The sequence below is a fragment of the Enhydra lutris genome, unplaced genomic scaffold (genome assembly GCF_002288905.1).
Source record: "Enhydra lutris kenyoni isolate GAN:26980312 unplaced genomic scaffold, ASM228890v2 scaffoldscaffold34, whole genome shotgun sequence".
Classification (NCBI taxonomy): Eukaryota; Metazoa; Chordata; class Mammalia; order Carnivora; family Mustelidae; genus Enhydra; species Enhydra lutris.
In genome coordinates this window covers 23,119,019-23,263,197 of record NW_019154118.1, presented here as the reverse complement: position 1 = coordinate 23,263,197, position 144,179 = coordinate 23,119,019, and the positions used below count along the sequence as shown (strand labels likewise).

Sequence of the window (144,179 nt, the reverse complement as noted above, 5' to 3'; positions counted from 1 at the left end):
TCAGCAGGGAGCCTGCTTCCCCCTCTCTTTGCCTGCCTCTCTGCCTGCTTGTGATCTCTCTCTCTGTCAAATAAATAAATAAAATCTTTAAAAAAAAAAAAAAGTAAGAATGCATTTGGAAGATGAGCACTAACTGGGAGGAAGGATGCCTCATGGTTCTGAGCATGAACCCTGACCCACAAACCCACTGTGTTCCAGGTCCAACTGCTGCTCATGAGAACCTCTCTTTTTGGGCGAGTCATTTACCCTCACTGTACCTCCGTTGCCGTAGCTATAAAACGAGGGTATTGAAAGCACTTCTGTCACAGAGCAGTGGTAAGGGTTAAGTTAACTGGTATTTAATGCATTTGAAGCACTCCCTGAGGCCTCTAATTACCATGTCAGTGTTTGCCCAATAAAATGATCTCCCTGACAGCATTTAGGGGACCTCTGTTAAGGAAGTCCTTTCTCTATAGTTTCTGAAAGTGTAGCCTGTGGTCGTGGTTCCTCACATGGGGGTGACAGTTTGGAAAGGGTGCTCCCTGTCCCACCTCAACACACAAACGAACGGAAGCCTGGCATAGAAAACCCAAAGCCTGCCTCACCGCACTTAGGCGCCAAAGCTAATCTCTTAGGAAAAAATGAAAGAAAACAATCTTTCAGAATAAAACAAAAACCAGAAGGAATGAGGTCTGCACCTAAGAGATGAGTGAGGTCCTCGATTCCAGCACTATCCCTGATGAGAAATCGGGGCATTAATTCCTGTCCCCTGAGTCTCCCAGAGGTACTTTCAGGGAAAGGTAAATTGCTTTTGCCTTAAGGCAAGTTACCTTCACAGACAACTGAGCTCATTCGAAGAAGGTCATCTGAGCTGTCCATCCGTGGGAGAGGCTCCTAGTTGACATTCACTGAATAAACACATAATAGCAAATATATATTATGCAAGCATTTTACATTTACTTAATTTACATACAGTATATACTTTGTCAAGCATTTTTCTAAGTGCTTTACAATAATTCTATAAGGTTATTACTGATCTTATCTCCACTTTATTTTTTAAGATTTTTTTAATTTACTTGAAATTGAGAGAGAAATTGAAAGAGAGAGAGAAAGAGAGAGAGAGAGAAGCAGACCTCCCGCTGAGCAGAGAGCCTGACGTGGGACTCGATCCCAGGACCCTGGGATCATGACCTGAGCCAAAGACAGACACTTAATTGACTGAGCCACCCAGGGACCCCAATTTTATCTCCACTTTAAAGATGAGGGGTATGAGGCACAGAGAAGTTTAAAATGTTTCCTAAGGTCACACATGGAACTGGGATTCAAACCTGCACTGGCCCTAGAGTCCATTCATGGAGTAGTTGTGCCGTGAACGGATCCAAGGCACAATTCAGAGGGACAGTGTGACAGCCGTAGCACTCGGCTGCTCCGATCTCCGCTCATTCGCACGGAGTTAAGGAACTGCAGGCTGCAGTATTTCGGGGTCCACAGATTGGGAACAGACGCCACCCTCTTCCCAGGCAGGCCCCTGCCAACGACCACAGATGAGGATGGGAGGGTCTGTCTGCTTCTGCCCCCAGCAGGACTCCTCTAATCGGCAAGCTTTACAGCTGTAGCAGGAGCGCTTTCCGGGGCCGGCAGAAACTGTCGGGATCGGCACAGTGGCCCGAAGCTGTCCCTTCCCTTCCTACCCCTCAGGGAACCTCTCGCACTCCTAACTCTGCAGAGGAAGCAGCCGCATTCCCAGGCGAGTGCCTGACTGAGAGCTCACCGGTAAGGGCAGAGGACGCAGCTGCAGTAACAGAAACCTGAGCTTGAAGGCGAGGCGTGCAGACCCAACGCGCCGAGTTGCCCGGCTAGACGTTGAGTGGCCCCGCCGTCTCACGGTGACACTAACGCTCTGGCTTCTTGGGGCGTCTCCTCTCCCATGACACTACGTTCACCCTCCCTCTGCAGCGGATTTTAACCTTATGCTCCCATACCTGCTTTCCTTTTGTCATTTCCACACCAGCTAGAGGGGGAGATCTGACTTAATTGCAGAATATCGACAGTTTGGGCAGATGCAAATGCTCCTCACTCCCCCGGTTTTCCTTGGAGGAGAGCACAGCGGCTTGCACCCCACGCAGTTCCACAACGGAGCCGACTTTCTCCCTGTTTAAAAGGCAGACGTTTTGCCCTCTCAAAAGGCCACTAATGTTTTATGTTCCGTCAAAATTAGATGCTTGAATTTAATTGACTCCTTGGTAAACATTGCGGAATGGTGCTGTAGGAAGGCCAGGGAGATGGGAACACATTCCGGTTTCCCTACCATGGACTCAGCCTCCTGGAAATAGAGATAGCACCGTATGGTAAAAACTAAAAGGCAGGAGGTAACTTCCAATTTTTTTTTTTTAAATTATACGAACACGTAGTAAAGAGACCTTTAGGGAGAGATGCTGCAGACTATTTATGCAGTAGATAACCGACCACCGAGGACATGGTAGGAATACCAGTGGCCTTCTGTGATTGCAAGCCACAGATCGCACCTGTGGCTAACAGAAGCCAGCGGGGCACACTGGAAGGGTGTGAGGCTCAGAGGAAGCGTGGAAGGCTGGCCGGCAGGAGCTGCAGCGATCGGACTCCAGACCAAGAACAGTCTGATCAAGGAGCCTTGCTAGGGCGGGATGGAAGTCCAGCTACCTCGGTGTTATGGTTCTTCCGTGCGAGGCTTCCAGTTCCCGGCAGAGAGGAGGAGATCGGGCCGGTTTGCGCCACTCCCCGGTTCTTGGGGAGAGTCCACAGGACTCCTGATGACAATCCCAGCAAACAGCCTCTCCTGGGGAGGAGAGAATTCCTAAAAAGGAAATCAGGTTGCTTAACAAAAAAAAAAAAAAAAAGAGTGCTGAACAGTCAAACGACGTTAACCGTTTGATAGGTTCTGTCACTTTCCAGCTGGTACTGGTGACAGGTTCAGTGAGAGGGAGGTGACTACTCCCTGCCCCTCTCGAGGCCAGTCGGCCTTCAGCTGAACACATACAACACGAATTAGGAGAAGCCTCTTCGTACTATTGGCTCAGTTCTCTGAGAAAGGTACAGATAAATTAGAGTGTCTTGGGGGAGGGGGTGGACACCAAGATGGTGAGAGAATCATCCTGACAACACCTTACGATAAAAATCATATTCTACAAAGAAGAGCGGAAGGAAGAGGACTATTTCATCAGGAGAAGGAAGGGTCTCTGCAGAGAGACGGAAGCTGCCATTACACATCCGTCTTGTGTCGGTGGCTTTACAATCCCTGTCTTCCCTTGGGGCGCCTGGGTGGCTCAGTGGGCTAAGCCGCTGCCTTCCGCTCAGGTCGTGACCTCAGGATCCTGGGATCGAGTCCCGCGTCGGGCTCTCTGCTCAGCGGGGAGCCTGCTTCCTCCTCTCTCTCTCTGCCCACCTCTCTGCCTACTTGTGATCTCTCTCTCTCTGTCAAATAAATAGGTTTTTTATTAAAAAAAAAAAATAGAATCCCTACTTCCCCAAGAAGTAGATCCAGAACCAGTAATATTTGGAACCAAGGGATTAATTTTGAATCGATGACAGGAGGCTGGGTCTGCTTTCACTGGGTACCAAATGCTGAAAGAATTCCTGTTTAGACGAAACAAAACAATACCCAAGAAATTAGACCTACTATGGTTAAGAAATTATAGAAAAAGAGAACTGAGCTTTATAGAACTATAGTAACAATAATAGCTATCTTTCTTAACACATACTCTACGCTAAGCACTGTGTTCTTTAAAAAAAAAAGATTTTATTTATTTATTTGAGAGAGAGAGAGAGAGAGAGCACAGAGGAGAGAGAGAGGGAGAAGCAGACCCCGTGCTGAGCAGGGGACCTGATGTGTGGGTTCGATCCCAGGATCCTGAGATAGTGACCTGAGCTTAAAGGCAGACGCTTAACTAACTTTGAGACACCCAGGCGCCCCCTAGGCACTACGTTCTACTCATTAAATATCCGTGCGTCTCAAACTTGCACACCCCAGCATCCTTCATGACAGAAGAAAGAGAATGCTTATTACTTCCAGGTGCCCCCTGGGGGTGGGCAGGGCAGAGGAACCCGCGGTGAGATTGTGGAAGGATCTCAGATTCGACGTTAAAAATTTATGGGACTTCTGAGGCTGCTTCCTAAGATATCAGTGTTTAAGTTTTTTACACATTTTTTAAAAATTATCAACAACTTAATTTGAAATGCTGGGAGCTACCCTTGTATTTATCTTATGGACTTCTTTGCGGGGTGTGGGGGGTCCCCTTGAAGCATCATTGAATAACTCCATGGGTCTGCATACTCCAGTTTCTGAAGGGCAGTCAAATATTTAGGAAATAATTTTTTTTAATGTCTCAAACTGTCTGAAGGTGGAATGGACCACCGAGAGCAACCTGCCCATGGACGGGGTGACTTCCGGCTCACTAAGGGTGAGTCCGAAACTACACCCATGAACAGGACTCAGTTCCTTCAATCGCTCCTTCCATTTCTCCAGCAGAGTCTCTCTCAGCCCCTGTCCTCAGAATTAGCCCAGCACCAGAAGCTCTGAGCACAATGAGCCACGCAGGGGAAATGTAGCAGAAGGTCAACGACCCACAGAAGCTTTCAAAAGGCTACCAAATAGACAACCAGACAGATAGGAGAGAATCCCTGCTTTGCTCCTGATTTAAATATGCTCTAAGTCCTGTTTCTCCTATTCTTACCTATAAACAATAATAGGTTCAGAGAACTTCTGTGAGTGAGCCAGCAAAAATAGTACTTTTTAAAAATTATTCAAAGAATTTAGAGCTGGAAGGAATCTTAAGATTAAGGTAGTCTGTTGTCCGGTGAACTGGAATCAGTTGGAGGGGGGAAGCAGGATTTTGGCTTTTTCCTCCTAATTTGGTCAAGGGTTTCCTGTCGTGGTGTCTACCATCTTGGGCCTGTGTGGTTGGATATGGCTTCTTGTGGAGGGCTGCTAGGGCAGGCCTCTGACCTTCCCGATAAGTGGCCATGACTTCTTTGTTGCTGACAGTCAAGTATCCTAAGTAGCCGCCTCCTCTAACATAATCTCCCCCATTTTACGGTCAAGAAAGCCGAATTCCTAGCAAGTGAAATGGCTTGACTGAGATCACACAGCCTTCGTGACAGAGTTGGGCCTTTTTATTCCCAAGGGAATACTGTTTTTGCAATGACAAGGTGTGCAATAGAGAAGCTTCAAAATGGCACAGTCAGGCACAGCCGATGTCCTGGCCCTGTGACCTTGGGCAAGCTGCATATCCTTTCTGATCCTCCATTTCTTCCTCTGTACCTGGGAACGATAACCCACTTCGGGGGATTCCTTTAAGAATTTAAAGAGAGAATGTTCACAAAGCAGTTTGTGGGGTGCCCAGCAAATGGAGGTGGCCTACAAAAATACTTTTGTTCTCCAATTTTCAGCCTTTCTTGTTTGGTTGCTTCCCAAACCTTCTTGCTGATACTGCCCCTGTGGTTTTATTAAGAAGCATGGGCTTGGGGTGCCTGGGGGACTCAGTCATTAGGAATCTGCTGTCAGCTCAGGTCATGATCCCAGGGTTCTGGGATAGAGCCCACATCGGGCTCCCTGCTAAGCAGGAAGCTGCTTCTCCCTCTCCTACTCCCCCTGCTTGTGTTCCCTCTCTTGCTGTCTCTCTCTCTGTCAAATAAATAAAATCTTAAAAAAAAAAAAAAAGAAGAAGAAGAAGCATGGGCTTTCCTCTCTTGTTTGCAAATCACACCATTGACAGACAGACACACAGAGAGCGGGAGGAAGAGAAATGGAGCCAATGCAGTGAAATATTAGCAGTTGAGGAATCTGAGGAAAGGGATTTCACACTTGTTCGCAGTTGACTTCCAAGTGTTCTTTTTTCTGGTAAAGATTTATTGATTTATTTGGGAGAGAGAGAGAGAGAGAGCAAGCAGGGGAAGAGCAGAAGGAGAGGGAGAGAGAGTCTCATGCAGACTCCATGCTGAGCGTGGAGCCTGACATGGGGCTTGATCTCATGACCTGAGCCGAGACCAGGAGTTGGTCACTTAACTGCCTGGGCCACCCAGGTGCCCCCAACGTGTTTTGTTTTGTTTTTAAGTTGGAAATCTTTTCAAAATAAATTGTTTTTTAATGGAAAGATAAACCCCATACCTCCACATTTTATTTTTCTTCCATTCCAAAGCCCTGTTGCTCAGGAGCTGAACCAAGGTTTATAACCACACATGCATCTTAAACTACACATTAGTAAGTGTGCCCTCTGCTCTAGAGGAAGTCAGATTTGTGATTCCTCTTTCACTTGTCCAACACACGAAACAAAGAGGAACAGTACCAGGCCCAGGGCACAGGCTGGAGCTTTGAATGCTAAATCTGTGGTTACCCTATGTCAGCCACCGATGCCGAAGAGGTCATGTGCTGAGCTGGAAAAGTCCCAGTGTTGGGGAAAGTAATTGAGAGCCTTTCATATCCCAAATAGCATAGATTCCCACCAAGAAGAAACCCAAATCTGTTTTCCTTTCACAGTGATTTAACGCAGCATTTTAAAAAATGATTTGGAAGATACTTCCACCGGCAACTGAATCCGATACACACTTTCCTTCGTCTGATGGAAGCACCAACATCCTGGTCAGCTGTAGATTTGGTAAGCAGAGACGGTCCTTACATGCATTATTCTTAAGTTTACGAAGAGCCCTCCGTGTTTTGACATTTAAATAATCTGTGGACAATTTCTACTTGAGAAAAGGAGAACAATATTGATGTTATCCTAACAAGGATTTTTTTCAGGTCAGCAGAACGACCATGTTTGTTGTAACTTGACACATGAGGTAGGAATGCTAGGATAAGCCAAAGCGACTTTCCAGGCCACAGACCTCAGCATACAATTCATCCCCTCATCCACATATGTAAGAACTTCCTGAGTTTCTCTTAGTCACCAGTTATCATGGTATTCGCCATGGAACCACAACTTCTAGGTGGACCTCCTAGATGAGGCCCGTGCTCTCATTGAACTGACAACCTAGTGGGGAAGAAAAGCATGAGCAAGTGATTGTCACGAGTGTGGTGAGTTCTCTAACAGGGTGCTGTGGGGGAGCCCTTGAGAGGGACACCCCGCCCGGCCTAGGTGGGGCTTCCCAGGGAAAGTTTACATCTAAGGTGACACCTGAAGGCCAAGAAAGAAGAAACCAGGTCTGTTGAACAGAATATCTTCCAGGCAGGAAAAAACACCATGTATAATTATCTAGAAGTTAGATATTCCAAGGAAGGTTGGGGTGAGAAGGAAAAATGAGACTGGGAGGCCGGTGGAAAAGCCAGATGCCACCCACCCGTGACCACACACTCGCCCCCCTCCCAGAGCTTGCCTCAAAGAGAGGACATCTCTGCAATGTGGCCACACGAGGGCTGCGTCCCTGGCTTCGCTCTGACACACGGTCTTTCCTCTAGAGGTAAGACTGCCTGGATAAAGTTGACTTTGGGAAGACCTGTTTTATTGGGAACATTCTTCTTTACTGCCTTCTCCCTGCCCTCTTCAAGTCCGTTTTGTCAATGCTGATGTTAGAGCAGAAATAATTACCATTCATGGAATCCTGCAGATGTGCCCAGTGCTCTCTCAAGTGCCTGGCAGGGATTATTTAACCAAGTCTCAAAAATAATCCTAAGGGCTGTAATTATTATCCCTATTTTACAAATAAGGAGACTTGTAATCACATACACGAACTGGCTGACTTTCCCAAGGTCGCCGTACTAATAAATGGCAGAGTTGACGGTAGAACCCGGTTCTGTCTGAACCCGAAGCTCCCCTTCCTAACCATCCTGGTACCCGACCCCACGTTTCCTAGTTTGTATGCCATTCCCTACAGAGCCTTCTTCTCAAATATCTATTGACTAATAAATTAAAAGAGGTAAAAAAGAAAAAAAAAAAAAGAGAGGTCATTATGGGCCTAGCACCTAGGAGGTATTCAAAGCGCTAATGGCAAATGAAAGTATTAACTGATAGAATTAAAAACATCAACTGTGATTTTTAAACGGAGAATTCTTAAGGTGGCAAATGACTTCAAGGGCCAAAGCAATGAGACTCTTCTTATAGAAAGATGCCTGGCACGGGTGTATGGAATGGTAACCATGGCACCCCCTTAAATCACACCATGGAAACCACTCCCTACCTTCCTGCTCGTTGCTATGCTACTTCCTCTTGGATGATGCTTCTGAGGTCTTAGCAGGAACCCACGCCGCCACCACCACTTTCTTCCCATGTCTCGTGAAACAGGGTGTTATATAGGGGGGAAAAATTAGGCCCTCTCCCAAACCATAATTATAATAGCAGATAGAGAAGTAGGAATTTCCAACCCCAGTCAGGAGGACAATTGAGAACACCTTCATACCATGAATGTTCTGCATATCCTGTAACCATAGAGCAGGTCTGTTTTGTTTTTTGTTTTTTGTTTTTTCATAAACAACACAACCAGCTGTTTTTAGAAAAAAAATACTTCACCTTTTGGAAACCAAATTTCTTGTTCGATGAACAATAATAATAATAATAAGCTCAACAAAAATGATCCCTGAAGATCACTCCAGGTCAAAAACTCTGAGAAACAAGCTATGTTTAAGACTTGTCTTACAGGTCTGAGTGTACGCTTGTAGACATGGGCCAAGGTTGGAAGGGATCCTCTACTCTAACCCTGCTAGACTGGCTTACTTCTGTTCTCTTTCTGTATTCCTAGCATAAAAAACACTCAAGTGTTTGCCAGTCTTGAGCCACTGCTAATTGGATCCGTGAATCCTTCCTGACACTGTCTCCGACGTGCGGCCATTGGCCGATGCACAGACCATATGCCGAGGAGGCCAAGAAGCTTCCCGCTGCTGGAAACAGCCCACTTCTTTTTCAGGAACCTGTAGTTGTTATTGGCTTGTCTTTATCCTGAGCCAAAACCCACTCCCTGTAATTGTACTTCCCAGAGGGAAAAACACCCTAGGCCACATGAGAGGCGGGCAGGCCAGCGACAAGGCTACATGGGATTTAACAGGCCACAGAGCAACGAGGGTGCTTACATGTCTTCCTTGGGTTTCCTTTTCATCAGATATGTAAAAATAATCTATGCAGGGAACAAAGACGAAAATACTGACCTTGGGAACAAAAGGGAGTGGGTTGAAGGTGAAGCAGGCCTCCCTATGAACAGGGAGCGTGTTCATGCTTTTTTATAAATAAAGGAAGAGGGGGCCAAGGTCCAAACTCTAAATGACCCAAGGCTGCTTCTAGTAATGAAAGAGAGAATGTGAAAAACCCAAATGAATCACTGTCTTGATTCAGGCGAGGAGGCCGACAGGGCCATGAAAAACGGGTTCCAGGAAGAAAGGTCGAGCCTGTGAAGACAAGTGTGGAGTCGTTTCAAACACAGCTTCCCTGTGCTCTGATGAAAAGCGGGTCCTTCTCTACAGGGAGCGCTCCCGTCACTGCCAGCCACCCTGGGAGAGGAAGCAGAGGCCACATCTGAAAAGATAAGTTGTAAGTAAAGCGCTCTACAGAGTGGCCACCTGCCAAGGGTCAAGGGGTGGGTTGAAGGGCATTCTCTTATTGGCTCCTTTGTGTCCTGGGAGGGCATGAAATATTTCTGGATGTGTGTAAGGAGTGACATTCTTTGGACAAAAGGGAGGGCAGCTCCCACTCTGACTGGCTGCAAACTTGAGCAAATCTCTCCCGCTCTCTGTGGTTTAGTGAGCTTGTCCCAGACCAAAAGGTGGAAGGATGCAACTCAGGCCTTCTATGGGGGGGTTGGGGGAGGTGCTGGCATTTACTATACTCGTATTACTTTCTCTATCATGGATGCTCTGCTCCCAAAATTCTGAAAAGGGAATATGTAACCTTCCCTCCCCGAATTGTCTCTGCCTAACAAATAGCCATGGTGACAGATCTGGGAGCCCCACATTTGCTGTCATGCCCATCTAGGGTCTTTCATTGTTCAGAGCCAAAACTGGTCCCAAGCTACTGAGAAGGTAAGCTGTGTCCAGAGATCATGCATCACTCACAAGACCTATTATCATCCCTCCTCCAGGGGATTTGGGGACTTCCTAAACAAGTCCAAAGCCAAGGTCGGTTTTCTCCCTATTTTAGGGTGACCTTACCCACAGTTCTGTACTGGACCTGACATGATTACTTAATGAGAGTTCCCAATGGCCTTGAAACCAGAGACGATTCAGTGTACCAAGGAATCTAGAAGTGACTACAGAGCAACCCACTTAGCTCATTGGTGTCAGAGGACAGGTTCCTACTTGGTAGCTGACCATGCTCAACCTCAGGTCTAACTTGCACTCCTTAAATAAATGTTTCTTTTTTTCTAAAATATATTTGGACCTCTTGGTTTAAAAACAAAAAGTAACATCAATTTAAAAGTTTGTAGTGACATACTGATCCTTGACTTTTGTTCTCTGTTTTATTCTGCTTTGTTTGACTTTATCGTGGTGAGAACACTTAACATAAGATCTAACATCTTAACAAAATTTTAAGAGTACAGTACAGTATTGTTGACTACAGGTACAATGTTGTATGTCAGAGCTCTAGGACTTAGTCATTGTGCTTAACTGAAACTTGACCCGCATTTCCCCCTCCCCTCGGCCCCTGCCAACCATCGTTCTACTTTTTGATTCTGATCATTTTGTTATTTTAAGTACCTCATATAAGTGGGATCATGCAGTATATGTCTTTCTGTAACTGGCTTATTTCACTTAGCATAGTGTTCTCAAGTTTTCTCCATTTTGTTTCATGTTGTGGAATCTCCTTTTTTAAAGCTGTATAGTATTCCATTGTGTCTATGTACTACATTTTCTTGATCCATTCATCTGCCAGTGGGCATTTAGGTTCTGTCTGCATCTTGGAGATTGTAAATAGTGCTACAGTGAACAAGGGAGTGCCAGTATGTCTTCTAGATCCTAATTTCAATTCTTTTAGATAAATATCAAAAAGCAGGATTGCTGGGTCATATGGTAGTTCTATTTTTTGTATCTTTGGGGGAATTTGCATACTGTTTTCTACAGTGTCTGCACCATTTTGTATTCATACCAATAGTGTGCAGGAGTTCTACTTTCTCCACATTTTCATCAACGTTTTTTGTCTTTTGTGTTATGTTTTGGTTTTGGGGTTTTGGGTTTTTTGATAATTACCATCTGGACAGATGTGAGGTGAGAGCTCATAGTGATTTTGATTTGTTTCCCTGATGATGAGTAATGTTGAGTACTTTTTCAGATACCTGTTGGCAACACACCGTATATCTTCTTTGGAGAAATGCCAATTCATGTCCTTAGTCCATTTTTTAACTGGGTTCTTTCAGACCTAAATTTTGTGTGTGTGTTGTCTTTCTTTATATCACTTGTGCCAGCAAGAACCAGAAGTAATACTTGAATGAAACAAAAGAACAATTTTGTGGTCAATGATCCCATCTTCTCCCTAAACCTCCTTCATGTGAATCACCCAGGAAACATCAAACGGACTGTCCATTTCTGCCAGCCCACACGGGCCCTGGGTGGACCATGGCTGCGTGGCTTGTGGGACCCTGCTCCCTCCTAGATTGCTGACTCTAAGCAAAATGGACACATGGATAGTTACCTGCCTCTAAAACACTGACTGAGCTCTTGGTAATAGTCATGGAGCCTTCTGGCTTTTATACATTTTATAACTTTTGACCATGGTCAGACCTTCCCAATTATTTTAGGTTCTAGAATTTGCACTTAGAGCCAGAGTATATGGAATTGCTGCAGGGCAGAAGACCTCAGTAAGAAGCCCTCCCTTTCTTTTCTGTATTTTGTTACTCATTCTGGTTTCGGTGGACCACAGACTCCATGATTCGGTCTCATTACTAGCAGAAGTATCAGCGAAAACCCACTGATTGCCCTAAGTACATACATGTTAGTAAGTCTGTGTTAATTATACTACCTGAAAACAGTTCCTTTCTTGTGACTTTCATGAATTACACAAATTATATTTTACTTCATTTTTGTGGTTTTCCAAATAAATTCAACCACGTGCTATACCACTACAGCTAATTAATAATGTATTAGGTCTAATTCCGTTAAAGGCATTTCTACTCATCATTCTTGGCCAAGTAATCCCAAGGCCCTAAAGTATTTCAAAATGTATTCTAAAAAGAGTTAATATTGTTTTCCATTTCGGCATATGATTTCCCCATAATCCAGGCTTCACCTGTTCTTTCGGACTATTTTTGCTTCCATTCTCTTCTCTGACCCATGTGCCATGTTGTGCTTTTCTGTTCCTTTCCCACTATTCTCCTCTCTTTGTTGCTGGTGGCTTCAACTCCGTTCCATTCACCAGCATTTTCATATTCTTCCTCCTGGACATCTGCGGCCGCCGCTCTCCTTTTGTGTCCCCGGCTTCCCTTCCATGTCCTCCCTCCCTCACTGTCCTCCATTCTGCCAGCTTCTTTGTCTTTGGTGCTGCTGACTGGACGCAGCTCAGGCTTCGAGGACCAGTTTTCTGGCCACAGCTGAGGGTCCAAGGGCTCTTGAAGCTGTGGGCAACTTGTAATATTCAAGCAAGGGAGAGAAGCTCGGAGAAAACCCTCCTCCACAACCTTTCCAGTAACGCTCGTGTTCTAGCCGTGGAAGAGGGACCACCTCTATTTAGCGTTCAAGGTGGCTTGCGTCCTTCAACAAACGGATCTCGTGGTCAGCCTTCCGGAGTGGGTGCTGGAGGCTTTCCCCCTCCCCGCACTGCTGCATGGTGTGTGTTTTCTCATTTACCAAGAAAGTCATTTCACATCTTTGCACTTGACTTTGCGCACCTGCCTGGCTGGGAGATTCCCAGCGCGTGTTGAATCCTGATAGTGGAGGCAATGGTTTATTCCCGCTGTGGGCACCCCCCAGGGGGTGTGTGCAGGGAGCCGTGGGGTCCCCAACATGGTCTCCCGGGGCATTTCCCAAGCTGTCCTTGCCTGACAGTCCACACGGACTTCTGAGGCCTGAACGGTTCTCTGTCTGACTTTAAAGACGACGCAGGGATTTCTTAGACACTCACTGCTTCCCGGGAGGCAGTCATTAGGCCGGGCAACAGGACGCAGGCACACCGAAAAGACAGAGTCAGCAAGCGAAGCCACGAGCAAGCAAGTGAAGGAGACAGTTTGTAAGAGCAGCTAGGAAGGCAAAATCAGGGTTGACTGGGAAAAGCAAGGAGAGCATTTTCTTTGAATGAGGCCAGGAAGAGAGTAGCTCTAGGTAAGGAGCCCAGGGGGTCTGGAAGATGCCAGACGGTGATCGTGACACGTAGTGCCCCACAGGCTGGGTGCCCCGGGTATCTGTCCTTGGACCTTTTACCTCTCTGCTTCCCCACAGCTTCACTGTTTCCTAATCTAGTGGGCTCATGGTTCTCCAAATCCACTCTCCCCAGAAGTGTTATCCATGTAATTACATGGTACCACCAGTCACCGGTTGCTTGGACCAAGAATCTGAAGTCATTCTTTTTTTTTTCTTAACTCCAGTACACAGTGTTACACTAATTTCAGGTGTGCAACACAGTGGTTCAGTTCTTCACACATTACTCAGCGCTCATCGTGGTAGGTGCACTCCCAATCCTCCCCACCTGTTCCCCCATCCCCTCCCCCCACCTCCTCCCTGGTCACCACCAGTCTGTTCTCCTAGGTTAAGAGTTTGTCTCTTGGTTTTTCTCTTTTTTTTTTCTTTGTTCATTTGTTTTGTTTCTTACGTTCCACATCTGAGGGAAATCATACGGTATCTGTCTTTCCCTGTGGAGTCGTTCTGCTTCTCCTCCTTCCCTCATCCCCACATCTGATGACCGTGTTGGACGTTCAGCTCTAACACATATCACACATCCTCCCAGTCCCTCCCACATCCGTTGCTGTGGCCCTAACCCAAGCTCCCATCATCTCTGCGGGACGATAAGATAACTCCTCCCTCGTCAGCCTCGCTTCACCTTCCTCCCCCTCCAGTCCTTACCCACACAGCCTCACGAGGATATTTCTGAGGTGAACATCAGAGCACTCGTCGTCCGGCTAAAAGTCCCCCAGTGGCTTCCCACTCCTCACTCTGGCCCTGAATGACCTGACCCCTGCCTCTTTCTCTGACCTTATCTCTCACCACACAGCTCCGTTCACACTGGCCTCCTTTCAGTCCCTCAGATCTCTCCAGCTGAGGGTAGCCTCCATCTTTGTGGCAGCTGTTGCCTCCATCTGGAAAGCTCTCTCCCCCCAATTTTTCTGGGATTCTAGTCTCCGTTTAGTCTCTTTAGTTGAAATGTCTTTCCTTGACCAAAAAAAAAAAAAAAAAAAAAATATTCCTGACCATTCTGGCTAAAGAAAATCCTTCCTGCCCTTCTTCACTCTCTTTCCAATGGCTACACGTTATTTTTTTCAGAGGACTTACCTGGAATTATCCTACACATGCAGTTACGTTTGAGTTTCCTGTATGTCCCCTCCTCTGGGTGTAGCCACTACAATTCTTCCAATAATTAAAGTGACGCCCAGAAGTGCCTGATAAATGACTGTTCATGAATGGAGTAGCTGTGGAATGAGGCCCTTTCTGCATGTGGGAGAAATTCCATCTGAAGCTCGGCATGAGGACAGAACCCAGGGACGAGGACGCATCCTGTGTGTAGACTCTGGTGTTATTTTCTTATCCAAGTAATTGGGGTCTTAGTCTTTGGAGAAGCCTTGTGGAGAAGTAATCGGTGAAAACCAGATAGCAAAAACATTTCTATACATTCGGAGGACACACCGCCAGCGATCACGTTGGCAGGTCATTATACCCACCAGTGTGATGGGAAGTGGTTAGAGCCTAAAGCACAAGGAGTACTTTCAAGTACAATGAGCACAATCAAGTACTTACTCTGTGGCACATCTCCGCCCGGGCACCCTGTACTTCTGATCTTATTTTGCTGTCACAGTTACACTGTGAGGTGGTCATGTTCCCATTTTGTAGATGAGAAAAATCGAGGCTCAGAGAGCTCATATAACACTTAATGTCAAAGAGCTGCTGAATGGCAGGAAAGAACTCAGACACAAGACTATGTGAGGCTAATGCTGGTGCCTCTCCCAGTCTGGCACATTTCCCACGGGAAGACACAACCCCAGTGATGAGTCACGAGCTAGCTTTCGAGGGGCAGTGACCATGGAAGACATTCCAGTCATAGTGCCCTCTGGGGGGAAGTGGACACCTTGGTGGGAGCGGGGAGCTCTCCTTTAGGGCTTTGTTACATCGATGGGAAGCAGCGAAGAAGGAGGCTGGGAGACAGTTACCTAAAGCCTGTGATACAAGCTTCCCACAAGCCTGTGGACCCACCTTGAACTAATCAGAGATGTGGCTGAAGTGAGGTTGGAGAGAGACAGGCAGCAGCAGGAGAGACTCAAAGAGTTGTATGAATTTCATGATTGCCTGTCACTCCAGGCACTGTGGTCCTGACTCCTCACCTGAGGTCTGGCCCTGTTAGACCCTTTCCTATCATCACAGGTCTTTCTTTTGGGGCACTTAGCACAGTTACAATTCTTCACTTTATGTGGAATTTCACATAGTTAAGAACATTATTGATTTTATACCCATGATGATAGGATCGTGATCAGCACATCAAAAAGTGCGTAATGTCTGGGAATTCTCAGTACAGTGGTGCCAAATTTAATCACTGGGTCGAGGGACTAACAGCCAGATCTTTCCATGTTTCTCCTTGTGCATTAACTTGAATGAATGAATGAATCAATCAGTCAGTCAGTCAGTCAAATCTGTGGGGTGATATTTTGGCAGCCGTGGTTTGTAACCTGGGCTCTCATGAGAAATCACCTGGGAACGGCTAAATATTTTGATGCCCAGAACCCTTCCTGACCAATGTGATCAGAATCTCCGGTGGCTGGATATAGGGGTCACAATTTTCAAAATCCCCAATGATCGCAGGGAGCAGCTAACTTTGAGAATCACTGATCTCACAGTTTTAACAACTACCAAGGATCTCTACCTGATCTTTAGCTTACTTTTTTTTCACTGCGGGTTGAAATTGGTGATTTCCTAAGTCTATAATTCCTTCTCCCTGTATCCTTTTTAAAAAGTGTTTCTCGGGGCGCCTGGGTGGCTCAGTGGGTTAAAGCCGCTGCCTTCGGCTCAGGTCATGATCCCGGGGTCCTGGGATCGAGCCCTACATCGGGCTCTCTGCTCAGCGGGGAGCCTGCTTCCCTTCCTCTCTCTCTCTGCCTGCCTCTCTGCCTGCTTGTGATCTCTGTCTGTCAAGTAAATAAATAAAATCTTTAAAAAAAAAAAGTATTTCTCAATCAGTTGGCTGTTCTAAAATACCACTGTACTGAAAAGGCAGATACTTAATTCTTTTGTCATATACCTTCTTGCTTTGGGAAGCTCACATGGTGACATTACTCAGATGTCAGAAAGGATACCCTGTTGGAGCTGTCAGGATTCTGGGACTCTCAAACCCTCGTTCAAAGAGTCATCTCGTTTCTAACCTCTGCAATCCGTGTTGTGTGACTCTTTGCCGCTGATTTTGGCCCCTATATTTGTTCCCTGTGTCCACTGTAACAAATCAACCCAAATGGGTGTCTTACAAAATCTGAAATTTGTTTTCTTCTGGTTCTCGAGGGCAGAAGTCCAAAATCCACTTCAGTGGGTGGAAATCAAGGTGTCGGTAGGCGGGGGCGGGGCGTGGCTGCTTCCTCCAGGCTCTGGGGGAGAATCCAGACCTGGCGTCTTCAGCTTTGGTGGCTGCTGGCATTCTGTGGCTTGTGGCCACATCATTGCCATCTCTGCTTCCGTGGCCACATTCGCTCTTCCTCTTCCGTGTGTGCCTCAGATCACCCTCTGCCTCCCTCTTACACGGGTACCCTCGTTTGCATTAGGGGGAATCCAGGATAATCTCTCTCTCACGCGTGCGCACTCCCGCTCCTGCTCTCTCACTCTCGCTCTCTGTCTGTCTATATATAATGGACATCTTTTGAGGAGTCAGTTTTCAACCCACCACAGTCTTCAGGAGACAGGCCATACGTGCCATCGGTCAAGGTGTGCTTTTTCTATTCTTCATTCTTTCTCTCTCTCCTTCTAAGTCATCTTAGAAGGAGATATTACTCTTCGCTTAGAGCCCACCGGAGACTGATCTCTCTCTGCCCCAAGATAGATGATTGATAGATGATGGATGATAAATAGGGTGCATGCCGGTCCTCAGTTCTGCTCTGTCCACGCAGCCAGCACCTATCAGAATAAAGCACAGGACACCTGTCTCCCTTCATGTATCAGCAGCTCAGTTTCCTCAGTTTCTCTCCTTCCATCTCTCTGCTGCTTTGCCTCTCTAAAAATGATCTTTGTTTCCACTGAGGCTTCCTGTCCACAGGCTTCCGTCTCTGTCTCTTATATATGTTATTTTCTGTTTCTCCTCTTTAGGGTAGTTAAGCCTATTTCTTTTCCTCTCTGCCTGGGAAATATTTGCCCCAGAGTTAATCATCTCAGAATGCGTCTTCCTCATGGCTTCCAGTGGTCCTCGATGAAGACAGGCAGCACTAGATTTTAACAAAACCAAGAAAGTGATTCCCAGAGAATAGCCCCCTTGATTCTAGACCTGCATGATTGTCCGCAGGACAGGTTAACCCTGCCTTTCTGGAAGCTGGCTGGGCTCATCAGATCTCACTAGTTCTACCCTCTTTCCCCCCTCAAATGGCTCTGTTTAACAGCAATATTTCTTTCTGAGTTCGTGGCAGGTGGTAATTCATCTGTAAATGTTCATTTGGCCTTGAACGTCTTTCACAGAGGCACCTGCCAGCATGCCAAAAAATAATTCTATCCTTATGCTAGGCAGCCTTTCCAAGAAACTTCACACCAGGTTTTTGAAAAAAAAAAATTCCCGGCTTTCCAGTTTCCCAGGGAGGTAGAGGAGTGGTCTCACATTTTATAGGGGAACAAGACTTCATATTTAACTGTAGCAGTCAAGGTACTAAATTACAGGAATATTATTATTTTTTTTTGTTCTTTTCATTTGTAATAGTTCAAACCCTTCCTGTCAGTTCAAATAAAGACTTTTTTTTTTTTTATTAACTCTTTTGTATCAAGCCAGTATCACTGCTGTGTGATTCTCTGCTGCTGGAGCTCAGTTATTTAGAAAACTCAAAAAAATGGGGACTCCTGGGTGGCTCAGTGGTTAAGCTTCTGCCTTCGGCTCAGGTCATGATCCTGAGGCCCCGGAATTGAGCCCCATGTGGGGGTGATGGTGGGAGTCTCTGCTCAGCCAGAAGTCTGCTTCTCCCTCCTCCTCTGCACCTCCCCCAACTCGTGCATGCTCGCGCTCGCTCGCTCTCTCTATCTCTGTGTGTCTCTGTCTCAAATAAATAAAATCTTAAAAAAAAAAAAAGAAAACTTGAAAAAATGGAATATATAGATAATTTAGTTTTCTGGTGACTCAAAGGAAAACTATTTTTCTTCCTAATGTTCATTATTAAATATCTCCCCAAAATGTAGGTACATCCCTTATTCCATTTTTTATGTGACAATGCGGACCTTACACGATATTACGGGATGACTATTCTGACAAGTAAATTATAACTAGAGCATAAGTTCTTCATCTGGGGGTTTATGATTGAGCCTCACAGTTTTGAACTGTCTTAAATTACATACAAAATATTGCACATTTTTCTGTAGGATAATTGGCTATAATTTTCATCAGATTTTCAAAGGTGCTGTAATGAAAATAGACCACTTCTTTAGAATATGCAATGTATGTAAAGCATGATACTATTTATATCATTTTTAACATGCAAAAAAAGAACACCCAGCTACATAATTCTGGTTCATGGATCCATATAAATGTAGTAAAAGTATAAATCGTGCCTGGGGTCGATAAACACCAAATTGAGTAGCGTACTTGCTTCTGCATCTTACTTTGCTCAGACGGCTACAGCAAAATGCCATAAGTGGTAGATTAAACAGCAGGAAGTTCTCGCAATTCTGGAAGCTGGGAGGTCCTGGCTGGAGGGGGCCTTCTTCCTGGTCCAGGTGGCCACCTCCTCAGTGTCCTCACATGGCAAAGGGAGAACTCTGGTATCTCCTCCTCTCCTGTAAAGACACCAGTCCTGGATGGGGTTAGGCTCCACTCCAATGACCTTGTTTGACCTTAGTACCTCCTTAGAGACCCTATCTCCAAATACACTAAGAGGCAGGGCTTCCACATAGGACTTTTGATAGGACACAGTTCTGTCCCTAGAACTCTGGGAAGGAGGGATGATGACAAGGGAGCAGACTGGAGCCTACATAGAGGGTTATGACCCAATATGCATTTTTTTTTCTTTAAAAAGAAATAAAACTGAAACAAGTGTGGCAAAATGTTGAGATCTGACTCACAGGTGGGGGATATGAGAGTCTCTATACTGAAAATCAGAAAGAAGGAAGGAAGGAAGGGAGAGAGAGATAAAAGCAAACAAAAACTTACTTAGATTTCTCCAGAACATGATCTCTATATTGTCCAGGATTTTATTTGTTCCTTTCACTGATATATAGTCAGTGTCCAGTCCAGGTTTGGTATTCAGTAAATATCTGTTGGACTGAGTGAAAGGAAATGAATAGAAAATTAACTTGTATCTTTACTGAGCCTTAAATATTCAGCAGCCCAAAACCTTCATGTTGTGTTCACTTTCTAGAATTTCTTTACAGAGGTGAATATTATAAATCACATTAACATACTGGAAATAAGGTCCTAAGTATGAAAATGATAATAATAGTGAACCTGCATATGAGACACAGTGTCTTACCTATCCTAGAATTGCTAAGAGTTAGAAGAGATTTTGGTTAAGTCTGACTGGTTTTTTTTTTTTTTTTAATGAGTCTTGCCAACTGCATTCACTTCTCAGGGAATATGACTTCCCCACAGCCCTGCTAAGGAACAGGAGCATTGTTTCCTAACATAGAAACTTAGGGCTCACTGAGTATACCTGGTTGTATCAGGATGGGGAGCTAATCTTAGGGTCCCTCTTCTATTGACTGGCCAACAGTCCATGCCTGGGTGAACTGTTCCAAAAAGATGAGCTGTGCCAATCAGATTCCTTCCAGATTTAAGGAATTACATGGAAACCAGCAAACTGAGCAATTGACAGCAGAGGTAGAAACTAAAACCTAAGAACTGTCAGAAGATAGAGAGAGGTGGGACCATCACAGCGCACCAGGTAAAGGTCAAAGTTCTAAGGCAATAGAAACTCAGAGGACGCAGAAGGCGGCCAATGGTAGAGAGAGAAAAAATAGAACATGCCTACAGAAAAAAAATTTGTTGAGAGCAGGGAGGACAGATGAAGTCTGAGGGCATTTCTGAATGCTAAAATCAGCCCAACTAAAAATCGTCCACTGAACTTCCTTTCTTTGTCAGTGAGAAAACTGATGAGTTTGGTAATTTACCCAAGGTCAACAGTGACCGGGAAAGGACGCTTCAGTGTTCTTACTTTCTTCCAGTGCTTTTCTAACTCGTAAAGCAGACTAATCCAGTGGCAGAGGAGAATAAACCACTCCCAGGGGCTGACAGCACAATATAAAGTAGGTTCCCTTGAGTGCAAAATTCCTGTTTTTAAAAAATGAGAGCCAGTCTTGGATTCTATCCTCTGGCGTCTCTGTCTTCACATACGGTGATATTCAGGTACCTGATACCTGAGAGTGTAGCCTCTTTGACCCCATGGCTCTGTGCTCTGCCCAGCCCGCTGCCTAGCCTCCCAATTCAAGGGGGTTTTTCCAGCTCATCCAGACTCCGCATTCCCAGCGCACATCTGGCAGTTTCAGATGAAATTCCTTGGATGGCAAACTCTCTCTGAGCTCCTCGTAGATACTCATCTGGATCGGGTCAGAGGGATGGACTTTGGGAGGGCTCTCGCCTCCTCACATATCACTCGCAGCTGGGAGTCTCAAGGGCCCCCAGACTGGGTGCATCACCCTTCCCTTAAGGGAAAGGCTTATTTCAGCAGCTTGGTCTGTCATTCCATACGCTGTGAGAAGGTCGATGTCCTCCCCGAGGTTTCCCGGAGGTGTGCACGTCTTCACTGACACCATTCATGTCAGGGGGCTCTCCCCGCTGATTCTCCATCTTCCTGGTGTGCGCCCCCCCGACAACATAGCCGCATTGCTGCCATGTCCGTGGACAGCTTACCCCGAGCAGGAGACGCCCGTGCTTCGGTGCTCCTGGACCACTCTGGGTCTCGTTGGTGCCATCTCCCTGCTGTTCCCACCGGCTCCCCAGAGCCTCTGTCCTTTGTTGGGTGCTGCCTACGTGAACTTTACATTCCTCTCACTCCCTCAGCAGGAGCCTCTCAGATCCCTTGTATTTCCTTACAGCCCATGTGCTGAGGGCGTCTGTTTCCAAACGTCCACCTGAGCGTAGGGAAGTGTGCGGTGTTTTAAACACGTGGTTCAGGGTAGGTCTTGCTGCACCTGCAAGGTTTCAGCAAGGACTTGAAGGTGATGGGGCCACTGGCCGCAGGTTTTCTGGAGGAAGAAGCTTCCCAGAAGGAAGAGCAAAGTGGTCCTGGTGTGGCAGAGAGCAGTGAGTGAGGAGGGAGAAGGAACACGGGAGAGAGGGGCGTGGAAACAGGGCCTGGGGGTGGCTAGGGGGGTTGGAGGGAGCTGATCTGCCTTGCCCCGAAGCTTGTACCCTATGCTATGGACTCTGGTTTTACTCTGAGTGAAACGGAGCCACTTTGGGGTTTTGAGCCAGAGAAGTGATATGATTTGATTTTGGTTTTTCAAAGGCCTCTGCCTGAACAGGCTAGGAGGGTGTCTGCGTGGGGAGGGCAGCTGGCACAGGATGACAGAGATAGACAGAGGAAGCCGACTCTCCCAGGCAAGGCGGCCTGGTACGGGGAGTCGGGGCCACGAGGAGGAGAGAAGGGTGTCTGGGGCAAGGGGGATCATCTACAAAAAAAGAATCAGAATGTTTGGGAAAGCTGCCTGATTCCAAGGGCTAGACAGGGAAAGTATAAAATGAGTCTGGAGCACCTTGTGCCAAAAAAAAACAGGAAAACAAGAGAACGTTTAAAAAAAAAAAAAAGATGGACACATGGCAAAAGGACATAAAAGCCTGCTGGAAAGAATTCCCACTAACCAAACAGGAGACAATTTGAGCATTAAAACAAGGGGTGATAGCAAGATGTAAAATAGGGATGAAATAGTAGAATAATAAAATATAAAAGTTTTTAGAGTTAAAAATTAAATACACTTGGGAACTGAGTTCCATACTGATACCAAAAAATAGATGACTTTTAAGAGCAATGAGAAATGGAACCTTTACATGGTTTCCAAGTACCTATGTGCAAAATACTGCTCAGTTACAAAGGACACAGTAGGAACTTCAGAGTGGAGAAGTCTGGCAGACGCTAAGTGATCAAATTGAACCTCATCGGTAATAGATCAAACTGAAATTACGTCCCACCTGGTAGGAGGCCGTGAGAACACAGCTTACATCTGTAAGACTCCCACAAAGCTGCATAATTTGAATCTGTTTATGAAGAAACATGAGACAGACCCATGTTGGGAAACATTTTACAAAATAGCTGGTCTGTGATCTTCAAAAAATATCAAAGTCTTGAAAGTCAAGGAAGTGCTGGGGAAGTGTTCCAGACTACAGCTGTCTAAAGAGACATGACAGCTAAGTGCAACCCAGGGTATGAGACTGGATCTCTTTGCTTTAAAGTTGCTGTTGGGACCAAAGTGGTGAAACTTAACATGTGGCCTGAGGGTTAAATAATCACGACATTTTATTGTTAATTTCCTGATTTTCATAGTTGCACTGTTGTACCTTAGGATAATGTCCTTGTTTGCAGGAAATACACACTAAGGTATGGGGCGGGGAGTGGTGAGGTATCAGGTCAGTCATTCATGCTCATATGGCTCAGGAAAAATAAGTTCTTTGTACGGAACTCGCACCTTTTCTGTAACTCTGTGATCGTTTCAAACTAAAATCATAATAATAAAAGTGGCAGAAGACTCAGTGCTGAGACCACAGTCCTGGAGAGACATGGTGTGGTTTAAAGAGGATGGTAGCTCTGGCAGGAGTGAGGAGGGGTCAAATGGGAGAGCAGAGGGAAATACACAGCATATTGGATGTTCTGCATGACTACCTGATGGACTAGACAAGGAACGTGAGAGAAAGAGAGGTATTCAAGAATTCCAGCATGTGGTGCCTGAGCAGCTGGAAAGATGAAGTTAACATCAGCTGAGACAGAGACAGAGAAGGCTACAAACAGAGCAGACTTGAGGCCAGGGGAGGGGGGAACGAAAGATCAGGAATTCAGTTTTGAACACATTGACTTCATGGGACTGTTGGACATCCGAGTGGCGATATCAAGTAAGCCTTCGAAAAGACAAGTCTGGAACCCAGGGAGGAGGTAGGAATATGGAAACAGTCCACACAGAAGCATCATTTAAGCCAAGGAACACAATGAGGTCATCAAAGATATGACTATAAATAAAAGAAAGAAAAGAACCATATCCAGGGGTTTATACACATAATCCACAAACATTTATTACTTTACAAAGAGACCATAGCAGCTTTATTGATAATTGCCAAGACTCGGGGGCAACCAAGATGTTTTTCAGCAGGTGAATGGAAAAACAAACTGTGGTACATGTGGACAAGGGAATATTATTCAGAGCTAAAAGGAAGGGAACTATCAATTCGTGAAAAGACATGGGGGCATCTTAATGCATTTTATTAACTGAGAGAAGCTTATCTGAAAAGGTGACATTGTATGATTCCAACTAGATGACATTCTGGAAAACACAAAACCATTGTGACAATGAAAAATCAGTGCTTGCCAGGGGTTGGAGGCACGGAGGAAAGGGATGAATAGGTAGAGCCCGGAGGACTTACAGGGCAGTGAAATGACTCCGTGTGATACTGTTTAACAGTGGATAATAGGTCAGATGTTTTTCTAGACTCACAGAATGTGCAACACCAAGAGTGACCCCTGATGTAAACTATGGATTTGGGGCGATAATGACGAGTCAGTGTAGGTTCACCAATGATAAATGTACACTTAGGTGGGAGATATCAGTAACAAGGAGGGCTGTGCATGTGTGGGGTCATGGGGTTATAGGAAATTTCTGTACTTTCCACTCAATTTGGCTATGAACCTAAAACTGCTCTTTAGAAAGGTCAGGAAAAAAAGAGTGAATGTTATCACAAGACAAATGTTCCATCTCTTTTGTTTACCACATCAAAATGTTAGTTCTGATAAACTGAACAATATTCTACAAAGAATACTTCTTTCCTCAAGATACCTAGAGAAAGATGGGGCGCTTGGGTGGCTCAGTGGGTTAAAGCCTCTGCCTTCAGCTCAGGTCATGGTCCCAGGGTCCGGGGATCGAGCCCCACATGGGGCTCTCTGCTCGGCAGGGAGCCTGCTTCCTCCTCTCTTTCTGCCTGCCTCTCTGCCTACTTGTGATCTCTATCTGTCAAATAAATAAATAAAATCTTTAAAAAAAAAAAAAGATACCTAGAGAAAGAGAGGAAGACTAGTAATGATGAATATAGCACTTCCTTTCAAACTAAATTCTCCATCTTTTTAAAATGTCACTTGTTTGTAAGATAACAGTGTCTCATACTGGCCTGAACTGTCCTGGATTTTACGTCCTTGTCCCAGGTGGCTCTCTGTCTTGGATTCTAACCCGGATCATGTCTTATGAGCCCTGCCAAAAGCTACCTAATTCTAGGACACAAATGTCCATCTCATCTCATGAAGGGGAATCTGAAGTCAGAAATAGAGAAAAAGGAAGGTGAATATTTTTACAGATTTTCACATAGTAGACAATAGAAAATGTTTACCTGCAGTCAACATTAGTTAAGAGAACATAGGCATAGAACAGATATTAATTCAATGATTCAAAAAATGTGGTTATTGATTTATAAAGCGAATGAACTCTCTGCTTATAATCAAGGCTTGTTTTCTTACTCAGTTTGGGCTTAGAGGTTGTACCTCTCTAGGCTTACTTAATTTCCTGCCAAAGAGGACATGTTGCCTTGGGTATTAATCCAACTTTTAAATTTATTTTAAACATCCTTAAACCTAGCCCCCCTTGTTTTCCCATTTTCCCATTATTGTCAGTAATGTTGTCATTCTGTTCTTATGTTACTGTGTATGTGGAGCTCCGGGACCCCGGCAGTGTTGCAAAGAGTTTAACTCAAGAGACTCTTGAACGATAGAAGGCAAAGTTGTGGCCTTAGCCAACAGAACACTTGCTCCCAAAACAGTTCCATCTATGGCTTAATTCACCACGAAGTCTCAAGTCATTAGTTAAAATGCAGAATTTCAGAGTCTTTGGGGGAGATAATGGGTGTTTGCTTTCAAAAAAAAAAATCTTAATGAAAAAATTAATTTAAGATGAATCATACATGTACCAATAAAGGCCAGAAATGTAAAATTTCTTTAAAAAAAAAAAAAAGAGGAAAATGTCTTCTGTGACCTTAGGAGTAAGCCAACATTTCTTGAAAGGGACAAAAAAATGCATTAATAAAATATTAGTAAATTAGATTTCATCAAAACTTAAGATGTATACTCTTTAAAAAAATCATTAAAAAAATGAACAGGCAAATCACAGATGAGGGGAAAAATAGAGTCATGGTATCAGTATAGAGACAGAGTATATTTGTATCCAAAATATAAAAATATCCCCCAAAAATCAACAATAAAAAGATAACCAAATAAAAAATGGACAGAAGATTTAAATAGTCACTTAAGGAAAGAAGATACACGATTGGCAAATATGCCCATGAAAAAGTGCTCAATGTCATCAAGGAAATTCTAATTAAAACCACGATGAGACAGCATTTCATCTACACTTAAAGACTGGCTACACCAAATATTGGTGAAGATGAGAAACAACTAGAACACTCACATATTGCTGGTCCATATGCAAAATGTACAACTACTTTGGAGAACTCTTTGGCAGTTTCTTAGAAAGGAAAATACATGTTTACCTCTGAACCAGTAATTCCACTCCCGGGTATTTACCAAAGAGAAGCGGAATGTATGTTTTCATACACACGGAATGTGTATGGAAACCTTATTTATAACAGCCAAATACTGGACATAATCCCAAACATCCATCAACAGAAAAATAGAAAAGCAAACTGTGGTACATTTATACCATGTCCTGTTACTCAGAAGTAAAAAGGAACGACTGCGAACACAAGCGACAACATGCATGAATCTCACAGTCATGGCGTTGAGTGAAAGAAACCAGACACAACAGAACACACACCGTGTGTTTCCGTTTAAACGTTGTCTTAGGCACATAAAACCGATCGATTGGGATCAAAGTCAGAAAGCAGACGCCTCTGGGAAAGAGTGGACTGGAAAGGGCGATGACGGAATTTTCTCAGCTCACAGCAACTTTCTGTATCTTATTTTGGGTGGTGGTTAAAAGGGTAAATGGAATTGTCAAAACTCAGTGAACAAAACCCTTAAGATTTGGGCATGTTAGTGTATGTACATCATGTAACAATTTTTAAAATGTGACTTTTTAAAAAAAATAGAAAGCTAGGATAAAGCTGAAAGAAAATATCCTTTTTTAAAAAAAATATTTTATTTATTTATTTGACACAGAGAGAGAGATCACAAGTAGGCAGAGAGGCAGGCAGAGACAGAGAGAGGGGGAAGCAGAGAGCCCGACTCGGGGCTCAATCCCTGGACCCTGGGATCATGACTTGAGCCAAAGGCAGAGGCTTTAACCTACTGAGCCACCCAGGCACCCCAAGAAAATGTCCTTTATTTGATAAAGAGTATGTTCCCACAACATCCAGCAAACATCATATTTAACTGAGAAACATTAGAAGCATTCCCATTAAATTCAGACATAAAACAAGGATTCTTAATATCACTTCTATTCAACATTATCCTGGAAATGTTTGTCAAGCAATAGTCCAAAAAAGGGGCACCTGGGTGGCTCAGTCAGTTAAGCGTTTGCCTTTGGCTCAGGTCGTGATCCCAGGATTCTGGGATCAACCCCTCTTCCCTCTCCCCCGAGTCAGGCTGCCTGCTCAGTGGAGAGTCTGCTTCTCCCTCTGCCCCTCCCTGCACTATTGCGTACTCACTCGCGCTTTCTCATTCTCTCTCAAATAAATAAATATTTAAAAATAATAATAATAATATTCCAAAAAAAGAAATCAGATGTACAAATTATGGAAAAGAAAAGACAAACTTCCCATTTGCCAATGATTGTCTAATGAAAAAACTAGAGAGAATCAGCTGAAAACCCATTAGAACTAACAGGAATTTTAGTAAGAGGGTCAGACATAAGATCAATACATAAAAAACCAATTTCATTTCTAATTCCTTAGTAATTTTAAACCATAATGAAAAACCATTCCATTCATAGTGGAATCAAAACTACAAAATAGCTACAAGGAAGCCTGTCAAGAAAAACAAAAGAAAACAATAAAGAAATAGTAACAAAGCAGGTTTTTTTTTTTTTTAATTAAAGACCAAGCTAAATACAAACATTGTAAGTTTCTGGTTGGGAAAACTCAAAATCGAAAAAATATCCGCTTTTCCCAGTTAATCCATAAATTAAGGTTAATGGATAAAGCTTCAACAAGAATTTCATGAATCTTAAGCTTAATGCTAAATTTCATATGATAGAGAAAATACATAATAGCCAAGATTTTTTTAAAAAAAGAATTGTAATATCCCAGAATCCTTTGCACCTACTTCCTTTTTGTCCTTTTCCGGCGTTCAAGATGTCGAAGCGAGGACGTGGTGGGTCCTCCCGTGCGAAATTCCGGATTTCCCTGGGTCTTCCGGTGGGCGCCGTGATCAACTGTGCTGACAACACAGGAGCCAAAAATCTGTATATCATCTCTGTGAAGGGGATCAAGGGGCGATTGAACAGACTTCCTGCTGCGGGTGTGGGTGACATGGTGATGGCCACAGTGAAGAAAGGCAAACCAGAGCTCAGAAAGAAGGTACATCCAGCAGTGGTAATTCGACAACGAAAGTCATACCGGAGAAAAGATGGGGTGTTTCTCTATTTTGAAGATAATGCGGGGGTCATAGTAAACAATAAAGGTGAAATGAAAGGGTCTGCTATCACAGGACCAGTCGCAAAGGAGTGTGCAGACTTGTGGCCCAGGATTGCATCCAGTGCTGGCAGCATTGCATGATTCTTTGGTGTAATTGTTTAAAAAAAAATTAAAAATTATTTGCTCCCGAAAAAAACCATAAATAAATAAAAAATAAAAAATAAAAAAAGAATTGTAATTGGATAAGGCTGTTCCAGATATTCTCTGAAATACTTTGAAAAATCACAGCAAATGTAATAGCTAAAGGTAAAAAACAAATTCAAAACTTAGAATAAAAAAACAAAAGTAAATCAGATTTGTAATCTTTTTATTTTTTTTTTTCAGATTTGTAATCTTAAAATTGAAAATGCCTTCTTAGGTTATAAAACACCAGAATTCAAAATGGGAAAGAATGATTGATTGAATTAAATAAAGCTTAAAAACTTCTTAACGATGAAATTAACTATAAAATAAGTAAAAAGATAACAGTGGTAGAAAAGAACATAAAACAAATAGGAAATTAATATCCAATCTACATACAAATCAAAGATTATAAAAGATAATTGGCAGAAAAACTATAAATGGCCAATGAAAACCCATCAAAAGTTGTCTGACCTCACTAGTAATCAAGGAAATAAATATTAATGTAATATATTTCTTCCATCAAGGTTAATAAGAATTTTAAAAATTCGTAATACCTCCTATAAGCAAGGAGGCAGGAAAGTAGGCACTGTTAGTGGATAAATTGGTAAACTCTTTAGAAGGGAACTGAACAGTACTTGATAAAGTTTTAAATGCATGTACCTTTTGTCCAGCTATTATATTTCTAAGAATTTAGTAATGGAGAAATTTTGTCCATGTGTACAAATAAATACGCATTAGAATCTTCATTCCAGACTACCCAAAACATTTAAAAATGGAACTACATATTAATAAGGGAATGGTTAAATAAACCACGCAACAGTCACATGGAAAACTCCTGCAACTATTACCAGAAAGAGGCAGATCAGATTTTCCGACGTCCAAAATCTCACCCACGTAGTGCAGTTTGTAAAACAATGCATATAGAACGAGCCTATTTACACAGTAAAAAATATGTATGTTTATCATGTAAATGTTTAGAGGAACATGGGAGGATATGCTTCAAAATTTTATTTATTTTTTTAAGAGAAAGCATATTTTATTGAGTATATATATAGTGAGAGAGAGATATGGACAGAATATCTTGGAAGACTCAGAGGAAAAGAGCATGAGACTTGTCTTTGCATGGGGACTCAGGGGTTTTATTGGTCTGGTGTCCTGTTAGGTGTCCAGGAACTGGTCAGAACAAGGACAAGGCTTAGGTGTCCTTCATAAGTCATGCATTCCTTGAAGTCAATGGTCTTGGTGCCAAGGTGTTTGCAGCCAGTGGTCTTGGAGAACATTTATGATGCCCTCATTCCTTGGATGTTTATATTGTGCTGGAAGACTCCAAGGATATCATCCTCTCTTTGTCCCTTACAAGGAGGACACATGCTGTTTGCTTGACAAGGCATGTGTAGAGTGGGATGGGGGTGCAGACCCTCCCAAGAGTAGAAGCCACAGCAAGGAGGAAAAAAAAAAAAAAGGATTTTTTTACGGGGTTCCTTCAGTTTCCCTGTCTTGTTCACTCCTATAGGATTTTTATCCTCCTTCTTCTTAAGGTGTGTTCGGAGGTTACTTCTGGGAAGGGTAACGGCAGCAAATAAGGATGGAGAGCTTTTATCATTTTGCTCTCTCTATTTTCTATTCTTGGAATCCGTGATGAGGTTATACCTCTTTTATTAGTTTGGATTGTTTGAAATGGCTGCTGTCCTTTCTGCTGTTTGTCCAACGGTTTTAGTTGTATAACCTCCGCACTGGAGACACAGGCCCTCCTGCCTTCTTCCTGACCCCGCAGTCCTGCCTACTGAGTGGGACAGTGGTCTCCGCAATGTATTTCTATGTGGACACATCTTGACATTTTTGCACACTATTAATAAAAACTCCACATTTTACAGGCAGCTCTGAGAAGTGTGTTAGTCACTCTTTCTACACCTCCATTAGTAATTTTCTAAAATCACCCTGAGTTCTGTGGCAAATTACTGTAAAAACAATCACCTAGGCATCTTTTTTTTTTTTTTGCTTTTACCGAAAACCCCATTAGCAATCTTATTTGAATAGACCGAGCCTTTTCCTGTAACCATTGCAAACAGTTTAAAATCAATCTACTTTTTTCTAAATAGAATATATAGTTGTCAAAAGCTTCATTTATTTTCTTTAAAAAAACATGCTTTTTTATGAACCTTGCACTGATTTACTGAGAATATATAATCTTAGTTTTTAAAAGAAGGATCTCTTCCTAGTCTTTTCAAAGATGACAAGCATAATAATTCACTTTCTATAATTTTACCAGAATACATTTGAATAAGGTCTGTAGGTTAGATAATAGTACGAGATCAGTGTTGATTTCCTAATTTTGGTAATTGCTCTGTGGTTATGTGGTTACAATGTTCTTGTTTTTAGGAAATATACACCAAAGTATTTAAAGGTAAAGGATCGTTGTACCTTCAACTTACTCTAAAACGTGTCGGGGGGAGAAATGATTCACGTGCACATAGAGAACTAAGTATGCAATAACTAACGAAGGCAGAGCGCTACCGTGTCAACAGGAAATTATATCAGGATGAAATTTAAAAAAAAAAAAGTCTATAGTTTCTCCCAGAGTGATTCATGGACATAATGCTAATAGAGACTGCCCCGAGCCTCCATGTGCCCGGTGCTGGGGTGACCCTTTACAAGAACCGTTTCCACCCCCAGTCCCCATGAGGAGATCCATTATGCCCACACACCCGTGCCCCACAGGGCCTCTGCCAACAGTTCAGCATGCTTTCCTGTCTTCTGCTCAGCCTCCGGTCCATGGCTTTAGGGGCTGTTCTCATCCTTCACCACCCTCTCCGGCGCCCCCCCAACACCGGCCACCACCCCCCCAGCGCATTAATTCATTCCTTTGTTCATTATGTAATGGTTCCCTCTCTCTTCTATGTATTTGGAATCACTTCCTCTTGTTAAAAACAAACAAACAAAAACCAGCTGCATGTCCAAAGTGATATCACTTAGGTTAAAACCCCAAGTCAGGAAATTAAGACTTAATACCTAACCTAACTGCAGGTTAAAAGCCCCCCCCAACATACCTTTAACCAGTCAGCGCAGAATTTCCTGGGCAGCTCTAGGAAACTTACTGATAGACCCTCCCGCTCCCCTCAGGAGGGCAACCTTGCCTAAACAACGCGTTCCTCGCCAAAACAACGCGTTCCTCGCCAATAAATTCCTTTCTTCTTCTCCTCCTCCTCCTCCTCCTCCTCCTCCTTCTTCTTCTTCTTCTTAAAGATTTTATTCATTTATTTGTTAGAGAGAGTTGTTAGAGAGAGAGAGAGCACAGGCAGAGTGGCAGGCAGAGGCAGAGGGAAAAGTAGGCTCCCTGCCAGGCAAGGAGCCCGATGTGGGACTCGATCCCAGGATGCTGGGATCATGACCTGAGCCGAAGGAGCCACCCAGGTGCCCTCTTCTTTTTTTTAATGCTTTCTCTCTGCCCTTAAAAACCATTCTCTTGTATAGCTCAGCGGACCTCCCCTCTACTTGGGATGCGATCCTGCCCAGTTCATGAATCATTTAACAAAGCCAAGTAGAGCGTCAGGTCTATTCGGTTGAATTTTATTTTGTGACACTCTCTAGTGACTCCCCTCAGGCCACGTGTGCTAGTAAAGTCCTTTCATCCTATTTTAAAGTCCGCTCTTGATTCAATGTCCTTCTTGGCTTTCACTTCAATCTCTGGTGTCCCTTCACACTCAGGCTTTGGGAAAGAATAAACCATGTCCTCCCCAACCCCCCACTTCCGGACCGAGTCTGCCTCCCACCGTGTGACTGATGTTTGCCAACCTTCCCGTAGAGGCTTCTAGGAAACAGAGGAAAGCTGAATTCAGACATGATAGGGATGGTGCCTGTAAGAAGGAGAAGACAGACTCCCTCCCTGCTCCACAGAAACACACGATGAATGGAGTAAATGGCTCCTGGGCATCTGGGTGCAAAGTGCCCTTGTTAGGTGTGAGCTCCTGGGTGTTTGAGATTCTTGTTCATCATTGGCTTCCAGCTGTAAGTATAAATCTCACTACCAGAAACAGAATAAGTGCTAAAGTCAAGATTCTTGAGGTTGTAGCATGGTATCAAACAATCTTCCAAAAAAAAAAAAAACAATCTTCCAGTTTCTTAGGTCAGATAAGATATGGCAACGAGGGATAAGCAAGAAAAAAACTGCAGGAGCCTTCGAGCTGTGATGCTCTTCTCATCCAAGGACAGTCTGACGTCCTCACGTAAAGAAGGCTTCACCCCCAGGACAGTTTGGGGCTTTGCTCGTTCCTTTGGGCTCATGTAGGGTTCCCAGTGGACCCCAGTCCCGAGCTGAATGAGCCCCTCTTAGTTGTCTTCTCCTCTCAAGAGGGGGTTGTAAGTAGTCTCCTCCCCATCCCCTAGGGCCGTGTCTCCGCTCCCTGATGCCGGACACTTACCCCTAAGCAGAAACAGCTAGGAGCTGCGAGAACAGGGGGCAGCATTCAGCGCTGTTGAAGGAAAGCATGAATGAATGAATTGTATCTCTAGCAGCCCACGCATAGATGACATTCTATGAATATTTGTTGGATGAATTAATAAACTAAGTCCGACAAATAAAAAGCCAGGACAGAATTGCTGGCCTTTCGATGATAATCCCAAACTTTCCCCACTGCCCTCCCCAATCTACAACCCTCCCCCTCCCTGGACTCACCCCATCGTTTGGAAATATGTGAGGGATCAGCTGAGACTGAAGACTGTAAAGTAACCACGTTTTCAACTAGGACCATTTCTGAGCCAAATGTACGTAAAAGCGGAGAACTGTCCCAGCCCCCCAAGAGGCTCTGGGGCAAGGCTGGGTGGGTGGCCCTGGACCACAAGATGGTACTGTACACTTCTTAGTGTTTCATTTCATTTATCCATTCATTCAGCAAATAATTATTGAATAATCGTTGTGAGCTAGAGATTGCACTAGTCACTGGAGGAAGAGAAATGGATGAGGCAACAGTGTCCCTGCTCTTATGGATTTACTTCTTCATTCATTGAAATGAAGTCAGTCAGAAAGGGAAGAGGTGGGTTGAGAGAAAACTAGGTTGGGCCTTGTTGGCCATCTTGTAAGTTTTGCCCTTTCCTCTCTGACTGAGATGGAAATTCGTCAGGTGATTACTAACAAAGGTGACTCCCCCCGGCTGCTGAGCCAAGAACGGGCTGTGGGGCAGCAGGGAAAAGGCACATACCTGTAGGATTTTGTAGGTGGTTGGGAACGCTCTAGTGGAAAGATAGGAGGGGATACTCGAAGGAAGAGAAGGGAACACTGCTAGAGAAATGTCCTTGAGTCAGCAAGAGGGGCGCCGTTCTCGTGCTCTAATGAAGGGGCTGGGGGTGTCACTGGGGGTCATAAAAGAAGACGGAGCTTATGGGCATAGATCAACCTAAGGGAGTCGAACTGATGGCGGGAGCTTGTGTTCTCTTCCATTTGCCTCAGTTTCCCAACAAAGTCCAGGAAGTAAGACCACCAACTGAGAACGAAGGGGAAAGTATCACAAATGTGAGGAGAAAAGGATAATCCTGACATAAATGCATCTTTAAATAATCCCTTGAAAAACTCCTAAAACAATACACATCCTACTAAACTTTTGGCTATAGATGTGGTTCCAGGAAGAAAAAAAAAAAAAGACCAGAAAATATTTTTACACATACAGCATATGTAAAGCCATCTGAGTACAACAACATGGACAGACGAAGTGACATGATTTGGCACATTTCCATGAAGCAATGAAAACTGTAAGTCAATTCTCTAAATCCTATCGAGATTTGAATCAGGCAAACATCTCTTTATGACTGGAAGTCATTTAAATATAGGTCACTGCATTAAGAGTTAAGCACTGTGGGGTGAAACACGTGCCTGGAGTTGAGCAAGTGAGAAACACGGGCAAAGCGGCATCGTTGTAGGGCTCTGTTTCCCGCCCCGCACTGAATTCCAACTGCCTTTCTCACTGGGGCCTGTGTTAGGCCTCCCCCAGAGACTGGGAACCTGGGATTCCCGGGATTTTTTCAACATTGTCTTCTCTGGTAATAGCTCAGCCCACAGTTCCACTCTAGAAGAAGAGCTGAGAATATACTCAGCATCACTACTAGAATTCACCAGCTGGGTGAGACAGCTTCCGGGCGCACCACACAAACCCTTACGGTGAATTAAAAACCCCAATGCGACGTCTACTGGGTCTTTTCAAACCTGGAACATTTTAAAGCGTGAGGCACTTTCCTGGTCTCTCGGGAGCCTGTCCTCCAGCTCAAACTCGGACGACATCACTCACTTCCCAGGCTGGTTGTTGGCGCACCAGGTGCCGCTGCTGTCTGGAGTAGGTGAGCTCAGCTGCCCACAGCCCAGAGAGCATCTAACCAAGTGGAGAAGGGGACGTGGGGGGAACCAGCAGGGCCAGGGGCCCGCAGGAGGCCAGACGTCTTTGCGCTTGGCCTTCAGCAGTCTGGGACTCACCTTGGACGTAAGTGACCTCATCTTGGAAACTTTGGAGGTGTGGAGATGTTAGCCCTAGCATTGGTATCTCTTACCCATTTTTACTTCCATTTTTAACTCTGGATTTTTCTTTTTATTTTTATAGTCTCTTGGCTCAACTGAATCCTTGTAACATATTATGTTATTATATTTATCTTTGAAATATCTTCTTGCCTATCATGGCTTTCTTTTACCTTAATCTCATTTCGTCTCTTTTTCTTCCCACCCAAGTACTAACCAGGCCCGACCCTGCTTAGCTTCCGAGATCAGACGAGATCGGGCGCGTTCAGGGTGGTATGGCCGTAGACACATTTCGTCTCTTTTTCTTACTGTTTTTTTCACATTTGAGTATTGTGAACAGTATTCAAAAGCCTATATTTTTCCTAGTTTTCTAGTCACTTTCAATTTTCTTACCCCTTTTTATAATAGCTGTATTTATTTATTTGTTGTTCTTCTTTTTTTTTTTTTTTTTTTGCTTTAACAATATTGCTGCTGATTACTTACCAATGTCCAGTGGCTCCCCTATTTCTTCCAATTTTTACAGCCCCTTCCCATCCCCCACCCCGGCCAGCTCCCAGCTAAAGCCTTTAAACCAGACAGTTCAGGAGATCCGACAGCCACAATTCCTTCCCTGGACCACAAGTTTCCTCTTCCAGCCATACACACTTGCACATTTCGAACGGGATTTGTTTCTCAGACTGTGTTGTAAGGTCATCTGTGATGTCCTTCTAGAATCCGTGGTCTCTGCTGCACAGATCCGTGGGCGGGAGCAGGAGAATCACGATGCAGAAAGAGGAGAGGGAGGCACCGGCTTTCTTTCAGAGACAAACCCGGACCCGCTGTCCCTGGACTTACTTTAATAAGGGGGTTTCGAAACTTGTAACATCTGTCCTAAGACGGAGCCACTTACAGACCCACAAAACTCTTAACTGGCTGTAACTAATGTAATTAATGTTTTCAAATTTTGATGTAAAAAAATTCCACTGGTGAGTAGGTCTTCTACCTCCGTATTGAAGTTTCCAGGAGTAATGAGCTCTGGCAGGAATTATCCCCATCAGGGTTTGGGTTTCGTTTTCGGTCTGGTGTTTCATAGGCATATAAATCTAGTTAGGTATGTATGTATATCAGATTCGGATGTTATTTTGCTTCGAATACGAATCACTTGGAGACCAGAATGTTACTAAGCAGCCTGGGGGTTCTATGCACCCTAGAGCCCCCACAAGAATGCATGAGCTGCTTCTTTCCTGGACTGAAAATGAGTCATTCTTTGACAAAGGAGGGTCTAAGGCAAGATGCTTACATGCCGGTGCTCAGTGCTCTCAAAGAAAGCAGGATGCCATCTTGATTAGATCCGACTTTCTAAACACAACCTGATTATCAGGGCCTAGACCATGTCCATGATTCCCCTAAACTAAGGGAAATTTCACCAAGTAATTTTCCACTTACATGGCCCGGAGAATGTGTTGAATGAAGAGTCCCTCTCCCCCCACCCCTACACCATTAACGTTATCCATGTACTTCCTTTCCTTGTAAAACTTCATTTGGGGCGTAGAGCCTCAACCTTCTCATGGCAACAGGTAACTCCTGTCTCCTCGACTGCCTCGGTTTGTACTGCTATGTTTCCTCTCCACTGGCTGGTTCAGGGTCAAGGGACCCCTGGATGCCTGCTCAACTTCCACTGGACCCTGGTCTTCAGCTCAGTGGACTTTCCTTCATGCTCCGCCTTACGTTCCTCAGCAGTGATGAGCCAAGTCTCGCCAGGGCTGATTCCCATTCTTAGCCAGCCGTGAAAGATCTGTGCAGCCCTGAGCTTTGTGGCACTCATGAGCATCTCCTGCAAGGTCAAGAGGTCCCCAGGAGCATTCCTACAAATGACAAGAGATTTCTCTCCTACAGTACGATAGGATGCTTTGTGTGTTTTAGAATATTATGCCATTGACCGATCCAGATTCTAGGGGGAAAGAAATTCCCTCATTTGCAAGAACTGAAGCCTTCTTTATTTCCTTACAGAGGAAAATGTCAGAGAAAAGAAAGAGTCTATCTACTTTAAAGCCACGGTGAAGGGACGGTCATTCATCTCCCAGGATTGTATAGCAGCAACGGCTCATCCACACCTGGGTCTGCTCTCCCCTGAGATGAGCGTACGGGGCCTTAGTGTCTGTTCTGCAAAGATGCCCACGGATTGCTCCAGTCCTGGCCTCTGACATGTGTGATGGTTATCTCTGAAGTCTGTCATGTCAATATTGGGTCCAGAAGATGGCCCGGACCGGAAGGATTATTTTCACATGGCATGGGCTACTTCTCTACAGAGAGTTATTTTAACCTAAATGAAGAAATTCCCAGGTGCATAAATTTCACCAAAATATTGCAGAAGGCTAGTCTCTGGGAATGAGTTTAGTATAAATTTTTCACTTACTTCTCAAGTCTCTTGCATTTGGGAAGGTGGAAGGGAAAATGTCTAAAATATACGGCAGGTGAAATTTGAAATGTTACAGCCTCTTTTTTTTTTGGAAAACCATCTGGTAATATCTTTCCAAAATGAAAATTAGGTATACTCTTCAGCTCATCGATTCCATTTCTAGGAGTCTACCCTTTGGAAATAAAAGTGCCAGTGTAAAAGGATGCCAAGAACTGAAAACAAAGTGGAAATCCACCAGTGAAGGCAAATGGCTGAATACAGTGTGGTATGCTCGTGGAATACCACACAGCCATGAAAAAGCATGAAGGAGAGCCATACAGGATGATCTGGAAGGATCCCGTAAGAAATCTTGGAAGGAGAAAAGCCAGGAACACAAAAGACAAAAAACAGACAAAGAATGTATAGAATATAATTTGTCCCCATTAAAAAAAAAAATACCCCCAAAATCCATATGTCATAGATACATAGATAGATAGGATATATCTATACAGAATTATATGAATGTTGATAAATATATAAATAGACATTCCCTAGGGATTAGCATGTGTCACTTGGAATGGTCAGTGATCAGAAATGGGATACTGAAGTCTAGATAGGGTGGGAGGATAAGTGTCCATGATAAAAGCAATATAGGATATGATACTGTTCATGTAAAATCATACATATATTTTTAATTTTTATTTTATATATATAATCCTAAAATAATGCATAAAAACAATGATCACCAAAGATTAATGGTTATCTCAGAATAGTAGGATTTTAGATGAACTTGACTTCCCTTTTTTTTTTTTTTTAATTTATTTGAGAGAGAGTATGTGTGTGACTGCGTACATATGCGCGTGCTTGTGGGGGGCAGAAGGAGAGGGAGAGAAGCAGACCCCCTACTGATAATGGAGCCAGGTGGGCTCAATCCCACAACCCTGAGATCCCAACCAGAGCTGAAACCAACTGACTGAGCCACCCGGGCACCCCTCCTTTTTTTTTTTTTTTTTTTTTTTAAAGATCGCATTTTTAAGTAATCTCTACACCCCACATGGGGCTTAAACTTACAAACTGAGATCGAGAATCGCATGGTCCACCTGGTACCACCTGGTACCTCCCTTTTTTTTTTTGTTTTTATATGTTGCTTGAATTCTTTAGGGAGAGCGTGTGCTAGCTGCTTATGTTTTATATAAATTTATTTATATATTATATCTGTGGAAGCAAAGACCCACCAAAGTAGAAAAGCAAAGCCTACTTATTCAGAGCTGGCTCCAGCAAGGGAGACAGCCACCATCACAAGCATTTTGGCAGAGCCCGAGGAGTGGGAAAGCTTTATGGTGGAAAGGAGGGAAGGCTTCAGGTGTGTCCTGATCGGAGGCTGTTATGGGGGAAATGCAGGCTCAGCAGAGGGGGCCATCGTCCTGTGTGATTGGTTAAGAGTGAACATTTGGCTTTCTTTGGTTGGTGTTAAGTTGGAAAAAGGGGGGGGAAATCAAGGCAGCTGTTAGTTATTAATCAAGCTCCCCCCATTTTGAAGGGATAGGTCCAGAATTTATTGTTTCGTTTCGCGGATCATTTCTAGAGATAGCAGTCTGGCCTCCAGCGGGCCTGACGACAGCAGGCTGGCCTCCCGGGCTGACTTGGTAGAGAAGCGGGTTGCTTCTTGGGTAGGTTGCTGCAGGTTGTGGGTGAGTTCTATTTTTATACACGGTCTGGCCATGCATTGTCCGTATATTCAGTCTCTCATATTTTATTCTATTTGTAAGTAAATATATTTTTACGTCTTGACAAATATATTTTATAGTCTATAATTTGTATTTTATATAAAATTGCCAATTTACATTTTACATAAAAATTAAGTTATTTAACTGAAAAACAAAACAAAGAAAAAAAATTTTTTAAAGATTTTGTTTATTTATTTGACAGAGAGAGAGATCACAAGTAGACAGAGAGGAAGGCAGAGAGAGAGGGGGAAGCAGACTCCTGGTGAACAGAGAGCCCGATGCGGGGCTCCATCCCAGGACCCTGGGATCATGACCCGAGCCAAAGGCAGAGGCTCAACCCACTGAGCCACCCAGACGCCCCGAAAAAAATTTTTAATTAAGTAGGCTAATGAATTGTCTAAAAGAAAACAAGTTCTGTCTTCTTAGCCCTTGCCATATGGGGTAATGGTTGCCAAACCTGTTTGTGCACATTATTGCACCATTTAAAATAGGAGTTTAGGGGCTCCTGGATGGCTCAGTTGGTTAGGCATCTGGCTCTAGGTTTTGGCTCAGTTCATGATCTCAGGGTTGTGAGATGAAAGCCTGCTTCTGAGCAAGGAGCCTGCTTGGGATTCTCTCTCCCTTTCCCTCTGCCTCTTCTGTGCTCCCATTTGCACACACTGTCTCTCTGTCTCTTTTTCAATAATAATAATAATAGTGTATTATACTGAAATGGGAGAATGTTCCTATTTCTACAGGAATCTTGTTTTTAACTAGAAGACCTTCTATCTTTCAATAATAATAATAATAATAGTTTATTATACTGAAATGGGAGAATGTTCCTATTTCTACAGGAATCTTGTTTTTAACTAGAAGACCTTCTAAATCCCTGTTCCATTTGCCCTGCCTACCTCCTGTTGCTGGACTGTTCACTGTGTCACCCTCTCTACGGGGTTTATGAAGACTGTCACAGAGAGAGAACCAGCCTGGCTTGGTTAGCAAGGTAAAAGGGAACACGCCACGATGGGCTGAGCAGGCCTAGAAGCACCACGATCAACCCCCAGGGCCTTGCCCCAAGTCCTTTCACTGGGGAATTTGAAGGTGAAAACCACCCACGATGTGGGGAGGCTGGGGCCAGGGAGCCAAAGGTTACTGCAGGGCTGCTGTGAGCTCCTTAACAAACTTAGGGTCCCTGGAATGTGTCTTTTCTTTGCAACCTGAAGGAGTCAGCCTAACACAAGTGGTCATTCAAGAACTACCTCATATTTAACTATATATATAAATATATATATATATATATATATATATACACACACACACACATAAAATAAATATAATAAATCAAGATAGGAGACTCTATGCTTGGTTTGTATAACGAATTATACAGTCATATTTACTGACAGTCTTCTACTGTGTAGCTTTCAACAAAAGGAATTGGAAGCACAAAACTAAAGTCTGGAAGACCTATTTCTTCCAGCTTTAGAAATCTGAAGTGACTTTGTAGGTTTCAAGTTCCGAAGGTTTCATATACGCTAAGCACTTCTCACACTGAACCTGGTATTAGAGTTCATCTGAACACACCTCCTACATCGAGCTTTGGGGTGACTAGTCCTTGTCACAGAGCCATTTCGTTCCTGTGCCACCACAGACAATGTTACACTCTCATCTCAAAAAAAAAAAAAAAAAAATCAGAGAGGAAACATTTAAGATTTGTGGACGGAATGCCTGCTGGAGCATAAGTTTGTATTGTTTCACTCCTGGTTCTCCCTGAAGATCCCTCCTGAAGAAGGGGGAGGGGGGGCTTGAGATTTAGTGCAGCTGCCCTCGGACCAGGGTGGGATGGCAGGGTTAGGTCAGGCCACCTTGAAAGGAAGATGTAAGGATGCAGGGGGGCCACACGTGCAGGGGAGACGTGGGTGGTTAGTGCGGCCAGCTGTAAAAGGGAGAGTAGAGCCCTGTTATCTGGAAAAGAGGGTGAGAGGAGGGAGGTGAGGTGACTGGAACTAAGATAAGGGGAGGACAAAACTGTTGTGTCTGGGGATTGGATGCCTGGACCTCATTCCCAAGAAGGTCCTAATTCATCTGCATTACCCGGGAGAAACTCTGCGTGGGGCATCTCGCATGAGCTGTAACGCGGTGGCAGGCTCTTCCCTGAAAAAAAAGAAAAAAAAAAAAAAAAGGAATATTAGATCCCCCAGGCATCACCAGGACGTGGCAGGAGAGGGCCTCCACTCGTGCACACCAAGATATTGGGTCCCATTCAGGCGACTCCACACCTCACTCTAGGGCCCAGAGAAACCACTGGATACCTGGCTGGCAAAGGTAAGGAGAGGTTGTCACGTCTGGATTTCAGAACCAGATAATGAATGGTTCACTAGAACACTCTATCCAGCGGGGAGAGAGCAGAGTGGGTACCTCCACTACTGCTGCTTACAACGTTCAGCGCCTCGTCACTGCCCTCCTCTTGTGGAGTCAGGAAGTGGCTCTGGGCCAAATGCAGGAACTCTGGTCATGTGTGTTCACATGGTCGCACAAAATGAGGGTGGGCACAAGTGGTTTCCTGAAAAATCAGATGATAATCTCTAGTAGAATGCATTCTGGTCCCACGTTCCTAATTTGAAATTCCTTGAGATGATCTGGAGGGTGTCCTGTCTTCTATATAAGAAGAAGGCAAGTATCCTCCTTCATGCGATTAATGATGTTTTATTATGAACCAGAGGATGGATTCATGAACAGCTGGCCTTTGAGTTTATTGCCAGAAAGAGAGGCAAAAGCTAAAAACATGGACTTCGATAGTCTCCAAAATTAAACTCCAAAGTTTAACCTAAAATAATGACTTACCATTAATGTGATTTGTAATCTGGAGATACACTTTGCTGTTAATTTATCCTAGAAAACACCCCATGAAAACAGCTGCCCATCTTCCTCTTCATCACCTGTGCCCCACTCTTGCTCTGTAGTGTGTCTTGACTGGACAAGTAGAACTGAGTTCCAACAAGTCTCCATGCTTCTGGTCTGTCTCATCCTGGCTACTTCCAGCGAACCCATTCTGCCCACAGAAATGTGTGAAAATATGTAGCTGTGCTTAAGAAATGTGTGAAAATATAAAAGTCCCACCACATAACAGTCCCACTGCAATACTGGCTTCCATTCTTGGAATTATGCGGGCTACTGCCTGTTCCCGGTATTCTAATCTGATACTCTTTACTCTTGTCTCTTCTGGGCCCCTGACCCCAGCCTTGATGACCTTCCATTCCAGCTCAACCCCAGCATCTCTCCCAGACATAATCCTGGTTATTTGCCTTCCAGCATTCGCTACCTGGCACTTGGGTAAGAGATACTTCTAAACCCGACCCCTATCCCCCAAACACACACCCGTCTTTAGGCAGCTATGCCAAGGGAAACTGGAAGGTTTCCAGTCTTATCTCCTTCTAAGCTATCCTCACTGAAGCCAGATTCATTTCTCTAAAATGAAATTTTTATAGTGTTTCTCCCCTGCTTAAAATTCTTCAATGGTTTGCCTGTGGCCTCCAGGATGAAGTCCAAACTCCCCATGGCAAACATGGCAGACAAAATCCTTTTGGACATTGCTCCAACAACACTTTCCAGCCTCTTACTCTCACCAATTCTATACCCACTTTTCATCTTAACCATCATAACGTATTTGCACTTGCCCCAGTGTACCATGATTTCCTGCCTCCCTCTATATCCCTCTTTCGAGAAAGTTCTTTCCTGCACTGTTTACCAAGTGACCTCGAATTTAGTCTTCAAATAGAAATGCTTCTTTTTCCCGAAGGCTTTTTATAATTTCTCAGAGCAGAGCTCACCATATCATTCTTGGAAGTCCTACAATGCTTTTTACTAACCTTAGTATATATCACTGTAATCATTTGCTTTTAATGTTTGTCTTCCCACTAAGTGGTCTTTGAAGTCTCTTGCATAGTATCTGACCTATATTAATTGCTGACGGAAGGAACAAACAAACAAATGAATCAAGGAATGTTAGAGTGCATCCAAAGCACATTCTTGGGAAAATTTTAGCGTTGCTTTTGGATGCCAAACTCTACAAGAGTTGGGCAATATGATTGATATATATATATTTTTTTAATGGTGAAAGAGAAGAAGAAGGCTGTATTCTATATAGTTTGAGCCCAGTGTTGAGAGATTCTCCACGATCCTGGTGATTCCTGACCATTCTCCAGGAATTCTGATATGGAACAGGTTGCAATGAAAAAGGAAGGAAGAAGAAAGAAATTTAAAGATAACAGCTGATGGTTTTGCCAGGTTAAAAAATGGGCAGGAGGAGAGTGGGGTTAATTTTGCTTTGATAACATTTTCAAATGTGTGAGCTACCAGGTAAGAAACCATAACCAACCAATTTTGCACAAGTTGGGAGAGAAAGAAAATTTGCACCCAGTGATATGAGACTGTAAGTGATGCTGTGAGGAAACAGACAGGACTTCCGCTACGAAGAGCCGATGCCATGGGATTGTTACTAGTCATTTAAAATTTTGTTAGCTGTTTTCTATCTGAATGGGTAAAAAATAAGATTTTAGGGGGGGTGGCATTAGAGAATAAATAGAGATAAATAAATAAAACTGAGATCTGTCTTACAGCTGAGGTAGCTGATTAAATATACTTCTGATGGCTCTGCTGAATTTTTAACTTTTAAAAAAATTCTGAACAGTTGGATGGGGAGGAAGAACAAATTCTCCCCTATCTCATGTCTCACAGAGGCTGTACTCATGATTCTCTGACTCACTTCCATGTAGAGGAAGAAATGATCACCCAAGAGTGTACTAAACGAGCTCAGATATTAGTAATAGGATGACAGTCTGAACTCTGCTGCTTTTACTTGCAAAGCACGTATCGATCTCAGCCCGCCACAGAGACCACTGATGTATCAGGGCCTGGACGGAGAAGGCAACCTCAGCTCTGTCTACCTCCTAACCGGCTCCAGTCGAGAGCCCCTGGGGCAGTGGGATTATTTAGAAATGATCTAGGATGCACAGTCCTGCTGCTCTTCTGCGTGCTGAGTTAGATTGTGGAATCCCAGCAGACAAATGAGATGTTTATTAACAAAACCTGCAAGAAACAGTCATATTGAAGTCCCTATTTGATTTCCTATGGAAAAATCTCTGGGATCATTAATGATAATGATAACAGAATGTCTTGTGTGTAATATTTCTTTAAAATAAAGGAAAAAGAGGGGCACGTGGCTGGCTCAGCATGTGACTCCTGATCTCAGGGTAGTGAGTTCAAGCCCCACCTTAGGTGGAGATTACTTTAAAAAATTACATTTTTAGGGGCCCCTGGGTGGCTCCGTTGGTTAAGTGTCCAACTTTTGATGTCATCTCAGGTCATGATCTTAGGGTTGTGAGATTGAGCCCTGCATTGGGCTCAACGCCCGCCATGAAGCCCACCTAAGATGCTCTCTCTCTCTCCCCCTCTCTCTTCCCCTTCTCACCCACCCCTCTAAAAAAAAAGGTAAAAAAATATTTATATCTTTAAAAATACACAAAATAAAAGAAAAAAAAACAGGACTCAGACAATTTTAGCTACTCTGAGAGAGGTTGTGTAGGCTTCCTTCTTAACATCAAAATGGCAGCCCAGTGGCTGACTTCGTTGGGTCCTGTGCTCCCAGTTTATGATAAAAGCTCTATTGGGTCATTCCAAGTAATAACATCCATTCTAGCCCTTGTGTGCTATCTCATGACTTGGAAGACACCTTCTCCATCTCTCCTGCTTTTCTGCTATTTTCTTTAAGCATAAGCCTTCCCTAGTAGGAAATTCTCAATCCTATTCTTTTATTCCTTCATTCAACAAAATGTATAAAGATGTATTGAGAGCCCACTATGTGCCAAATATCATGTTATATATCAGAGATTGTGAATAAGACAGAAACAGTTGTGGAACTTACGAGCCAAGGTAGGAATCAAGTCAGGCTAAGTTAACTTTAGCCCTTCGACAGCTCCACGGTTTCTCTGGCAAAAATTGCAAACTCTCTGGCCTTGCAGCGGTGGTCTCTCTGGGCTGAGGGACTCTACTGACATTACCAGACACGCGAACCCCAAGAAGCAGCAGGTGATGAGACGTTCCATTTGCAACCCCAGCTCCCCAGTTCATAAGGGCCTTTGAGGGAGATGCGGCTTAACGCAGGTGAAGGTTCTGACAGGCTACTGACTTTTGAGAATGTTCTGATTCCCACACTACGATCCCCTCTTCTGTGCCCTGTGTTCCCTGCACACTCTGTTTAACTGACAGTAAACTACTCCAGTTCCCTGAACACACTATGTCAATTCTCTGACCTTTGCAAATGCTTCCGCTTACCCTTCCTTTGCCAACCTGTTCGTCTGCCATAGTCCTGTTATTCACACCATCCCTTAAGGAATGCTGCCTCCCTGATGCCTGCTAGCTTCCCTCCTTCCTTCCCCTTCCTTTCCTTTCCCAGAGCAATCCCTCCCTCTTCCGTCCTGGAGAGGTATTCGGCAATGGTTTACTAGTGAGTCTCTGAATTCTCATTAATCTGATTTATCTCTTGGCCCTACCACTTAGCAACTGCGATCTTGGACGATTTATTTAACCTTTCTGGGTCTCAGTTTCCTGATCTGTAAAAGGGGGCAATAATTGTCTCTATCTCATTGGGTCATTAAACAAGGTAAAGCAATCTGTGGACTTAGAACAGGTTCTGACGCACACGAGGCACGTCTGCCATGGATTAGGTCACATCGGGGAGCAGCTCTGTATTTCACATTCACTTCACCCCCTCAACTGGCAGCATCTGAAGAGCAAGAACCATGTCTAATTTATCCCTGGGCCCAGCATACAGCGGATGCACAACACGTGGGGTTTCAGCTGAGCCTAATAGTGGTATATAACATACGAAAGTCACAATTCCTTGCAGTTCAGGGCAATTCAAAGGCAAGGGATTTTGAATGACTCACACGGTACTAACTGCAACTAGAGGGCCGCCTCCTCCTCCCCCTCCTCCCATGCTCTCTTTAAAATTGCCTTTCCCTTCGTGGCTTAACTTCAGTCATTCAGCAGTTGTCTACCAGGTGCCTACTCTGGGCAAAGCACCGTGTGAGGCGGAGACTCCTTAGTGAACACGAGGCAGTCCTAAGCCTCTGGGAAAGAGACCAGAGGACGAGCCCGTGCAGCTGAGTCCTGCAAGAGTGACTGTGAGAGAGCGCACACGTGCTAAGGGAAAACCCAAGGAAACGCAACTGTCTAATTTTTGAAGTCAGAGAAGTGAAATCTGGCTGAAGGTAGGAGAGCGGGGTCTTGGGGAGCTGTCCTCTGTACCCACTAAGTTAATAGCCGACCGGCAGCTGCCCCAGACACACTTCTCTTATTACCGGCAGAGTCTAGGGGGCTTTGGGGAGCCAAACGCTAGGGTCTGGAGGACCCCCAGCTTCCTCTGCAGTGTGACTTCCTAGAGAAGACTCCACCCTTAGAAGTGAGTGCAGTTGAAGGCAAGCATGAGCTGCCTGGGGCCGTCCTCCTCAAATTCACCCCAATAATTCCTGCTGTATTCAACTGCGTCTCTTCTCGGAAGGATCCAGATTTTTTTTTTTTTTTTCAAAACACCTGCTAAAATTATACATGCATACATTTTTTTTTTGTTTTTGTTATGGTCAGAAAGACTTTAATTCTCTTCGCATATCACCTGTGCTCTGCACCTCAAACATTCTGAGCCAGTCTCTCCGTTTTCTCATGAGTCAAACGTTTCATGGACACCTACTGGGGCACCGACCGTGATTATTATGACTCCCCCCACCCGGGGTTGGCCTATCTTGACTTTTTAAATTTTTCGTTTCCTTTCTTGATTATTTTACACTCCATTTTCCCACACCTGTGGGTTTGTTTATGTAGTGAAGTGATTTGGGGGAAGTGTTAAATACACTGAAGAACGTGAAAGTCAACAGAATCCCTCATCAGAGCTCATCGCGGCTTCTGGCCATCGCTCCAGGGACTCCATTTTGGAATGTCCCGTCTGGTTAGCAAGGGTTGCTTTCTTCCCCTGAGTGTCACAGTAGGGCAGTTCTCTTTCATTCACACTTTTTCCTCCCCATGTGAACTACAGCACTCCCACCCACCCACCGTCTATTACCAACAGAATATAATTCTAGATGTTGAATTTGAGTTCATTGGTGAAGGTTATGAGTTCTGGAAGTGAGGCAGAACCGAGTTTGAATTTTCCAAACCATTAGCAGAGCTGTGTGACTTTGGAGAAGTTACTTAACATCTCTGGACCTAGTTTTTCTCATCTGATTTGAGCTGTTGTCAAGATTAAGTGAGATTATGTGTGTGAATAGCTTAACTAAGCATTGTTCTAAGTGCTTTGTATGTAGCCACTCGTTCGCCTCTCTCGCAAGGTGCCCATCCCATAGGGATCTTAGGGGTAAATATCATGTCACCCTTTGATCGCAAGTTCTCCCAGCCCATGCCTCCCTTACATGCCACATTGTGTACTCCCCAGGCAAGAGAATAAAGGCAGCTTTCTTGCCGTGGCTGGCCTTGAGATGTTACAGCCGCGGACACCCAGCCCTCGAGCCCTTCTGAAGGGGCCTCCAACACGCTCAGCGCGGCTGCTTGGCTGAGAGGGAGCCCGCCACCCTCTGCACCAGCTGCAAACACATCGTGCATTCTAATCCAACAGAGCTGGCTTTGCTGACATTAAGGACGTGGTGCAATGCACAGCTCTTTAGTTTCCAAATGAATGAGAATGACACACTGAGAGCGAGGCTGCCCACAGCATCTCGCTGGAAAACAATAATGAGTCACAGGAAACACAGAGACTGAGTAAGCACCAACGAAAGGCCACTCAGCCCTTCATTAACATCACTTGGGAAAATATGGTCTCACTATGGAACAACCAAAAACATATGGACAGAAATCTCCCTGGCTTTTGAGGACAATCCAATTCCCATCTGGCTTATCAACCGCCTTCCTTCCAAATTAGCTACTCTGAGTATTCACAGAGGATGCACGGCGGCCACGGGTATAGAAATGTTAAGCTGTGGCATGCATCTGTGTCCGGATTGGCATTGCTAATCGATTGTGAAATAACTATTAGATACCATTAATAAGCGAGCTTGTTGGGGCGCCTGGGTGGCTCAGTGGGTTGAGCCTCTGCCTTCGACTCAGGTCATGATCTCATGGGATTGAGCTCCGCATTGGGCTCTCTGCTTGGCAGGGAGCCTGCCTCTCCCCCCAACCCCCAACCCCCCTACCCCCGCCTGCCTCTCTGCCTACTTGTGATCTCTGCCTGTCAAATAAATAAATAAAATCTTTAAAAAAAAAAAAAAAAGAAGCGAGCTTATTATTTACAGCTTAGATGTTGGGCCACAAAAATACTCCACTGGTGATGGAGAGAGATTGAAGCTTCCTCCTGCATGTAAATACCATCAGAGGTCTGGGTAGAAATTAAAAATAAAAAATCTAAGCATATATCAAATATTTAACGTGCTACTCTTTTCTTGATTATTATTATTATTAGCAGCAGCAGCAGGTGGTGCACAAAAATATGACGTAAAAGCTTTCCTTCAACCTATTCACTATGTTTATGGGTGATCATTTATTCAGAATATTAACAATTATCTTTGTGCAACAAAAAAAAAACACATCTCATGGCAATGCTAGTAAATGTTCACAATTTTAAAGTAAAAAAGAATTCACTTGATATGCCACAGGGAAAAAAATTATATCGGCCCAAGGGATGAATCAGTATTACTTCCACTTTCTTGGGGGCTTCTCACAGGTTGCCAACAAGGAGATGTCTAGAAGATTGGGAGTTGTAAGCGAAAATATCTTGTATTAACTAAACCAAGGGTTTGGTCACCAAAATCAAGCATTCTCAGAAGACACACCTCATACACAGTTTTGATGTTTGTGGCCCACCAGCCTCTAAAGCTCTTTGCTGGGCTTGAAAAACCTTAAGAGCCAGAGCCCGGACTCTCACTGCTGAAGCCAAACATTCTAGGCACGGCCCACCCAGCCTCCTTTGCAGCTAGAGCACCAGCATGTGGTCTTCACTTTGACTAGAGGTACTCATGTCAGATTGCAAACCAGCAGCTAGGGTCCAAGGAAAGAGAGACCTCATAGAGTTCATTCTGCCAAAAATAATAGAGCCAGAAGCTGCATTTTGTTTTCCAGAAGCACAGCCGTTCCAGTGGCCCTTTCTAGCGCCGAAATTGGGGTGGTGGGACAAGCTGTGGGGTCTGTACCCACAACAGAGACATCGATACCTTCCTGGAATCCTTCCGCGGTGTGATGTTGGGCATGGCGCCTGGCTCTGCAGCCTCCACACCTGGTTTTCAAGCCCAACTAGAAATTATGTCAGATACCAAATGTTCTCTAATAAATTCTATCACAGAAGACCAAACTCCTGGCTATTTCATTTTACTTCCTTTTTAAAATATTGAACACATTCCTCCAGCTGTATCTTGTAGTTTGAGAAGACGCAACAGCAACATTCTTCTAGATGAAGAGAGAAGAAAACACAGAAGCACAAGTACCCCTAGGCAGCTGGCAGCCTCGGGAACACATCTGCTGTCAGTCTGGGGCCTTCTCACTCTGCATTCCAGAAGGTACCTTCGAGGGGGCAATGACTGTATATTGTCATGTGACGAGTCAGCATTTGACGGTTCCCTCTCTCCCATCCTAGGAGCCCTCACACCCACACTTCGGCTTCCAACCTGTTTCCCTCCTGCTTCCCTGAGTGGCCCATCTGAGAGTGCCTGACTGGGAGTCATTCCCACCCACTGAGAAGAGCTTTGAAATCCGAGGTCAACTTTCTTGTTCCGTCGGGCTTTCCCTCCTTTTACCCATTCTCTTTCTCCTCCTCTGAGCTTGTCAGTCCGCTTCATTGAAGGGGAGCCTAGTCTAGCCCTCCCATACCATGTCCTCCTACATCTTAGCAGGTGAACGGCAGGAGACTGTGCTCGTGTAGACTGTCCTTACTGGAGTTTGCCACACTATCCCTCGTTGCGTCACGGAATTTCTTCTTCCTGTACCTTTGAAAGAAGAGAAAAATCTTTTGTAGGAATAATAGCTTTGTCCTACCCCCCAGAGAGTTGTGCCACTGTGAGTGGTATCTTAACAAAGTTTTTAGCAAGGAACTTAACAATTCAATTAAAACCGTATCCCCTACCAGGGCACCTGGGTGGCTCAGTCGGTTAAGCGTCTGACTTCAGCTCAGGTCATGATTTCAGGGTCCTGAGATCAAGTCCCGTGTAGGGCCCTGTGCTCAGCGGGGAGTCTGCTTCTTCCTCTCCCTCTGCCCCTCCTCCTGCTCCTGCTGGCTTTGTCTCTCTCTCAAATAAATACGTAAAATCTTTTTAAAAAAACAAAATAAAACCATGTCTCCTACTAAGCAAAAAGGTGAGTGGGGACCTGGGTGATCCGAGATGGTTACAGTTCACACAGAACTTTCCAAAGCAAACATCTCTGAAACTATAAGCACATCCACTTAACAAAGGAGAAGTTTAGCGTGAGAGAAATTGGCTGACTTGGCCAGAGCACAGAGCTGGTCCAAAGTGGGACTGGATTTCTGAGACTCTGAGACTCCAAACCTTGTTCTCTTCCTCAATATAGTTATATATCTCCAATGTCCGTGTCATCTGTGGTTCACGCCACATGTCTGGCCCAGAGCCACTTCCAAAGGAACTTGCTCCATCTTGACCCCTGCTGACAGGGCAAACCTGGGCCATCCCTCTCTGGCTTCTACTGACTGGACAGCAGCAGTCAGCTGACCGCAAAGGAAGCCAGTCCACAGGCTGGTCAGCAGCCCATAAGGTGGCCTGACACGAGAGTTTTGACTCAGCAGAGGTGACCTGAGTCAACCAGTTCCTAGCTCATTCTCATTGCCTCTAACCAGGAGATCCTAATTGACTCATCCCTTCTGTAGATAGTTGTGAATACTATTCATGAACTGATTGCCTGGAACAAACTTGTTCAACTTTCTATTTTACCACTTCCACGTAAACATGTTCTAATAGAACAGGGCATCGCATGTTTGGAAGTTCCCAATCTTAATCCCTGATAACTACTTTTGTTTTAGAAATTTTGTGCTGTGGATTCCTTGGCCCTTGACCAGTCTTGGTCCTCTCTCTCGTGTTTGGTCTCTTGCTGGGCCGCATTTTGAGTTCTTCAGAGAAATTATCCTATTTAAGGCTCACAGCAGCCCCACAAGGGAAAAAGTATTCATATCTCCATTTTACAGTGGAATAATGCAAAGCGCAGAGAGGGGTGGTAGTTTGGAGCAGGGGGCTGCTGAAGGAGAGAAGAGGGCAGAGTTACAGATATATTTTGAAAGTGGAACCAACCAGGCCTGACTGCTGAATTAGAGGTGGAAGTGAGGGAGGGGAAGGGTTAGGGGTGATGCCCAAGTAACAGTGAATTATGAAGCCATTTGTCCAGCCTAATGGTCCCCTCTGATTAGATGTTCCAGAAGCCCTTCCAGAAGAAAAGTTCACCATGTCTAACACTGAACTTTCTGACTTTTCCGCAAGACCTGCTCCCCTTTTAATATTTTCTTTTTCAAAGAGCGTCACCATCATGATTATCGAGTGGGCGGAGGACCTTACAGAAAAGACTGCAAATGAGAGAAGCAGTTGAAACGACGGTCAGTGTCCTTCTCGGTATTCAAAGTGTCTTCAACTTATTCACACATTTGCTAGATTTCGAGCTGCATCGTTTGACCACAAGCCTCCCAGGGGCAGACACTGTGTCTGTATTTAGAGCTGACACTGCGTGAGTATTTGCCAAAGGCCAGGCTTTATGTTCATCCCACGCAGTTCTCCCAGCAGCCTTACGAGGCAGGGCCGAGGGCACCGTGGCTGAGAGGCTGGGTTCAAATCCTGATTCTGGCCCATCATTGGGGGGAAATTACTCAGCTTCTGTGTGCCTTGGTTATCACACGGGACTCTGGGAGAATAGAGAAAAGACAGGTCACCCAGGTAGACAAGAGCAAAGGAGGCTTTCTAGGATGAAATGAATTGCTGTGCGGAATCTTTGTTCACAAAGTATTAGGGGAAAGTTGTTGCCGGCGGAGAGAGCACTCTGCATGGAGGCCCAGGAACAAACCACAGCGCGGAACCTTCCGTAACTGCCAAGGGCGAGGACAGGCGACAAACTCAAGTACCTACAAGAGCCAGGCAGGTGTGGCTGTAAGAGAAGCAGGCAGGGCTAAGATACAGGGAAGACATGCGGTCCGGGGCGACCTGGAGAGCAAGGGACCGTCTACCGGGGCCAGCCCCTGCTCCCGCTGCAAGGTCCTCACTCTCTCCCTCTACCCATGCAGCTCATCTCGCCTCAGGCCTCCTGCGCTTGCTATGGGCTCCATCTGGAATGTTCTCCGCATGGGCTGGCTCTCCGCATGAGCTGCATCTTTTCAGCTCAGATGCAGTTGAAAAGAAGGTTTTCCTTATCACAGCCCTCAGCCACCACAGACCTGCTTCTACTCCACTCTGATTTCTCCAGAGCACTGACTAGTATGTAAAATTATTTTGTTCACTTATCTGTGCCTTTAATCTCCTTGTGTAGTTGTATGTTTTTAAATCTAAGCTCTGTTGGAGCAGGAAAATTTCCAGCACCTACAACCAGGGCTGACATAGGAAGATCCCCCAAAAGAGCCATTTATTCGTTTTTGAATCAACAAAGGTGCTTTTATTGTGCACCTACTCGATGCCGGGTACGATGCGCTACAGAGACGGATTTGACCATCATCCGAACATGGGTAGTACTCAACGCCACAGGACCGGGTGAGAAAACCCAGGGCATGTGTGTGGAGCCGAAATCTAGTGGGTCAGAGAGGAATTCTTTGTAGGAGTAGACAGAAAAGGTAGGAGGGAAGCAAGTATCACAGAAACCAAGGGAAAACAGAGCTCGTGATATAAATTACACTCAATTAGATAATCGGCTTCTGCCTAATTATGATGTGTGACAGATACTTGGGATAGCTAAGGCTTCTTTCCTTCCTTTGTCTCATTTTTGTGCCTTTTGGAGACTTCTGAAGAAAGCCTCATCTACATATCTACCTTCTGTCTGGGTTTCTAGCGTCTATCTCTATAGTGAGATCATGTCTGTTCTCCTTCTACCTTATTCAAGTAAACTTTCCAGAGTTTTTGTCTTCAGATAAACAAATTTCCATTTAGACATGTATGTATGCAATCTAGAAATAGAGATCCATATCTATATGTAGAGATATCTCTGGTGTCTTATCGATCTATATCTGCATCTGTATCTGTATTCATATCTATCTCAGGTGATTATAAGTGCTAAAAAAAAAAAAAAGGCCGGGTCGGGGGATGGAGAATGACCAGAGCATATATGCAGGGGGGCTCCATGTGATGAGCCCCCCGACAGTGTGCTGACAGATAGCTTCTCCAATGAGGTGACATTTGAGCAGAAATCCAAAGGACATTAAGGAGCAAGACTTGTGGATATTTGGGGAAGAGTGTTCTGGCGCGGGGGGGGGGGGGGTTGGTGGTAACCAGAAGAGCCAGAAGGCCAGTGTGGCAGGTGGAGAATGGGCAGGGGAGAGTGGGAGGAGACAAGGGGTTGCAGGGTACAGAAGGGACTAAAGGAAGCGGCAGCAGCCTTCAGCTCAGGAATTTTTCAAGTCTGCTTTAGGAAGTAGGGGGACATCACAGCAGGGCCCAGAACACAACAGGTGCCCAAGAAGCACTTGCTCAATGAATGAATCCCTAAGGCGGACAGGGAATTATTTTGAGATCTGCGTCCTGGGGATCACAGCTCTTTGAATGAGTCCCTAATTCAGGCAAGTTTATCATTTGATTATATTTATCTAGTGTTTTATCTGGATTTCTTTTTTTCAAATGTGTGTCTTATCTTTCCTTTAAAATTTTGGTTTTTTAGGATATGGGCCATGTCTTTTTTTTTTTTTTTTTTTTTTAATGATCCAAAGTCCAGTGCTAGAACTCAACAAACAACATATTTGATTTAATTAAATCAAGAAAGGTAGTAGAATATAGATATAGAATAAAAAAATTTCAATTGTAAGTGTTATCTCTGGGTGATAGGATAAGAGATTATTTGTATTTTTGAAACCTTACATTTTTATGTGTCCTAAGAACTTTCTACCATGAACATGTATTCTTGTGATTATTTAAAATAATACATTAGAATATTACAAGGGACTAGACGTTAAAGCCGGTAAAAACCACTTCCATTAACCCGTGTTCAAGATTCATGAAGCTGAAGTACTTGACCCTCAATTTACCCATTGGCCAACTACATATATTATAAAGGAGCCCTGGAAGAAGCCAGCCCTCACTTTTGTATGTAAAGAACTGAAAACCAAGACAATACAAGTTATTGTATGGACCTGATCCTACAGAACTCTAAAATTTCTTACAAACATATTTTAGCAAAGTAAACACGGAAAGTGGTGACAATACATTTCATCAGGACAGTGTCTTCTAGTAAAAGACTTTGTCCTTGCCAAAGTTTACTGAACGTTTTAAGTGCCTCGTGCAGCTATCCAAAATAAAATACATTCCTGAATTCCTCTAGCAAGTTCTCCATTAAAAAACAGAGACTGCCAAAGACAGATAATGCTCACTTTTTAAAACAGATGCTTATAAAGATGACCCAGAAGGCCTAGCCCTTCTCAGTAAACCAGGATTCTGTGAATAAAACTCAAAATCGAGAGAAACATTTCAGGGGAATAGTGATGTTGTTTCAAATAAGTTAATTTTTTTTTTTAAGATTTTACTTATTTGAGAGAGAGCGTGCACGAGCAGGGGGAAGGAGCAGAAGGAGAGGGAGAAGCAGACTCCCCACTGAGCAGGGAACCCATTGGGACCCCGAGATCATGACCTGAGCTGAAGGCAGATGCTTAACCGACTGAGCCACCATAAGGTAAATATTTTGACCCAAATGAAGGGCCATGAGACACGGGAGTCAGTAAGTGGCCGATTTCTGTGCCAAGGTCTAGACTGACTCCACCTCTGCCTACACAGTTTAAATCTGTGTGCTCTGGACGACCACAGGCTGGGTAAGACAGAAGACAGACCGTTTCTCTATGGTCAGAACTCACCTCCACCAAAGTGTTGATGGTGATCTGTGACCTACCAAAATCAGTAAAAGCCATCAGATAGCTGCTTTATAGTTCTCTCTTAGCCTTGGTCCTAGCCCTGAGGCACTCTCTTAGGGGACCCGTGATGTGCTTAAGGTTCTCTGTGTAGCTGGACCCTTCATTTCTGGCTCCCGGGTGCTCTTGGACTGAAGATCCTTGGGATGTCTACATTCAGACAGAAGTAGCTGGCAGTGGAAATTTCCCCTGGACTTCCACTCTGAGGTTAGAAGTAAATACCTAGAACATGTGGGCTGGCCCTTTTCCCTGCATCCCTCTGCCCTTTTTCACGAGGCTCACTTACCTGTCACCTCTCCTAGACTCTGAAGCCAGCCTAGACCCTAGATCAAGGTGCCTTTCCCACCCCAATCGCCCAGCTCCCGCGGTACAGTGACTCAGCAGCAAACGTGCTGTGCTGAGAATCCTGTCCTTCTGGCAAGCTGCAGCCCTAATTACGGGGCTAGGCCTTCTCCTTTATTGTTATGCTCTTAGTTGTTTGTTTGGGGCAACTGTCTTGTTTTAATTTGTTTGTGCATGGTTGTTTTTCTTTTTTCCTTCTTTTTCCCTTTATTTTTATTATTATTATTTTAAACCCAGCCCCTACCTTGTTCTGCTCCTTGCCTTGTCCTTCTAAGCATTTTTCTAATTCCCCACTTCTGAGATCTGAACTCTGCTTGGCCCATGCTTTCAGAGACTGGAGGCCTGAACCTGGTTCCCCTGGCCAAGTGGTTACTGCCTTCTAACAGATCAGGGCGTTACAGGCAGCCACAGGCTGGAGAGTCATGGGCTGCCATGGTCCCCAGGATGTAGCCAACCCCAGGGCTTGCTACATGCTGGGCACCGAGCAACTGCCGGTGCCCCAGGGAACAGGGCAGAGCGCCTGCTTTCCTAGCGCTGACATTCTGATGTGGGAAAACACGATAAAACAAAGAAACCTAATTCTCAGTGATGGGTGTTATCAGCCCCGTGCCTCCTGCTGACTTTCTGTGAGGCCTACAGCCTACGCGAACCTGTCCTGTGTCTGCTCGTGAGAACTTCCCGGTACACTCCCTCCAGGTAAAGCAGTCCCATCAGAAATCCTCATAGAATCTGAGCTTGGAGACTTTGGCAACGAAGTTGTAAAAACACTGACTAATCCCTAGCTGCCGTTGGCTGGGAATCCTTTAGCAGTTTGGGAACTGCTCCTTCCACATGACCGTAGGTATCTTTCCCTTGCCTGGGAAGCCCCAGAGTTGCACATGTGCAACTCACAGGACTCCCGCAACTTCCTCTTCCTTGTGGCCACGGTACCATTTCCAAAAATAGTATCTGCTTATGTATAATATCAAATAGGAAGGGGTGGATAGTCGTACACGTCACCAATAACCGTGGACTTTAAAAATGTGTTTTTGAGGGACGCCTGGGTGGCTCAGTTGGTTAAGCGGCTGCCTTCGGCTCAGGTCATGATCCCAGCGTCCTGGGATCGAGTCCCACATCGGGCTCCTTGCTCAGCGGGGAGCTTGCTTCTCCATCTGCCTCTGCCTACCACTCTGTCTGCCTGTGCTCATGCTCGCTCTCACTCTCTCTCTCTCTCTCTCTAATAAATAAATAAAATCTTAAAAAAAATGTGTTTTTGAATAAATAATTCAAGCACCCAATTTAAAAGTTGAAAAGCTGGGGTGCCTGGCTGGCTCAGGCAGTAGATCGTATGATTCTTGATCTCAGGGTTGTGGGTTCAATCCCCACATCTGGTGTCGAGCTTGCTTACAAAGAAAATCTAAAAATAAATAAATAAATAAAATTCAAAAGCTGTAAATGGCTATGGAACAAAAAGGGACTCTCTTTTGCACTCTTTCTTTCTGATAATCATCCAGTCCACCTGCCCAGGACAATGAGCATTACCAGTATCTTGTGTGTCCTTCCAGAGATAATACAGGGCACATTTAAGCCCATGCAGAGATCTTCTTTGTCTTTCACACAGCTTGTAGCATACTAGATTCACTGGTATTTACCTGACTTCTTCCAAAACAATTCCATAAACATAAAGCCACTTCACTCTCTTTAATAGGTGAATTTGACATTCTAGTATAGAATTTGACATTCTAATATATGCAGATATTGCAATTTCTGTAGTTTCCTATTAAGAGATATTTAGCCTTATTCCTTCTTTTTTTTTTTTTTTTGCCTTTGCAAATAACGCTGCAATTAATATTCTCCTGGCAGTGCCTTTTCACATAGGATGCACTCTAACCTGAAAATTCCATAATTCCCTCTCCAGCTAGCTCAGTGATGTGCATTTGTAATTCTGTATACTGATTTCCTTTTAAAACAACAGATGCTCGCAGAGGTAATGAGGATGTTTTTGGTGCACTTGAAATTCCATGTTAAAACAAAAAAAAAAAAAACTTTTACACTTCTGAGTGAGGTGGGCTGCTGGGAAACATATGGCCCTTGTCAAAATAGCCAAGCAACACCTTAGGAACATTTTTAAAAATTCAACACTAAGTGTTCATCATTCTCAAAATTCCTATGTTGACCCAATGTAGTAAATGAGGGCAGCCACGCTGTCTGTTTCAGGTAGAAAACCAAGCGCATGACTGTATGACACAGCAGATTGAAAACCTTGCTCTTCTGCTCTCTGGTGGCCTCCGACAAATGCTAGGGGGAAAGAGAGTCATGCTGCTAATATGGAATCTTGTGGTAACTCATCAAGAGGAAGCAGTCCTGGGATTGGCCAAGAGCACATATCTCGTGTCCCCTGGTTTCCTTTCCCTGGGAACTCAGCGTTAAAAAGCAGCTCTAAGCCGTGGCTGAAGGACATGGGCAAGAATGTGTTGTATCCCTCCGTGTCTGTCTTACGCAGGTCATGGGCTTAGGAAATGGTTGTGTAGGGTCCTGCTCTTCAGAAAACTTGACATTTCCTAGATGGTTGGAATTAACCAAGACTCCTCTGGAAGACATAAAAGACACTGAATGAAAAATCACAGTAGTCATGTGGCTCCGGGCGTGAAGCTTGGCAACTGAAGAAAGTCCAGTGCTGGCCAAAGAGCTGGCGATGAAGCCCACAGAAGGGGCACTTGACTTTGTCTCAACTAAGGTAAGTGTTTTGGGAGAAATGGCTGAGGCAGGGGAAATAGTTCTCTCTCGTCCTTAAGTGTGTCCTCTGGGTACACACATTTTCAATGAGAAAACACACAAGGACGGCGCTACGAGAGCTCTGGGTAGAATAGAAGCCGTTGCCACGGGGGTGTGCCACTTTTGAATCTGAGGGTGACTTATGTGTCATCACTTTTGAGGTGTCCGGAGGTCTTCGAGAGGGTGGGTGGCCATTGGAAGGTCCCAGCTGAGACAGCCAGGTGGGATGGGACGGCCGTCCGAAACTCTGGTCTTTTGAGGTTCAAATGTGAATGTAGGTGTGGAGCAGTCTACCTGGGAGCTATAGATTAAAAAGAAGTGCTGCTCTGGCACTCATTCTCTCCACTCTGCCCCCACCCCCGATCCCCTCACCCCCCTCCCCTGCCCCCAGCCCCTAATCTGTTCTTTCCAAAGCATTTGCTTTGAATTAGTGAGGCTGTCCCAGGGCTTTGCCTACTATGAAGCCACAACCACTCAAATTCTTTAATTATGTGCAATTCAGAGTCACACGTCAAGGTCCAGCCTTGATTTTATAACTAAAATACAGATCAGCTGTCTCTCCAGAATTGGTCACAGCCAATGTGCCGTATTTGCCCAATGCCTATTTTGAAGTTTTCTTGTCAGACATTCAGCCTTTGTTCCTCAGTTTCACCACCTGCAAAATGCAAAGTGGGAGCAGATGAAAATGATCTCAAAGTTTTCTCTCATCAGTCGTGCGTTCTCTGAACTCCTTGGCATTTCTTTCCTATTTATTCTCTTTTCCTTTTAAGTAAATATAACTTGGAGTCAAGAAAAGATGATTTCCCTACTGCTTGTTTGTCTCAGAGTTGTAGAAGCATTTTATTTTTGTGAGATTTTCTTTCAATTCTGGTTTACTTAAGATGAACAACCACACTTGGTTATTATTATAATAGTGAGCATTTAAAGTTTTCATACCCTCTCAATAACATAAAAGTCTCATTTACCCAACTCTTTGTCTTTTCTAGATAATACTATCAAACATTTCCACATGAATATCCCACTATTACCACAAAAACATGCCTAAAACCAAACTATTCTAAACATTTGTTCAAAAAAGTAGTTCCTCTCGCCCTAAACTTCCCCTTTTTTTCCAGTCAGCATTACTATAGGTTTCATATTCACACTTGCAAAGTTATTTTGGACTTTTCCCCTTTCTTAAGTCCATCTTCGTCAAGTGTATGCAATCACTCGGTGCTTTTCAGGTCATTATGTCTCACTAAACTGTCCCCTCCTCTCCTCCCTCGCTATTTACTTCAGTAGTTCACGCCTGTTCTGCCATATTGGATGTCAGACTCATTTCCCTGTTCCAGTCCTTCCCCTTGCAAAACCATCCAGTAACCATCACAATATTTATTTTCCTAAAGTAGGATGTTCTCCATGTCACCCTGCATTCAAAACCCTTCACAATTCCCCACTGTATACCTGCCACGCTGAGCTCACTCTCCCGTTCTCTCTCAGTCTCTCGGTCTCTGTCTGTCTCTCTCTCCCCATTTGCAGGTCTCTATGTGATTTGGTCCTACTTGTCCCTGATCCCTATTTTCCACATTTTCCTGGCACTCCGTCTTTATTTACGCTATTCCATTGATACGACCTTCCCCATCTTCTCTGTCAAAATACTACTCCTCTTCATTATCCAGCTTCATTTTTTTGTTCTTTTTGAAGCCCACGGTCATCTGTGCCGTCTTCCCCACCACTTCAACTTAAGGCAACTCTTCTGTCCTCTGAAATTTCATTGCCTTTATTACCCATGGCACATATTTAACTCTCCTCGGTTCTCTTGTCTTCTTAGTTTTCTTTGAACTTTTGTATGTTTTTCTCTCCCCAACTACACAGTAAGGTAACTAAGGGCAGTTATGGGACCGTGTTCACATAACGGGTCCTGATGCTAGAGCGAGACGATGTTCTCATCCTTGCACTGTTACTTACTGGCTGTAATCTTGGTCTGCATTTTCTCATCTGTGAAATGGAAATAGTGATAGTTATTCAATCCTTCGCAGGGGTTTTGTGGGCATTAGATGAAAGAGCACATGCCGAGTGCTTGGAATGGTAAGCATTCACAAAATGTTGGCAATTACAATAATTATCCATGTCTCCTAGCTCCAAAGTACCTAATCTAGTGGCTTGCTCTGTAACCACACTTAATCAATACCGAATGGAATTCGTTTGAGTCAATGAGGGGACTAAGGTAGACTGTGTGGGTGATCTAGTGTGGACTAGGGGAACTCCTGGCATCACTAAAATCATGCCACAGATGCTGTCACTTATTGTCACCCAGCCAGACTCTTTTTAGGTTCCTGCCACTCCCTACTACTGCTCAAGAGACTTTCTGAGGGTTTGGCTCAGTGAACAAGGGATGATTTCCCAGAGCATCCCTCCCTTCCTGCCAATCGAAACTGACCTGGCTGCAGAGAGCAGGTTGCCAGACATACTAAAGGTCTTAAAGGTGATATGGGAAGAGTGGGCCAGAGAGCTCTCATGGCCCCCGAGGAAACCTACCAGGCTGCTAGTTCACTTAACAGGGCCCAAGACTGGCCTGCTGAAGTAGGAAGCAGGCTCAGCGAATGCACCCCTTCGTCTTGCAGCATGAGAATGCCCATGGGCACCAGCCAGCAGGACGCTCACAGTTGGGACCCCCTCATCAATAGCAAAAGAGCTGCAAATACTGGCCAAAGAAGTGGAGACATCTGTGCTGCTCAACTGAGCCATAAAGGCAGACTTTTTTTTTTTTTTAATTTTTTTTAGACAGCTGGAAACTATAAAGCTTTAGCCCCAGTAAGCATTATGGATCTCACTACCATTAAGTAGCCCATGCAAATTCAACAGATCCAGGCTTGACCCATATATGTGCTATTGAAAACAATTCAGAGGTAAGAAATAATTGTATTAAAGGTGAAAAGTGCCATCGAAGGCATGAACTCTGGTGTAGTGAGACAAGTATTTTGGATGCACACAGACCTCTATTCTTCATATTCGAACTGTGTCATTTCAGCAAATTTTTCTAACCTCAATTTGCTGATGGATAAAGGGGATTATAACACCTAGCTCACATGGCTGTGGTGACACATACATGAGATAATGCATTTGAAACAGGCTACCTAGTCTGTGGCACATGCTAGGGGCACAAGCCACCTAAATTCCCTTCCCTTTCACTCCACGAGCAGATGCATCCTGCCCAAGGCTAGGAGTGAGGCACCTGGTGAGAAGTCCACAGGCAGGTGACTACGATTATTTGAGCATTACTGAAATGTTGACCTAAATGGTACCAGGTGTTGGACAATTGACAGAAGGAAGAAAAAAAGGGCTCTCCTCTCTCGGTGCTTTTCACACTTGCAACTCAGTGCAGAGGGCTGTCTCCTCCCAACCTCTAGAAAGAGATCTGGATTTATCCTGGGCTTAACCTCGATTTTGACATGTTGCCATTTCCAATAAGGCCAGTTTCCTTGCCGAAAGAAGTCCTTCCCCCGGGTGAAATCTCAACAGCTTCATTCGTGTAAGTTGCCTTATTGGTCTTCTAATGCGGGTGTGGTTTTTTCCTCACTACAGAATGTGGATAACAAGCAAACAGGCGCGGGAAACTCGCCCTAAGTAGGCACCTTCTCGGTTCCCTAGACTGGCGGGGGAATGGTCCGCCGTTCTTGCCGGGAGGACGAGGTGTTGCCGAGCGGAGAGGCGCCCTCCTGGACGGGGCTGGGGGAGCCGGGACCGGAGGTCGGGGACCCCCGCCTCCCGGGCCCGGCCGGGGAAGGGGTGCGAGGGGAGGAGGCGCGGGAGCCGCGGTGGAGCCCGACAGGTTCCAGCGGCTCCCCTCACCCCTCTCCACGCCTCCCGGGTTTTCCCCTTGGCTCGGGGTTTCCTGTTTCAGTTCTCGGTGATCTCCAGCAGCAGGTGCTGGTTTGCCAACCTCGGCTCCAGAGGAGGCGAAGGAGGAGAAGGGAAAGAGGGAAGGGGAGGAGGAAGCGGCGCAGCGGCTGCGGCTGCGGCTGCGGGCGGGCGGGTGGCCGAGGAGCGAGGCGGCAGGCGGGAGAGCCGGGTTCGCTGTCGCCCGCGGAGCAGCGGCGCGGGCGGCGGGCGAGCCGAGGCCGCGGCGGGCGGGCGGGCAGGCATGGGGGAGCCTCCCGCTCGCCCCGCGCCCTAGCGGCGGCCGCGGCGGCCCAGGGCGGAGGCGAGAGGCGGCCGCCCGCCGCAGGGCCCCGGGGCCGCCCCGGCTTCCAGGGCATGTTGTGATGGCCGCTCAGAGGAGACCGCAAGTAGGTTGAGCAACAATTCCGTGTGCGCGCGCGGCCGGGGCGCGAGTTGTGCAAGCCGGGGGAGGGGGCGCCGGGGCCGCGGCCCGCAGGGAGGGAGGGCGCGCGGGCGGACGCGGCGCCGCGCGGGGAGGGCCGGGCTGGCCGCTGTCGCTGCGGCCGCTCGCCGCTTCCTCGCGGGGTCGGCCATGCCGGGTAGCGGCCCCCAGGTTTGTCCCTCGGGCGGCGGGGGCTGGGAGGGAGGCTGGCCGCGGCCGCGGAGCGGGGGGGGGGGGGGGCCCGGGGGGGGGCGGCGGGGGGGGGGGGGGGGGGGGGGGGCCGGGGGGCCGCGCCCGAGTACCGGGCGGAGAGGCCGGCGGACCGGAGCGGCGGCGTAGGGCGAGCTCCAGGCACCGGGCGGGGCGGGGGGCCCCTCCGCCCCCCGCCCCCGGAGGTCGAAGGAGGGGGGCCCGAGCGCCCGCGGCTCCCGGGGCTCGGGTGGGGCCGAGCGGAGAGCCCGGCTCGCCGTGGCCGCGGGCAGAGCCGTCCTCGCCGGGCTCTCGGGCTAGGGGAGGCCGGCGACCCGGGCCCCGCGGCCTAGGGCAGCGGTCCACTCTCGCCCGCCCCGGGGCACGGCCGCCGAAGATGGAGGCGAGCCCGGGCGCTCCGCACGGAAACGGACCCACAGCGCTGCTCCTGCGGCTCCGGACGCCGCGCGCTCGCGGGTGAGGCGTCCTCCCGCACCTGGGATCCGGCCCCAGCCATTAGCCTTTCATTCCGACCCCCGCGGAAAGCCCTCCGGCGTCCCGGTCCCTCCCGCGCCCCTCACCCCGCAGCCTCGCGCGCACTCCCGGTTCCACCTCGCGTTCGTGGTAGATGGGCTGCTGCTTCCCATGTTCAACCCCCCGCACGGACGTGTTCGGGATCGAACTTGGAGGAGCGAGCCCTGCTCTCCTTCCCCAAACTGTCTGCCCCTTCACCCCTTAAAGCCCTTCAGAAACAGCCTTCGCTTCCAAGTGCTGATTACTCTGACTGGGAGGCTTGCCATTTGGGTAACCGTTAACAATACTGGTCTGTGCTCTGTGTTTGGTGATAAAGAGATGAAATACGAATCCAGATTTAGGGAAAGTTTTCCTATTGGTTGCAAGACTGTGTTGGAGTATCCCCAGGCCGGTGAGGCGCTTATTGATTCAGATTTTTTTTTTTTTTTTAACCATCTTCGAATAGTTACAGAGACGCTTGGAGCTGGTATATTTAGAAAATTGGTAAAGTTCATCAATTCTTTACTCGTTTCCTTGTTTAGTTTTTCTAGAGCATATCATAAACGGAGAGCAGTGGCAATGTCTCAAAACACTTTTGGGGCTTCTCCGGGAACCACAAGAAGTCAGCAATAGAGCGTACTACATATATGTATATAATCTGTGTGTGTGTGTGTGTGTGTGTATTTATTTAATCTGTTTAGGTTGTAGAAGGTATGACTCCCATTTATTTAATTATATGTAAATGAATTTTAATAGCAGTTTCTTTAATTGGTGTCATCCAGTGTTCGGCTATAAACATAGCTTCACCAAATGTTTGTAAAATTATTTTACCATCTTACCTCCATTCACGTGTTTTCTTCCGATTTGGCATTCTTATTTTAAGTTACCCAAACCTGTCTATTTGAAGGTACCCTTAAATATCAGAATGATCTAGTAACCCTCTATCTATAATTCAAGATGGTTGAGTATTTTTAGTTTAAGGATGGGTTTTACTTTCAAAGTACGTTTAAATTCTACCTCAAGCGTCTATTTGGTCATCACTGAAGTACTCAAACGTTACAAGCGAAGTAAAATGAACTTTTTAACAAAACAAAAAGGCCAGTATTTTTTAAATGGCATTTGATAATGAACGTCTAATGAAACTAGTTTTATTATAAAGGAAAATATTGGAGAATAGGAAACAGAAACTTGGAATGTTTGTATGCAGATGGGAGTTTTTATTAGTCACTTCCTTTTACTACATGTTTTAATTACAAGACTAATTAAAAACATCCTATTTTCTGTCACTGGCTTCCCTAGAGCTATCTTCATGGATCACATTTGCCAAATTGGACCTTAGGTGCTTCATGGAAATTCTGTTTTTAAATTATTTTCCTCATTCTACAACTGGATTGCCTTGTTTTCATTCTAGCAGACTGGATGGTTTTTTACATTAATTTTAATTACTGTAACAGATATAAAAGTGTTACCATCATTTTATAACTCTTAGTACCATTTCTGTGCCCTTTTATATCTTCTTATACTCTTTTTGGGCTTTTCCTTGTTTTTGTAGATAAATTTGGAAGAATTTTCTCATGCTGATTTGATAGCAGTTTTAAAGAAACGAATATAAGATAAGTAGGAGACCTTTTTTATCTTTTTAGTTAGAATGGGGGATTGTAAAGTAATCTCCTGTTGCTGCCCACTTGACACTGGTACACTTTTATTCCCTCAGCAGATAATTAATTTAGTATTGATCTAGGTGCTGCATAGGGCTCCTGACCTCTAAAAGAAGAGAGGTTATGAACAGATAGAACATAACGCTAGATGAAATCTACTAAGTGGGACAAGCAAGGAATAAGAAATACGGGGACTGTAGTAGGGAAGCCTGCACGCCAGGTCTGAAAGGTAAGACGCAAGTGGGTAGAGCTGGGGAGGAGTCATTTCCAAGTGAATAATGCTGTGAGTCAAGGAAAGCAGGGAGTGGGTGGGCCAGTGTGTCTGGAACATTAAGTAGGTGATAGAAGTAGTGAGGGATTGAAGTGGCAAAGATGGTTTCAGGATATAGCTTTTATTGGAAGGAGACATATTAAGTGAGAAGGTCAGGGCATCACCAACATGGGTTAAATCAGGTTTCCAAATCCAAACTGAAGTAAAACCAAGTTAAAAATACTGAGATTCTGGGGTCTGATCTCAAATCTGCCAAACGCTGAGAAAACAAAAACAGATACTTGTGTTTTTAAGCACTAACAGTCCCTATGGACCTACAACCTAGAAAATCTCATGACTTAACAAAGCTAGGATTTTTTTTTTTTTAATTTTATTTATTTATTTGACAGAGAGAGAGAGAGAGATCACAAGTAGGCAGAGAGGCAGGCAGAGAGAGGAGGAAGCAGGCTCACTGCTGAGCAAAGAGCCCGATGCGGGGCTCGATCCCAGGACCCTGAGATCATGACCTGAGCCGAAGGCAGAGGCTTAACCCACTGAGCCACCCAGGTGCCCCACAAAGCTAGGATTTTAAGATTCACCAAAAAACATGTTACAATTATTGCTGCTGTTTCGCTAGTGGCAGTTCAGAGAAGTGAATTGAGAATATGATTTTGTACACTGTTTCATCCCAGAATATGTCTCCAGGAGCTCGAAAAAGAAGACTTTATAGGATACTTGAGCTATTTAAATGAGATGGCATGTGACAAGTACACCCTGTCTGGCACATAGTAATTTTGATACTTGATGGCGTAAAGATGATTTTCAAATCTGTAATGTGGAGGTTATCAGTTCCCTGTCTTTGCTTCAGGTTTTTTAGCTGACACAGTGATAGCTATTCTGTGCTGGACACCGAGACCCCAGGCACCGTGCTTATGCACTGCTTTTGTTACCCTCGTTCTATAGATGAGGAAGCCCAGACACAAGAGTTTAAGTAACTTTAAGTTCCACATCTAGAAAGTTGCAGAAGGGAGTTTGAACCTATGCTGTCTGACTTTTAAAACCATGCTCTTACCCCTTGGGCAGGTCTGCTGCCCTGTGATTCAGTTTTTACTCTGTTCCTTGAAACTGTGTCCTTGTGTGTACCCATGTTGACACACATCGTTTGAAAATTAAGAGACGGGGGCGTCTGGGTGGCTCAGTGGGTTAAAGCCTCTGCCTTCGGCTCAGGTCATGATCCCAGGGTCCTGGGATCGAGCCCCACATCGGGCTCTCTGCTCAGCGGGAAGCCTGCTTCCCTTCCTCTCTCTGCCTGCCTCTCTGTCTACTTGTAATATCTGTCTGTCAAATAAATAAATAAAATCTTTAAAAAAAAAAAAATTAAGAGACGCATGATAATTAGCATGATGGGTCTGGAAGATAAAAGATATGTTAACCTTTTCTCTATAAAGTACTCCAGTGACAGGACAACATGAAATCCTGTCTGGCCAAATTGTTTGAAGGCAAGGACCTTGTCTTTCCAGCAGGTTGCTTAGGTCCTTAAAAGATAAGCGCAAAGGCAGTTTTGGTCTGGTATGGCATATGTTAAACAGCAGTGTAGTTCCACCAAAGAGAGCTTTTTTTTGGGGGGGGGAGGTGGATGGAAACCTCAAAGGTTTTTTATGAGTAGTGGTTTTTAGTGATTTTTCCAGCACTTATCTCTGATTGTAGTAATGTAATGTACTTAAATGTGGAGAACTTAGAAAACGAAGAGAAATGTGAACAATTTTTAAAATCCCCGTAACCCCAAGATAACTAACAACATTTTGATGGGTTTCCCTCTTTGATTTTTCTATACATTGGCAAAGGATTGTTTCACTTGGCTTGCAATAGAAGATAATCCCCCGTAAAGGATAGTTTACATGGTTCTATGTCACAACACTAATAGTAATTCTTAATGCTCCGTGAACTAGCCCACAAGCACATGTCTGAAAATAAAAAGTGTTCTGCCTTTAAGGTAATTATCAAATCCCTGAGGGTGGGTAGGGGAAAAGTAGAAAATCCCAGGTTGTCCTGTTTGCTTGGAACATTTTCTCCTATTCCGCTTTACCTTTTGCCTAGCCCACATCCCATAGTGGAGGCCTCAGCTCAGGCCTCACTTAGTTTACTCTTGTACTTTTAAGATTTGTAACAGTAGATAACATTTAATTGTGCCAGTCATTGTTCTGGGTGCCACACATGAATTAATGCGTGTAATGCCTACCACTGCTTCCTTCATGGGAGTGTGTGCATAAAAAGATAGATCTTTTTCTTGTATAATTAGAATGTTACTGTTTATAGAGCCTTGTATCCCCCCTTTCTATCCCCAATTAGCTTACACTAAGGATTTTCTCATGATATTAAAAATATTTCAGGGCGTGAAACCTGGGTGGCTCAGTTGGTAGAGTGTCCAAGTTTTTATTTCAGTTCAGATCATGATCTCACGGTCCTGAGATCAAGCTCTGGGTCCCGGTCTGCGCTCAACGGGGAGCCTGCTTGAGGAGTCTCTCCCTCTGCCCCTCCCCCTGCTCGTATCCTCTCGCTCTCAAATCTTTGAAATGTTTTTTTCTTTATTTTTAATTTTTTTTAACATTTTCTTCCTGAGAACATGTCACTTTATTTAATCATTATTCTATTTCAGTTAGACATCTGGGTCTCCCCCCAATATTTTAACATCATAATACATTAGTTGAATATCCCAGTAAGAAAAAAAAATGTTTTCTGCATATGTGTTCTTAGGATTCACGGACGTCACCATCAAAGAGAATAAGCTTTAAGGTTTTTGATGGCCAAACAGCCTTCCAGAAAAGCCGTATAGATATGTACACTTATTAGCAAAGAGCAGGAGCTAATTTCGTCCCACTTTGAATGTACTGTTGACTTTTTAAATTTCTGACAGTTTGTTAGATGAATATTAATACCTAATTTTAATGCTCACTTTTTTTCTACTTATAATTTAAATTGTTAGAGTAGTACAGGTGGATTTGATTAAGAAAAAGCAAACAGAGAATGAAAGCCGCCTGCAGCCTTACCCAGAAGTAACTAATGTAAATACTTGGACAAACACTCTCCTATTTTTTATTCCCATAGGTATACTTCACAGAATTTTTACTTGGGTTTTTAAGTAAAATCACAAGTGTTTCATAGTCTCCCAGCTTCAGGCAAAATTATTTGCTTACTCCCTTCTGTTTTCAAAATACAATATATTTCCTCCCTAAGCCTTGACTATATGGTGGTGGTGAACTGTTTTCTTCTTTATTTTCTACCTTCTGTGTCTCCGCTCTCCATCTGTAAAACAGAAGATACTGCCTAGAGCATAGATTTGTCATAACAATTTACTGATAATACAAAATGTTGGTAAGATTACCTTTACTATGCCTAGGATTTTTTTTTTTTTTTTTAAATCTTGTTTTAGGCTTTCTGAAGGCAGGGACTTGATGGTCTATATTGTTGTATCCCAAATCTTGTACAACACTTGGCACATAGTAGACACTTCATGAATGTGTTTTTATTACTTAAAATGAACCTGCTGATATGGGTAGCATGAACAAAGCCTGTAGATGGCTAAGAGATGGTCACAGTAATTAATTCTGAGCAAATAACACAATTGGTACCCAAACTTTAAAAAGATTACCTAGAATGTATGATGTGATTTCTTTTTTTTTTTTTTTAAGATTTTATTTATTTATTTTGACAGAGTGAGAGGGAGAGAGAGCACAAGCAGGGGGAATGGGAGTGGGAGAAGGAGAAACAGGCTCCCTGCTGAGCCAGGAGCCCAATGCAGAGCTCGATCCAAGACCCCAGGATCATGACCTGAGCTGAAAGCCCACGCTTAATGGACTGAGCCACCCAGGCGCGCTAGAATGTATGAGGTGATTTCTAGAGGGGCCATACACATTTGCCTCCTAAGAATATAATTAACCTTGCCTACCCCACTTGGAAAGGATATTATAGAAGTTAATTTTCTAGAACATTTATTTTTAAATGTTAATTTTAAATTTTCAAATTTAATTTTATTTTTTCAGTGTTCTGAGATTCATTGTTTATGCACTATACCCAGTGCTCCATTCAGTACGTGCCCTCCACAATACCCGCTACCAGGCTCACCAAACACCCCCCCCGAAAACCCTCAGTTTTTCTCAGAGTCCACAGTCTCTCATGCTTCGTCTCCCTCTCTAATGTCCCCCAATTCACTTTTCCTTTACTTCTCCCAGTGTCTTCCATGTTAGTCCTTATGCTCTACAAGTGAAACCATTTAATTGACTCTCTGCTTGATTTATTTCACTCAGCATCATCTCCTCCAGTCCCGTCCATGTTGATACAAAAGTTGGGTATTCATCCTTTCTGATGGCTGTGTAATATTCCATTGTGTATATGGACCAAATCTTCCTTATCCATTCGTCTGTTGAAGGGCATCTCGGCTCCTTCCACAGTTTGGCGATTGTGGCCATTGCTGCTATGAACACCGGGGTACATATGGCCCTTTAAAGTCTTTCAAGAGCAAAACACTTAGACTATTTTTTTTTCTTTGTTTCTCTTTTTGCTTTAAGTAGGCTCCGTGCCTGACACAGGGCTTGAGCTCACAACTCTGACATTAAGAGTCACAGGCTCTACCTACTGAGCCAGCCAGGCACCCCATTTTAACTATTTTAAATGGAAAATTTTGTATGTGAATTTTTATATTTTTCTACCATTGAATAATATGCAGCTTATAATTTCAACTGATTGTGAAATACAATAATAGCTAACATTTATTGGGCATGAACTATGTCAGGCACAGTATTAAGCACTTTATTTACAGTATCTGATTTGGTTTTGCAACAATTCTATATGATTTATACTGTTGTTTTGCTGTTTTCCACGTGATAGAACTGATGCCTAGAGATATTAACTAATTTGGCCAAGGTTATCAAATTCTGGTTTATCTTAAACTAAATGACAATACTTTTTTTTTTTTTTTTTTTTTTTTAAAATAGATGGCAGGGGTAGCAGGACCTGATGACTTCTGTTGATTTAGATCAGTGACTTTTTTGGTCTTTTCTCCTTGGTGTTAGCTGTTCCTTGCTGATGTTGTCATTCCCTTCCAAGCTGCTGTGCCCTGCGAAACTGAAAGACAACAGCTCATATTATGCCTCAAATAAAAGTGTCTAGGCAGTGACTGACGGCCTATAGGATGCTCAGATGGTCTCCGCTGGGGAACAGAGATGAGGCTGCACGGGGAGGGCGGGCAGGAGCTCCGCAGGCCGGTAGATGTGGATCCGCACCTCCGCTCTGCCCTTGCCTGTCTGGGACCTTAGGCAAGTCTCAGCTTCTCTGTGACTTCTCATCCATCAGACACTGTGTACTTTGCAGAGTTGTTTTTACAGAATTGAGATAATGAGCATAGAAGTGCCTGGCACGTGGGAGGCACTGGGTGTTATTATAAAATGATTTAGCAGTATCCACTGATTTGATTGGACAGAGACTTTGTCTGTTTCGTTTTTCTGTCCACTTATTCAGACGCTCTAGATCGTGTCCTGAGTAACTGGGATTACCAGATTTAAAAATCCTATGAGATCAAGTTTACTGTTACTGCTTTTAATATGTCTGTTTATATTTTAGATTTTTTCCAAAGGGCTTTCAAATCTATTACTTCATGTTTTTTAGGGTGAAGCTAAAATTAGTTTTTGTTCTTTGTTCTTAGTCATCTGTACTCATTTACTATTCAAAATTATGTGGGCTTATTTTTATCCTTATTCTGTGACTTAGTCTGTTTCAGATCTTGGCTTTTACTTTACAGCTCATTTTTATTGTGTACTTACAGGTTTCCCGTGTAGCTGAGGCTTTCTCCTTGTTGTCAACTTAGACATTTTTTTGTCTTACCTTTGAGTTGTCATTTTTGTTAATTGCCTCACTGGGATGGTGATCTTATGTATTAGATACTTTCTGGAATTTTGCTGTAATTTTAAATGACTAGTATAGATTTAAAAGGCTTAAAATGTGCAGTAAATTATCTATTTTGATAAAGTAGGTATCATTTCTGCTGTTGCTAAGATAGAAAAGTACCTTAAGCAACATAAAAGTCAGGGGCATAAAAGTATGTTAAAATTGGCAGGATCATGCATAGGAAAAAACAGATTTTAAATAGGGGAAATGTTTTGTAAACTACATTTCTATTATTTTGACTACTTCATTTTATCTTTTAAAATTAAATTTTGAGTTTACTTACACACACTTTATCTCATTCTTAGAATCTGAAAAATATCTAAAATGGTACTGAAAATCATCTATAATTCTCACCTAGAGATAGTTTTGGTATCAGTGTTTTTATTTTTAAAATCTTCTAGTCAATACAAACACATCCTTTAAAAAATGTGTGTGTGTATGTAGTTTTGGTTATTTCTCTTCATTCAGTATGTTTTCCTGTGTCATTAACTATCCTTTTAAATGCTTATTTTTAATTGGCCGCATGGTATTCTTTGTATTTAACCACTGTAGTTTAATGAAGTTCATATCATTGACTAGAGTGTAATGAGTGTTCTGTTGTTAAAAACAACAGTGTGATAAATGTCCACGTATATTCATGATTTTACACGTTGATTCTATTTTTAACAAGTTCCTAGATATGATCTTGAAAATTGCTTTCTAGAAAAGTTATACCAATTTATATATTTTTTAAAGATTTTATTTATTTATTTGACAGAAATCACAAGTAGGCAAAGAGGCAGGCAGAGAGAGAGGGGAGGAAGCAGGCTCCCCGCTGAGCAGGGAGCCCGATGTGGGGCTCCATCCCAGGACCCCGGGATCATGACCTGAGCCAAAGGCAGAGGCTTTAACCCACTGAGCCAGCCAGGCGCCCCCCAATTTATATTCTTATCGACACTGCAGGGATGAGTCCATTCTTTGAATCGGTCACTGTTTCCCCACGCAGCCTCGCTTTGTTAATTTGATAGACAAGAATGGGCTTAACAGTGCTAAGAAGCTCATTCTGTAGAATCACACTAAGTCCGAGTTCCTTTTCTGACACTGGCTACATCATCTTGGACAGTTTTCTTAAAATTCCCCTAAGCCTCAGTTTCTTTTTCTGGAAGATTGCGATAGTAGTGCCTGTAATCATGGTGCTATCATCTAATATGGTGTGGAGATTAGCAGGTGATGTGTATTGACGCATAAAGTCCTTGAGAGATGCAAACTACCATTATTTATGATGAACGAGATTTCTCCATATTATATTTTGTAATTCGGTGTAGCCAAATTTTACAGCTGGTGTAAAGAAAAGTCACTCACTTTTAAGTAACCATCTACTACCTTCCTCTTTTATGCTCTGTTGAATGTAGGACTTAGTTCCAACACTTTTCAGCTGAGCCTTTGATCTTTAAAATGTATGATGGTGATGTAATAATGCATTTTCTTTTCAATATTTCAGTTCTACTTTTTTTTCTTATTGCATTGGTTGAAGCTAGAGGACGGTGTTGATTAATAGTAGGCATTTGGGCTTATGTCTGATTTTTTTTTTTTTTTTTAAGATTTTATTCATTTGACAGAGAGATCACAAGTAGGCAGAGAGGCAGGGAGAGTGGGAGGAAGCAGGCTCCCTGCTGAGCAGAGAGCCCGATGTGGGGTTCGATCCCAGGACCCTGGGATCCTGACCCGAGCTGAGGCAGAGGATTAACCCACTGAGCCACCTAGGCGCCCCCTTATGTCTGATTTTAATGGAACTTCCTCTCTGGTATTTCACTCTTTGAATGTCATTAGCTATTGTTTTCATACATAGCTGCCCCATATGTGCGCGCGCACACACATCCACACACACACACACATACACACATTCCTGAAAATAACTACAAAGTTAAATGTGAGAAACTTGAAAATAGATTTATATCTTACGGGAGGATTCCCTTAAAATTTTAAATCCCAAGTATCTTTTAGGCACATCTTCAAAAATATTTTTTTCAGTTTTTAATTTATATTCTCTTCCTTTTTAATTGAACGCACAGTTTAAACAAATCTTAAATTTCAGCAAGGCTGAACTATTACTGCTTTCAGTGTACTTAATGATTCTGTCCTTGTCTCAGTGATAGTTCAAGACCTACTCTTTTCACTATAGTCCACTGTTACATCATATTTGTAAAATATTAATAGAAGTAGGGCGCCTGGGTGGCTCAGCAGGTTAAGCCTCTGCCTTCAGCTCAGGTCATAATCTCAGGGTCCTGGGATCAAGTCCCGCATCAGACTCTCTGCTTGGCAGGGAGCCTGCTTCCTCCTCTCTCTCTCTGCCTGCCTCTCTGCCTACTTGTGATCTCTCTCTCAAATAAATAAATAAAATGTTTTAAAAAATATTAATAAAAGTAAATGAAACAGTTTTTACCCCTGGAATAGAACCTTTTATTCAAATGAGATCTTGGGATTAGGGTCCCAGTGTCCTCCATATTCAGCCTCTTAGGCATTTTTTAGAGCAGTGTTTGAAAACTACTTCCCCTCAAAAAAGATTCAAATAATTTGTAAATCCCCCCAAAACAGTGCTACTATACCTGAAGTTTTCAGTGGTTAGCAGGAAAACCACCTTCTGAGGTCATGAGGTTTTTATTAAATAGATTTCGCACTGAAATTCTAATTTAGCATGTCTAAAAAGATGACCAAGTATGGTAATATGTGCTAGATGAAAATATGGTATTCACAGATTTAGGTAGACTCTTCTATCATTGGGTTACTGAAATTTTGGTCCTGGAGTCTCTCCTTTTTTCTATAGTCTTCCATCCATCCATTATTGTATTTTAAAATGCCTTCATCTTGCCAATGATTACCACTGGCGCATGGTTATCTCTCTTTTATGCAGCTGTCTTGGGACAGCTCCATTTGTATAGCTATTGGTATCTGAAATGAATGTTTTAGATAAAACAATTTTTATCCTTCCAAATCTTTCTTTCCAAGACTTCTTCACTTCATTAAGTGTTACTACTTACTACCTTCTTCTCAGCTGTCCAAACCAAAAATCTAGAAGTTCTTGACTACTCAGGTCCCTCTTTGCTCTTCCACAAGCAATCCAGTGCATGAGCCTTTCATCAATACATGCTATGAATGAACAAGGTTGTTCAGAGGCACCTGGGTGGCTCAGTTGGTTAATCTTCTGCCTTCAGCTCAGGTCACAATCTCAGGGTCTAGGATCGAGCCCCACATCGGGCTCCCTGCTCAGTAGGGAGTCTGCTTCTCCCTCTCCCTTTCCTCCTCCTGCGCCCCCACTCATTGGCTGTCTCTCTCTCTCAAATAAATCTTAAAAAAAAAAAAAAAAAGTTCAATATTAGAAATATCTATTATCATGGAATAAAACCACCTGTTAATGTGTATCATTACAATGTAAATACGCTGTGTAATTTACCTTTCTTATTTGTAGAGCGTCTATGGATAGTATAAGTAGGATTAGGCATATATTTGGTTAGTTTTTGTTAGGTTTCATCAAACAATTATGCTAGCCTCTTAAACCACTGACACGTGTCCCATGTTTTCCAGTGCCCTAAAATAATCGAAGTGAAGCTGGATGCTTTGAGGTTTTGTTCGAATGCACCCATAGAAACTAGAGGTGGAGCATCCTTTCTCAGGAATGGAATAGAGGATATAAATCACCAAGTGTTCTTTCTTCCACGGTGTTAACACTTGTAACATTTTCTTAGGTCAGCTTTCATTATAGATTCCTAATTTATTCGCATGAAGATTTATGAGGAGAATCCTTTCCATTTCATTGAACTTTACTTTTGTCTTGTGAGGTAGATGCAGAACTCCCCACCTCTTGGTCACAGTTTTAGGACACTCGTCTTTCATTTGTGCATTCAGAACCAGCTCCATTTTATTAACTGGCTCTGCTTTTTCTTTCTTGCTTCCTCGTTTATTTATGTCTGCTTTAAATTTTATTCCTTTGTTCACCTTTTTTTGGTTTGCCTGCTCATTTTAACCTTTCCAATTTAAATCTTTAATTCCTTGATTTCTTGTTTTCTATTAAATACAGTTGTACGATTAATTTTTCCTTGTGTATCAGTTTGGCCACATCTCCTAGCTTATAATTTTACTTCTTATTTTTCTTTAACTATACAGTTCTTTGGAAGAGAAGTTTAATTTAGATCATTGGTTTTTAAAATTTGTTTTTGGCTATCTGCTGCTATCTCCTCTCTGTTTATCATGGCCAGAGTATATTTCCATTCTCTAGGTTTCGGTTTTTACTAAAGGCCTCGAAAGCGGTGTTCTAATGCAATTGTCTGCCTGTATCTCAACTTTGAAGTCAGGCCACCTGTGGTGAATTTCTCTGAGTACTTGAGATAAGGGTCATTTTTATTATCATTGTTGTTGCTTAAATGCGTGTAAACCCCAGAGTTTGATGCCATCAGCATCTTACAAGCCAGCGAATGAGAGAAGTAAATCTAACGCTTTGGATTGTCAGGGCTTTCTGTCATCTTTGTGTGAAGATAGGATGGTGTTAACTTTCAGAATAAGCTGATCTCGCAGTTTGTTGCAGAAGTATTCGAATTCCTTCAACGGGTCCCCTCAGCTCCTGGATCTGCAGACCTCTGGCCAGGTGTGTCCCCCTCCTCTGCGAGTGTCAGGACGCCCTGGGGTTGGGGTCGGGCCACTGGCCCTGGTTTCCCCGTGGTCCTCGCCATGCTCTTCACCAGCAGAAGACGTGACAGGGAGCATCTTCTGAGTCCTCCCTACTGTCCCCCTCAAGATCGTGAAGCTTTGGAAATAAAAATCGACTGTTCTTTGCCGACCTATTTATGGGTGGGATGAATAAACTGGCCAAGAGGAAGAGTAGACTCAGACATTACTCCACACTCTTGAACATGCGGGACGGTGGCACTTCGAGTGATTCCTGTGAGAAATTAACAAATGACCCTTGTTTGTGACGGAGAACAAAGTACTTCAGATGACTGCTTTCGTAATTCCCGGGTGAGCTCCCGACTGCTCCGTGTTCTTGGGGGTCTTCTGGTGGCATTGAAGAGCAAGCCGCCCGTCAGGCCCCACGTCCACATGCCCTCCCCTTCAGAAAGAGGATGTCTGCAGGGAGCAAAGGACCGCTAACATCTGAAGCCACACCCTGTCCCCAGATCACCAAGATTTTCTGTCCTTAGTCAGAGACTAGATTCAGAGCACAGGGAGCATGTTTAAGGTATGATTTTGAAGAAACACTAGGAATCCGCTCCTAAGACGTGATGTCACAGGCTGTGGCTCGGGTCGAGGTAGGAGGTTTTGGAGCCGGCCTGGGCGGCTGGGCGGTGGGTGCCAGGCTGGCAGCGGCCGCTTAGCCTCGAGACAAGCCCGAGCCACGAGAGCACCTGAGTGAAGCCGTGGCAGGTGGAGAAGGTGCTCTGGAGCACCGGGGTGACAGCCAGAATGCAGGTTGGGCAAGTGTGCTGCGGGGGGCTGCATCTCGGGCCTCCGCATTCCCCAGAACAACGGGCAGATCGGAAGTGAGTGAAGTTTCTGTGCATTTCGGTAGTTGTGAGCACGAATTTGTTGATTGACACCTCAGCTAAGCAGGACGGTTCCACGTGGATTTCCATTTGACCAAAATCCTGAGCTGGTTTCCTTCCACTGTGTGATAGCCGCTTCTCAGCTTTTTGTATGATCGCTGAAAAAATAATCAGTCCTGGAAATCAAATAAGATTAGTGATTTATCTTAGACCGGTTCCAAAGTCGCCATAGCTTTGCTTTTCAGTAAGGTAGCTCTCTGTTTACCAAAGCAAGTGGGTTAGGAAACTCTAAGAGTGAGAAACAGAGTAAGCTGATTCCATCCTCCGTGTACCCCCTTTTCTCCGTGCATGTGCACCTGCACGCACACACATGTGTGCATACACACACACACACACACACACACACACACACACACACCATCTCAGAGGAGGAAAGGTGCAGGGACAAAGGAGGACGACCACGGTGCAGCTAACACTCTTACATTGAATAGTCTTTCATCAGTTTCTTTATCTAGGTAGTCATTTGGTTTAACAAGCTGTATTATAATATTCATTGCACCTTTACCCCTTCCCCAAGAATCCTTCACACTTAGATGTTTCATAATTATTTTAATCATGTAAGCATCCCAGTCCCCTCACTGATCTTTCTTTGGGCGTTTTGACTTTGGGTGGAGGGAGTCTGGAAGAAGCTACGAGGGGTGTCTTTACAGGAGATTACCGAATGGCAGCGTTAAGCCTATAGGTGTCTCCAGGGCTGGGACCGAAGGTGGTAGATGGATCCAGAGAGGAGGTAGGAGAGCAAAGAAAACAAGTCTCCCCCCACTCCAGCCCCCCACCCCACCCAAGTCAGTTTCCTGACTTCTGGTCCTGACTCCTGGCAGTCCTGGCCTCCTGGGTCGCACAGAGGGAAAGCCTGCAGAGTTGGGGTGATTTCCGCAGACTTACCCTCAGTTCATCTGTATACGGATGTGCACACCTTTTTCTCCCTGGCCCCACTGAATCCATTCTCCTGGCTTACACTTTGTAAAGAAAAAAACCTTATCCTTCCCTAACAACCCCCCCCCCCCGCCAAATATCTTTATCTTATGCCTATCCTGCCTAACTTACTAAAAGAAGACGTGTGCTGTTCTTTCCTCTTCCCCACACTGAGGTGGAAGTTGTCACCTGCCTTCTCTGGTTCCCCCAAGGACCCGTGGGCCTTTTGTGATGTTGGCTGGGAAAAATGTACATCTTTATATTCCTGTCCTCTCATCAAAGTCTAGCATGTCCCTCCGTTATGAATGTGAGTAAGAAATCCAGTGTCAATAATAGCACATAGGACTTTCTCACCTGCAGAAACCAAAAATGTTTCCCTGTCGTGTCACAGTTGAAGTGAATTCTCCAAAATACCGTTTTCGCTTCTAGCTACTTCAGAATCATGGTAGTTATGAGAACGGCTTCTTCATCTTGTTCTTTCCATGTTCATAAAAAAAATATATATTTATGTCACTAAAATCAGTTTTTACATATCTTGATCACTGTATTTTACTCTGTTTGGCTTCTTTGTAGTGCCCCCCATGTTTCTGGTTTACATGTTTAGCAGCCTGTCTTTAGAGTGAGGTCTGTGAACTTCAGGAGTCAAGAAGGGCCATGCGGTCTGGAAAGTTGGTGAAGACCGTCTGCTGTCCACCTCGCTCCTCAACTCACTGAAGTAGTTCCGTCCCGGGCCGCTAAACGCCTTTATCCAGCGTTGTCTTCTCAGTCATGATGCAATATATTTGTGTCATTTGATGCCATCGACTTTTTAATACTTTTTTTTATATTTTTATTTTACCTCTTCCTCTTTTTTAAGATTTTATTTACTTATTTGACAGAGAGATCATAAGTAGGCAGAGGGGGGGGAAGCAGGCTCCCTGCTGAGCAGAGAGCCCGATGCGGGGCTCGATCTCAGTACCCTGGGATCATGACCTGAGCCGAAGGCAGAGGTTTAACCCACTGAGCCACCCAGGCGCCCCCTTCTTCCTCTTTTGTATAAATCCATTGGCTCTATCTTGGGTAATATATCTTGTTTCTTTTTTTTTTTTTTTCCCCTGCATAACTTTTTCTTAAAGATTTTATTTATTTGACAGAAAGGGAACACAAGCAGGAGGAGAGGCAGGCAGAGGCAGAGGGAGAAGCAGGTTTCCCACTGAACAGGGAGCCCTATGCGGGGCTTGATCCTGGGATCCCGGGATCATGACTTGAGCTAACGGTAGACGCTTAACCGACTGAGCTACCCAGCTACCTCTACATAACTTTAGATACCAAGTCACCTTTTGTTTGAACTATTGTAATACCTTCCTAATGCATCTTCTTTTAGTTTATTGCCCCCCCCCCCATACAAACTTAACGCAGCTGGACTTATCATCCTAAAATACAGTTAGAAACACATCAGGGTTGCCTGGGTGGCTCAGAGGGTTAAGCCTCTGCCTTTAGCTCAGGTCATGGTCTCAGGGTCCTGGGATCGAGCCCCACATTGGGCTCTCTGCTCAGCGGGGAGCCTGCTTCCTCCCTCTCTCTCTCTGCCTGCCTCTCTGCCTACTTGTAATCTCTTTCTCTGCGTCAAATAAACAAAATCTTTAAAACACACACACACATCATTCACATTGCCAGAACTCTCAGGGGTTTCCCATTACCTTTCTAAAATGTGGGTAGAGATGCCATTCCCTTCTGAAATGTTAATTCCAGTATAGTTAACATATAGTGTAATTTTAGTTTCAGGTATACAATTGAGTGACGCGACACTTCCATACACCACCCAGTGCTCATCATGGCAGGTGCCCTCCTTCATCCCCATCACCTCATTCACCCGTCCTCCACCCATCTCCCCTCTGGTGACCAGCAGTGTTTTCATTAGAGTTAAGAGTCTTTCTTGGTTTGTCTCTCTTTTTCCTTTGTTTTGCTTCTTAGATTCCATGTAAGAGAAATCATAAAGTATTTGTCTTCTTCTGACTGCCTTATTTCACTTATCATTATACCCTCTAGCTCCATCCATGCTGTTGCAAATGGCAAGATTTCATTCCTTTTTATGGCTGAGTACTATTCCGTTATTTATAGACCCCACATCATCTTGATCCATTTATCTGTGGATGGACATGTGGGCTGCTGTCATAATTTGGCTATTGCAAATAACGCTGCCGTAAACATCAGGTGCATGTATCCCTTTGAATTGGTGTTTTTGTATTCTTTGGGTAAATACCCAGTAGTGCAATTTCTGGATTGTGGGGTAGCCCTATTTTTAACTTTTTTGAGGAGCCTCCATACTGTGTTGCACAGCGGCTGCACGAGTTTGCATTCCCGCCCACAGCATGGGGATGCCTTTCTCTCCACATCCTCGCCAACATTGGTTGTTCCTTGTGTTTTTTATTTTAGCCGTTCTGACAGGGGTGAGGTAATCCCTCACTGTGGTTTTCATTTGCATTTCCCTGATGATGTGACATTGAGCATCTTTTCGTGTGTCTGTTGGTCATCTGGATGTCTTTGGAGAAATGTCTGTTTCTGTCTTCTGCCCATTTTTTAGTTGGCTAATTTGGTTTTGGGGTGTTGAGTTATGTAAGTTCTTTATAGATTTTGGATACTAGCCCTTTATCATACATGTCATTTGCATATACCTTCTCCTGTTCACTAGGTTGTCTTTTAGTTTTGTTGATTGTTTCCTTTGCTGTGCAGAAGCTTTTCATATCAATGTAGTACTGATAGTTTATTTTTGCTTTTGCTTCCTTTGCCTCAGGAGACATTATATAGAGCAATACTCCTAGGACCAATGTCAGAGACAGTACTACCTGTGCTCTCTACTATTCCCTTTTTTATTTTTTTTAATTTTTTTAAAGTATTTTATTTATTTATTTGACAGACAGAGATCACAAGTAGGCAGAGAGGCAGGCAGAGAGAGAGGAGGAAGCAGGCTCCCCGGTGAGCAGAGAGCCCGATGCGGGGCTCGATCCCAGGACCCTGGGATCATGACCTGAGCCGAAGGCAGAGGCTTTAACCCACTGAGCCACCCAGGCGCCCCTACTATTCCCTTTTTTAAAAAACCTTCAGTGGTTTCCCAGTACCAAAGTTGAAACTGTGGTATGGCTGGCGTTCAGAACTTTTCATGAACTAGCTGCAGCCTGACTTTCTAGCCTCTTCAACAGCAGTATTAATCACATAGTGTTCGGCATATTTTATTATCTCTCACATCTCTGGGCCTTTGATCCTGTTGTTCTCGGGACAACAGAAGATGTTCCCCGTCTTCCCCTGAGCACAGATGCGTACACCATAGTCCGGCTGGGACTGTATTGTCGCCAGCCATCTCCACTCAGCTTACATGTCACCTCTCCAAACCGCAAACCATAGCCAATGTCCTTGTCTCCTGTACGGACTGATATTGCTGTTAGTGGCATTAATTTTTATATACCCTCTAGTTTCTAGATGTTCATTTATCTGGTTTCCCTAGTACAGTTTTATATTCCTTAGGGTAGCACCTGTCTGCGTGTTTATACCATCTCTCACACTCAGCATTATGTCTTTGACTTTCAAATACCGACTTTCAAATACATGGTTCTTCAGTGAGCACATCCATTCACGGCGAACTGGCTGAACCCCTCATTCAGTTTGGTTGGGTCGTCATGGAACATGCTATTTTTGTGCCTGACACCACAGTATCACTCTTAAATGTACACAGTCTTAAAATGAAATGTGATCAACTAGCTAACATTTATATATAAAAATGCCCTAAGAACTGAGGTACTCCATAATTAATGATAGTACTCTCGATAAAATCCCTCAGTCATAAGAATCTCTTTATTTCAAAGAAGATTTTGTTAAATAGCAATTATTTAAGAGGAAAAATCATCATGGCTTTAATTTCTCAGTAGTTAATAACTCCTAGATCTTGGGAGAAAGCTAACTCAGGAAAGTGCAACAATTTATTACTTGAGGAGAGAGTTCTGTGGCTGGAAATTAAAATGGTAATGAAATTATGTTCTGAGAGAGGTGGGAGGGGATGGCTGCTCCTTGTCGAAAGCCATTTATTTTAAAATAATTTGTCACAGCCCACCATCTCCATTGTTAAACTGGAAGAAATGTCTCATTTTCTACAAGAAAAATCCTTGCTTCCTTTCAGGTGTCTCTCACTGTTTCCTTCTTTCTCTCTTTTTTTTTTCTTTTTTCTAATTATATTTACATTTTCTCCCTCATCCCTTTACTCCTGCCCACTGTCAGACCAGTGTTTTTCTTCTGAATCCCTGGCTCCCAACCACTTTGATGCCCATGTTCCTTCTCGGCTTTCCATCAGCATTTCCTGCTGTTCTTCACTGGCCGAGGTATTCATGACCTTTACACCTTCAGTATGTTTGGCTTTTCCAAACTAAATGTTACCCCCCTTTCCCTCTGAGAAGCATTGCCCTGAATTATTAATTTAACAAGATTCGTGTGACAAGATCGTGAACAAAGGCATAGCCTGAGGCAGTTGAACTCCCAAGTGGCTTGAGTTCTTGGTTGTGTAAATATGAGGTGAGAGCTCATGGGACACCAACGTAGCCTTTGCCTCCATATTCTTTCTTGTCATTAGTAAAGAGAGAACTTTTAGAATTACATCAGGGAGAACATAAAATAATGAAAATCAGGTTTTCTGGGGATTTTTGTTGTACAATTTCACTTTTCCTGTAAACTTTAAGATAATACTCAGCATTTACTATGTGCCAGACACTGTTCTAAGTTACCAAGTATATTAACTCATTCGATCTTTATAACAACCCTATGCCATTGGTGTATTGTCCCCATTTTCTAGTGGATAAAACTGAGACACAGCAATTAAATAACTTGTCCAGTTTACTGAGTTGTTGGAAGAGGGTATGGTATGGTGTTGGGTTTTATATCCATAAACTGTACCATCTTCCTCTTGGTCATCCTTTTTTCTTTGGGCCCCATGCTGGAGTAGACGCTTCCCTGGGATTTATAGTAAGGTTCAGGGGCTAAATCAGATCTCTAGACCTCGTGGTGCCTTTGCAGGAAAGCGTGGCCCAGTCTAGTCAAGTTCCGTTTGGTGCACTGAGCAACTGTTTTGTCACTGAGAAAAAGTCGGGGTGAAACACCATATCCCATTTCTAACCTCACAATAGGGGTGTGCAACTATGGCAAAGAAAATACATTAAGGAGAGTGATAAGCCAGTCTTATGATTATTGATATAAAAATTCTTGGGGGGAAATAGGAGCATATATAACCCTCTCAAAGTATAATTGTGTTTCTCTATTAGTCTATTAATATAATTCACAATGTTCACAATTCACAATAATTCTCAAAGAAAAAAATATCATATTCTTACTGCTATCCACATTCCTAATTTTTTTCCTAAATCTTTCATGTAGGAGGAAAACGTATTTCTATAAATGACCTTTTCGAAGGCTCTATACAATGTGGTGTGTATATGTATAGATATATATGTAAACATAAAGTTACATATAGCTAACACTTCCTGAGTGCTTACTATGTGTCTGACTTCATTCCAACTGTTTTTTTATTTATTAGCTCATTTGGTTTCCAAACAACCATATCCTGTCTTTTTTTTCTTCTTCTTCTTTTACAATTGAGAAAAGTGAGGTCTGGGGAGGTAAACTGGCCCAAGGTGATGTATGTGTATGTTATTTATCTATGTGTGTGTACAACCTAACAGACAAGCCATATAATGCTTAATAATAAAACCCTAGAGGCATTCCCATCGACACTGGGAACAACACAAAATAGCCATTAATACAGTGTAATTAGACAAAAGGATTGAGTAAAAGATATAAAAATTGGTAGAGAGGAGGCCATCTGATGATTTATGTTGTTCGAGATACCCGGAGATCCCCAGAACCTGTGTGAAGCTCTGATAGAGACACAGAGACTTCATGGAAATACCGGCTTCACTGACGCTGTATGTGAATAAAATAATAACCTTTTGGACATATGTAGTAACTAGTTAGTAAATATAATGTGAGAAGGAAAAAGAAACCTTCATTCACAGCAGCAAAAACAAAAGAAAATATTTTAAGACAAACTTAGTAAGAAACTTAGGTCTCTTGTGAAGAAATCTAGAGAACAGTACTGAAAGATAGAAAAAATGTCAGTAAGTTCTTTTTTACTAAGGAGTAATTTACAATCACATCCTATGAATTTTCAGGTGTACATCATAGTGCTACGATATGTTTCAACGTCACAGAATGACCCCCGCGGAAAGTCCAGCTACCGTCTGCAGCATACGCAGTTGGTGCCGTGTCCCTGACCACCTTCCCCGTCTGTACACGACATCTCTGGGCCTATTCATCTTGTAGGTGCAAGTTTGCACCTTTCAATCCCCTTTATCTATTTTGCCCACCAACCCCGAACCCTTCTGCGTCTGGTAACTACCAGTTTCCTGTTTGTGAGTCTGTTTCTATTTCATTTTATTTATTTGTCTTGCCGTTTAGATTCTGCACGAGTGAAATCATATGGTATGTGTCTTTCTTTGAGTTATTTCACTTAGCATCATACCCTCCATTGTTGCAAATGGCAAGATCTCATCCCCTTCTATGGCTGAGTAGTATTTGTGTGTGTACCACGTTGTTCTTGGTGAAACAGTTGAGCAACTCAGAGCGCTTTTTAAGAAGTATTAGGGCAGCATGGTCTCCATCAAACTCCCAACAGCTTTTTAGTTAAAATCCATCAAAACAATTCTAAAGTATCTGGAAGCATGTATGTGTAAAAATAGCCAGGATGGGGCTGCCTGGGTGGCTCAGTGGGTTAAAAGCCTCTGCCTTCGGCTCAGGTCATGATCTCAGGGTCCTGGGATCAAGTCCCACATCGGGCTCTCTGCTAGGCAGGGAGCCTGCTTCCTCCTCTCTTTCTCTCTCTACTTGTGATCTCTCTCTGTCAAATAAATAAAATCTTTAAAAAAAAAAATAGCCAGGATGAAGATATGAAAACGAGGAGAAAACATGTAGTGAAAGACGACTTGCACACGCAGGGTTCCCAATATGCCCTAAGTCTGCAGTCTTAATATCTGGTACGCGCACCGAACTGGGAGAGCGATGGGACCCAGCCGAAAGTGTGGAAGTGAGCCCAGGTTTACAAGACGTTCGTATAAAGGAGGGTCCTATCCCTCGCTCTGCTCAAACTCTGCGAAGGTTTTCCATCGCCGAATACAAGCCAGAGCCTTAGTGTGACCTTCGATCTTGCTTCTCCGTGTGGGGTCCGTGGGCCAAGGGCAAGGGCATCAGCCGTGGGCTTGTTGGGATGCAGCATCTCGGACCCTACCCCAGACTCCCTGAATCAGGATCTGCAAGATCTTCAGGATGCACATGCTGTAAAGTCCGGGAAGCACGGCCCTCCAGAGCGCCACGCGACCGGCTTCTTCTGAGCGTGTCTTCCTGCCCTGTCTCCTCCCCCTGCTCGCTTGTGTCCAGTACAACTGGCCACCTTGCTGGTCTACAAACTCACTCTCCCATCAGGGCTTCACGCTTTATCCTCCCTCTTCCTGGGCACATTTCCTTTGCTTCCTTTAGGTTTCGGCACACATCTCACCTGATCACACAAGCCTTCCGTGACTCAGCTGCTTTGCAGCCTTCGCCATCACCTGACTTGTGTGTGTTGCTCATACTGTCCCCCCCACCCCACCCCGCCATTGCACTGTGAGCTTGGTGACAGAAAGACTCGCTTCCTTCCTGCTGTGTCCCCAGCACCTGGCCCCTAGGAGGTGCCCGACTGCTGAGTGAAACTGGTATTAAAAATTACGGGGGAGGGGCATCTGGGTGGCTCAGTGGGTTAAAGCGTCTGCCTTCGGCTCAGGTCATGGTCCCAGGGTCCTGGGATCGAGCCCCGCATCGGGCTCTCTGCTCGGCGGGGAGCCTGCTTCCTCCTCTCTCTCAGCCTGCCTCTCTGCCTACTTGTAATCTCTGTCCGTCAAATAAATAAAATCTTAAAAAAAAAAAAAATTACAGGGGAGGGACACCTGGGTGGCTCAGTGGGTTAAAGCCTCTGCCTTCAGCTCAGATCATGATCTCAGGGTCCTGGGATCGAGCCCCGCATTGGGCTCTCTGCTCCGCGGGGAGCCTGCTTACCCCTCCCCTCTCTCTCTGCCTGCCTCTCTGCCTACTTGTGATCTCTGTCAAATAAATAAATAAAATCTTAAAAAAAAAAATTACAGGGGAGCTCTCGAAGAGTTCTGAAGACAGGGTGGGGGGTGATGACGAGCGCTGGCCAAGGAGGAGAAGCCTTGCTTCCCGCAGTGTGGGCTGGACGGTGTCCTCCAGCAGCCCTGATGTTTGGCCTCTGCACACGTCCGGCAGTCGAGTCAGGCCCCGGGTATTCGTTTGCAGGTTTCACATCTGCAAATACAGAATCTGCAAATAATGAGGACCAGCCACGCACCATTCGCTCAATAAATACTGCATTTCTGTGCGCTCTGCTCCCAGAATTCTCCATCACTCAGACGTTTGTCAAGGCCTGGCTGTGTGCCAGGCCCTGCCTGAAACTCCAATAATCCGAAGACAAATTTAACCGTGTTCCAGGGAGGGCTTCCTGGCAGAGTTGGGGCTTGGCTGAATGTTCAGGAGTAACGGGTGGGATTTTAATACGTGACGCTGTGGAGAAAGATATTTTTGAAGAACGGTCACTGGTCTTCTTAAACTTGGGTACACCTCAGACTCACCTGGGCCAGTCCAAAAATACACGTCTCTAGGTATGAGACGCTGGCATCAGTGTATTTTAAATCTCCCCAGATAACTCAAGTGTGCAACCCAATTGCACAAATCGTGTTTGGGTGGAATATGGGTTACGTGAAGGAAAATGCGAATAAAGGATTTTGACCGAGGTACGGGAATGCCATCAGTTTTTTGCACGTACCTGTTAGATGCCTGTTGTGTGTCAGATACTTTGCAGGGTCCTGGAGACACATCCGAAAACAGGAGCCGGGAATCCCTGCGTTGTTCAAGTTTACAGTCGAATGGGGCTGGCGGCTGTTCAGGAGGATTCAGGTTCTAAATGTAACTGATGATAGTATATGATGATTCGTATTTGGGAGGAATCTTGTCCTCACTGCTCAGAAATCTAAATTTAATATCAAAATTATTACACCGCCCTCTGATATGAATAGAAGGCTATAAAGAGAAATTCTGTTATAAACCTCTAGGCTGATTTCGCTCAGCATCGTCTAACACAACCATATGTTGTGTTAGCCTCTCCGTGGTTTTCCGTTTCTTGCACACCAGGACAGTCATCTGAAACCAGTCGTGTGCAGGAATTTAAAATCACTGGTGTGAGGGCCACTGGAAGTACTAACCCAAGCAATTCATTGCACCATCTCATAAAGAATTAATAGGTAAGGCACTATTTCTGTCTTGATTATCAGGGAGAATTTCGATGGAACTCCTAATTAACAGAGAACATTCCTTGGGTCATAGTTGGTTTGTAGTTGCTTTTGTATCTTTTATTGCATGCCATGCTTTTCTTTCCTGAGTTCCTGTACACGGTACATGCGTACACACTCTTCTAGACCATTAGTAAGAAGAGACGGACCTCATGCTAGAGCTTTCTTGTAACCTATCTGATAGACTGGCAGAGTCATTCTATAAAGAGGAACTGTCTTTTCACAGCGCTCCTGGCCAGGCAGTGTTTGAATTGGTTTGCTAAGTAGAATAATTTAACGCCTAAAGAACATGCCCTGTGCCCATCCTCAGCTGGGCTGCACAGCCCAGAGAGCGCCTGATGTATGCAAATGAGCACACATGGGGTGGGGGGCGGGGAGCGAGGGATGGCGCGTAGACTGTGGGACATAAGGTCTGCGATATCAGGAGAGAAGTTCTTCCTAGGCTTCGATGATGGGGTTGCGAATGTTATCATTACTGTAAGAGGCAAAGTGTCATTAAGTTGTTAGAATGCAGAGAATGTCTCGTCTATATTTTATATAAGATGACGAGCTTTTGGTCAGCTTTTCCTCAGTTTCAGTACACTTAATATTACTGTGTTGTATTAATATGGATGATGTGCTTTCTATCCCTCTTTTTAAAAATCATTTATGGCCTCTTTCCCTCATGAATTTTCTCTCCCTTCCTCCCTTACACATGAGCTGCTTTAGTAGCCTGTTTCATCGGCATTTCAGATAGCCTTTGTATTCCCTGAGCTTTCCTAAAATTCTTTCATTATTTACAAGTTTAATGAGAATTGAAGATCATCTTTCTAAAGACTTAGTTCAATGAATTTTTTAAAATACTGAATGAGAAGTTAATACGGGGAAATAATTGAAGTCTTATGCTGTGGCTTAGCACTTAAAGTGACTGCAGAAAAGTTTTTCTTTTTGGACCCCTGGGAAGAAATAACTGTTTTTGTGGATTTATTTAGTATTTGTCTCTGAACCCTAAAAAGAATTGGGGTGTATTTGCTTTTATTGGTGTGGCATTGAGAGATTGTCAGACCCCTAGAATTTTTATTTGGAGGAACATCATCTTCCCTCTCTGTTACAGGATTTTTAAATTTTTTTTTAACCTTTCCCTTCATATGTGTTTTAAAAGGGGTCTGGTCAGAGTTAATTTATGTAAGTCTTTTTATCACTTTTGTTCTGTAATAGTCCTTTATAGCAAAACTTTTGTTCAGTGTTGTTCAAGGGGGTGTTTTTCCTGCCTTAGTTCTGAGCCAATTGAGAAATAGACAAAGGAGCCAGGCAGATGGACATCAAAATAGCTCGTTTTTGGTGGAACTATTGCAGGACATGACAAGAGCCTAAAGGGCTTAAAGACACTGAATCTTCCAAGTTAGAAAGCTTTAACCGCCCAACCTCAGGCGGTGCTGGGGAGCAAGGCAGACTAGCAGATCCCAAGGAGAAAAGCGCCCAGGAGTGGGGCCGGGCTTTGCTTACAAAATTCCTCATCCCAGGCTCACCCACCCAGTAAGTCTTCCCAAGGCCCCGGGGGCGAGTTGCACCAGCAGAAGCTGATCTGGCTGGGAGGCTGAAGCCAGAGCTGGAGACCCTCAGGGAGGAGCCCTCCCATCCCCACGATGCTGGAGCGCCCTCAGCCTGCAGCCTCCATGGAGGGCGTTACAGGAACCGTGCAGATAGCTGAGGGCTCTTGGAGAAGCTCCCCCTGTCTTAGAAATAAAACCTACCCAGGAGCACTTTTGTTCCCATGTTACTCCCTGATTGATTTTGCTCCATTCTCTTACACTGTTGTGTATAAATTAGGGGTTTTGTTGGTGTTTTGTTGTGTTTTGTTTTTAATTCTCAAAAGTAATAGGTTTTGCTGAAATTGTAACCTTTCGACCTTCGGGGGACAGCTGGGGAAATTTGATAGAATGATTTTGCTTCCATGGTGTTACTGTTCGGATCCGGAGAGACTGTATATTAATGGGGGGAGCAAAGCCATATTAAGAGAAAGGTACCAGGAATTGGGCTTGGGTCACAGTGATGAAGAGAATGGACCAGCGGCAGCAAAGCCCACGTGTTCACATTCAGACTTCAGGGAACAGACAAAGGTCCTCTCACGTGGTCGAAGCTCTTGACATTAGACACGGCGTTGGCACTGACAGATGTCCGCGTGCCCCTAGAACCCCACACCGTCCTCGGTGTCCCACTCCTGTCCTCGGGAGCACACCGTGCTCAGCCCTCTCCTGCGGCGCCCCAAACAGCCCAGGGTATTTGCTTGTATTTGCTTTGGGGTGGGAAGTGGACCAGGGCTTGTGACTAGGGAAGCCAGACGGGCTTTTCCCCTACAGATGTTTTAATGTGCTTAACATTATCCAATACCAGCAACCAAGATAGTCTAAATACCGCAGCAGGATCTGATTAGCTTTTTCAGATCACTGCCTTTATTTGTTGTTTGCAAAAAAGCTTAATCCCGTGCTAGCGATCAGGCCTCCTGCTGAGCCCTGGGGTAGTTTTCTTTGCTTTGTGTTCACCAGAGGTAGGAATTAGTGAGAAGATTCCTCCTCCTCCTCCTCTCGAATTAAAGCTATAAAGTAGTAACTATAGTAGCAAGGGATAAAGAGAAGAAAGAAAAGCCAGGGCAAAAGAGAAGACTTTCTATTCATACTAAAGAGTTTACTTTTTATATGCAAGCAAGTTTGAATATGAATTCATAAATATGGACCTCACTGTCTCTCTCGTCCCTGCGTGGCTTAAGCTTTATTAGGTTTTAGTTGTTGTAATCACTTTGCAATTAATGTATATTTTTTATCTTTATCTTACTAAATCAAACTCAGTTTTACCAAAAGGAGTATATTTACTCACTATCTGACTGGTCTGGATTTATATTTCTTACTCCTTTTACTCATGAAATTTCAAAAAGAAATACCACCACACCACTTTAAAAAAAATTTTGGGGCGGGGTGCCTAGGTGGCTCAGTGGGTTAAGCCTCTGCCTTCGGCTCAGGTCATGATCTTAGGGTCCTAGGATCGAGCACCACATCGGGCTCTCTGCCCAGCAGGGAGCCTGCTTCTACCTGTCGCTCTGCCTGCTTGCGATCTCTGTCAAATAAATAAAATCATTAAAAAAAAAATTTTTTTTTAACTCTCTTCATTTCTGTGTTCACTTGCTACCCAAGACATAACACTTGAATTCTGGGTAGTTCACCTTCTAATTTGCAATAAACTGTAATGTTCAAGATGCTTTATCTTTAATGGGCTCCTGACATCAGACCATAGGCTTAAGCAATGCAGAAACATTCCTGCAACTCTTGGCAGAATAAGAAGAGTTTTGCTTTAGAAATTAGTGTGCCGTGCAGACCTAATAATAATGACACTCAGTTAAATATTTTCACAGGTTTTGAAATTTTCCAACATTTTGGGAATGATATACTTTCATAAAATATTAAGCTCTTTTGAGGAAAACTGCAGACAAATGGTGATCTAAAGCATACTTTATTTTCATTTTATTTCTGGTAACTGATTTTTTTTAGGCTTTTAGTACTCATAAGGGATGTTTTCTTCCGGGAAATAACTGAAAAATTTAAACTATGTACGGTAGGCCTTCTTCCTCTTGTGTTGTAAACAGAGAAAATCTCATTTACACTTGAGTGGGCACAGTTAAGTCCCCAGTGGCCAGGAGTCCCAACAACTACTCCTGCTCCCCAAGTATTCACAAGTCACCCTAACCGTAGGTAGCCTCGGTGTTTGTGTACGTGTAAAGAGAGATGGCTTTCGATGGTTTGGGGTGCTTTACCCCAATCTTGTAGCTTGGAAAAGCCACATCGTTCAGCCTGTGTCAGAAAGTTGTAAAAGCAACTCTTGCCTTCGCCTTTCTCCTTGCACGGCAGTGGATCGTGCAGGCGCGCCGGTGCGGGTCGCTTGGGGGCGCTCTCTCCCCGAAGTAGGTCGCAGAACAGCTGTAGACGTCTTTTCCCTTTCCCTTGAGCAGGAGATACTTTGGCAACATCTAAGGGTGTTTAAATTTTGATTGAACTTTTGTAATAATCAGAGGCCGCTCGACCTGCAACTTATGCCACCCTCAAAAGCAAGTAGTGCTTAGCCTCATAAATACTGCAGTCGGGAACTTTGGCCATGGGGCGGGGGGCGCAGGGAGGGACAAGCTTCCTCCGCGAGGAGACTGGCTTATTAATAAAAAAAAATACCACCTTACTTCTTCATAAAGTTAACTTGTCCCTGAGTTGAAATTTGAATATTACATCTGAACAAATTTTATGAAACATCCAATGCTTTTAACAGGTATAATGTGCTGTATATTAGAACATAACCTAAGCCTTTGTCTAGTGACACGAGTAACTAGAATCCCTAATAAAAGAATTTTACATTGCTATTGGACATGCATAAGGTGGCTGTAGGTAGGTTTAGGTTGAAGTTAAATGGTTTTATCTAAAGGTACAGTCAGAGTACACATTGGACACACAGTTGGACCACACTTAAGTTTTATCTTCTTATGCTATGCTCTGCTTTTAATGAACATTCTTAACTTCTGTTTGTAAGCTCTTAAACCTTTGTCTTTTGTAATCTTTCGTTCTCTCTTTTTTTTTTTTTTTCATTTTATTGCCTTGCAACAAATTAACCAATCTCTAAAAATATTTTGGATTTCCTGGTGTTTTCCAGGGAAATAGTTGTACTATAACCTGTCCCATTTCACTACTGTCTCATTTATTACAAGGGATTACTGCAGGAGCGAATTGCTACTCTGACACACCTCATGTTCTTTATTTCTCAAAACCCCCAAGCTAATAGACTGGGAGGATAGCCTCAACTTTCTGGAAACATGCAACTTTTACGACTTGAAAATATAATTGGTTTCTTTGTTCAACCCATGAAAAACAAGGAGGAAAAGCCAAAGGCTGCCCAAGCCAGGTGTTTCTTGTTGGCAGCCCGCTGGCTAATGACGGGGCTCCCAGAGAGCAGCTGCCTGCGAGTCGGCTTTGTCTGGCCTATTGTTGGAGCACACCCCTCGTGAATACACACGCTGCCCCGGGCAGACCCCGGGAATGACATCAACTTGCTTATCTTAGAAACCTGCGAACCTGACCCAGGGTGCTGAGGTTGGCTTGCATCTGCCCGGCCAACTAATTGTGAGTTCCCTGGCCCCCGATTGGCTGTTCCTCCACTCGGTAATAGGTTAAGCAAAGACACTGCCATTCCATCTGTTCAGCTATTCATTGTTCTTCCTGCCTGCCTGCAAGTCTGCAGCTAAAACTGTGTTAAGGAGCCACTTACTGCTGAAGCTGCTACAGAAACCAATGTCTTTGTATTTTCCTGCGAACGTGAGTATCTGTGCTACTTCATGCCTCGCCCGCTAAACTTTGCTAAACCTTGAGAGTATTAATTTGAACTCTGAAGGACAGGAAGCACCTGAAATGGACGGCTACCCATTGTTACGTGGTGCCAAGATACAGGGAAATTCTCTCTGTAGACCTAGGTCTGGAGTCACATCCATAGTTACAGCCTCGGGAACATTTGCACGGCGTTAGGCATGGCATGGGATCCTCTGGTCCTTAAGGATGAGTTCTGACACGTTCTGATGTTTTGATAATGAATTTGGGTTTTATCTTGTCACGTTCTTGTGTTTCTTCAAGTGGGCGCTGTGAACTGGTAGTAAGATGTGAGAGATGTTTCCATTGTCTTAAAAATCTGGCTTGGGGGAGACGGACTGATGCGCAGGTAGAGGTTATGGACAGCCTGTTGTAAACAGGATGATCGAGCAGTCACCTGCGTTGTCAGCAGTTTCGACAGTCACGTGTAGTTTCTAATTTCTCCCATCTTTTAATTTTTTCCCTCTGCCTTCGTTTCAAAAATCAGGCTGAAGGTGTCGTCCCAAGAGCGACTGCTTGTGCAGGAGTCCGCGATGGGGAAGGAGGAGGAGACAAAGACTTTCATCTGTCAGTTGGGAGGGAAAGAACGAGCATAAAGGGTTAAAAAGAGGTTTTCATTTCTACCACATGCCCTATTGTGTGAACATATGCATGAGTCTATTGAAAGTTTTCAGAAGACGGGCAGGCCACCAGTTGCTGGTCTCCTGCAGTTCCAGGAGGACATCTGTTGCCCCAGAGCATTAACCAATCTGTTCAAAGGGCCATCCTTCCTTTGTTAGCCAGAGGGGTGCAGACAACAGCACTCCCTGAAATACAATGGTAATTAAATACACGGAGACTGCAGCAGTAGTATTTATTACATATTCATTATTTTATTTTCATTGTTCTCCTAGTATTGCCATTTGGATAACAACCAGAACCCACTTTATGGCATTGTAACTTTACCTTACAAACAAACAAATGGATTTAACAACATCGTGTTCTCATATTCCTAATGAATTGATATGAGGCTCTTTAGAAATAAAAAAAATTTTTTTTTTCCCATTGGATTTGAGGTGAAGGATTATCCAAGTCCTCTAATGAGAACTTTCAGAGATCTCCCTGGATGGGGGAATCTGTGTGTCTACAACAAATTTCTATTAAATGACCATATTGCTTTCAGCAAATACAAAGTTTCTTTTGACAATTAAAATAATTGGTTACACTTCATCATCTGCAAGATTAGCATGAAAATTTGGGTCTTTTTCAAGAACTGTTATTTCATTTTTAACTTATTACGCCTTCAGCAAGAAAAATTATTTTCGCTTCCAGTACAGTATCTGGAGGGAATCTTTAGCTTTGTAAGTGTAGAAATCTGCATTCAGACCATTTATATTTTTGCCCAGTGCCTCCTGTGTTCATGAATATAGTGTGTAAAGGCCAATTGCAATGGATTCCTGATATAAAACTTCAAAGTTAAGCCATATTTTTTTTGCAGTTTTGTAAGGTTTTTTTTAATAACTATGGGAATATAAACACCTGTTTTGTGTGTGACATTTTGTCTGTGCTGCTGCTTCATGAAATGAGAATTATCCTTATCAGTTAATAGTTGATTAATTTAAAGATGACTTGCATACGTTTGCATTTGAGTAAATGCAAAACTTAAAAGTCTAATAAATGATTAGAAATTAAGGAGAAAATATTTCCTACCTTACTTATAATAATAAATTTGGTGATGTTGTTGGAGTCTTTGCTATCTTTTTCAACATTATATTGACCATTTTTAAGGCACTGAACAAAAATAGATTCTCTACTATTCTTTGTCTTGAGATTTCTTATAATAATACCTCATAAGTTTTACACATGACGATACTTTGACAAGTACTGCAGCCTATGAAAATATTTTTTTCAGCTTTTAAATCTTAAGACTAGTGTTTAATTTTTTTTATTGAGTGATTTCAAGATATTGTGGGGGAAAATTTAAGTCTCATGTGAAGTCAGGGCAATCTTTCACTGATCTCAAGTGGGTGAAGAAGCATTTCAGAACAAAGTTTTAAAAAACCAAATGTTTCCCATCCGGTCACAACAAGTAAGGTTATTTCAGATTTGGATTATGTAGCGGAGATGATCTAGGCCTGGTAATTGCACTCCTTTGCCCATATTTGTACTATTGCATATTTAGTCTATTGATCGATTGGAACTAAAAATAACTATTTAACTGCTTTTTGTGGACAAGATGACATTGGGTAACTTTCTCTCACGTAACCAGTGAAGTACGGAACATGAAGAGAGTCCTGTCAGTGTGGGGAAGAAGTTTAACTAGAGTATCTTAAAAAATATGGTGCCTGACCAGATTAGATGTTGATTTTTTTTTTTTAAGTAGGGTAGGTCAGTATTAACAATCATGTTAGCCCAGTGACTGTAAGCTTTTTACTTCCATAGTTTCTATAGTTAGATGAGTTGTAAATTACAAGTTAAAAGTGTGTGGTATTCACTAAATACATTTGTGTATACAAATGAGTTTTCTCTGGTTTAATATTATAAAAAGCAAATTGTTGGTAATCTCAGTTTCCCTCCCTATATTATAACCATATAAGAAAGTGATACAGTAGAGCAGATTTACACACTATCATGAACACTTCTTTTTATATTAGACTGAAGTGACAGAGAAAGATTTAAATCCTTAGTGTGGATAATTTTTCGTTTAAAAACTTTGTAGTATTTGGTTTTGTTTCCTGAATGCTGTGAAAATGAAGAATAATTTCGCTTATTCTCTAAAGATTTCATGTCCACGTTCCCCAGTGGCTGTGTTTTTCATGCAGTATTCATCTTGTTTGAAACTGTCCAAAAGGAAAACACTTGAGCCCAATATTAAAATAATATTTCCTAGTTCAAGTCCGGGATTTGGTCAGTGAGTCATTATCTTGAAGAATTATCTCACAGCAGCACTTCTGCAAAACCCAAACTTTTCCGGGGCGATCAGAAATGCTGCCCGTTAAATACACTTCCTGCGGTCGGAGCAGACTGTGGGGTTGACAGAACAATGATGTCGGAGCTTCCAGATTGGTTTGGCAGCTGCATTGTTCTCGGAGGGTAAACCAGACGCACTTAAGTCCCAGTCTCTTTTATAGGCTTTTGTTCATACCAAATTCTTGTTTCACTGGGCTGGCGTTCACGGTGGCGTGTTAAAGGAGTGCAGCTTAGCAACCAGCCTCTGGTTGCCAGGCAGCCCGGCTTCCAATAGGTTTTCCTTGTTCGAGATACTTTTGGTGGGGAGCTCTGCGCAGGCCACAGTGCAGATTTTCCTTTTAACTGTATCCCTTCATTAGGATTCTGTTGTGATTTGTTACTTGCATTATGGTGTCAGTATATTACAGTAGTTAATAAATCACGGAGTGTAAAGATTTGCTTTCAAAATCCCTTTCTCAAATTCTAGATTATTGGGCTCATGCATATCCATATTAATAGGAAAAAAAATTTTGAAATGGATACAGCTCCGTCACAGAGCAGATGTATGGAGAGCTCTCCTAAGGAGTATTTCTTTTTATCGGCTGTGCTGTCTGGAGTCAGGAGAGCTCGATGTTGCTTTAAAACTCAGCAGCGCTGTATTACGAGGACAATGTTATCTGTCTTCTCAAGGGTTACAACCTGAAGAAACTCCTGTAGAATGTGGAGTTCTACGCTGAGGAGATCTTAAATGCGGCGTTATCAAGCTAAAGATCCCATGTTCTATTCTCGGGTGTTTATCGCACTTGTATAATTTATTTCATTATGTAGCCATATTTCCCTCCCTAATAAGTTCACCAAGGATGCATTCAGATATGTGACTCCTTAGAAAAACACTTAGCATTTTCTCTTAACATTTATTTAATAGCTCCTTTCTAGTGTAAATAAGAGCTTTAGAATAGAATGTTTTTGCAATTTGCTTCTTTAGATTATTTAAATAGGTGTCATATGACAGTCTGAAGTCCAGCCACCATTGCCAGACTGGCGTTATCCCTGGATGGAACCCCGGGGTTGCCCTAGGAAGTAAACTGCTCATGTGACTATGTCCTCACGCTGAAACACAAGGGCAGAAATAATTTTATTTTGCTAACCTATTCCCGGTCAAGAAATAGCAGTGATTCCCAAGAGACTTTAAGGAACATTGACAAAATAGCAGAAGTGTTTTAAACCGTAAAAGCATTCCTGTGGGAGGGAGGGGAGGCGAAGTAGGAGAGAAGATGACTTTTTAACCAAATGCGGATAGTGGGTAATTAATTATCGATATAGTACAGAAGTATTTTCTTTTTTTTTTTTTAAAGCTTTTCTTTTTTTAAGATTGTATTTATTTATTCAACAGACAAAGATCATGAGTAGGCAGAGAGAGGAGGAAGCAGGCTCCCTGCAGAGCAGAGAGCCTGATGCGGGGCCCGATCCCAGGACCCTGGGATTATGACCTGAGCCGAAAGCAGAGGCTTTAACCCACTGAGCCACCCAGGCGCCCCCAGAAGTATTTTCTTACATTAGATTCAGAAATCAAGATAACATGTATTCAGTGTACTTTAACTCATTGCTGTTAATTTCATGTGACCTGTTCCACTTCTCTGCTTTCTGTAAATGTGCAGAGAATAAAGGAGTTTTTACCCCTGGAATGAAATAGATGGCACTGTCCCTGACCCTTAGGAAGGGTAACATACCATTAAAGTTTGTATTCTGATACTATGCTCTGTATCCACAAAATAAGGATTGTTAGGGCAAAACTATTCGTCTCCTAATTGGAGTATAATTCACTCGGTGATTATTTAGTTCTTTGTTGACTGTTTGAATTTGTTGACTGTTGTCACCTGTGCTCTTTTAGCACTCCACCTAAATTCTATCTGGAATGTCTTCAGATTATTGTTAAGCTTGATCCAAATTAATGTCAGTTTTTCAAGTATAGTAAATTAATGTTTTCCTTTCTTTGCATATGGCTTTCCCTTCAAATAATCTTTACAAATGTTTATGAATTCTTTTAGAGAAAATGTACGTAACCTATCACAGTTCATCTAGAACCTGCCTTTCGGCGATATTGTAGGTGTCGCTCTGAAACACTGGCCTTTCTGACAGTGGAGAGATCTCTTCCACGAAAGGTCGAGAAGTGCACGATAGAATGGGAAAAGTCACGCAAAACTGGGTTCAAAAAAAAAAAACTCCAGTTCCACTAGTTATTTTCTTTGTTGCCTTAGAGGGATTGTGTGGCATTCTACTTCCTAGCTTCTTTATCTGGAAAACAGGGCATGGTACTATCTGGGGCAAAGGTGTTGCGAGGGCTGAGGAGATGGAGAGAAACCACCGCGCTGGATATTCCGTAGTCTGGCAATGTTCTTTCACGTTCTTTATGGGAACAGAAATGAAACCGTCCAAAATTCTAAGTGTCTTACATGTTTTTTCTCTAGGAATACGGGGTGCTTTGCATTCAGGAATACAGAAAAAATAGCAAAGTGGAGTCAGGTACACGTAACAGCTTCATGGGCTTGAAGGATCATCTGGGGCATGACCTCGGCCACCTTTATGTGGAGAGCACTGACCCCCACTCAAGTGCACCTGTGCCGTGGTCGATGGTAGAGAAGCCGACAATGGATCAAGTGCACTCCGGGAAGGAGGAGAAAGACGTGTCGGGAGGGAACGCGAGCTCGGGCGACTCGGACGGAAGCGCACATTCTGACAACGAGGCCGAACGACTGAGCGTTTCGGTGGAGCCGTGCTTGTTGACCAAGACTCACAGACAGCTGTGCCGGTCGCCCTGCTTGGAGCCCCGCGTGCTCACACGCAGTGACCTGCTGCGAGACTTTCAGCCCGCGGAGGCGCCGGCGGCCTGCAGGGAGGCGGCGCAGCCCCCCGACGCGGTGCGGGAGTACCAGACCAAGCTGGAGTTCGCGCTGAAGCTGGGCTACTCGGAGGAGCAGGTGCAGCTCGTGCTCCACAAACTCGGGACCGATGCTTTGATCAACGACATCCTGGGAGAGCTGGTCAAGCTGGGAAACAAGAGCGACGCCGAGCCGGCCGTGAGCGCGATGCCCAGCGCGCCGCGGGACTCGGCCTCGCTGGAGTCCCAGCGCTCGGACTCGCCGATGCAGGAGCCGCTCGCGGACGACGGCGAGAACCTGAGGCCGGTGGTCATCGACGGCAGCAACGTGGCCATGAGGTGAGGGGGGCCGTCTGCGCCCCTTCTTCCCCTCCTGGGGGCGGGGGGCTTGCTCGCTTCGGGGCCGGTTCTCTCCTGGCAGTCGGTGAAGTCGAGATGGTCCCGCATCCCAGCACTGGCCTACGTGTGTCCTAGTTGTGTCACCTCTGGTTTTCTGCCATTCTGCTTCGGGGAGGGGGTCAGCATTCTCACCACGCTTGTCTTTAAAGACAGACCCTCTTCCCCCCTGTAAGTCTCTCTTTCCTTTCCCTCATCCGGCTACATTACTGTGGCATTAAAATTAGCGCATGTCCCTGGCCGAGTGTTAACCGCTGGTTGTAAGGGAAGGTCTCGAGTTCGGTGATATTTGGCAGGTTTGAAATCTAGTTGGAGAAATAGTCTGTTTCTATGCGAGTCAAATAACCATAGGGAAAAAAGGCCAGTTCTTTTCGAAAATTATTTTTATTGATTTGGGAACAAATCGAAGTTAGAGTTTCAAATTTCTTTTGTTTCACTTAAGAGATGTAAATTCAGGGGGGCCTGGGTGGCTCAGTTGGTGAAGCGTCTGCCTTTGGCTCTGGTCGTGATCCCAAGCGTCCTGGGATCAAGTCCCACATTGGGCTCCCTGCTTGGTGGGAAGCCTGCTTCTCCCTCTCCCTCTGCCTGCCACTCTGTCTCTCTCTCTGTCAAATAAATAAATATTTTTAAAAAATGTAAATCCAAAAATAATTCCTTAGGAATAGGATTTTAAAAAAAGCAAAAACTTCTAATGATATTCTTTTTACAAATTGTAATAACATAACATTTTAAGTGTCTCTAAATTCAATTAGTATAAAGTTAATTACCCACAATGTTCTGAACACTGGTGGGGATCTAAAAATAGGGAAAGGTGTCCACTCTTTTCAGAGAGCTTAGAATTTCCTGTATTATTTCCTAGGAAGTGCTCTGATGTTCTCTACCACAGGTATCGTCTGGAGAAGCGTCTAGACCAGTGCTGTTCCATAGAAATATAATGTTGGCACATACCTCAGTTTAAATTTTCTGGTACCTACATTAAAAAATGAAACAGGTAAAGTTGATAGGAAAGGACATATTTTATTTAGACGCATATAGCCAAAATATCATTTCAACATGGGATCACTAATGAGATATTTTGCATTATTCTTCTAATAGTAAGAGTTAAAACTGGCCTTGTTACATTTAGAGCATGTCTCAGTTCAGACAAGCTAGACTCCAGCACTCGGTAGCACCCCTAGCCAGTGGCCGCCGTACTGGATGGTCACTTTTAGAGACCCAGGTCACTTCTAGACACCATCCCACACACAAACTCACCAAGTGCAGGTCCAGAGGTAGTTCATGCATCGCCTTTTGTAACCATTCCCCCAGCTAATAAGAATGTGTACTGAAATCTGGGAGCCACTGGTTTTTAGCAGGTGAGAGTAAGGGCTTGCACCCAGGGTGTGAGAAGGATCAACTTACGTTCCTCAGTATAACCTTTTCAGGTGGAAGCAGTGTTATCTTCCTTTCATTTACAAGCAGATGAGACTTGCAGGGTATTAATTGTTTATCCAAGGAAAAGCATAATTCGAACCCAAATATGTCTGACTTCTAAGTCTGTGTACTTTTTATCTGATAATGAGAGATAGAAACAAGTTGAAAAAGTTCAAGCCAGACCTTTTAAGGTCTTGAGTGACAAGCCAGAGAATTTAAACTTGACCCTAATCCAAAGGTACCTGAAGGTTTTTGAGGAGAGGATGTAGGAAGAGAGTTATTCCTTATGCTCATAACCCGGCAGTGATGCTTAAAGTGGATGCTGGAGGTAGGAGATCAATTTGGATCTCCCCACAACCCTTTCTGACTAAAGAGGGCTTTCTGACTAAAGAGACTTTCGGACTAAAGAGGGCCTCGAGTGTCCTAGAGTTATGAAGCGTAGGTACGGCCTTGAGAAGACTTTCAGTAAAATAATCTCTGTTGTTTAATCTTTCCCAAACTTAGCCACAGAATGATTTTTTTTTTCCTTGTAATCCAGAACTAGGAAATGGTTACCTAAGCAGAGTGGTAACTTGTAAAGCCAAAACATCATGAAATCTCCAGAAGAAAGAGTAGTGAGGGAAGGTGATAGGATCTGGAGGAACCACCTAGAACTGTAGCCAGAAGTCAGAATCCCCAGGGGAGTCCTAAAACAAAATACACCTTCTAGGACTCTACTCTTGGAGAAACTGAATCAATGGGGCTATAATAGAGCCCAAATAATAATGTATTTCTTGAGTGCCCAGGTATTTCTGGTACATAGCCAGTGTCACAGGTCATTCTGCATGAAATGTGAGTATTTACAGGTCAGGAGGGGAGAAGAGTAGCGTGAAAAATACGAGTGTTAGAAAAACCAAGGAGCCACGGATGCCATCAGGACTGGAAGGAGAACAGGCTTTAAGGATAGACTATCCTGTGCGTAGTACTGAAAAACGATCAGAGGACATGACAGCCAGGAAGTCACTATTTTCAGGAATTCCATTTGGCATTGAAGATAGAAGCCCAGTTACAAGGATGTCAAGAAATTAAGGATCAAGAAATTAAGATCAGGGCCCCTGGCTGGCTCAGTCGGAGGAGCGTGTGACTCTTGATCTCAGGGTTGGGAGTTCGAGCCCCACACTGGGCATGGAGCCTCCTTAAAAATTAAAATTAAAAAAAAAAAAAGAATAAATAGAGCTAGATTGGTGTTCAAGAAAGTTGACGGAGGAAGGGAAGAAAGAGGAGGAAGAAGTGTTGGAGGAGGATTTTGTTTAGTTTGGGGTTTAAGAATGAGCCTAGGTAAGCAGAGGAGACAGGGAAAGCACGTCCGCAGGAGAGGAAGGCGGTAACTGCGGGACAGCTGAGCTTTGGAAGCCCAGTGCTGAAGGGGGAGAACAAGACGGGCACCAGGGAAGTATCTGGCAATGGAGGTAAATGCACCGTGAAATGTACAGACACAGACAGACAGGAGGGGGAGAAGGGCAGGAGATTTCTAGAACGTGGAGCCCACAGAAATGAATTCCTAAGATGGATGTCATTTAGATAAACAGTGTCACAGTCGGATCAGCCTCATGTCCACTCCCACGACCAACACTTAGTTCCCAGTGGAAATGAAAATTTCCAGATGGTGGAAATCCTCCCCAGGAGAACTGTGGTTCAGAACTAGGCGGCATCCTGAAGGCGTGTGAACACTGTCTGTCCTTCTGTAAGTAGGAAGACGGACGTCTGCCCCCACACTCGTGCGGCCGCATCAGCTCCCCCTGCTGGACGGGCAGGACGGTGCAGAGTCTGCTCTTCCCACCATCTTGTATTTTAATCTGACGCTGGGACAGAAATGCTCCAGGCATTTCAGGACAGAACAAGTTGACAGGAAATTTTTAGTATAGCAGCATTATCCTGTCAGTCACAATACAGTGTTGTAGCACGTCTGTAACTCTGGAAGTGCCAGAGCTTGTGAAAATTCATAGTAAACTATATTCAGCCATTTGTAAGATCCTCATAAAGTAAGAGAAAAAAAATCATTTAAAAATACCTATCTACTTCAGATTCAAACTCTTATTTTAACAAAAAACGCGGACAGATTTCACCCATTTCATGTCTCATAAACTAGAACATGCTTTTACTTTTAAAATTAATTGCCCACTCACACTAAGTTAGGCAAACCTATTACATAATTTATACACATGATGTTAAAATAATAAGTAAATGTGGGGATGAGTTAAGACTAGAATACTATTTAATTTTCTTTCTGATCTCTCAGGCAGAAGTAGTGCATATATAAGATGAATATATTTTTAGTTTCATTTAAATGCCTGCTATAAAACTGATGGAAAATGATTCTTTAGATAGAAATTAGAAGTAGGAAAGCAAGGGTATTTTTATTAAAATTACCAAAGTAGGCTTTAAAAAAAAAAAAAGTTCTCTCTGTAGCACTTTTGTGATTCTAAGTATGTTGTTAAAACTTTCCAACCTTCCTTTTCAGAATTGTAAAAAGCAGAATTCTTATCTTACAGGCCTGTTATGAGAACTAAAGATAATTAATACCAAGTGCCATGTCATAGGTGCTCAGTAAATTATAGTTACTGCATTAGAGCTAGATTTAGTATTTCAACCCGGAATATAGTAACTAATGAATACTTTGTTATCCCAGGGTTTTGTTTTTGGGTTTGTTTGTATCTAATAAGCATAGCAATTTCACAGTCCATTTTATTTGTACGATTTATAGGAGTATTTTAATTCTTGCTTCAAGTTTATATTATCAGTGGTTTTCAGTGATGATTTCCCCAGTTTCATAAAGAAGACTTGGGCTCAGGGCACCTGGGTGGCTCAGTGGGTTAAGCCTCTGCCTTCGGCTCAGGTCATGATCTCAGGGTCCCAGGATCGAGCCCCGAATCGGGCTCTCTGCTCAGCGGGGAGCCTGCTTCCCCCTCTCTCTCTGCCTGCCTCTCTGCCTACTTGTGCTCTCTCCCTCTCTGTCAAATAAATAAAATCTTTAAAAAAAAAAAAAAAAAAAAAGACGACAACGACGACTTGGGCTCCTAGATCTGGGTGCCATCCAAGTCACTCAGCGAGAAGCCACGTAAGCGAGATAGACACCAGAGCTCCCAGGAGAGCAGGGACCCTCCTAGGGGACCATGGAGGGAGCGTGTTTCTACTTCCTGATGATTAATATGCTTCTTAAAATGTGCCACACTGATAGAGGTTCTGGGCAAGTTTGTTGAATAAGCAACTGACAATGACCCACAACTTAGTGCAGCACAATTTGTGACACCTTTTCACTGCTGAGAGCGGAGGGCATAGCGTGTTAAAACAGAAAGGTAAACTATATTTGGGGAAAGCCCTAAACGTTTACATATATAGTATTAGGCATTCACAATGTGTTTGGTTTCTGAAATGTGAAACAATGAAATTTACATTTAGTGGAGCTGGACTAACAAATCCTGACAAAAAGTGCAGTTGATTTAAAGTCCTTTAAAAAAAAGAAAGAGGGGGCACCTGGGTGGCTCAGTGGGTTAAAGCCTCTGCCTTCGGCTCAGGTCATGATCCCAGGGTCCTGGGATCGAGCCCCGCATCAGACTCTCTGCTCGGTGGGGAGACTGCTTCCTCCTCTCTCTCTGCCTGCCTCTCTGCCTACTTGTGATTTCTGTCTGTCAAATAAATTTAAAAAAATAATAATAATACCTAGAAAAAAAAAGAAAGAGGGGCGCCTGGGTGGCTCAGTGGGTTTAAGCCTCTGCCTTCGGCTCAGGGGTCCTGGGATCGAGCCCCACATCGGGCTCTCTGCTCAGCGGGGAGCCTGCTTCCTCCTCTCTCTGTGTCTGCTTCTCTGCCCACTTGTGAACTCTGTATTGTCAAATAAATAAATAAAATCTTAAAAAAAAAAAAGAAGAAAGAAAAAGCCTGCAGATAGGTCACTGAGCCTCTTTCCTTCAAGGGGACACACCCGGGTAATGTGGATGTTCGGGGAGGCGTGTGCCCCAAGTGCAGACGCGGAAGGAAAGCATGAGTAGCGTGTACCCTGTTTCTGGAATGAAATTCTGAGGCTGTTGTGGTGTTCATTCCCTCCAAGCAGCTTTACAACTTTTCAAGCCCGGTGATTCCATCCAACTGAAGGTAGTTCATTGGTGGGTATTGAATTCGTCTCTGTCCAAAGGTATCCAGTAATTTGTTCATATTTTTCCTTAAATCCACTGCTCTTCTCATCCTCATGTGGTTTAAGTGTCTGATGACGAGTCACTTCGCTAACCGTGCGGTCCTGAGTGCCACAGGGATGAGCACCTGGTAAGCTGGCCTGAGTGCCCGAGCACTTCGATTACCCAAAGTCCTCGGTGACTGTTCTGTTTGTAATCGAAGCGCGGTTCACGGACACATGCTGTACGGGCTTCAGACGTCCACCGCGTGGATCTGACAGCACCATCCATCATTCGGGGTTCGCCACGATAAGTGTAGTGACCGTACGTTACTGTGGTAATACTGACCATATGCCCTACGGTGTATCTTTCATCTCAATGACTTACTGACTTTTTTGTCTGGAAGTTTGTACTTCTGAAGCCCTGTATCTATTTCACCCATCCCCACCCCCACCAGCTCTCCTGCTGGCAACCCCCCGTTTGTTCTCTGTATTGGAGTGTGGTTGTTCTTTTGTTCTTTGTTCATGTTTTTTTTCTTAGATCCCCCATTTACGGGAAACCATAGGGCATTTGTCTTTCTCTGCCTGACTTACCTCACTTAGCCTAGTATTTTCTAGGCCCATCCACACTGTTGCAGATGGCACGATCTCATTCTTTTCTGTGACTAATATTCTGTGTGTGTGTGTGTGTGTGTGTGTGTGTGTGTGTTGTGGGCACGTGCATGTGTGTGTCTTCATCCATTTAACTAGGGATGAACACTGAGGTTGCTTCCATGTCTTGGCTGTTGTAAGTAAAGCTGCAGGAGACATAGGAGGTCACACGTCTTTCCAAACTAGTGTTTTCCTTTTCTTTGAGTAAATACCCAGGAGTGGAATTACTTCATCCTGTAGTATTACTATTTTTAACTTCTTGAGGAGCCTCCACACTCTTTTCCAGAGCGGCTGCACCAGCTCGCACTCCCACCAACAGTGCACAAGGGCTCCCGTTTCTCAACATCCTTGCAAGTTTGGTTTTTTTCTGTTAAGTTGTATGAATTCTCTCTATTTTTTGGATACTAACCCCTTATCAGATAGAGGATTCGTAAATATCTTTTCGCATTCAGCAGGTTGCTTTTTCGTTCCGTCAGTTTCCTTTATGCAAAAACTTACTTTGGTGTACTCACAGTAGCTTATTTTTGCTTTTGGGAAACCATTGGGTCCTGCACTTTTGTTTGGCAGTTTTTTGATTACTGATTCAATTTCATTAATAGTAATCAGTCTGTTCAATGTTTCTATTTCCTCCTGATCCAGTCTTGGAAGATTGTATGTGTTTGTGAATTTATCTATTTCTTCTAGGTTATCCAATTTGTTGGTGTAGTTTTTCAGATATTCTCATAATCCATACTATTTCTGTGGTTGTTACTTCTTTTTGTTTTTTATTGTATTTATCCATGTCCTCTTCTTTTCATGATCAGCATACTTTAAGGTTTATCAGTTTTATCTTTTAAAACAAGTAGCTCTTAGTTTCATAGATTCTTTTTTCCTTTTTTTTTTTTTTTGCTATTTTATTTATATCTGCTATAATCTTTATTCTTCCTTCTAGCCTTGGGTTTTGTTTGTTCTTTTTCTAGTACCTTTAGGTGTAAAGTTAGGTTGTATATATGAGATTTTTCCTTTTCTTGACATAGACTTGTATCACAATAAACTTGCCTCTTCCCGCTGCTATTTCTGTGTCCCGGAGATTTTGGACCATTTGTTTTCATTTCTGTCTCCGTGTATTTTTTTAAATTTCCTCCTTAATATTTCAGTTAACCCATTCATTGTTTAGTAGCACATTTTTAAGTCTCTGTGCATTCTTGTTCTTTTCAGATTTTTCCTTATAATTGATTTCCAGTTTTATATAGTTGTGGTCAGAAAAGACGCTTGATATGATTTCAGTCTTAAATTTATTGGGACTTGTTTTGTGGCCTGTCCTGTAATCTGTTCTGGAGACAATTCCTTGTGTACTTTAAAAATTGGGTATTCTGGGGCACCTGGGCAGCTCAGTCGGTTAAAGCCTCTGCCTTCGGCTCAGGTCATGATCCCAGGGTCCTGGGATCGAGCCCCGCATCGGGCTCTCTACTCAGCGGGGAGCTTGCTTCCTCCTCTCTCTCTGCCTGCCTGTGATCCTGTCTGTCAAATAGATAAAATCTTAAAAAAAAAAAAAAAAAAATCATGTATTCTGCCCTTTTTGGAGGCAGTGTTTTCTCTGTCTCTTTTAGGTCCATCTGGTCTCATGTGTCATTCAAAGCCACTCTTTCCCTTTGGTTTTCTATCTGGGTGATAGCCCACTGATGTAAGGGAGTGTTACAGTCTCCTGTTACTGTATTGTTGTCCCTTTATGTCCTCCCTTAATATTTGTACTGTGGATTAGGTCCTCCTGTGTTGGGAACATAGGTGGTTACAGTTATTATACTCTCTTACAGGTTGGTCCCGTCATCATTATGTAGTGCCCTTGGTCTCTTGCTCTAGTCTCTGTTTTAAAGTCCTATTTCGTCTGACATGAGTGTCGCCGCCCCCGCTTCTTTTTCGCTTCCATTTACACGGTACACGTCCTTCTGCCCCTTCGCTTTCAGTCCGTGTGTATCCTCACGGGCAGCTAGAGACTGGTCTTGCTTTTTATCATTCACTCACCCTATGTCTTTGGATTGGAGCATTTGGTCTATTTATATTTGAAATAATTATTGACAGCTATGCACTTATTGCCGTTTTCCCCATTGTTTTCTGTTTGTTTGTTTTTTTTTTCCCAGTTCTCTGTTCTTTTCTCCTTTTTCTCTTTCCTTGTGGTTTTATAACTCTTTAGTGTTGTGCTTAGATTCCTTCCTCTTTATTTTTTGTATTATCTATTATAGGTTTGGTTTGTAGTTCTCACTGGTTGCCATTTAATGTCTTGTGTGTATTAGTGTATTAACAGACTATATTAAGCTGATAGTCACTTAAGTTCAGACATATTCTCAAAGCACTAAATCTTTATCCCCCCACCATATTTTATATATAGATGTCATATTCTACCTTTTATTTTATATTTTGTGTGTCCCTTGACTAATTTTTGTAAATATAATTGATTTTGCTACTTTTGTGTTCAAGCCTCCGGACTGGCTTCATTAGTGATTAATCTACTACCTGTACCACATATTTGCTTTTACCTGCGAAGTTGTTTTCTTCCATAATTTTCTTCTAATTGTGGCCTTTTCACTTAAAGGACTCCTTCTAATGTTTTTTGTAAGGCGCGTTGAGTGGTGATGAACTTTAATTTTTGTTTATCTGGAAAACTCTCCTTCTATTCGGATTGATAATCTTGCTAGGTAGAGTATTCTTGGTTGTAGAGATTTTTTTCCTTCCTTTCAGCACAATTGCCACTCCTGCAAATGTTTATCCAAAACTTTATCTTTCCTGCAGAGTTTCTGCTAAAAAAAATCAGCTGATAGCCTTACGGGGTGTCCCTTGTATGTAACTGTTTTCTTTTGCTGCTTTTTAAATTGCCTCTTGATCACCACTTTTTGGCATTTACTTATTACGTGTCTTAGTTTGGACCAGTGTGGGTTCATCTTCTTGGGGTCTCTCTGTGCTGCCTGAATCTAGATACCTTTTTCCTTCCCCAGATTCGGAAAATTTTCAGGTATTTTCTTATAAGTTTTCTGCCTCCTGCTATCTCTTTCTTCTCCTTCCAGGACTCCTGTAATGTGAATGTTATTACACTCAGTGATGTTGCTCAATTCCCTTAAACTACTCTCATTTTTTAATTATTTTTTTTTCTTTTCGCTCTTTGGCTTGGTTGCTTTCCATGACCTTGTCTTTCAGATCACTGATCTGGTCTGCAGTGTCTTCTCATTGGCTGTTTATTCCTTTTGGTGTATTGTTTATTTCCATTACTAAATTCTTCAGCTCTGACAAGCTCTTTTTTATATTTTCTACCTGTTTGTATAAGTTCTGAGATCATCCACTCTTCTCCAGCTACTGGGTATCTTTTAGGATCATTATTTTGAATTCTTTATTAGGCATATTGCTTATCTCCGTTTCTTTTAGCTCTTTGATTTGACTTGATTCTTTTAGCTCTGTGATTTTGTCTTATTCTTTCATTTAGGACATACTCCTCTGTCTCCCCATTTTGTCTAACTCTGTGTCTATTTTTGTGTGTTGGGTAGGTTAGCTGTGTCTTCTGGTCTCATAGTGGTCTTGTGTAGAAGAGATGCTGTGTTCCCTGCTGTTGTGGCTGATTTGTGATAGCTTTCAGCCCGGCAAACTACAGTGACCCACTTTGCGTGATGTGGGCATACTAGGCAGGTTTGGTCCCCAGGCTATTGAGAAGCCTGAGGCCACTGCCATGGTTGGCTTATGGGTAGGCCGGCAGTCAGACTCGTTGTCTGCAGTTGGCTTCTCTGCCACAACTTCAGGCACCCACTATGGCCATGCTCCCCGTGTGTCAGAGAGGCGTTTGGTGGTGAGTGGGGCCAGCAGTCAGACTCGGTATGTGCCCTTAGCCTCTCTGCCACATCTGCAGGTGCACTGAAGGGCAGGGCTTTCTCCAGATGCAGCCAGCTTAGAGGCGGGGCTGCTGGAACTGTGGGCATGCTGATGTGTGGGGACGTCTCTCCCTCCCCAGGCAGGAGTCACTTTGCAGCGGTTCTGGTCCCTCTGGGATTTCCTGCAGGGTGTTAGGGGCAAGAGCTGCTCTGGAGGTTTGCCCACCAAGATGGGTGGATTAGATGGGACAGGGCTGCAGGGGAATGTCAGGGCAGGGTTTGTGTGCTGGTGAGGTAGGTGGAGAGTTGATAGGACTCTTACAAGCATCTGGCTCTCTGGGCTGTGGAGGGTGGGGATGAGAAATGGCACCCACTAGCACTTTCGTTCTTAGAGAAATCTCTTGCGGTTCTCTGCCCCTCCCTCCATCACACATTCTAAGATCAGTCAGTAAACCCCTTGCCTGTGTACCCCAGGCACTTTCCAAACCGCTGTTACTGTGCTGTGTCTCAGTGGAGTTATGTATTACTCTGGCTCTTTGGGGGACAGAGCTCCGTTTCCTGTTGCCCTCTGGCCCTCCTGAAGTTCAGCCCTCCTGGTTCTCAAAGCTGGGAGGGCTTTCCGGATGTTCTGTGGACTCACCTTCCCAGGGCAGGTCTCTGGTTGCTGTGGGTGCCTGGCGTAGGGTCTGATCCTCTTGCCGCTCCCGTTTACGGTGATTCCCACCCGAGCTTTGGCTCCCAAGCAGGGCCCCACCCCTGCTTTCCTTTGCAGTAAGTCTTCCGAATTCTGATTAACTGTAGCAGGTCTGCTCTGTCAGTCTTCAGGTCATTTTCAGAATTTGTTATGTGGATGTAGCTGTTAGTGAGCCCAGCATCCTGTTCTGCCATCGTCCCGACTCGAGTTCTTGATTTCTTCACTGTGTGTCCATGACCTGGTCACCTGACTTCATTAAAAGTAACTGTATCTCTATCTTTAGCTTCTACCCTTTCAGTGAGTGGTAAACAGGAAAACACCCAGAGCCTCATCACTCCCCTGCACGCTGATGTGCCACAGATTCTCCCATGGAGCAGAATGAAGACGAGGTGCACCACTCGTCTCTTTCTGACGCGAACGAATTACTGAAACGCACCCCCTCCCCCTCCCCCCAATCACGGCAAGTCCTCTGTCTTGGTCAGGGAACCAGGCTTTCTGGATTTAGATCAAACCTCCTGACTAGTAGGTGGGCTTTATTGTTGAGAGAATTAGGATAGATATTTTCTTTGCTAATAATCTCGGGTGGACCACGTTTGGCCAATAGGATCTATCCTTATATTGCGTCTCTGATAAGGACCAGGAGCCACTGAAAGAACTGAAGTAAGGGGGGAGGGTCGTATCAGATGAGCCTTTTAAAAAGTTCGCTGTGGGGCACCTGGGTGGCTCAGTGGGTTAAGCATCTGCCTTCCACTCGGGTCATGATTTCAGGGTCCTGGGATCGAGTTCCGCTGCAGGCTCCCTGCTTAGTGGGGTGTCTGCTTCTCCCTCTGACTCTGCCCCTTCCCTCACCTCCCCTGCTTGTGCTTGCTCTTTCTCTTTCAAATAAATCAATAAAATCTTGAAAACCAAAAAAAGTTCACTGTGCAGATACGTTTAGAAAAGGATTTCAGCACTAAGATTGCAGATGAGGAGACCTACTTATATTTGAAAATATATGCAAAGGTTACGTTGTGGGCAACTGGGGGGAAAAAAAAGATGAACTAGGAATATTCACTGCTTTCGTGTAGCAGTCACACAGCAGAGAACAGAGAAAGTAACCATTTCTACCTCTACCCCCCAAAAAGCTCAGGATAGGAACTGGTTATTAGTACACATCTCAGTGTTAACAGGGATGTACTCAAACACCCCAGGTGAATCGCCGTAAGTTTGAACAGAAATCAGATACAGATTTTAGAGTATGAGCAGAGAAAAATGTGTAAGTTGTGATAACTTTATATCAAGACTAGTGGGGTAAACCCAGATATTTATGAAAAACAAACAATCTGTGTAACGGAATTTAGCTTCTGATCTTTAAAACGCAGAAAGGCTTTCATGTATCTAATCTGGTTTGTGAAGTTCTGTGAACTTGAGAACTCCTTTCAATGTAAATTTGAATATTGAAGGTCATCTCAGCCGGACTCTGAAATTTGCTGGCCATTATTTGGTGGATTTGCTGTCCTGTTGCCTGATCAGCATGTAAGTACAGGCCCAGTATCTAGTTAATAAAATCCTCCCGGAGCCTACTCCCCACGTGTATGGTTTACACGAGGAGAGTTCATTCAGATTTGATTTGGTTCTCTCAACAAAAATAAATCGAAATTCGGTGCAGCAGACCTGTGTGGTCCAGCATGGTGACCACTGGCCACAAGTGGCTTTCAGCTCTTGTAATGCATCTGGACCAAGCTGAGATATTCTGTAAATGTAAAACACATACCACATTGCGAAAAAGTATGTGAAATATAGCAATCACTTTTGTTATGTCTTAAAGTGATAATCTTTGATAAATTAAGTGAACTGAAATATTACTAAAATTAATTTCAACTGCTTTTTACTTGTTCTTTGCTTTTAAAAATGCACTCTACTAGATCATTTAAAATTATGTATGTGGTTCACATTATATTTCTATTAGATCGCTTCTCAGTGGAATGCTTTTTATGCCCCAGCTTAATTGGGGCTTACCATTAACTAAAGGACAGCTTACTTTCCCCCTAGGTGAGCACTCTAGGTATTACTTACAGGTTAGTTGGCAGTGTCCCATTTCTCTTACTGTTGTAAAGAAAGTCCTTAGAGACTACAAAAAGAAACAAGCATGACTAGTTTTTTCTGGTTTTAATTAGATCGGTACGGAGGACCACAAAGACAAATACTGGTAATATTCCGCTGCGTCTCTCTATAACGCTGAATTCTCGGTTCTGGTTGTCATTAACTGGGAATTTTTTAACAGGCCGATGTCAGAAAACTTTCATGTTCTCTCAGATGTGTTTAAACCTAACCTAGGACTCAGCAACAGTAGCAATCCCATTACATTCGAATGAAGCTAATTACAGATCCCCTAAGCAGTGTTACCAATTACAAGAAATAGGAAATGTTACCCAGTTATAAAAATAGGAAAATGTGACTAGGGTCTCTGTTTTCTACTTTTGCTGAATACCTACTTAACAGATATGTTCTCTTCAACATCTTTAGACTAATGACCCTCTTGGGTCAGGATCAGCTAGATATGCTTATTATTAATTTTGGCTTCAAATTATGGACCTTATAAGGTCAACACAGTCTTTCCCCTTTCCTTCTTCTTTCTGTTTTTCTTTTCTCAAAGCTCTCCTGACTCTACTGCTGTTACATCCATAATCAAGTGGAGGGTGATAGCAAACTAGTTTATATTTCGTATATTCTCATTATTGAACATCAGCAATTTTTCACTTTTTTTTAAGCGGTCTAAACCTGCAAATCTTGGCAGCATATTTTTAAAACAGACAAAATCAGAATTCTGTTGGAGTCCTAGAGGTGGGCTTTTTTCCACTTAAAAATTCCCTTCCCTGCTACCTAGAGGTGTCTCTGAGCCACAATGTGGAAATGGTGAACACAACTTGATGAACACTGACTAAATGACTTCCAGTAAGGGAGCGTAGACTTGGTTTCTGGTGGTACATGCAGTGGTTAGCATCCTAACCAGTTGGTTTAGCTTCAGAGTGCTCTTGGTATATTGGAAAAAAGATCAGAGATCACAAATCTGAGGAGCTATTAGAGTGACAAAAGAGACATCAATCATTCGGTCGTATGAGTCTTCAGCGTAAAAGAAAATTTTGGATTTCCATAAGACAGTGCATGGAATTCATTATACATTATCATACAATATGAAATTTAGACTGCAATGACAGAAAGTAGGATTTTATCTTATTTCCGTATTCAAGATTCCATCCAGCTGCACTCCTTTCTCCCTATTTAAGGAACATAGGAGAGATGTGAGAATTTCTTTTAAATCAGTGAAGAAGGTCTTAAAGCCACTTTTCAAAGAGTTCTTTGAAGTTAAAATACATTCAAATGTCCAACATGGTTTATGTATGATCAGGCCTCTAAAAAATATTTCAAGCAATGAAATATTTGAAGAGCACCTGGGTCTCAGTAATTCAGTGTTCTCTGTCTTTATTGTGAGTGTTTCCATGTTCCAGTAACTCTGTGATTAGCATCTAGGGCACCCGACTTCCTGTAATGAGACAGAGTTAAATCTGAACTTGAAGGGCTTGGCACAGAAGATTCAAACCTGGTTCTCGAGTTTAAAGGGGTACCTCTGGCTCTTCAGTTTTTCATTGTAACGACTTGACAACCTTGCGACCGTGTGGCTTACGGGTGGCTTCATGTGACAATGGCCCATTAAAGCCCTGGGGTTTACAGTCATCCTTGGACCATCCAGTGCAGAACAGAGTGTACTTATAAGTCACATTCTTGATTAAATAAAAAATGACATATACAAGGTTATAAAAAAGGCCGTTCTCCTTGCAGCCCTCTGATAACCTTGATTACTTTTTGGTTTCTGTTGCAAACCGAAACAGTGTAGTGATCTCCAGACCTCAAATGTATTGTTCTCAAAATCACAATTTACTATCAGTGGTGAGATTAAAGCTAATGAAGATTTTGTTGGGTTCATTTTCACTCCAAAGCAAGTTTTCTCCATCTCCCACAAATTAGGATTACAGGGTCAAGAAAGTGTAAAGGCACTAAAAGTTGTTTCTGCCCACTGTGTGTGCAGGACACCTTACGGACACTGCCTTGTTCGTCTCTCACCTGCAAGGTTTCTGGGTTTATCTCCATTTTAAAGATGAGAAAACTAAGAGCAAGTAACTCCCACCGTCACACAGAAAACTGGTAAAGAATATACCCAAAGGTCATGTCATTTTCACCATACTGGGCAACTTGCTAAGCCATCCCCATGTAGTAGTCCTAGTGTTGGAACTACTACAATAACTAGCTGTGCTAATGTATTACAGTATGACATTCTATTATTTTTATAATTAGATTTTAGATCAGTTATGGGAAAATCATTTTAAGAATAGCTTTCCTTGGATCATATAAGTAGTATACTTGCTACACAAATGTCAAAACGAGAATAAAAGTCACCTGTGATTTCTAAGTTCTTTGTTTTTTTTATAAGTTTTATAAGTTTTGTTTTTTTCATCAGTTCACCACTTTATTGAAGCATGGTTGACATACATGGTATTCGTTTCGGGTGTTCAACATAGTGATTCAGCAATTATGTGAGTGAGGAAATGCTCAGCACAGTAAACCCAGTTACCATGTGTCACTACAAAGTCATTAAAATATTGACTGTTTTCCCTCAGGTGTACTTTCTACTGCTGTGACTTACAACGAAGTTTGTACCGCTCAGTCCACGTCACGTGTTTCACTGTTCCCCTATACCCTTCCCCTCTGGCAGCCACCAGTTTGTCCTCTGTATTTATGGTTCTTACCATTTGTATGTTTGTTTTGGTATGTTGTTAGTTTTCTCCTTTAGATTCCTTATATGAAACCATGTGGCATGGTCTTTGTCAGACTTATTTCACTTAGCATAATACCCTCTAGGTCCATCCATGTCTTCATGAATGGCAAGATTTTACGGCTAAGTAATATTCCATTGCATTATCTGTACCGTATCTTCTTTATCCATTCTTTTACTGGTAGGTGGTTAGGTTGCTTCCCTATTGTAAATAATGCAGTAAGCATAGGGGCGCATACATCTTTACAAATTCGTGTTTTCTTTTTCTTTGACTAAATACCCAGAAGTGGAATTACTGGACTGTATAGTATTTCTATTTCTAATTTTGGGGGGGACATATTTACTGTTTTCCACAGTGGCTGAATCAATTTATAATACTACCAATCATGCTCGAAGGTTGTCTTCTTTCTCTACTTCCTCACTAACGTTTGTTATTTCTTGCATTTTTGTTACTAACCATTCTGACTTGCTGGAAGTGATATCTGATTGTGGTTTTGATTTGCATTTCCCTGATGATTAGGCATGTGAGGCATCTTTTCCTGTATCTCTTGGCCATCTATTTCTTCTTTAGAAAAATGTCTGTTTAGAGCCTCTGCCACTTTTTTAATTGGATTGTTTGTGGGGTGTTGAGTTGTGTTTTTGTTTTGCTTGTTGTGTGAGTTCCTTATATATTTTGGATAGTAACTCTTTATCAGATATATTAATTTTGCAAATATCTTCTCCCAGTTAGGTAAGTTGCTTTTTTATTTTGGTTTTGTTTCCCTTGCCTCGGAGACAGACCCAGAAAAATAGTGCTAATGTCAGTGGCCAGGAGATCACGGCCTAAGTTTTCTTCTAGTAGTTTTATGATTTCAGGACCTGCAGGTTTTTTTTTTTTTTTTTTTTAAAGATTTTATTTATTTATTTGTCAGAGAGAGAGAGAGAGAGAGAGCACAAGCAGGCAGAGTGGCAGAGAGAGAAGCAGAGAGAAGCAGGCTCCCCACTGAGGAAGGAGCCCGATGCGGGACTCGATCCCAGGACCCTGGGATCATGACCTGAGCCGAAGGCAGCGGCTTAACCCGCTGAGCCACCCAGGCACCCAGGACCTGCAGGTTTTTAATCCATGTTGAGGTTTGGGGTAAGAAAGTGACCAGTTTCCCCAGCATCATTTCTTGAAGAGATGTCTTTTCCTCATTGTAGAGTCCTGCCTCCTTCATCATGGTTAAAAGGATTGAATAGAATGTGGGCTTGTTTCTGGCCTCTCAGGTTGGTTCCGTTATCTCTGTGCCTGTTTCGGGGAGCATTACCCTGCTGTTTCTGATTACTACAGCTTTATAGTCAGTCGGTCTTGAGATACGGCTGTGGGACACCCACAGCTGTGTTCTTGCTCCGCATTGCTTTCGTTAATTTGGGTCGTGTGCAGATCCATTGCAAACTGTGGAATTGCTTGTCCTCGCTCTGTAAAAAATACAGTGGGTGTTTTGATAGGGATTGCATTGAATCTGAAGATTGCTTTGGGTAGTATGGACATTTGAGTAACATTTATTCAATACCTTTATCCATGTGAGAGTACAGGTTTTCTACCTCTTTCATTGCATTTCTTCCAAGGTATTTTATTCTTTTTGATGCAGTTGTAAATGGGATTATTTTAATGTCTCTTTCTGCTAGTTCATTATTAAGGTATAGAAATGCAGCAGAATTTCATTTCCTGTGTTTCTTCCAATTTTTTTCATACCCCGGTTCTCAAAAAAAAAAATGCTTGATTTGTATCTTAAATTTGTTGAGACATGTTTTGTGGCACGTGCGTAATCTATGCTAGAGAATGTTCCATGTGTGCTCAAAAAGGATACGTGGATTCTCCTCTTTCTGGAGGGAATGTTCGGGTTGTGTGTCAGGGCTGTCTTGTCTAAGTGTCCCTCAGAGCCACTGTTCAATGAAGATCTTCTATCCGGGGTATCTATTCACCGATGCAGGCAGGCCGCCAAATCCTCCTGCTACTAGAGGGCTGTCGATTCTGCTTTATGTTAATATTTATGTATTTAGGTGCTCCTAGACTGAGAATGTGGGTGTTCACCAGTGTTATCGCCTCTGGTTGGGTCGATTTATCATCATTTGTTTTAAAGTCGGTTGTGATATAAATATTGTTATCCCCACATTTTTCACCTCCGTGTGCACAGCGCGTGTGTCTCTGCCGCGTCGCCTCAGGTCCAGGTGCGTCTTCGGGGCTGAATGAGTTGCCTGCAGGATCATAGGCAAGCTCGTCATTGGGTCAGTTTACCCTTCCGTGGCCCGGTGCCTTCTGACTGCCCCACGGGGTCCACCTAAGTAGTGACTGGCGGGCGTGTACTTCCTGCCAGTGGCCCTTCCGGTCCTTGTGTCCGGCTCGTTTCTGTAACACTTTCTCTGTTGCTTTCTTCTCTTGCTCTTTCCTCGGGAACGATGACTTGCTTTAGGGTGATGCTGGACTTTCTGTTCGTGTGTATTTATTACAGGTTTTAGGTTGGGTTGTCAGGACAGCCTGTCTGCAGCAGTCTGTGTGAACTCATGGTCACTTAAACTTGAACACGTTCTAAAACAGAACATGTTTACTCCTCCCCGCCCCCCGCCCCTTTGAGCCAATTGTCTAATTTTTGTAGATATAATTAATTTTACTACTTTTGTCTTTTAACCTTTGTAAGTGATGGATCTGCTACCATTATGTTTGCTTTTACCGTGAAGTTTTTTATTTTTCTTCTAGTTAGGGCCTTTTCTTTTCACTTAAGGAAGTCCCTTTAGTATTTCTTGTAAGACAGGTTTAGTGGTGGTGAACTTAACATTCGTTTGTATACAAAAACTTTTTCCTTCAGTTGTGGAGGACAGTCTCTCCAGCCAGAGCACTCTTGCTTGGAGGTTGTCCCCCTTTCTCCACTTTGCATAGTCCCTGCCACTCTCTCGCGGCCTGCAAACTTCCTGCTGAGAAAACAACGGATAGACTTAGGGGCTCTTCCTTGAATGTAACGGTTTTCCTCTCTCTTGCTGCTCTGAATATGCTCTTTAATTTTTGCCATTTTGATTAGTGTCTGGTATGGACCCCCTTGGGTTCATCTTGTTTAGGGCTCTCGTTGCTTCCTGGACCTGGAGGACTTTTTCCTTTCCCAGGTTAGGGAAGTTTTCAGCTCTTCTTGTAAGTTTTCTACCCCATCTCATCCGGGACCCTTGTAATGCAAACATTAGGACACTTGATATCCCAGAGATGCCTTAATCTTTTTTTTTTTTTTTTTTTTGCTATTTAGCTTGGTGCTTTTTATTACCCATCTTCCAGCGCACTGATGGTTCACATCTTCTAATCCACTGTCGATTCCCTCTGGTGTGTTTTTCATTAAGTCATTTTATTCCTCAGCTCTGACCAGTTCCTTTTTCATTCATTGAAGATGTCACCGTAGTTCACATACTCTGGAGACTCAGTGAACATCTGTGTGATCATTACTTTGAGCCCTTTATCAGGCAGACTGGTTCTTTCCATTTTTTGTTTAGCTCCTTATCTGAGCTTTTGTCATTTTCTTTCTTTTGGATATTTCTGTCTTCGTTTTGCCAGACTACGCATCACTGCATCTGAGTTCGGCTACATCCCCTGGTCTCGCAGGTAGGGGCCTGACGTAGAAGGTGCTCTGTGGTGCCCAGTAGCACCGGGCACCCTCCTGTCGTAGCTGTCCTCAACTCATACGCGTGCTCTGGTGGGCAGACCTGGCCCTCAGCCCGGCTGCCTGCAGAGACCACCTGTGCTACTGCTGTGGCCCGTGATTGGCAGGACTTGCCTCTGACGGATGGTCTGTCTACAGCCACTGTAGGTGCGCTGGCGCGGGACGCTAACTGCCCCATCCCCGGGGGAAAAGTTACCACGAGGGGGTGCCAGTCCTGACCAGGGCTATCTGCTGGCTGGGACCAGTCCTCAGGGGAATGTCAGAATTGGTTCCAGCAAGCACTGAGCCGGCTAGAATGAAGGAGGGCAAGAAGCAGCACCTTCACCTCCTGTCTGCTCTGCACACGTCCAAGATGAGTAAATCCTCACATGTGCCCCAGATACTTTTTCCAAACTGCTGCTACACTGCTGGGTCTCGGGCTAAGAGATGCAATGTGGTGACCTTTTAAGAGAAGAGACAGGATTTATTACATCCCTCAGCTCTCCCAGGGTGAAGTCCCACCAATTTTCAAAGCCAGACACCATGGGACCCTGACTTCTTAGGGCAGGGTCCCAGGGTCAGGGGCGCCCTGCTTGGTCCCTCCCTTCTCAGGCACATACTCAGCCTGTGATGCCCCTCCCACTTGTGGGTGGCTGCCCCACAGTGGCCACCGGGAGGGGAGACCACCTCTCTGCCTACCCTCCTCCATGTGGTGATCCCCTCTCAGGTCTCAGTTCAGTCTCAGAGGGAGTGCCGGTACCTGGAGGCGTTGCTGCTGCGTGCCCAGGGGACGGGGTGCACCCGGGATCCTCTTAACCTCACCAGCTTCCTCCCTGTCCCCCCCCCCTGCGTTCTTTACAAGCTGGTAGCTAGTGTGTTAATTCAAACCAAACACTCAAACCAAAGGTAATTTAAAAGAGACTCCTTTGTTTTCCTTTTTCAGTGCCCTTAAAAGAATTGAAAAGAGACTAGAAGCCTTGTTCCGTTTTTATATTTCTCCCTGTTTTGGGGTACTCCTCATGTCCGCCACTGGACAAGTTATCATTTTAAAGTAACCCTTCCAACATCCTTTGGTTAGCCCAGTTAGTGATATATATAAAGAGAGCGAGAGAGAGAGAGATTGAGAGAGAGATATCTCTGTCTAGCTAGCTGGCTAGCTAGCTTAAGGGAAGTGTTATCTAGGAAATTCTCTTTCCTAGATATGGCTGATAGAATGGCTGGCCCATTGTCCCCCTCTTCTAAGTCCTGTTTTGAAGCCAACTACATGAAAATATGTGCTTACCTGAATTTTTCTCTGCAGAATATGCCTTTATACCCATTAACCATCACAGCTGGTTTTCCATAGTTCTCCCCTGGGAGGCGTATATTGTGTTGTAAATCATGTAATTTTGAGTGCTAATGGAATTGACAAAAAAGGAGGATTCATGTACTTTTCAAATTTAGTACGGAGGTATATATGAATACATTAAAGATAGTTCTGTTAGACATGGCGACCGTGCATGTACAGAAAAGTTGGAATAGCGAAAGTCTTAACCAGGAATATGTTTGTCAAGATGCCCTGTGTTTATTTGGGTTCCCCTTGGTTTCCAGTTTCTAGTTCACAGGGAGTTGCTCCCTCCATAGACCCCAGCCAACTTAGTAGCCCTTTCTGCAGCTCGGTCTGCAAATTAATTCCATCCCACTGTCTGGAAGCAGCTGTGTAATGAATTACAGACTCTGCCGGGGAAGTTGTGATGATTAATAAATCCTCAATTAGTTTCCCTTGTGGTTTATTAGTCGCCACTGATGGTCTAAAGTCTCTCTTCTTCCAGCTTTGGCCCAGAGCCCGGCAGCTCCCCAGCACACATTAACTAGCTCAGATGCCCTGTCTCCCAGAAGTTTCAGAAACACTCTACCTGGAGCAGAGAATAGGGTAGCCTTTCCCAGCAGATTAACCCTCACTGGGAGACAAGAGGGGATCTCTGATCTGCTCGGGAGCCTCCCAGGGGAAAGGCTGTCTGGACATAACCACAACTGGAGTGTGTGTCTGGACCTGGGTGAAACATGAGAAAACAACAGAAATTGTAGAACACATTGCTCTAGGAGCCACAGGAAACGACAGGAAAGGACTAAGGTGAGAGAGAAAAGACAGCTTCATAAGGTTTGGTAACACTGCAGTCTCGGGTGAACTTTTTCCCAAAATGTTGGGAAAACATCTTGCCCAAAGCCAGTCTCTGAGGACCTGTGTACGCTTACCAGCAAGTAGCCCGTCTCTTCCTCGCACCTGAATCGAACAGCGAGGCTGCCACAGCAGCGAGGGGAGGCAGGGTCTCTTCTCATCTGCCCCCCGCATTGGTGTAGAAAGTGCTTCCATGAACCCTGATGGACCCCTCCGGCAGCAGCCCTGCAGCTTTGCCCACGTCCCCTTTTGCAGGAGTTCAAGGACTGCCACCAGCGGCCTCATGAGGCCATGGCTCCGCACTGTGAGGGCTCAGCCTTGGCCCCCATCGTACCTCTGCCGTGCGGGGTCGCCACTCCAGGCAGGCAGCCAGTATCCGTCCTCAGGCGTAGGGCTGTAGGACTGAACACATGCTGCTGAGGACCTTGGTGCGTCTTTGCAGATCTCTCCAGAGTACTGGAAAGTAACTCTTAGGACAGCGCATATCAGCTCGGAAAGGGGCGCGTGTACTCTTTCCCAGAGCTGATGCACCCAGCAGTCCTGGCTAACATCTCAGAGGCAAGGGGGTCCTTGCAGCCCTAAAGGCAGTCGGATTTTGCTCACCCTCTGCCAAAAAGTCGGTTTGTCCGGTTCCGTACACTGCTTACTGAGCTGACTCCTCTAGTTCCCCTTTCTTCCAAATTATCAGGGCAACGGTTTGCTAGCCACATACTTTCATCTAGGACTTCTCTTATCCAAATTCTCAAGACTCCTTTTTCCTTCTTCTTCATCATTTCTGCTTCCCTAGCTGTGTTCTGCCTGTTGAATGTAGGGGATCTTGGAGGCGGAGCTCACATCACAACAGTTAAGTGAGTCTGGCGAGTCTCTCTTCCGTAGGGAAGTTATTCTCAGACCCCAAAGCCTTGGGAAGTAGCCATTCAAAAAGTCACCATCTCTTTCTTCTCAGTCCTAGACAAAGAAGGTGAAGGGGAGTTAGGGGAGGAAGAAGCAACAGCAAGAAGGCTTGAGAACCAGGAGGAAGGAGCCTAGTGTTTCTTAATGCATTCTTTATGGCTGTCGCAGTTCATTCTTTTTTTCTTGATATTCAAAGATACCAGTAATCCTTTTTTAAGTAGTTTTTTTTTTTGTCTTTTGGCGGGGGGGGGGGGTTGGTGGTTTTTTTTTTTTTTTTTTTTTAAGATTTTATTCATTTGTCAGCATAAGCAGGGGAGGGAGCCTGATGTGGGGCTCGATCCCAGGACCCTGGGATCATGACCTGAGCTGAAGGTAGACCCTTAATGACCCTTAAAGCCACCCAGGCCCCCCTAAGTAGGGTTTTCCTAAAAATCCCTATTCCAGATGAGCCTTTCTCTGGTCATCGCAAAGCAGGATTTTTATAAGCATGCTTATATTCCAAACATGACAGTAAAATAAGCCTTTTAAAGAAAGGTACCTGGGGCGCCTGGGTGGCTCAGTGGGTTAAAGCCTCTGCTTTCGGCTCAGGTCATGATCCCAGAGTCCTGGGATCGAGCCCCACATCGGGCTCTCTGCTCAGCGGGGAGCCTGCTTCCCTCTCTCTCTCTCTGCCTGCTTCTCTGCCTACTTGTGATCTCTCTCTCTGTCAAATAAATAAATAAAATCTTTAAAAAAAATAAAATAAAATAAGATAAAGAAAGGTACCTGCTGGTAGGCTTCTTGTATTCGTCTACCATTTTAGCCAGTGGAGAATCCCATGCAAACTTTGAGTTTGTATTATACAAGAACTCAGAATTTGCCATGAGAGTTTAGAATTATCCCCAGGAAGCCAGTCCCACTGAGTCAACAGGACAGGTTTTATCAAACATTCAGGGTCTCTTCCCTAATCAAAGGTGGGCACAAATCTTACAGCCAGTTCAGCATCAGAAGGACTCAAATGAGGTATACCATCTTTATTGCCAAATTGTTGAAATAAAAAAGAAACCACGGCCCAAAGGAACATGCCAACTCATAAATATAGAATTAGCTATTTTTACTACTGAGAAAATGCATGCAGACAGAGCCCACAAGTGACTACAGAATTATAATGAATTTTCTTCTCTATTTATATGGAATTAAAACTTCAGTTCTTAAACATCATCCTACTTATTTTAGTAAATACTCAACAGACAGTTCATTTGCACCAGGAGCTACAGCATGCTTGCTCTGACGTCCTGTTTGTATAATTCTTTGTCAGAACCTCCTACAAGTATCCTGTCCAGCACACGTGGTGACGCATGTCCTTGAACACGCCTCAGGAAGGGGAGATAAGTTCAGTCTCCTAAGCTCTCCTAGTCTGTACAAGTCCCATCTCCAGTTTGGACCACCTGTCAGTTATGTGCTTGGGCTTTCAGTATTTTAGGGGATGATTCTGGGCCTTGGTAGCAAGGCAACAGCAACCATTCCAAGGATTTCGTGGTTAGCACTCATTTCCTTGGTCTGATCGGGAGAAGATGGGCTGGAAAAGTGTCATAGACTCAGGAGACCCGCTGTGCACATCCACACTCGCCGGCCTCTTCGTGGCCCACGTGAGCTCCTAGTCTGGGTCAAGCAATGACAGCTGGTTGCTAATTGCGTTAAATCTGGTTTCATACTCGTGTGGGGTGTTACTGTACCTGGCTATGGATTACTGTTTCAGAGAGAGCACGCCGTCAACTTGACAAAGCCCTGCGAAACTGTTCTCCCGGGTACTTATACCGGTTTACACTCCCACCTGTAGTGTCTGAGTGTGTCTGAGTTCCTCCTTTCACACATCCTTGGCAACATCGGGTGTTTGCAGACTTTATTTTTTCCAATCTGACGGGTGTGAAGTGGCGTCTCATTTTTGGTTTTAATTTGCATGTCTTCACTATTGAGCATCTTTTCATATGTTCGTTGGTCATTTGGGTTTCTTCTTCTGTGAATTCACTGTTCTTATCTTTTGCCTTAAAAAAAAAAAATGGTTACCCTTCTCAGTGGGTAGGAATACTTTATTTATATAGTCTTAGCACCAGCCTCGTCTTTGGTCCTACACGTTGCAAATACCGTGTCCCAATCTTTGGCTTTTTTTGTTTATTCTTTTGCGTAAAGCTTTATGTCCTCAGATCTGTCCATCTTTACCTTGACAGCACGTGGTTGTGTGTCTTCTGTAGTATTTCCCCAGCTGGGCACCTGGGTGGCTCAGTCAGTCAAACCTCTGACTCTGGGTTCCAACTCGTCCTGCTCTCAGGGTATGGGCTCGAGCCCCATTTGGGGCTCTGCTCAGCACAGTCTGCTGAAGATCCTCTCTTCCTCTCCCTCTACACCTTCCTCCCCCCACCGCTTGCACATGTGCACATGCTCTAAAATGAAATGTTTTTAAAAAAAAAAAAGTGTTTCCCCATCCTAATGTGTGTGTCCTGTAATTTCTTTTTAAAGCTTTACAGTATTTTTCATGTTTAAATCTTTGTTCTAATTCATTTTTGTGTATGGTAGGAGATAAAAATACAGTTGTTTTCCATGTAAATAATAGTTGCCCTAGGACTATGGTAAATGGTCCAGCTTCATTAATTTCTAATGTCACTTATACTCGTGTATTACCTTCAGCTCACTCTTCTGTTACTTTTTTTTTTTTAATTTTTGCCTGTATCAATATAACCTTGATTGGATTTCTGTATTTTTATACTACGTTTTGACAGCTAATGGGACAGTTCCTCCTCTTTTCTTCAGCCATTCTTTGCCTATTGTTTTCCCATTCTAATCTTATGATGAGCCTCCCAGGTTCCCTAAAAATCCCTTTTAAGGACTCTTACTGGAATTGCAGTGGACTTACAGATTAATCTAAGAATTGCTGGCTTCATAAATAGAGTCTCGCCATCCATGAAAATAGTATGTTTTTGTTCCTTTCATTCGAGTCCTCACTTATGCCCTTCAATACAGGCTTTCCATTTTGGTTTGCTACATAAAGCTCTTGTCTATTTTTCCCTCTTTAGATTTTAGTTTTTGTTAACAAATGGGATTTTTTTTTTTTTAAGATTTATTTATTAGAGAGAGAGAGAGAGAGAGCACGCGTGAGGAGGGGAGACAGAGGGAGAAAGAGAATCCTGATGCAGTCTCCCTGCTGAGCACAAATCCCAACACGGGGCTTGATCCTAGGACCCTACTATCATCACCTGGACTAAAATCAAGAGTGCGGCTTAACTGACTGACCACCCAGGTACCCCTACAAATGGGACTTTTTAGTTCAAATTTTTAGTTGGTTTGCTAGTGTAGAGCAATACAAATTTTTGAACTAGAACCTTGTATCTTCAGGGTAATAACATTGTCCAAGAATATTGTCCATATGATACAGTTTCTTGCTGTCTATGGAAATCTGTTCCATAGCCAATTTCCTAAATCTTCCACATGTATTTGAAATGATTTCTCGTCTTGTGCAGGGCTTTGTCTATGTCCATTAGGTCAATCTTGTAATTGATCTGTATTATTACTACATTTTCTGCTTCATCATTCAATTAATGATTTCTTTCTACTCATTGAGTCATCTTTTGCGTTACTCATTTGGAGACTCAGTTCTCAATTATTAAAGCATCCTTGTGAATTCTCTTTTTACTATGACTTGATAGCTTTTTTGTCCTTCTAATGTTTTTCCATTTTTAAAATATATCCATAGAGCTTTCCAAGTTTACTTTAGTGTAGCTATAAATGATAGAAAACTTGACTACAGTTTCTTAGATCGAAGTAGGTATTTTTTTCTCAAAGCACAAGGTCAGAGGTAGGCATGGGCCCAACCACTTGCTCTTTGTCTGTGTATCACCCACACCGTTACACCCCTCATCTCTTGTGGGCTTTCTCCCTGTGAGGTATTGTTGGATGGGGGAGGGTTGGGGGTCAAGGAGCGGCATCACATGGGATAATACCGTCAGCATCACATGGGATAATACCTGTTTCAGCCTCCAGAGAATCTCTGTCCCATGATTGTAAACGATTTGCTATTGCCACACATTTTGTGAACATTCTTTGCAGAAATAGAAGATCTGATCTTGTGGTGAGTCAGATGTGACCATTTCCCTTCCCAAGCGAAGTCACGGGGAGAAAGTGCGGATGCAGTGCTCTCTTTAGAGCCAGAAGCAGTTAAATGCTCAAGCCTCAGGAAACCACATGTCATTAACAACGAGCAAGGCACAATACACTTAGATTTCAGAGCATTAATACAAAATACAAATATGGTCCGTTGCAGGGAATGTTTGTATAATAAATTTATTCTCTCAAGAGCTGATACCAGTGTTTTCAAGAGTTTTTCAGAAGGCCGGTTTCAGTATTTGCTATGAAACTGCATCACTGTGTGTTGTCTGCTGGGGCATTGGCAAGGCATCCAGTAGACGAACTTGACCTAGGAGCTCGGACCTCAAACTTGCCCTGCCCTGGTTCTTCCCTCTGAAACTTCCCCAGCATCTGAGTCCACCTGTCCCCTTGCCCCGGACCATCCCATGGAACACAAACCATCTCGTGGTTCGCATTTGCAGGCCTCAGGATGTACAAAGCAAGTTGGTCTATCTCTGTTTTGTCCTTAAAATGATTATTTAGATGGTTCTAGTACTTCCCAGGGTTTAGGAGAATGTGTTAATATACCTAATATTTGATTTGTGCTACACACTAACAGAGCATTTACTTACCTTACTCAGCCCTCCTCGGCCCAGAGAAGTAAAGAAGATCTGTCTCCATTATGGAACTCCAGCTGAAAAAAATATAAAAACAGTTGTTACCTTCAGAGGAGGAGACTATTTCTTTTAAAACCATTAGAATCGGCGTTAATTTTGTAATTATTAGGTTCAAGTGCACAGGCAGAGCCTGGTGCTAGATAATTGAGTGACCGCACTTTCATCTGAGCGTTTTCTCATAGGCACTAAGACTGCGTAATCCAATTTTGAGTGCCCTTTTGAAATCATTAATCCTCGTCCGACACGATACTGTTAAAACCAGGTGTCTTTTCATTAAAGGACATGGGAAGCGTTTCTTACAGGCAATGTAAGCATTGTGAACATAAATTTCCATTCACAGGGGTTTTCCTAGATGACTTCTTCTCACATCTGACAGTTCTGGATGTGGTGGAGACCCCTTCCTTTCCTCCCCATCCTGATTAAACAGAGCTTGTATCTTCATACCAGTTAGCCTTTACAACTTGATATTGAAAAACTCACTCTATTCTCCCCACAATGATGATCCCAGTTTTCCTCAGAGTCTCACCTTTCCAGGATCTCTCAGTGTTTCTCTGAGCTGTACAATTCCATCTTAAATTTAAAGTCCATTACTTTTGCAATTAAGTGGCCGTTTCTGCTTACAGATTTGAATTGAGTTGAATTTAGATTTTGTGGTGTCTCACGTGTTCTAAAATCACCTTTCAGCCATGGAAACAAAGAAGTATTTTCCTGCCGGGGAATCAAGTTGGCAGTGGACTGGTTTTTGGAAAGAGGCCACAAAGATGTTACAGTTTTTGTTCCGGCTTGGAGAAAAGAGCAGTCTCGACCCGATGCTCTCATCACAGGTAAGCCCTGTGAGCGGTCTGGTCGCAGCTTCGGACCTTCCCCGGGCGGGCCGTCGGCCACGGTCAAGTGTTGCGCTGACGAAGATGTCCCTCTGCTTACTTGGTTTGTGTGACCGCCCCGTTCCCCGCGGCAAGACCTCGGCATCGCTGGTCTTTACAAACTCACTGCTGATGATAAGAAAGCAGTAATATCCTCGCTCCGTAAACCAGTGGTTTGGGGGTTTTGGTTTTCCTTTTGGGATTTGGAAGCTTTTTACTTCAGATTTTGTAAAGTTGTGACTTTGGGACATGCGTAGGAGTCAGGAGACCTTGATTAAAATTCTGAGCCACATTTGGACCTCTGCTTCTCATCTGCAGTATAAAATCAGTAACATAGTTCAAAACACACTGGCAGGCCCCTTGGGGGACCGCTCTCTGGGGTCAAGTAGAAGGAGGGGACTCCGTCTCAATAAAGTGTCTCTATTTTGCGTTATTTTGTCATTTTTAAATGTATGCATTTTAGGCAGAAACTGCTCATGATTATTGCTGAACATTTTGATGAAGTTAACCGTTCCCTCCCCCTCTATCCACCTCCAACATTAACAGAAACGGAGGAACCTGCATGAGGAAAACTATACTTTTCAAATCAAAAACAGAGAGCACAGGCCACGTACCTGAAGGGAAGATTAATCATTAAGTCATTACTTGAGCTGGCATAAGGACATGCTCGAGTCAGAACTGTGCAATCAGACTCTAGTCCGTGTTAACTGTCAAGGGAGGAATTCAACCAAGAGCACCAAGACCCTGGGTAACGCTCTGAAAAAAACAGACACATTTAGATCCTCATCTTCCTCCATGTAACGGCGCATTCTGCATGGTTGAAGAATCATCAGAAACAGTAGTCTTTGCATGGCTGGGGAAAACTTTACTAAAGTTAATATTTTTGGAAGAAATGACAAAGGAAAAGATAAGTCTCATTGCATGAAAATGTATACTTCTGTGTTTTGAAAAGTTTTCTTTAAAATGAGAACTTTCGGGGCGCCTGGGTGGCTCAGTGGGTTAAAGCCTCTGCCTTCCACTCAGGTCATGGTCCCAGGGTCCTGGGATCGAGTCCCGCATCGGGCTCTCTGCTCAACGGGGAGCCTGCTTCCTCCTCCCTCTCTGCCTGCCTCTCTGCCTACTTGCGATCTCTGTCAAATAAATGAATAAAATCTTTAAAAAATAAAATAAAATGAGAACTTTCATTTGCCTAAGGGAGAAAAGAAACAAAGAATCCACATCCTTAACATCTAAAGAGCTCACAGACACTGGGAAAGCAGACTCTGGGCTCTCCCCTGTATATAAATGGTAACATGGTAGGAACAGGCAGCACGGAATGCAGGACCCAATAAGAGAAGCAATTCACGAAATGACAAACTAAACAACTCTTACTTTTCACCCCCCAAATCAGCAGAGATTGGAGAACTGGTAAGCCTCCGGGAGCTCCTCCTTCACTGCTGTGGAAACAGATTTTTACAACCTATCTAAAAAACAGTTGAGTCTTAAAATATTAATATTCTTAGATTTGCTGGTTCCCCTTCTAGGCATAATTCCTCAGAAAGTAAGCAGAGTTACAGGCAAAGATTTAGGACCATAAAGACATTCAGTGCATTATTACTTGAAATAGAAAAAAAAACCAGAAATGAACCATACATTCACTATAATGGTTTGAGTATTTAGACTATTTAGGCAGAATTTCTAATGAGCTGAGGAAGTGCTCTTTTCCATAAGTTATTGTGTTGCACGTACATGTACACACATACATACATGCATATTTAAGCAGAAGCAAGAACAGAAACACAGAATGACTAGAAGGAAATATGCCAAGGTAGTCACAGTAATTGACTCTATCGATTACTGACAGTGACTCTGTCACTCTTTGTGAGGTTTTATGTTTCCCTCCTTCTGAGTATTTCCCCTTACTTTCCTAATTTTGCTCAAGGAACTTAGAGTACTTTAAAGTCAGGGGGAAAATAAATCGAAAAGGAGAAAATATTTGAATATGTAAATGACTGGAAAGAAGGCAAAATGATCACGGGCATGACAGATGTGTCTCAGTTTAATTTTTTTTTTTAAGATTTTATTTATTTATTTGACAGAGATCACAAGTAGACGGAGAGGCAGGCAGAGAGAGAGGGAAGCAGGCTCCCTGCTGAGCAGAGAGCCCGATGCGGGACTCGATCCCAGGATCCTGAGATCATGACCTGAGCCAAAGGCAGCGGCTTAACCCACTGAGCCACCCAGGTGCCCCTCTCAGTTTAATTTTTAACATAACCGCGCACCAGGGCTCTGGACCACACCACTCGACCTGACCCCTTGAACAACAGAAATGGACTTTTTACCGTACAGTACTATAAACATATTTTTGCTTACAATTTTCTTTGTAACATTCTCTCTCTAGTGGACTTTAAGATGTAAAGATATAAAATACACATAACATAGAAGATGTGGCTTCTACATGGTGGTTAAGTTCTGTGGGGGGGGGGGTTCCAAAAGTAAGGGGGTCAGCACCCTAACCCCTGCCTTGTTTAAGGGCTGCTCAAAGGTCTGGAGGTGTTTTCTCCCCCTGGGTAATACTTCCAACTAAAACCTTCAACCAGCCAAAACCTGGTAAATAGAGTAGTCCATTATTTTTCACTGTACAAAAAAGGAAACTTGACCATATTTTCAGGCTCTTCCCTGGAGATTCTGAATAGCGCTTTTTTCCAGCAAGATAACACCTATCTTACAAGCACGGAGCTCCAGTGCTGTGCTGGGAAGGAGATTCGGTTCCGCTTAGTAGCCCTACTGGACCTGGATCTATGCCAGTTAGGATTACTGACCCTGACTGGTGTCCTTTTTACCTCATTAGCTATCCTAGAAAAAGCAGATTAAGCAAGGTGATGTTGACCATTTTTCTCTGATCACTTCGTGGCCTATCATGTATGAGCAAACACTCCCGCAAATCAAGTAGCGTGGCTGCTTCCTGAACGCAGTGGCTAACCTGGAAGACCTCAGAAGCGCCGTCTCTAAGTGCCCCACGCGTTCATTCTCCAGACACGACTCGCTCCTGCTCTGCTCCCGGGCAGAGCGCTAGTGCAAACAAACACAAAGGCAGGTACCATGTCTCATTGATCAGGGCAACACACAAAAATACTTACGACAAATCCTGTAGTGAGACAGAGCTTTGGGGTGTGTCCTGGTCTTCTGTAACAAAGAGATCAACAATTCCGTCTGTTAAAGTGCAGCTGAACAGCGCTGAGAGCTTGGGAGACACTGTGCTCTGTGCTTGTCCCTGTCACAGCTCCCTGACTTCCAGCTTCCTGACCGCATCGGAGGCTCAATACGGTAGGACCGCCAGATAGAGAAAATGCCAGAACCTGAGATTTACCTATGATTTGCTGCTTCTAACAGCCACATGTCCTCCAGTTCTACTCTGCTGCGTTTCTAAACCAAAGTTCTGGCCTTGATGAAGTCATGTCGGGAACATCAGGAAATCTCCATGCCAGCTTGGGAGCCAGCCGACCCCTAATCCCGCTTCTGTTCCCTCCCCGCGACCCTGGCTCACCCCCGCCACCCTGCGGGGTGATTACAACCCTTGCTTACCTAGTCTGCGCCCCTGTCCCGTGATGGACACTTCCTGAGAAGAGGCTATTCTTAATGTTGGCGGCCATTGATATGTGACCCACTGTAGCACAGGCCCGCCACATCCAGTCCCTGAAGACAGAGGGTTTTTTTTAAAAGTTAGCAATTCCAGTTAACAAACATGGAGAAGTAGCCTTTAAAAAAAAAAAAATCATGAGGCGCCTGGGTGGCTCAGTGGGTTAAGCCTCTGCCTTCGGCTCAAGTCATGATCTCAGGGTCCTGGGATCGAGCCCCGCATCGGGCACTCTGCTCAGCAGGGAGCCTGCTTCCCTTCCTCTCTCTCTCCCTACTTGTGATCTCTTGTCTGTCAAATAAATAAATAAAATCTTTAAAAAAAAAAAAAATCACGACCTCATGATCCTGGGCAAGAATGTATGATAGAAAGACAGGAGGTAGAAGAGCCAAAGCAGGAAGAAGGCAAGGTAGAGAGAACATTTTTATCATTAATCAAAGTAGAAACCCCAGCCCCTTGGGGGGGGGGGGGAAGCCACTAAACAAGTCAGAGTTTGTCCCAGGTGCTGTGAGCATTGCCCACAGAAGACCGCAGGCGCGTTCCCTCTAGCTCTCCTCACTCCGCCGGGGCCGCCTTCCCGGCTAATCACTTCTAAGCTCTTCCCGCAGCCCAGCCTCGGGGAGGACGCTGCACTTGTCGCCACGTGTGTCCCGGGAAAGGACACAAAACATGCACCGGTCACGTCTGTAACAGTTGTGACTTCCCTGCCTCCGTGACCCTTCCGCAACCTCAGACTCTTCCTCTGCCACCTCAATGACTTCTGCTCCTGCTTCTCGAACTCTTCCCCCATCCCCTCCCCTCGTCAGAAAACAGGAAAGAATCAGCGGGGTTTGGCAGGGGGAGGGGAGTGCACCCCTGAGCCCCACACGGCTGTGTTGTCAGAATGGCTGGAAAACATCACTGAGCAAGCTGATGTTTATTCTGCTAAAGTTTGAAACTGTGTTTAGTCACCTTGGGGACTATTTTTAAAGGCTTTATTACCATAGTCCTCAAGGAAAAATACTGGGAGTTAAAAATGTGCTGTAAATCATATCCCTGGTGAAATGATGGCATCAATCCAGTCCGTCTCATAAAAGTCACGTTGTACACGCGTCGCCCTCCGTGTTAGGGAAGTACTCACTCCTGACAGCCCCACTTGTCCTTGCAGATCAGGAAATCCTGCGGAAGTTAGAGAAGGAGAAAATCCTGGTGTTCACGCCGTCCCGACGCGTGCAGGGCCGACGCGTGGTGTGCTACGATGACCGGTTCATCGTGAAGCTGGCTTTTGAGTCGGACGGGATCATCGTGTCCAATGACAACTACAGGGACCTGGCCAACGAGAAACCCGAGTGGAAGAAGTTCATAGATGAGCGACTGTTGATGTACTCCTTCGTCAACGACAAGTAAGTGAACCCGCTCACGGACCCCCGGGGGTCCCGCCGCCCTGCACGCGGAGCCATCCGGGCCAGCTGCGGCAGGAGCGCTCGCCCCGCCAGCCACGGACCAGACCCAAGACACGTCTCTTCCCATGGCTGACTCGCCCTCTGCTCCTCCGTGGGAGGAAGGAAGCCGTGTAGGAGGGACAGGGCCCGCGCGGCAGGGCGCGCACACGGCCCGTCTGTCAGAACGGAGAGGGATGGTTCTGGAACAGATCAACCCCCAAGACACTGCCTTTCCAAAGCTACCCAGAGCCTTAAATCTATTTTTAAATTATGTGATTTTTTAAATCCTATGCCAGTGGTTAAGACTCCAGCCACCATTAAGTTGGTAAATGGGCAGAGGACCATAAAAAGCCGTCTCCTGAGAGATAATGAAACTGTTCACGCGGTTTGCCGTGGGTCAGCAGAAGCCTTGGAAATAAGCATACCCTCTCCAGCCCATCATCTCCTTTCTGGGAGTGGATCTGAGGGGAGACCAGATAGGGTCATTTCTGTGTGTTTTAGAATGGCAACAGTTCAGAGGCAGCTAAAGCTACAGCAGAGAAGTTGGTTAAGCCACTCTGCACCCAGTAGAATATTCTCCGGCTCTTCGAGTAGGAGCATGAAGGCTCTTGAGGAACACGGACATTTATGTGTTAAAAAGACAAAACACAAAATTATGTTTGTGTTTGGGAAATGTGTATGCATACAGAAACGACTAAAATGCAACACATAAATGAAAAACAATTGTATTCAGGTCATAGGATTGAGTGACTCTTCTGTTCTTAATAATGTTGCCATGTTGACGCTCCCATAAGAGTTGGTCTGACGTTCACATTTTCTGGGTAACTGCTTGGCCCATTTCAGGTTCTACCACTGACCTCACAAGTAGCACAACTCTTCAGCTGTAACTCCCTCCTGTCGTGCTGTGCAGGCTGGGAACTCCTGTGTCCGGGAGATTTTGTCCATCTCTGCCAAGGCACAAAGAGAATGGGCTGGGGGGTTCGACGTGCAGTCTCAGCTGTGGCATGTGAGCTCAGATCAAAGTCCGCTAATTAGGAAAGTGTATTAATCTGCAAAAATTAATACCCGAAGGGCCCACTGTCCGGAAGACAGGCGAGGGGGTACACACGGCCTCGGGCCTGAACCGGGGCTGGGCCGGTGTCCGTCCTCCCGTCCGCTGCTCCTTGCTCACCCGGCCTCTGTACTGGACAGGATCGAGGCTCACAGCGCCCTCCTAAAATGGCCTGGTGCTGTTTTTTGAAGTCCTTACAGAATCCCGAGGCTGGCAGGAAGAAAGAATTCATGAGAATCTGCAAGGCTCAAAACTTAGTTGAGTTAAAACCAATACAAGTTCGGCTTGACACGTTTCACTTTTGTGCTCATTAAGGAAATTCTGTGTACTGAGATTCTTTACCCCATAGACACTGAATCAAAATACTTGATGGAAAATGTTTTAGGGGCACCTGGGTGGCTCAGTGGGTTAAATCCTCTGCCTTCAGCTGAGGTCATGATCTCAGGATCCTGGGATCGAGCCCCACATCGGGCTCTCTGCTCAGCAGGGAGCCTGCTTCCCTTCATCTCTCTCTCTCTGCCTGCCTCTCTGCCTGCTTGTGATCTCTGTCAAATAAATAAATAAAATCTTTAAAAAAAAATGTTTTGAAGTCCTTAGAGTGAATCAATCTCTACCTTCTGTCTTCAGAATTAAATTATCAACCTCCTACTCAGGGATCACTTTTCATTCTATCCCTGACAGGTTCATGCCCCCTGATGACCCTCTTGGCAGACACGGCCCCAGCCTGGATAATTTTCTGAGGAAGAAACCTATTGTTCCTGAACACAAAAAGCAGCCTTGTCCATACGGTAACTTTCCTTAGAACTATTTAATATACGCCTTCAGAGCAAAGTCTGTTGTTAAACTTTTGTTACTAAAAATAAACGTGTTATGTTTTGGATGGCATAGTATGTGGTTCTTTGGATTGTGATTAAATTTAAGAAAACATCTTAGCCGTGAAAAAAAGTTATTATTTTTACCTAGTCAAGTTCAATGCAGATGCATTTCCCAAAGTTAAAACGTGGTTCCAAAAACTCCACTAGTCCAGGCAGGTCAAAATGTGGAGTTCTGACCTCGAGCCACACCTCAGACGAGCAGGGGCGAGCGCGTCACTGTGGTGCGCGTGGCTCTCCAGAACAGAAGGTCCCACTTTTGAAGCCAGACGGGAAGAGGATGGGCAGGGAGGAGATGAGGACGCAGGGCATTAACCCAACCCTCGGGAGGTGACTCAGTCACCCGGCCAGTGTGTCGGTCGCTCTAGAGAGGACCGAAGCGGGGACGACGGAGAGGGGGCAGGTCTCCCGAGGAAGGGACAGAGGAGCAACTTAGTGTCCCTTCCATTTCCACCTTCGTCTCCCGAGTTACAGCAGTTGTGCCAGACTGGGCGCTCCTTTGCCTAATCGATGTTCCTCTCCGTAGGGAAGAAGTGCACCTACGGCCACAAGTGCAAATACTACCATCCCGAGCGGGGCAGCCAGCCGCAGCGGTCGGTGGCCGACGAGCTTCGGGCCATGTCTAGAAACACCACGGCCAAAACGGCCAACGAGGGCGGGCTGGTGAAGAGCAACAGTGTGCCCTGCAGCACGAAAGCGGACAGCACTGCCGACGTCAAGCGGGGTGCTCCAAAGAGGCAGTCGGACCCCAGCATAAGGACCCAAGTCTACCAAGACCTCGAGGAAAAGCTTCCCACCAAAAACAAATTGGAAACCAGGTCTGTACCTTCTTTAGTCAGTATCCCGGCTACTTCCACCGCAAAACCCCAAAGCGCTCCGTCTCTAAGCAATGGCCTTCCATCTGGAGTTCACTTCCCACCTCAGGATCAAAGACCACAGGGACAATATCCTCCGCTGATGATGGCAACCAAAAATCACGGAACGCCGATGCCTTACGAACAGTATCCCAAGTGCGACTCGCCCGTCGACATCGGATACTACTCCATGCTGAACGCGTACTCCAACCTGAGCATCTCAGGCCCACGCAGTCCCGAAAGGCGTTTCTCCCTGGACACAGATTACAGGATCAGCTCCGTCGCCTCTGACTGCAGTAGCGAAGGGAGCATGAGCTGTGGGAGCAGTGACTCCTACGTGGGGTACAACGACCGGTCCTACGTCAGCTCCCCCGACCCTCAGCTGGAAGAGAGCCTCAAGTGTCAACACATGCACCCGCACAGCCGCCTTAACCCCCAGCCCTTCCTGCAGACTTTCCACGACCCCCTAGCTAGAGTGCAAAGTTACAGTCACGAAGAACCAAAGTACCATCACAAGCCTCCTCTGCCCCACCTGGCCGTGCACCTGCAGCACCCCGCCGCGGGCGCGCGCTCCAGCTGCCCCGGCGACTACCCCTCCCCGCCCGGCTCCGCGCACTCCAAGGCGCCGCACCTGGGCCGCTCGCTGGTGGCCACGCGGCTGGACAGCATCTCGGACTCGCGGCTGTACGACAGCTCTCCCTCCCGACCGAGGAAGCCTTACTCCCACCAGGACGGGCTGGCGAGCTGGGAGCGGCAGAGCTACGGCCTGGACGCCTACGGCTACCGGCAGACCTACTCCCTGCCCGACAACCCCACGCAGCCGGGCTACGAGCAGTTCCCCTTCCAGAGCCTCCCCGAGCCCCCGGAGCCCGCGTGGCGCGTCCCCTACTGCGCGGTGCCGCCGGACCCCCCGCGGTACCAGGACAACCGAGAGAAGATCTACATCAACCTGTGCAACATCTTCCCCCCGGACCTCGTGCGGACGGTCATGAAGCGGAACCCGCACGTGACAGACGCCCAGCAGCTGGCCGCCGCCATCCTCGTGGAGAAGTCGCAGCTGGGCTACTGAGAGACGATGCATCTTCGTGGTGTTTAGTAGTTTTTTGTTCAGCTCAAATGCTGAGGGAGGTTTGCTACAATAGCACACGTGATCTCCTTGGCGCAAGGAGGTTATATAGTATCCATTTATGTGAACTACTGTATCATGGAATCTGGACGTAGAGCCCCCCAGAGCGGAAGTAGCACGGGATCGCTTTACATCCAAACTTTTTTTTAAAACCTTTCCTTTTTAAAAGCTCTCTCCTCGGCTGGAAGTTGTTCCAGTTTGATTTATTAGATGTCTCTGTGATCTTTGATATTAATCTTTGGTGCATCAGGGGTTTATATGCAGCACTTTTTATCCTTGTTTCGTGTTTTATTACCTTGGTGTTTGTCTATCAATTGCAAGCAATTACAATACTTTCCGAATGTCGGACCTTTGACTAGACCCTAGCCAACTAATTTTGCAAGCCAAGCTTAATTGGAATCTTTTACAGCTTTTTAAGTTATTTTTATTTGGGGAAGGTGGGCTTCTTTGTGCTATAATCATTATTTATAGAAACAAAGATATACTACAGCACTGACTTTATATTTTAAACAAAATATAAGTTACCAGTTTATATGGAAATGGGTAACAGTCTATATTAGAATGATTTACAGTACGGCACTTTTCATTGTTTTTGTTTGGATTTTTTTTTTCCTCCCCGTTAGGTAATTAGTTAATTTAATATGGATGACTTAAAGGAAAGCAGATGCAATCAATGGAAAAAGTTGTTTCCATTTTTTTTTTTTTTTAAGAAGGCAAAAGCCGTAACTGTGCCAGTTTAGAGCTTTGTGACCCAGCGCTGATGTGCTTCTAGGCGGTAGAAAATGGAACTGAATTCCCAGATTCTCATTAACCTGTATTTTTAATGTGTTCGTCCTTTTTGTTTCGGGGCACAACAAGACTGGATAAAAGAACCCTTTCACAGTACTTGCCTGTTTTTAATGAATCTAATTATTCTCAATGCAACTTTTATATTTAATATACTCTTCGCTTTCCTGCTATTTATCAAGGCTGGCCTGAGGTGGGTGTACGTGTTGAGGATATGCAAAATTTATTGATACTGCACTATAGGAAGGGCGGTGGAGGCATTTTAAGTGGTAACTTAAAAATGTTTGTAAGATACTGTATATTTTCCATTTTCCTGAAGGTAGTTTTTTGGGGGGCCTGTTATATTATTAAGGCCAGATTCTTGCCACAAATAGTGTAGTTTTAGCTACAGACTGAAGTCTGTTCTAGTATTAGTAAGGGATATTTCTGGTTTCAAAGTGGGTTTTGCTAGGTGCGAATTCCTTTTTGTTCTCAGCAGACAGACCTTTGCATTGAGGGTAGAGGGTCGTGTACCTCACATGACTCCACTGTCGCCTCCAGGCTCCGAATTTCACTTTGCGCGACAGACTCCTAGTCTGCGTCTGTCGTCTGCCTCGATGCCCTGGGTATTCTGACCATTCTCCATGCTACAGTTGGAAGTAAAGCCCTGAAAAAGCCAGAAAGTACCTTTTACTGTTGATACAAATTGTATCTTTTTAACTATAAGAACTATTTTGATTTGTAGATCTAGTGAAAACACAAATGTGTAACTATGATTAGACTTTTGGGCAACATTTTATCCCTTATTTAAGTACAAAATTTTAAAGTAACATTGAGGTCTAGGATAGGGTAGAAACATAAAAGCAACAATTTAGGTAAATAAAAGTGTCTGTCTTAGTTTTTAGACTATATTAAAATATATTCACTACAGTTATTGGCATTTTCTTTCTCCTAAAACTTACCTAGTGAGAACTTAAAAATAAAGGTAAAATGCTGCCTGAAAATAACGTCCAGCGCCTTTGACTAGGATAACATTTTCACTACTTGTGTGACACTGTGTGTTGCATGAAGTAGGATTTGGGTATACAGTAAATGCTTCTAAAAGGCATTGTGCATATTGACATATCCAATAATCTGAACCGTGTTCAGCAAACTTAATTCAGGAAAGTGGTGTTCTACACAATTACTGGTGGTGTTGAGCAGAGTGTGGCCCTCCTCTGGACCCGGAAACAGTGCGGACGTTGCCACACACACCATCTGAGCGAGGTCTGGGGGCGACCCTGCTCGCTTTGTCAAGCTCTTCTCCCTGATTCCGTCGGTCACTCTCCGTAGAACAAGTTTAAGTGTAGGAGTAAACGAGTGCCAAAAATAGGGTTACAGATGTGGAGTACCTTCTTAGTCCTGTTCTAAGCCTTTTCTTTCTTTTTTTTTTTTTTCAGTATGAAATCCTTTTTAAATTGTAGGTTTCGCTCCCATTTTCGTCATGTTAGCATTTCCACTCTCTGAAGACTCTGCCAAACCTCACTAAACCTGTTTCAGGGAGATCGCCCGTGACGTGCGGATCTTACTTTTAGTCTGAGCTCCTCACGGTGTCCGCTCGTTGTCTGGTCACGCCGTGCATTCCGGACATGGGAGAGTGTAGCTCGCCACTACCGTCCCGAAGTGAATAGTCTCACCTGCTCACGCTGAAATCCTTCAGTATAGTGACCTGTGAGGGAAGAAAGAGCAGTTTTCTTAGGTCAAGCAGATGTGTCCCCCTCCGCCCCCTTTTTTTAAAATACCCGCGTTGCTTTCAGAGCTTAAGAATGAGATATTTGGCAGAGTTTTGATACAGCAAATTCTTAATTCTCTAAAGCAATAAGTAAAAGGATCCATCGCTAAATTAAATCCATAGCTGACTCCGAACCTTCATTGTAGCCTAAACTTAACCTTAATCCTATCTTCTACCAGATGTGCTAGTAGATAACTGGAGAAGGAGAGGTTAGCAGAGAAACTGCCCAGAGTGGTCAACTGATAGAAGAGAAAGAATTCGGATTGGAATATTCTGCCCCTGAACGCTGGACAGTTGACTGTCCTTTCCCCAGTAATTAGCCGGTTCACTGTCTCTGTGTCTCCGTACAGAGGGAGTAGCATGCAGCTGGCCAAATCCTGGCCCTCACGGTTTCCTCCCTGCGCGCGATACGTCCGTTTTTCCGTCCGTTTATGACCTCTGAATCCTGATAGAGTTTGTCACTGACCTCGACATTTGCAAGAAACGCACGCCAGTATCCAGTGTGTGAGGGTACTGGTAGAAACTTGAACTTTGTGCTTTTATGAAATTTCCTTTATGAGAATATGTAATATAACTTTAAAAAGAGCATTTTTATTTGTATATATACGTACATGCCTACATACTTGTCCTGAAGTATTACAAACGGGAGAGGGTGTCACGCCGTTGGTGGCTCACCTTCGTTCCCTCCGTTGGACTCTGTCTGACTTGTGGAGGACCAAGCCTGGAGTCTGGAGGACCAACCGTAAGATTCTAGAACCACTTGAATGGAAAGCAACTCTTCAGTGGTTTTATTCCTGGTATTTTTAAAGAGTTATTTTGATAATTTTAATAGAATGTGTAATTTTAAAACACACAAAAAACTTAAAGTAGTATTGATTATACAGATAATTATTTAACATGTCTTTTACGGTTGTATCTATGTATATGGACAGTAATATATTTATAAAACAAATATACTTTACGTTGTAGCTCTTAGTTTGTGATAGGTTAGATAGGGCTCGAGATACGTATGTGTGTGTGCTTTGAAAACTCTCAAGCTGTCCCCTCTCCTCCCCCCCCCCCCCCCCCCCATTTAATGGCGCTGGCCCTAAGGTAGATTTGTTTCTGTTCTCATTTTTGCTCTCCGACTGACTTACTCAAGACAAGCTTCCTAGGTCTACACCCGCAAATAAAATGAAGTGTCAAATCCAGGAACTACACACGTGCATTAGCGTCAGAGAAAGCAGAGCTGATCAAAGTTAGAGAAGCACACGGTGTTTCCGATGGGCCTGGCCAGCTCCCTAGGGCAGGGACTGACCAACTCTTCTCAGTCACGGATCAGGCAGGAACTAATCCAGGCCTGGGGAATCCTCTGGTTTCTCCAACCTGCTCACCGCTGCTCACACGGCACAGAAGCCGCCGCAGACCAGAGTGTCAGTGAACAGGGTAGCTGTGCGGGCTGGGCTGGTGGGCGGGAGTTCGCGCGTCCCTGTCCCGGGGGAGGAAACCCAGCATGGCTCAGCCGGAAGTCCTGACCCATGTTAATACAAGAAATGAGAAGTGTCTCAGTTGACATTCAAACACAGTGTTATTACTGATGGCCTTCAAAAGAGGATTTCAAGATGGCCCTATTAAAGCATCTTAATTTCCTTGTTTCTTCTGTCCTGTCCGTTACTTATTAGAGATACTTCTCATTGTTAAACCGCACACAAAAAAAGCATTCTGTCAACAGATGTTTTAAAAAGTATTGAAGTTTTTTCATGAACTTTGTATTTCTATTGATAAATGGGAATACCTTACCTACATTTCATTTTTTAAGGGCCTCACGGACCAAAAATTCTGTTGTACTTTGACAATTAGCATGTAATTAGCCACAAAATATTTTAAAGACTGTGTTTGTCAGTTATGTCTTTCTGCTGGTTTTTTGACTTCTGAAAAATGACAGATGTGCCCTTCTTTAAAAATGGTTTTAAAGAAAAATATATTGTAATTTCACATACTATACCTTTATCCTGTAAGATTAAAAATTGTGACTAGTGTAATTGTTGCTAAAATGTGCATTTTGTGCACAATGTGTATTGTGACTCTTAAGAAACCAAGCATATCCCTGCTTTCTCTGTCCAGACCTTTAGTATAGATCTTTTTAGACACCTTAGGACTGTCCTTGGTGAACGATATTGTTGACATGATCATGTGTGATTTTAAACTCATTGAAACTACACACTGCTGAGCGTGTTCATTCTCAGTGCTTTATAAATTGTGTTAACATTATAACATTTCCATAAGATCATTAAATAGTTTTGAATGTTACCATCCACTTCAGTTATACTTTCTTTTAAAATTGGAATACAACGCTAGCTTTTTAAGTGTTTACGGTTCAAAATGGTTATTTTTTTCTTTAAATGCCGTCTGTTAACCTGCTCTTTATTTTGTCACAGTAACACTGTTATGTATTAGGAGTAGCTTTTTCCCGATGGTCCCTAGTCTGAAGATTTAAAAACAAATGGTTTTTGGCAGTTAAATTTTTTTTGAAAAGTCTGTCCATCTTTTAATTCAGTTTGATAAAATTTGTAAAACTTCACTTTTAAAACATGTACCAAGTTGGCCAACTGTCTGTAATAGATATTTCAGATGAATAACTGTTGTCCATTAAAGCTTTCAATCCCTCTCTTACTTAAAGCATCATGTCTCAAGGGAAGGAAAAAAAAAAAAAAAACACTGAAAAGCAATGGCTTGTTTTTATACAGTGTATGTTTTAGATCTTCTGTTTTTTGAAATTATATGTTTCCTATCTAACACAAAATACCCACAAACACACAGACGTCCTCAGAGACATAAACCCATTGCTGCTAGCAAACCAGATGACTGATTTCATTGTTTCCTGTTAGATTGTCTCCCCCCTTCCCCGCCCCCAACCCTAATCCTATGCTGATGGAATTTCCAATTCGGTCCCTCCAACTTTTCTTATAGGAAAATAAGGTAAAGAATGTTTAGAACAACCATCCAACAAACCGATGCAATTCTATTTATCCTCTGTTTGTTCTCTGTCTCTCTGTCATGGAATTTTTACAACTCCAAAAAGCAGTATTTTAGACTTACTGGAAATCCGTATCAGAACAGCGATGTGAATTTGCCACTGAGAAAAAAAAAAAAAATTAAAAATGTCTTTTTTTTTTAATGGTGGTTTGTTTTTGTGTCCTGACAACACTGACCTCCTACAGCAGCACAGATTCTAAGTAATCAGGAACCCCTTTCTCTAGTCCCGCCGTTTGCATAGAGGCCGTGGTTAGGAACACAGGATGTTCACTACCAATGGGTCAGAGCCATCATTAACTCATGGGAAAGTTGGAATTAAAGGCCAAAGATATCTAATCATTCCTCACTATTCTAATAATTTCCCACCAGTCATTAACATAAGCTTCTTAGGGCCTTCTGCATCATCTTGTGACCTGAGGAGGTCTCTGTTGTATGTGTCTTGTTTGCGGCTCCTTCCCTGGCATGAATCAAGCTTAGGACCCCACTAATGCCTACTCTAAGTAGCGTCACTTCTCTTATTTGATACCCACTGGGAATTGAAAATAGTCTGTCATCTGTAGTCACAAATCCAAAGTGGTCTCCTGATCTTCAGGATCTAGCATATTCATGTTCTAGGTCTATGTCTAAGAAACTTCTATTTCCAGATCAGGATTTTTTTCCTCCGTTGTTTTTCAGTTTTTCATTTTGCTTCTTGGTTTTTTTTGTTTTGGTTTTGGTTTTTCTACTACAATCACCATTTGTCAGGTGTTTTCTTTCCCCCTCCCTCTTCCCCGTAAGCTCTTTACCTGGGATCCAGAGTGAGGGGATTCCTCTCCTCGCCGGCACCAGATCTAACTGTGGTGCCCCGCTGTAGCCGGCAGAGACGGCAGCGTGTTCCAAGTCTGTGTGAGGCCGGAGGGGCGGGAAAGGCTCCAGGGAGGCGTCCAAGGAGGCAGCCCCATGGGCTAGTGCCCGTCGCTTAATCCTCCCCCGTGTAGTTCCTCCGTCTACAGAGCGAGGATTCACATCCTGATGAATCAAGTCATGCTGGGGAAAGGGAGAGTTGAGACGGCAACTCAAAGGTTGAGTTTATTTACAACAAAATACCTATCACAGGGTCTCTCACCAGTTCAACACCTATGAACATTTGTGCCTCAGCCGCAGATGTTGTTTTAAAAATTTGTTTTAGAGAAAGCAAGCAGGCAGAGGGAGAGGCAGAGGGTGAGGGAGAGAACCTTAAGCAGGCCCCACACCAGCACGGAGCCCAAGGTAGGGCTCAATCCCATGACCCTGAGATCATGACCTGAGCTGAAATGGAGAATCAGATGCTTAACTGAGCCACCCAGGCACTACTTGGCCTTAAGATTTTTTTAAAGCAACTTTTTAAAAACTGCATTCCTCTCTGTGCAGCTCTCAGAACTGGCACTGGCGTCCACCCCCTGTGTGCAGAGACGGGCAGATTAGTGACCAGAGAGAACCGCCACCTCATCTGCGGCCTGTTAGGACCAAGTCAGACCCTCTGCACTCGCCGTGCATGTGAGAGTTGACCTAGTCCTGGTTCTGCAAATGCGAAGCCCGTAAATGGTAGAAGGCAGTGCATTCTTTTCTAATGTTTCCAATCACGCCAGAGCCCTTCTTAGGCATCCTTCGAGAAGCCCCCTTTAGCATGAGGGCGCTCACAATGCCCACCGCAAACACGACACCTTTCACATGAAGGGGCTGCCACTGGCAGTTCCCAGGCCTTTTTGCACAAATCCAGCATGAGAGTAGAGCCAGACAGGTTTAATTAGGTGGCCCAGCAGATTCCCTTCGGTTCCCCGGGAGAGCTCAGGGAGGGGCAGAATTCTCCAAACGCAGGAAGTACGAGACTGAAATGCACTTTTCACCCACCCAATGCCCGGCCCTTCTCGCTCTTGCTCAGAAGCCTCTGTGGGCCAGCGTCCCAGGTGGGCCACCCCCTGGCACCGTGAGCCCCGCCAGCACCCCACACTGGGCGCCAGGACACGGGCTTCTCCACCCCCAAGCTTCATGACTCCTCTCTCCCCACTCCACTTTCCAAACCTGTAATTATCATTCATTCGGGCAACGCTCGAGTGTGCACATGGGAAGACTCAACGGAGATGGCAAACACAATCGTAACCGCCCGAAGATCTCTTCAGTCCAGCCCGGGAGGAGACCTGCAGGGTTGCTGCGTAGGACACCCGATGAACACGGCGAGCACCAAGCACGCGGCAAGGCATGGATGCAAGGCGCCTTGGGAGGCCGGGAATTCTGAATCCATCAAGGGAGATGCAGAGCGCATGCATGTTCTTCTAGCTCAAGCTCAACTTCATGGCCTCTGTGCACTCAGGGAGGCGTACAGCCATGGGCGGGGCCCACAGCCGTGGGTGGGACCCAAGTGGGACCGGAGGCCGCCCCTGGCCTAGGGGCAGCACAGCGAGGCTCCACCAGTCCCAGGTTCCTAAAAACATCAGTGCCTCCATCCCTGCCTTCACAGGCCGCCCTCCCCAGCTCCCCCTGGCTCCCAGTTGTCCAGAAAGATCAGGATTCTCCACTCTGCTGCTTCTCTACCCCCACAACCCCACCCCTCCAGAGGCTGCCGGGTGACACTGAGCTCACCAGGTGGCGGTGGCCATGGGGTAGGGAAAGAGGATCCTGGCAACTGGCCTAGGAAGATCCTGATCCCTTCAAGATGAATTTAATATACAGACTTCCGAGGCCACCTTCCAGATGGAAGCAGAAAATGCCCCGTGGCTAAGAGGGTGATGCAGGGAACAGGGGAATCCAGCCACAAGCTCCAGTCATGGTGCAAAGCTCGACGCGCACCAAGGACGGAGCAGCCAGGCGCTGGGCATCCCGGCCGAAGCCAGGCAGCAGCGTCCCAGCTCGCGTCCTTGGCCCTCAGGGAGCCGGGGGCGGGTGTCCCTGACTGGCCATCTCGTGGGGCGCTGTTTGTCCCGATCGACAGGCGGCACTGCCACCAGGGTGCCTTCCAACCCTTCTCTGCTAACCTGGGGGGGGGAGGCAACCCCCCCACCGGACTCAGCCTTGGGTCATAGCACAGCACCACCCACTAAGCTCTGCCCACACGACCCTCGGGGACACTGCGTTTCTGAGGCAGGCGGTGCTCCCAGAGGAAAAGAGCGCGTTCTGAGAGACACTGGCTCTCTCCGGTAGTAAAGCAGATAATGGCAGCTCACAGCAAAACGTGGGCCTCCCTGGAGTTACGCTTCTCCTGATGCGCTTCCTGGAAGCCCTTGACCTCCACCTCCAGCTCCTCCCCACCACAGACACTGCCTGGATGATGAAGGCAGGACGCCTTATCACCATCGTCACAGCCCTCCCAGTCCCAGTGACCAACAGATGCACTGTCCCACCGCACAGCCATCGCAGACTCGAGACCCCCCACCCTTCCCAACCAGCAGCAGGAAGGCCCCGAGCCCTCCAGGTGGCACCTACAGGTATCCCTTCTTTACCAGCCTACACAGAATGCCCGGCTCCACATAAAACCCCACCCGTCCCTACAGCTTTCCCCGGCCTTTCTAACAGAGGGGAGGCCTCTGTGGGGTTGGGCTGTAGGATTTCG

General features: G+C 44.2%; 2 protein-coding genes across 2 annotated transcripts; both read left to right on the top strand.

Annotated features, from left to right (window-relative positions):
• Positions 1-27,617: 27,617 nt before the first annotated feature.
• On the top strand, positions 27,618-28,143 carry LOC111153739 (60S ribosomal protein L23-like). Its single transcript, XM_022512940.1, has one exon. The coding sequence runs from the start codon at positions 27,666-27,668 to the stop codon at positions 28,086-28,088; it is 423 nt and encodes a 140-aa protein (XP_022368648.1). The 5' UTR covers positions 27,618-27,665; the 3' UTR covers positions 28,089-28,143.
• A 34,671-nt stretch (positions 28,144-62,814) lies between these two features.
• LOC111153908 (zinc finger CCCH-type containing 12C) lies at positions 62,815-135,006 on the top strand. The gene is given in 6 exon segments (XM_022513217.1): positions 62,815-62,901; positions 97,445-98,193; positions 125,945-126,084; positions 130,887-131,121; positions 132,893-132,999; positions 133,610-135,006. Coding segments are annotated over 6 exon segments (2,715 nt in total).
• The last annotated feature ends 9,173 nt before the right edge of the window (positions 135,007-144,179 follow it).

Bases quoted from the DNA above. Each gene is read 5' to 3' on its own strand.
- LOC111153739 (XM_022512940.1), top strand. From the start codon at position 27,666: ATGTCGAAGCGAGGACGTGGTGGGTCCTCCCGTGCGAAATTCCGGATT.